General features: G+C 42.2%; 1 protein-coding gene and 2 pseudogenes across 4 annotated transcripts; 2 read left to right on the top strand and 1 right to left on the bottom strand.

The window, feature by feature from the left end:
• LOC147454571 (uncharacterized) overlaps nt 1-1,338 on the bottom strand; it is a 1,680-nt pseudogene extending 342 nt beyond the window's left edge.
• A 1,505-nt stretch (nt 1,339-2,843) lies between these two features.
• LOC147454569 (cationic amino acid transporter 4, vacuolar-like) lies at nt 2,844-71,548 on the top strand. 4 transcript variants are annotated; one of them, XM_086516483.1, is made up of 14 exons: nt 2,844-3,276; nt 26,501-26,702; nt 26,783-26,867; nt 39,800-39,940; nt 62,406-62,524; nt 62,980-63,076; nt 63,159-63,358; nt 63,517-63,583; nt 63,730-63,888; nt 63,987-64,263; nt 64,349-64,454; nt 69,834-69,946; nt 70,056-70,091; nt 71,066-71,167. In XM_086516483.1, the coding sequence occupies exons 1-13, from the start codon at nt 3,138-3,140 to the stop codon at nt 70,061-70,063; spliced, it is 1,713 nt and encodes a 570-aa protein (XP_086372609.1). In that variant the 5' UTR covers nt 2,844-3,137; the 3' UTR covers nt 70,064-70,091; nt 71,066-71,167. The 4 variants fall into 4 exon arrangements, with proteins under 4 accessions (XP_086372609.1, XP_086372606.1, XP_086372608.1 ...); XM_086516480.1 differs by having other exon boundaries at nt 2,846-3,276; nt 70,016-70,091; nt 71,066-71,548; XM_086516481.1 differs by having other exon boundaries at nt 2,849-3,276; nt 63,186-63,358; nt 70,016-70,091; nt 71,066-71,548.
• On the top strand, nt 27,692-29,794 carry LOC147454570 (small ribosomal subunit protein uS10z/uS10x pseudogene; annotated as a pseudogene).
• Nucleotides 71,549-124,463: the final 52,915 nt, after the last annotated feature.

Here is a 124,463-nt window from a genome sequence, read left to right as displayed (position 1 = left end):
CATCAACTGACATATCAACACTAGAAGCGGTGCAACCACCAGCAAACCCTGCTTATAACCCTCCAGCAGGACCAACACAAACAACAGCAACCTGTCCACCAACAACAACAACCTGTCCACCACCAACAGCAGCAACCTGTCCACCAACATCAGCAACATCTTGCTTCTTTCCACGAGCACCACCACCTGAACCACATAACAAAAACCATAAAACCAATTAGACTACCAACACCAACAATCATCAACTTACATTAACACATGAAAAGCACAACCTTCAATATTCTGAAAGAAGTTTGAGAACTTTTTCTCCAAAACCTGCGGGTAGGCCTTTAGTATTCCACACCCGTCAAAAGGCTGAGACATAATATCTTGCGCAGCAGCCATGTGCACCTCACTTGAGAGGTCATACTTCTCATATGACGTAGGACGCTTATGTCCTGTCACCATCATTCCAACCTCGCGAGGCACCTGTCCAAGACTCATTCGAGTCACACAAGTGCTTCGTAAGCTCTTATTACTGAAATTTCCACCAACTCCTGTCCTATCGCCAATTGACTTCACAATATTGCTCAACACCTTCACCGACACTCTGTTACGACTATACCAAATCTGCAAGAAATTTAGTAATCGATAATTGACTCAGCAAAATGTAAAAATTGCACACCAAGAAATATGACAAAAAAACTTATTAAACCTCCGTGTGCGAGGAGAGTTAATTGGCTGCAAAAACAAAAACAACAGATTCTTATCACCCTCAACAATACACTGCATGGGACGCATCAGCTGATCAAATGTCAATACAACATCATCATCACGAATTGTAACAACAGGTCGAAAGTGATCCAGCTGAAAATGCATCAAGTCAACCTTATAATTTTTGCTAGCACGCTCACAAAACCTGCAAAAGCACAAAAAAACTCAATACCACTAAGTGCCAACTAAGAAGCTTATCGCTATAAGCCTAAAACTCACAAACCAACCTAACATATTCTCCAAGCTCATCTTTACCACGCGAGAACATCATCCTCTCAAGCCTATAGAGCTCTAAACCACCCCTGATTGAGAAATGCAACATGCAAAAGTAAGCAAATCTCATTTGACACCCACGACCATGCTGGATACTGAAATCAACATCCTGCAGAATCTCCTGCTGCAAACTAACACCAATCACTGAAGCTTTTTTCCTCTCCTTGCAAACTCCAGCAGCGACCGACCTTCGCATCGCAGCCAGAATAGCGTTCTGAGTTGATTTAAAGATAGGATTCCGTACAATATCAAACGGCACCTCAATAATACTAGTAGAGCAGCAACTCTCAAATCCTGCTCCTTTTTTATCATTCTACCAAAGCACCGCAACATTCCCATCAATGTGTCTGATGGAAATAAGCCACCATCCTGTTTACATACCACAATAAAAAACCTAGCAAGCATTTCATTCAGTTGTTGACGAAGATCCAGCTTCTCAAGAGGAATATCACAATCCACACTAGACATTTTCCTCCATGTATCAAACTTTTTACGTGCCCAATTATCCTTGTGTTTTGTGGCCCCACTATCCCCAGCACTCAACAACTCCTCACGGTCGCTATTACCAACAAGAAAACCTGGCACAGTATTGCTGCCAGCTTCCACATCCAGCATAGGTACACCACCAGCATTAGAACATTCAATGATACTACAAAGCACAACACCTACACAACAGAAAACACAAATTACAAACAAAACAGTATGCAAACATTCTTATCAGTAAAAAAATCCATATCTAAATAATCCTAAGCAAACCTACTTACATGCATATTCTAAATCACTAACAATAACATGCATGCACAAAGAATTGTTAAGAAATACCTGCAGAAGGACAAATTTCTCCATCAGCTGATACAAATCCGACATTTGTCCCAGAACCCCCAAATTCGCTGACATTTGTTGCTGCAGAAGCTTCATCTGCTCCAAGTTGTACGACTGCTCCAAGTTCATCTGCTCCAAGTTCTACGACTGCTCCAAGTTTACCTACACCATCTTGCAGGTGCTTCATTAGGTCGACAAGAACTACTACCCCCATGAATTGCACCACCCCCAAGCTGCCCTCTAGCTTCACGACGCCCAGATGCACCTCCTCCGATACTCTCATCAACATTAGGCAAAAGGTCGGCTGCGAACTCATTCCAAGCTCTCCCTTCGAACAAAAAGACACTATACTCTCTAAGAGTTTCACCCCACAAAATACCTTCCAAAAAGTTCCACACTCGCTTCCCAGCAACCAAACTTCTTGCGGAACTCGACCCCTCAAAACACCACCTCTCAAAACTCTAAAATCCATGCCTACCCTAGGCAAAGCGAAACACTCTTCCCTACGTACAGAAAACCCTAAGCAGCGCATAAAACCTGCACAAACCCTAGGACAAGGCGACCTGCACAAACCCTAGGAGAACCTGCACAAACCCTAGCAGCAGAGAGCACCTTAAGCAAAGAACATGCACAAACCCTCGCAGAAAGCAGAAGAATGCACAAACCCTAGCAAAAAGCGACCATGCGGCTCAAACACCATCGCTCGAAATGGCCCTTTTCCCCTAGACGTTTGACGGACGAGGAAGGACCTCAAGTGTCCTTCCCCAAAAATAATTGCCATGTGGTCACAATTATTTTTGGGAAAGGACACTTGAGGTCCTTTCCCTACACCATATATGTCACATTATGCTAATCAATCAGCTAGAGGTTTTCTCTCTCTCTCTCTCTCTCTCTCTCTCTCCCCTTGTTCTCTTTTTTAATTAATCAAACCCGTATTGATGTAATTTACTCTCATAGACACACACACACGCAAGTATCACACGCGAGGTGACAATCTGTGTCCGTCTGTCCGTAACCTTTTCGCCTCTCTCTCTCTCTCTCTCTCTCTCATGATTTATCCAGTACCTACAGGCTACATTGCAATTCGGATTTTTTCTGCCGAGAACGTACATTTTACACACTTTATCCGAGACAAAGATCATTGTGGGCATCAGGAATACGCAGTTGCATAGTTGAGATTGAGAAAGAGAAGAAGAGAGTTTCAACGTCGTAGGAAACTATTCCAAGAGACCTTAAAAATCAGCAGATGGATGGGTATGGTCTTTTGAAGTCCGGGATCAGCAGATGAGATGGGTTTTGCTGATCAGGGCAGGTCTTCTGAGATGGCCACTCTTTCATGGTGGCGGCGGCGCAAGCACGTGGATGCGAAGGGCCGCAAAAGCCATCAGCTTGCAAAGACTCTCTCTGCCTTGCAGCTCATCCCTATTGGTATGCCTCCTTTCTGCTTGATGAATTGCATATTTCAAGCTTGTCTGCGAGTTGTACATATTGCTCTATTTTCCGTTTGTGACAGTTTTGCTCAGCTTTAGGAATTCATACACTGGACACTGGTATGCACACACACAGACTTTGGCTCATGTGCATGCACAGAGAGACACACAAAACATGCTTTCTCAAAATTTACACACACACACACACACACACACACACACACACACAGTATGTATGTATGTATGTATACACGCATGTATATACATACATATTGTAGAAATATATACATATGCATGTACATACATAGGTATCTATGTATCTATATATACATATGTACACTTGTTGGAAGCTTTAATTAAGTTCTTTAGCTTTTTTCTCTTATGCCTTTCTAAAAGTATTTTTAAGTGAATAATGGTTTGTTTTCATCTAGTGTTGTTGAGTAATGAATAAAGCGATTTAGTTTTTCCATTTTCTGTTTTGTTGTGTCCCTTGCTTTTACATATGTATACCTACACACACACACACACACACACACACACACACACACACACACACACACACACACACATGGATGTTGCTGTTGCAAGCACCGCCAATGGCCAAGGCCGCTGTTGGACGCGGCAAGTCTGCTTGCCACTCGGCGTCCCTCCTGTTGTGCGTTCGCTTGCAACCCATTTGTCGCGTTGAAGGTTGCCATTGTTGCTGTCTCCACCGGTGACCAGTGTGCACTGATCATTGCTGCCGACTGGTTATGCTCGCCCTTGGCCTCTGGCTAACCTTTCCTTTGCAGATTTTTTGTTTCTTTCTTTGTGTGTGGTCTGTTTTTTTACGTCTTCTGACGGTTTATTGCCTTTTCCTTGTGTGTGGGATGGGTGTGCTTGTGAGTTTGTTTGTTTTCTTTTTCATGTTTGTGTGTTCCTTGTTTGTTGTTTTCGCTCGTATTCGTGTTGGATGTGGGTAGGTGTTTTGTGGATGTGTGAGTGGGAGTGGGTGATTGGATGCCATTTTGTTTTGGTTGGTCTTTGGTGTATGTTTTCCCTTTGGGGGTGGCTGTGTTGGCCTCTTCAATGTGTTGATACCCTCCCTATGAAGGCAACTTGATGGGTTTGGATAGATGAGAACTTTCACTCCTACTTTTGGACCAGTGGTTTCCTCATGTTGTTGCTCCTCCTCTTATTCATTCTCGCCTTGTTGATGGTTGCAGTGCTTTGTGCTTCACAATCATTGGCTAGAGAGGTTGCATCCTCTTGCTATTGGACCATGTCATAATCTATCCTTTCCTAGGTGGCTAGAGGGCTTTCCCACATGGTGCCACAATCTGGGCTTACCCTAACAAACGCCCCCATAAGCCAAACTTGGGGTTTTACAAAGATTTGATGTGTTTTGTGGTTCATGTGTTCATATATGGGCATCATTTTGGTGAGTCAAATGTAGCACCCAAAATACAATGGTGTCCTCCCAGAGAATTGTCAACTGTGCACGTGTCCTATGTTGAGCGCGCGGAGGTGTGTGCAAGTGGAAGAGCACGCGAGGAAGTGCAGTGTGTGTGCAGAGAGGGGTGGCGAAAGCCAGCAGGAGAGGAAGCGCTAGCAGAACGAAGAGGGAGAGAGAGAGAGGGATCACGATTTTGGGGAAAACTCACCAGGGAAAACTCAATAAGTGAGTTTTGGGTTTTCCCACTTTTATTATAAGTGACCTTTAAAAAATGTGTCCAGGTTCCCAGGTTCATATTGAACCTGGACAAAGTATAAAAATGTACAAAAAGGGGTTATTTAGGCCTTTAACCCAACAACCTCCCACTTAAAGGCATAAATGACGCCTTTAAGTTAACTAACTCCCACCAGTTGTATGCAATGCTCATGTTGAGCCTTAGCAAGACTCTTGGTGAGAACATCTGCAGGGTTATCCTGTGTGTGAATCTTAATCAAGGTGACTAGACCATCCTCCAATACCTGTCGTATGAAGTGGTATCGCACATCAATGTGCTTTGTCCGTGCATGAAACATGGAATTCTTGGCCAAATAGACAGCACTTTGGCTATCACATCCCAAGACAGGAGTACTAGCAGGCATACCAAGCTCTTTGATAAGTCTGCCCAACTATATGGCCTCTTTAGAAGCCTCAGTGGTGGCTGAAATATATTCAGCCTCAGTAGTAATCAATGCCACAATTTTCTGCAGTCGTGAACACCAAGAGACAACACCACCAACAATAGCAAACACATAGCCACTAGTGGACTTCCTGGTATCCAAGTCACCTGCCATATCTGCATCACAATAGCCTTGCAACTTCATGTCACTTTTGCCATAGCATATACGCCTAGATTGTGTACCTGACAAGTATCTCAGAATGCATTTCCCAGCTTTCCAATGTGCTTTGCCGGGATTGGACATGTATCTACTAACAACTCCCACCGCATGGGCAATGTCAGGACGAGTGGCAACCATAGCATACATAAGAGAACCACAAGCTGATGCATAAGGGATTCCCTTCATAGCATTCATTGCCACGTCATCCTTTGGGCAATCGGCTTTGCTAAGTTTTGTGTGTGGAGGTAAAGGTACTCCAAGTGACTTAGCTTCAGCCATGTTAAACCTGTCAAGTACTTTAGCAATGTACTTTTCTTGAGATAAAAAGAGCAATTTCAGCTTTCTATCTCTCTTGATTCTCATGCCCAAGATGTGCTCAACATCACCTAAATCCTTCATTGCAAAAGCTAAATTCAGCTGACGTTTAAGAGCATCAATGGTAGACTTATGCTTCCCAGCAATCAACATATCATCTACATATAGCACAAGGATTATAGGACTTCCATCATTATCTTTCTTTGTATACAAACAATGGTCTGAATGGCTGCGTTTAAAGCCTTGAGACAGCATAAAAGTATCGAACTTTTTGTACCATTGACGTGATGACTGCCTCAAGCCATACAGTGCCCTTCTTAGTTTGCATACAAGTTCCTTTCTATCAGGAACTACAAAACCCTCAGGTTGCTTCATGTAGATATCTTCATCAATGTCACCTCGAAGAAAAGCTGTTTTTACATCCATTTGATTCAATTCTAAGTCAAGCACTGCAGCGAGAGCAAAAAGGACACGCAATGTCGTAAGCTTTACAACAGGAGAAAAGATCTCTTGAAAGTCAATCCCCTCTTTCTGTGCATATCCTTTGGCAACTAACCTTGCTTTATACTTGGGCTTTCCATCAACACATTTGACCTTGTAAACCCATTTGTTAGGAAGAGCCTTTCTTCCTTTAGGCAATGGCACAAGATCCCAAGTATTGTTTGCATGCAAAGATTTGATTTCCTCTTGCATCGCAAGCTCCCACTTACTGCTTAACTCACATGATTTTGCCTCTTTATATGTAAGAGGCTCTCCCTCATTTGTCAACATAACATGATGCAAAGAGGGCTCAAAGCGCTGTATCAACCTTTTGACACGAGTAGACCTGCGTACCCAATGATCTACATTCTCAGGCACAGGTTCTACATCACGAGGCAGCTCATTTTCAGCATACTCATGCTGCTGAAAATCATTTTCAGCCATGACAGGTGGCTGTCCATCCTCATTTGGAGCATCTAAATCATGTCCTACCTCTTCTGGCTCAAGGTTAACCGGCTGATTATCAATTTCAGCTTGCGGTAATGCATCCTGAGGCTCTTTTTCAACATCAATAGGTGGCAAGAGAGGCTGAAATTTGACCGATTTCTTGTCAATTTCAGAAGATGTAGCATTTTTCAACAATTTAGCCTCATTGAACACTACATCTCGGCTGCGTACTACCCTCTTAAACTGAGGCAACCATATCCTGTAGCCCATTTGACCCTCTTCCCCATAACCTAGGAAGAGTCCTTGGATGGACTTGGCATCTAGCTTTGTCCTCAAGTCATTATGAACATGGACAAAAGCCTCGCAGCCAAACACTCTTAAATGATCATAAGAGGCAGGTTTGCCAGACCAAACCTCCTCTGGAATGTCATTTTTCAGCGTACTGTTAGGAGAGCGATTGCATACATAAACTGCAGTTTTCAAAGCCTCTCCCCAAAACCCATGAGGGAGATTAGCCGTGGACAACATGCAATGCACTCTCTCACATAAAGTACAGTTATACCTCTCAGCTGCACCATTAGAAGATGGATTATAAGAGGCTGTCAACTCCCTTTTAATCCCATATTCTTCGCAATAACGTTGAAATTCAGCAGACGTGTACTCCCCCCCATTGTTAGATTTCAGACATTTAAGCTTACTACCCTTTTGTGTGGTCACAAAAGCATGAAACCTCTTAAATGCATTAAATGTCTCACTCTTATTCTTTAACAAATATGCCCAGCCTTTCCTAGTGCAGTCATCAATGAATGTAACAAAGTATGATGCACCACCAAAAGACTTAACAGGCATTGAACATACATCGGAGTGAATTAAATCAAGAGCATTAGCTTTGTGCGAGACACGAGAATAATAAGAAGACTTCTTTTGTTTACCATACAAACAGTCATTACAAAAATCTAACTTGGTGCCCTTTACATCAACCCTCTTCAAAGAGGAGAGCACATCAAGTCCCTTCTGGCTCATATGGCCAAGTCTTTTGTGCCACAACTCCAAATGAGAAGCAACTTCGGCCGCTGCAAGAAACTTGCCAGGCAAAGCTTTGCTATATAAATAGTACAATGTACCACTCTTGCATCCCTTGACAATGAGCATTGATCCCTTAAGCAACTTCCATGAACCCCCCACAAAAATGGTTGTATAACCCTGTGCATCCATCTGGCCAACAGACAATAGACTCTTCTTGATGCCTGGTACATACCTTACATCTTTAAGCATAAACTCTTGGCCATTGTTTAATGCCAAGCGCACAGTGCCTATTCCTTCAATGTCACAAGCATGGTTATCCCCAAGGTAAACCTTGCCATACTTGCCTGCATGATAAGAAGCAAAATACTCCACAGATGGAGTCACATGAAATGAGGCACCCGAGTCTACTATCCAAGACTGTGTAAGGCCATCATTTGCACTTAGCAACGCATCAATGACATCTCTACGTGAGATAAGCATGTCTTCTGCATTTGCTACAACAAAATCTGAGGGGCATGAAGCTGCAACCAAGATCTCCTCACTGTCGGATAACTCTGTGATAACCACACTAGAGGATACATTGATAGTCTCCGAATCCTTGGAGGAGGTACCTGCTGATTTTTCCCCTTTCTTATCCTCTGTCTTTTTCTTTTCCTGTGATTCCTTCTTTCTTTCCTGCTCTTTCTTGAAATACCTGCAATCTGGCTTCTTATGGCCTTTTCTGCCACACTGGTAACAAGTCACATCCTTATACCTAGACTTGCTTTTGCTCTTGTTTTGAGTCTTGGTATTTGTATTTTGCTTCTGACTTCTGCCTCTCGCATTGTAAGCAGAACTGTCACCTTCTCCACCACTAGACTTGCGTCTAATTTCCTCATTTAAGATGGAGCCTCACACTCCGTCATATGTGAGGTTGGGGCTATTACTCAAAGAAACCACAATCGTTTCCCAAGAGTCTGGCAAAGTCATCAACAAAAATATGGCTTTCAACTTGTCATCAAAAGGTTGAAGCCCAGTATCCTGTAGCTGACTCATAACACTGGTGAAAGCACCTAAGTGCTCAGAAGCCGACTTGGCTTCGTCAAGCATCATGTTCACCAGTTTGCGCATCAAATGCACCTGATTCACAGGGGTGGCATTCTCATAAGTGGCCTTCAACTTATGTCAAATTGCATGTGCAGTGTGACCCAGTGTGACATAAAAACGCGTTTCATAGGTATGAAACCTCGAAACCCCGAAACGGACGAAACGTTTCGGCGAAACTCACGAAACGGGAAACTGTCCGAAAAAAAAAAGTCAATTTTTTGAAAAAATTTAGCGATTTTTAAAAAATTTCAATAGTTTAAAAAGATTTTTTTGTACTCTCTTTGCACTATTGCCTCTCTTTTATGCACATTGTACATACATATACATACGTACATATATGTATATATGTACACACGTATATGTATGTATGTATGTCTATTATACACGTGTGCTTATACATATGCATATGTATGTGTATAAACACTAATAAGAGTACATAATAAAACCAGTTTACTAGTCCGTATGTACACACACACATGAATCTTTAATCTATCCATCCATCCATACATAGATACATACATACATACATCCATACATGCATGCATGCATATATAAATAAATATATATTTTTATATCTTTATTTAAATGTATTTCTACGAAACCCGTTTCATAATTTTTGTGCCCTGAAACGAAACGTTTCAAAACCTCGAAACCCCGAAACGGGCGAAACCACGAAATGTTTCATGTCACACTGGTAGTGTCCAAGCCCTTTACGTCCACCAGAATGTCATCGGTCACATCCATTTTGATATAGGCCTTTGCCCTCTTGTTGAGCTTGGTCCAATCCTCATCCGGTATATTCTCAGGCTTTACAGCCAAAAGGACGTCCTCACAATCCTTGAGGAACAAAATCCCCTGCATCCTGTCCTGCCATAGGTAGAAACCTGTACCGTCAAATCTCTTGATTTCCATCAAGCTCTTGGCATCAGACGACGAGGAAGTAGAGGCCATTTACACGGATAAAAATGCAGCAGAAAGTGTCTACACAAAATCTGAAAATTTTCAGTGATCACAATGTACCGCACGTTGCATACAATGTGCTGAAAATTTCAGCAAATAACAAGTATCCCCAATGCGTACTTGCATAAACCCACAAAAGGCGTACATAAAAACAGTCCACTTTTGAATTTTCTGTAAATTTACTGTTTTGGCGCATCAATTTGCATCAAATGGACCTGTTTTGAGTGGGAAAAGCAAGGGGCATTCACGGGAATTGATTTAGAACACTTGCGTTTTGCTGTTTTGACCTGTAATTTTTTGGTTTTTACTAGTTTTGACCTAATTTCAGCCTGTTTTAGGCTGTTTTGGAAACCCTAATCACCCTAGGTGACACCAGAAGCAAGGGGCTTCGCGATGAAAGCGGAAATTTGACGCGAGAGAAGCCTTTCGCTTGCTGTCCAGCCACCCGCGCAAAGCTTCTGAAACCCTAATCTGGCTCTAATACCAGTTGTTGAGCGCGCGGCGGTGTGTGCAAGTGAGAGCACGTGAGGAAGTGCAGTGTGTGTGCAGAGAGGGGTGGCGAAAGCCAGCAGGAGAGGAAGCGCTAGCAGAACGAAAAGGGAGAGAGAGAGGGCTCACGTTTTTGGGGAAAACTCAATAAGTGAGTTTTGGGTTTTCCCACTTTTATTATAAGTGACCTTTAAAAAATGTGTCCAGGTTCAATATGAACCTGGACAAAGTATAAAAATGTACAAAAAGGGGTTATTTAGGCCTTTAACCCAACATCCTAGAGATTTGTAGGCAACTAGGTGATAAGTCAAAATACAAATGTGGTGCTTTCAAAAGGTTTTGTCTATGTGGTCCCGATGTCAAAAGACCATATGTGTTGTTGATGCCATCTTCAAATCTGCAAAGTTGTTTGTCGATGTTTACGTCAAATTTTGCTCCGTCTTCATTTCATTGTCGTCGTCGTTTGTTGTGTCTTTTTCTTCATGTCGTTCTCGTCTATTCTTTTTGATCTTCATTCGTCCATTGTGTTGAGGATGCGGCCTTCATGGCCAATCTTGTAGTGCACACATACATAGCAAATGTGGTGTGCATCTTATGTGTGCTCATGTTTATGGACGGTCTTATTGTATACATGATGTATAGGTAGTGTCTAAAACCCATGTTTATGTGTGTAGTGCTTCTATGCACATGTGTTACATGCATATCAATAATTGTCCACATTGTGTGTGTTCTCATGTGCGTTGTGCTTTCATACACATATATTTCATACATTTTTATCATGGCATAAAATGCCATTTGGGACTCGTTTTATTTTTGGAGACTTGACTGTTGCGGGACCCTCGGCTAAGAAGTGTTTATAATATGGGGCCAAGCCGAAATAGAGCCCTTAGTAAGGGAATCTTTGTGACTCGTGGAAAACTACTTGTCGTCGTAGACAGTGACCGGAAGCAATGGTACTATTGGCTGGTTGTAGGCAGTAGGCGGTGGCAATCGATCGAAAAAAATCTATTCGGTTTGGGCGTCCGGCCGGACCCCCAACCTCATTCAATTGCAATTGGGAGCCAGTTTGAAGTCTGTTGGTGCCTTAAAAGGCTTGTGAGGCCGTGGGATTGCACCCTTACGAACCCGACATAAGTATAAAACCCTTTTGAGGCGTTAACACACGTCCGTCCATGTTGCTCTCCTTCCAAAAAACCCATGAGTTGAGCCCACGACCTTATTGGTCAAGGTTCTATCTTTAGTATGCTAGCCAATAAGCCCTTGTGGCTTTGCTTGTGAGGAGAGTCAAGAATAGCTAATATAATGTCATCCTTGCAGAGATTCACACACACCTAAAGATAGCAAAAGGTTGAAAGAGCTAATGATCCTCGAATGTGGTGATTAGGAGCTCATTAGAGAGCTATTGCAGAGAGTAACACACACACACTAATTTCCCTGGGCTTGAAAATGAAGCTATCTTTGTGTAGCCAACTCTAATCAAAGCAAGTGAGGGCTCTATGAAAAGGCATCGAGGAGCACTTCGCACACACACAAGTTGCACAAGCAAATGAACAATACAACGAGGGTAATGCTAATGTAAAATCGGCTGAAAATGGACACAAAGGATGCGCACTAATTGAAAAATTGCACACACAATCAAAGCTAAATGTGAGCTCCTCCTCACCTAATCACCAAAGAGTACTGGAGCATGCTTGTGCTCAAGTGGTGATTATGGTTTTGGATTATCAAGCTAATGCAAATAGAGATTAATTGATTGATAGGCCTAGGTACAAAACCGTCGGCTCTGATACCACTTGATGGGTTAGTGGATGCGGAAGCGTACTTCCTAATCACAAATGATTAGCGTTAGGCTATGGAGGGTGAAGCCTTAGCTTAACCATGGTGTTAAGGTTAGGGTTAGAGAGATGGTGATTATGGTTAGGTTATGTCAAGAGCAAGAGCATAGAGAGAGAGTATAGACACAATGATAGGACTCAAAATGCAATCCATTGATTAGAAAGTAGCCTCTCTCTATATAGGCTTTGTGCTTTACAATCATTGGCTAGAGAGGTTGCATTCTCTTGCTATTGGACCATGTCATCATCTTTCCTTTCCTAGGTGGCTAGAGGGCTTTCCCACACGGTGCCACCAATTGGGCTTAGCCTAACATTAATAATAGGCCACTCGGCGAGGATACGCTAGTTGGTGAGGACTTCATCTTCTTCTGCTTCTGCTAGGGTTTAGGCCATAGTAACAGGGAATGGCCATTTTAGGTCCCCGTTCCCCGTTTCGTGTTTCAAACGTGAGTATTCGAAACAGGAAATGGCATTTGATGCATGTTGCCGTTCCCCGTTCCGATTTCCCGTTCCTGGTAACTATGGAACTTTAGGCCCCTTGGCCGGGATCTGCATGTTAGCTAGGGTCTTTAGTGACTTGACACATCTTGCCAAGTCTGCAAGAAGAGGGGGCACCCATTTCAAGAGAGGGGGCTGATTTTTGCTTATTAAGTGCTACAGTGTGTGTGTGTGTGTGTGTGTGTGTGTGAGTAGTGGGTACAGGTGATCACAACTTTAATGGAAAGTTTGCCTTCTCCCTTGCTCTATGTAGCGCGACGATTTGCTCTCATGCATCTCTCTCTCTCTCTCTCTCTCTCTCTCTCTCTCTCTCTCCCCCCTTTGCACATATGGTAATGCCCCACTAGTTGGGCTTCTCAGATGACCATCTACAGTTATGGGGATTTTATGCGCGCTTGCCAAGGCAAGAGCCTTCTGTACAGTGCTAATCCCCTTTGGGTATGCACAATTCCATCGCGAAGGAATGCGAAAACGGAGAGTTTTCTCGTGTGAAAACTCATCCAATTTACAGGGGAACTGTCCCATTGCGTGCGGGAGCGTCTGACACACGGGTAGACGTGTTTGCTCCACCCAAAACAATCCAAAACAGAAAATTACAGCCTGTTGTGTTTTTTCTGCAGGTTTAGGGTTTTGCACCTACACTGTAGGACATTGCCAGGGGAGCCTCGGGAAAGTCGTGGGATCAATTCGTATGGCGAATCCACAATAGATACCTGTCGCTCTTGGGCGGGAAAAAAAAAGCGACTTCCGTGCTTCGTAGTCTCGCGATCTCTTGCGGCAGAGTCTTCTCTTGCTGACGTTGGTACCCCCTTTGAGTGAGGGCATGTGGTGCTTTTATAGCTCCGTGGCCACGGCACGAATAGCTGCTCGTGTAGAGATAGCGGGGCTTTTTTTTTTTTTTTGCGCTGTTCTACCCGAAATAGGGAGAGAGAATTCGTTGGCTGGTTTTGTTGCTTTATCTTCTAAGTGGCTGCCCACTTATTAAGTGGGCGGCCGACATATTTTAAAATTGGTCTGAACCTGCCCAAAAACTCAATAAAACCTTATAAGTTAAAACCAATGCATTTCACAACACTTCCCAGGCGTCCCTGGATGCAACCACATGCACGAATGCAATGCAAACATAGATTCCTCGCGGGAAAGCGTCTGCCTTCCCGCGATTGTTCCTGCTTTTCGTAAAAAGCTTCATTTAACCCATCTTTATTCTTGTGCTTGCGTTCTTACGCGTATTTTCTTACTGAGTTCGGATTTCCTCCTTAGCCTATGGGATGCCCCCTTACTGATGCACCCGTCACCCATCATGTGACGCATTAGGGGCACTCGTAACCCGGCCCTTTCCACCGAACTTACGGAAACTCCTTCGCGATGTTTATCGTCACCCATCAAATGACACATCAGAGTTGTCCGTTCCTGATGGCAGTTCCTGTAGCTACAATCTTTTTAACAGTTCTTAGTGCACATAATAAAATATCCTAAAAAAGAGATTTAATCATTAAAAATAAGAAAATAGTCCAATTTAGCAACAGCCGCCTGCAAGGCTAGGGGCTGATCTGCTATGTCTATAAGTGCTGAAAACTGAAAACGCTGATGCAAAGGGCTGATCTGACGTCGGAAAACTGCAAAATGCTAGCAAGGTCTGCAATTGGAAAACGCCAGGGAATCTGTAGCAAAAACGCCAAGCTGATCTTGTATCTGTTGAAAACGCTAGACTGGAACTGTAGTAGAAAATGCTAGGCTGATCTGTAGCCAAAAACTCTAACCTGCTCTGCTGTTGGCTGGAAACGCTAGGCCTCCTGCCGATCTTGCTGAGAAAGTGCACTATAAGTTGCTGGAACTTCTGTTGCCTCTTCTGCCAGAAAGTGCTAGCGCTAGGTTTTTTATATAGTAACTTAGCAGAATTGCCCTACCCAGTTTCCAAACAAAGTCACTTATTAAATAATAAGTGAAAGATGGATAAATAGGAAAAATGGGTTCTCTGCACTGTAAAATGCTCATGATGGGTACTGGCTGTCATGTTGATGATCTGCTGTGTGCAGCCAGAGGATATGCAACTACTCTAAGTGCTTGGACATGCACGACCTGTGCACAAGCTCACAAATGTGCCAGAACACTTCCTAAGGTGACCCGAACGTTGAACCTGAAGTAGCTTGTCCACATGCACATAGGGTTAGATGTGCACGTGACATCCCCTCCTTTTCAAAGTGAGGTATTGATACCGAGCTGCATGGCTTCCTTGTAGTCTGTCACCAACTCTAGGTAATCTTTGAAAAGCTCTTCTTCGACCCACACTGCCTCGTGGGTTCCTTGATCCTTGAACTTCAAAAAGTATTGTCTGACTTGCTTCTTTGAGCAATGGTGAAACCGATGCAACAACACTCGCTCCAGCTCCATGAATTCAGCTTTATCGATGATCTCGGGCTCTTCTGCTTTGGAAATGTCCTTCGGAGGTGTTCCCTGAAACACTTTCAACCAAGAAACATGAAAAACGTTGTGCATTGATCATGAGTTAGGCAATTGCAGTTTCATCGAAACTTCATTGGAATGGATGGCCAAAAGCTACCTCATATAGAGTCCGACCAATGGCCAAAAGCTCTGTCTTACAAGGCATAAGCTCCCGTCTTCATCGCTCTGTCTTACAAGGCATAAGCCATAAAGATGACTTGCAAGAGAAGGATCGATGACTTCTTTTTTTTTTTCAAACTGTTGTTTTTCTCAGAGGCAGTATAGCTAAGCCGCACACTCCAAGGACTTGGCAAGTTTTTTTGCCCGAAGTTACATGCCTTCAGATATCTTTCTTGCAGTGTAGCTTCTGGCAGAGTGGGATATCCTGAAATGCATGCCACGGAAACCCTAACAGAATACGACTTGAAATTTTTGGATACCTCGCAACAGGTGTCTCTTCTCGAGTTGGTAACCTTGGAGGTCCATTGTGATTTCTATGTCTTGGGACTACCATCACCGCTACAAGAACACTTTCTTATGGACCATGTTGCGGTCGGCTACAACCTTAGAGGAATTTAACCCTAATTGTTGGTGCAGGTTTCAGAAGGGAAAGCAAGTCAACTGTCGAGCTCGACCGATGTCGAGATTGCTTTTTAAGTTTCAATTTTGTCTGAGAATCTGTTTGAGAACTTGTTTGGTGATCGTGTTTGGAATTTGTTTGAAATGGATGGTATATGTTTTGAACCTGTCTTGGTGCCGATTTGAACCGTTTGACTTTGGTTTCAATACTGGTTTCAATGCTTGGTGCTTTACTCCCGGGTGAAGTAGTGAGAAATGCTTTTTTTGGTATTGTTTGAACCTCGAAATGACGCAGATGGGATGTCTGGGGAGCGTTTCGTTGTATGCTAGAAAAACCTCCGAACGACGTAGACGGGATTTCTAGGGAGCGTTTGGTTGTATGCTTGAACCTCCAAACGATGTAGGTTGTGGTCTAGGGAGCGTTTGGTTGTACCAGTCCTCTGAACTCATGGCCCAAACCTTTTTAGGTTAGACCTTCTGTCTCGGGGGAGTGCTCAATGGCGCTGTCCATTGTGTCTTGTAACATGCATATGTGAGCATTTGTGTTGCATTGTGATGTGCCAACCACTGAATATTCCTTATTGGATGAGATTCTTTTGGGAAGCCAACGACCTAAGAAATCAAGAGCTCGAATCTGGAATGAGATTCCTTATTGGATGAGATTCTTCTGGGAAGCCAACGATCCAGGAAATCAAGAGCTCCAATCTGGAATGAGACTCCCTATTGGATGAGATTCTTATGGGAAGCCAACGATCGAGGAAATCAAGAGCTCCATCCTGGAATGAGACTCATTATTGGATGAGATTCTTCTGGGAAGCCAACGACCCAGGAAATTAAGAGCTCCAATTTGGAAAGCTTCTGGCTCAACAGCAACCAGCGCGTTTTGCGGAAGTCCGTACAGCTACCACGTGGCACTGTCAGCGAAAATTGCGGGACTGTTTGTACAGGCTGCCACGTCAGCATGTTAGGAGAAATTGCAGGATTTCATACATCTACTGCCACGTCATCATTCTCCACGCTGTGTGTGTGGGACGGGGGGGGGAGGGGGGACTCCCTCTTTATTTAATCTCTTTAGGTCACTTGGGCCCCATCGGACGGGGGTTAGTGGCTTGACACGTCAGCTGTTTGTGACATCCCCCCTTCTTGAAAGAAAGTAATAGTCCGCAATTACAACATATTTGCAAAACAACTCAAATTAGCCAAAAAAAATTCCGAGGGTCATTCTGAGGGATGTTCTAACAAACTGCTGACGTGTCGATCTACTGAAGAACGGAGCTACCGGCCGAGGGGCCTAAACCCTAAGAAGAACAAGTAACAGAAGAAGTGTCACAAAGTGATGACGTGGTTGCCCAAGAGCAAAAACCCTAACCCTAATTTTTGCTAGAAACCCTAACTGCTGAAACCCTAATTCTGGAAACCCTAACCCTAAAACCTGCAAATCCTAATTCTGCTGCTAGAAACCCTAAAACTGCAGAAACCCTAACCCTAACCCTAACCCTAAGGGCAGCAGGGAGATTTTCGCGTTTTGCGCTGGCTGATGACATGGCAGACTATGGATTTCCGTTATTTACGTTGGCAGCTTTTTGGCTTTGCTTTTGGACCAGAAGCTTTTGAGTTTTAAAGGATTTTACTGTAACTGCTTTTCAGGCCAAGGGCTTATAATATGAGGCTAGGGCTCATTCTCTGGCATGCTTCCTGGAGAAGGTGCAGAGTGAGGAGTACCGGCTTGTACTTTGATGATGCAATATAAAGAAATACCGAAAGGGGCGCCAAGGTTTGGGGCCATTCCGCCACTCCGTGTCGCGTGTCGTCTCTCTCTCTCTCTCTCTCTCTCTTTCAGTTCAGTTGTTATTGAAGTGCTAAAAGTCTCTTCAGTCTATTCTTTTCTATTGGCACGTGGTGCTCGTCTTGTGACATTGGTATCAGAGCATCAGGCCTGTTCCTTTTTTAAAGCACACCAGTCCCACAAAAGAGCACAGAGAGCTATTGGAATTTTTACTTGAAGAATCTTTGCCCTCCAACCTGGACTAATCGCTAAGAAGAACAAGTAACAGAAGAAGTGTCACAAAGTGATGACGTGGTTGCTTGAGAGTAGAAACCCTAACCCTAATTTTTTGCCAAAAATCCTAACTGTTGAAAGCCTAATTCTGGAAACCCTAACCCTAAAACCTGCAAACCTTAATTTTTGCTGCCAAAAAGCCTAAAACTGCAGAAACCCTAACCCTAACCCTAAGGGCAGCATGGAGATTTCCGCATTTTGCACTCGTTGATGACGTGGCAAGCTGTACGGATTTCCGTGATTTACGCTGACAGCTTTTTGGCTTTGCTTTTTGACCAGAAGCTTTTGAGTTTTAAAGGCTTTTTACTGTAACTGCTTTTCAGGCCAAGGGCCTTTAAATATGAGGCTAGGACTCATTTTCTGGCATGCTTCCTGGAGAAGGTGCAGAGTGAGGAGTACCGGCTTGTACTTTGATGATGCAATATAAAGAAATACCGAAAGGGGTGCGAAGGTTTGGGGCCAATACTGTTTGGGGTGGAATTCCGCCACTCCGTGTCGCGTGTTGTCTCTCTTTCTCTTTCAGTTCAATTGTTATTGAAGTGCTAAAAGTCTGTTCAGTCTGTTCTTTTCTATTGGCACGTGGTGCTCGTCTTGTGACATTGGTATCAAAGCATCAGACGTATGCTTTTCTGAAAGCACACCGGTCCCACAAAAGAGCACAGAGAGGTATTGGAATTTTTTACTTGAAGAATCTTTGCCCTCCAACCCGGACTTTTTAGCCACTCCCACCCTTACTTCATCGCGCATCGAGCGCGCTCCCATCTTCACCGCTCATGTCTTACAGGGCATAAGCCAATTAAGATCACTTGCAAGAGAAGGATCCAGATTTGTTTCAAGTCACTCTTTTTCTCAGAAGCAGTGCCATGCAGGTGTTGATGTCTACAGCTACCAAGCAGCATACTCCAAGTACTTGGCAAGCTTTCAAGAAAAAAAAAAGAAAAGAAATTGCCCTAAGTTATATGATTTCTGACATCTTCCTTCGGAGTGCAGGCAGAGTGGGGTATCCTAAAATGCTTGCCATGGAAACCCTAGCAGATTATAACTTGAAAGTTCTCGACATCTCTCAGTAGATGTCTCTTCACGAGTAGATGATCTTGGAGGTCCAATGCGATTGCTATCTTGGGACTACCATCGCCATTAAAGAAACATTGTTTGTCCAAGAGCTGATGGACTATACTATGCTCGGCTACGACCTTATGGAATGAACCTAACCCTAATTTTTGGTGCAGGTTTCAAGATGGAAAGTCAGTCGACTTTTCGAGCTCGACTGATGTCGAGATTGCTTTTTAAGTTTGAAATTTGTTTGAGAACTTGTTTGGTGATCTTGTTTGAAATGGATGGTATCTGTTTTGAACCTGTCTTGGTGCCGATTTGAATTGTTTGACTCTAGTTTTTATACTGGTTTCAATGATTGGTGATTTTACTCCCGGGTGGAGTAGTGAGAAATTATGTTTGAGAATGCTTGTTCATACTCATGGCCCGGACCCTTGTGGTTATTTACGGGGGGAGTAATTTTGTTGTTACTCATGGCCCGGACCTGGATGGTTATGCGGGATGAGTATTAAGAAGTCTGAGCAGTGGTTACTCTCAGCACCTCCAAACGACGCAGGCTGCGGTCTGGGCGGCGTTTGGTTGTAAAAGGCCTCTATATCTCATGGCCCGGACCTTTTTATGTTATTTGCGGGAGGAGTGATGAGGGAGTCGTTGAACAGTTCATGGCCCGGACCTGGATGGCTATTTGCGGGGGGAGTGTTCATCGGCGGCTTTATGTTTCTATGTCTTGTAACATGCATATGTAAGCATTTGTGTTGCATTGTGATGTGCCAACCACTGAATATTCCTAATTGGATGAGATTGCTTGAGTATGTAATTTTAGTGCATCAAGACACCCGTGGAAGATCAGTACGGTATGGGTGTGATGGCTAATTTTACTACACCGGAATATCAAGAGTTCCGATCTGGACGAAAGGAGAAGCCACCTCCTTGATCAAAAGAGCAGAAAGGAGAAGCTAACTCCTTAATGAAAAGAGCAAACATGATTGTCCCTTAGAATGTCCCTCGGAAATTTTTGAGCTAACTTGAGTTGTTTTGCAGATATGCTGTAATCGAGGACGATTACTCTCTTTCAAGAAGGGGAGATGTAACAAACTGCGAACGTGTCAATCTACTGAAGAACGGAGCTACTGGCCGAGGGGCCTAAACCCTAAGAAGAACAAGTAACAGAAGAAGTGTCACAAAGTGATGACGTGGCTGCTTGAGAGCAAAAACCCTAACCCTAATTTCTGCCAAAAACCCTAACTGTTGAAGTCCTAATTCTTGAAATCCTAACCCTAAAACTTGCAAACCCTAATTTCTATTGCCAAAAACCCTAAAACTGTAGAAACCCTAACCCTAACCCTAAGGGCAGCAAGGAGATTTTCGCATTTTGCACTCGTTGATGACGTGGCAGGTTGTACGGATTTCCGTGATTTACGATGGCAGCGTTTTGGCTTTGCTTTTGGACCAGAAGCTTTTGAGTTTTAAAGGCTTTTTACTGTAACTGCTTTTCAGGCCAAGGGCCTTTAAATATGAGGCTAGGACTCATTTTCTGGCATGCTTCCTGGAGAAGGTGCAGAGTCAGGAGTATTGGCTTGTACTTTGATGATGCAATATAAAGAAATACCAAAAGGGGCGCGAAGGTTTGGGGCCAATACTCTCTGGGGTGGAATTCCGCCACTCCGTGTCCCGTGTCGTCTCTCTCTCTCTCTCTCTCTCTCTCTTTCAGTTCAGTTGTTATTGAAGTGCTAAAAGTCTGTTCAGTCTGTTCTTTTCTATTGGCACGTGGTGCTCGTCTTGTGACATTGGTATCAGAGCATCAGACGTGTGCTTTTCTAAAAGCACACCGGTCCCACAAAAGAGCATAGAGAGGTATTGGAATTTTTTTACTTTGAAGAATCTTTGCCCTCCAACCCAGACTTTTTAGCCACTCCCACCCTTACTTCATCGCGCATCGAGCGCGCTCCCGTCTTCACCGCTCATGTCTTACAGGGCATAAGCCAATTAAGATCACTTGCAAGAGAAGGATCCAGATTTGTTTCAAGTCACTCTTTTTCTCAGAAGCAGTGCCATGCAGATGTTGATGTCTACAGCTACCAAGCAGCATACTCCAAGTACTTGGGAAGCTTTCAAGAAAAAAAAAAGAAAAAAAATTTGCCCAAAGTTACATGATTTTTGACATCTTCCTTCGGAGTGCAGGCAGAGTGGGGTATCCTAAAATGCTTGCCATGGAGACCCTAGCAGATTATAACTTGAAATTTCTTGACATCTCTCAGTAGATGTCTCTTCACGAGCAGATGATCTTGGAGGTCCAGTGCGATTGCTATCTTGGGACTACCATCGCCATTAAAGAAACATTGTTTGTCCAAGAGCTGATGGACTATATTGTGCTCGGCTACGACCTTATGGAATGAACCTAACCCTAATTTTTGGTGCAGGTTTCAGGATGGAAAGTCAGTCGACTTTTCGAGCTCGATTGATGTCGAGATTGCTTTTTAAGTTTGAAATCTGTTTGAGAACTTGTTTGGTGATCTTGTTTGGAATTTGTTTGAAATGGATGGTATCTGTTTTGAACCTGTCTTGGTTCCGATTTGAATTGTTTGACTCTGGTTTTAATACTGGTTTCAATGATTGGTGATTGTACTCCCGGGTGTAGTAGTGAGAAATGATGTTTGAGAATGCTTGTTCATACTCATGGCCCGGACCCTTGTGGTTATTTGCGGCGGGAGTATTGAATGATTGAAAGTGCTGTTTTTACTCATGGCCCAGACCCTTGTGGTTATTTACGGGGGGAGTATTGTTGTTGTTACTCATCTCCCGGACCTGGATGGTAATGCGGGATGAGTATTAAGAAGTCTGAGCAGTGATTACTCTTAGCACCTCCAAACGACGTAGGCTGCGGTCTGGGGGACGTTTGGTTGTAAACGGCCTCTATATCTCATGGCCCGGACCTTTTTAGGTTATTTGTGGGAGGAGTGATGAGGGAGTCGTTGAACAGTTCATGGCCCGGAGCTGGATGGTTATTTGCGGGGGGAGTGTTTATCGGCGGCTTTATGTTTCTATGTCTTGTAACATGCATATGTAAGCATTTGTGTTGCATTGTGATGTGCCAACCACCACTGAATATTCCTAATTGGATGAGATTGCCTGAGTGTGTAATTTTAGTGCATCAAGACACCCGTGGAAGATCAGTATGGTTTGGGTGTGATGGCTAATTTTACTACGCCGGAATATCAATAGTTCCGATCTGGACGAGAGGAGAAGCCACCTCCTTGATCAAAAGAGCAGAAAGGAGAAGCTAACACCCTAATAAAAAGAGCAAACATAATTGTCCCTCAGAATGTCCCTCGGAAATTTTTGAGCTAACTTGAGTTGTTTTGCAGATATGTTGTAATCGAGGACGATTACTCTCTTTCAAGAAGGGGAGATGTAACAAACTGCTAACGTGTCAACCTACTGAAGAACGGAGCTACCGGCCGAGGGGCCTAAACCCTAAGAAGAACAAGTAACAGAAGAAGTGTCACAAAGCGATGACGTGGTTGCTTGAGAGCAGAAACCCTAACCCTAATTTTTGCCAGAAACCCTAATTCTGGAAACCCTAACCCTAAAACCTGCAAACCCTAATTTTTGCTGCCAGAAACCCTAAAACTACAGAAATCCTAACCCTAACCCTAAGGGCTGCAGGGAGATTTTCCGCATTTTGCACTCTCTGATGACGTGGCAGGTTGTACGGATTTCCGTGATTTACGTTGACAGCTCTTTGGCTTTGCGTTTGGACTAGAAGCTTTTGAGTTTTAAAGGCTTTTTACCGTAACTGCTTTAAAGGCCAAGGGCCTTAAAATATGAAGCTAGGGCTCAGTCTCTGGCATGCTTCCTAGAGAAGGTGCAGAGTCAGGAGTACCGGCTTGTACTTTGATGATGCAATATAAAGAAATAGCGAAAGGGGTGCCAAGGTTTGGGCCCAATACTCTCTGGGGTGGAATTCCGCCACTCCGTGTCGCGTGTCGTCTCTCTCTCTCTCTCTCTCTCTCAGTTCAGTTGTTATTGAAGTGCTAAAAGTCTGTTCAGTCTGTTCTTTTCTATTGGCACGTGGTGCTCGTCTTGTGACAAATGTTCCAAGGGACAATCAATTTTCTCATTCCAAATCGGAGCTCTTGATTTCCTCGATCGTTGGCTTCCCAGAAGAATCTCATCCAATAGGGAGTCTCATTTGAGTTTGACTGCTTTTCATGTAAACTGCTTTTAGAGGCCAAGGGCCTTCAAATATGACCCGTGGGCTCTCACTCTGGCAGTCTACTTGCGGGAGACATAGAGCAAAGCCACGGGAGTTGTACTCAATTGAAGCAATATAAAGAAATACCGAAAGGGGCGCCAACATTTGGGGCCAGTGCTCTCTTGTGGATTGGAACAACGCCACTCCCCATCTCGTGTCGTGCACTCTCTATCTCTTTCAGTTTAGTTGTTATTTGAAGTTCTTAAAGTTGTTCAATCTGTTCTTTTCCATTGGCACGTGGTGTCTGTCTCTCGTGACATGGGACCCGAGCCCTTGTGGCAGAGGCTAGCTTGCTTTGCTGCAGGCTCCCAGGCTCGGAGGTGAGCCCGTATTGGCTCTATGGCTGGGAGGCGAGCTTGATGTCTGCTCACTACGTGTGTCTAGGTGTGAGTTTGGCTTGTGTCATGTCATGTGTGCAGGATGGATTAGGCATGGGACTAATATTGGTATCAGAGCCGCTTCTTGCTCGTATGCACGACATGGCAACGTGCACAAAACCACTAGAGCTCATGGGGCCGTGATGGTCCAGCCTGATAGGCTCTTCCAACTCTCATATAGGGTGGTATGGGACGCTACTAGCGAGAGAGGAGGGCAAGGGGACACATGCCAGCCGGTGGTGGGAATCTGGTGAGTTCTTTTCATGAGGCAGTCACATGGATTCTTGGTATGTCATTATGGCCTCTTTTACGGTAGCTTCTACAGTGCAGACTGTTGAGTCTGGCTTTCCTTGTTTCAGAGGAGTTTACAGCGCAGATTGCTACATCTGGCCTTCCTAGAGTTTTACACAGCTTCCTGGCCCCATAAATAGGTGTCCAAGGGGAGGTAGGGCAATGCCTGGAAAATTCCCCCACGACCCAACAAGGAATAAATGAAATATGAGGGCGCCCGGACAAGGTGGGCGGCCGGACAATGCAGTCTAAATGCATATGCAAAGGGTGGCCAACTCGGAGGCACATTAGCCGTACATGCATGCCCTAGACCTGTGAAGCAACAGAGTGGTGTAAGTCTAACAGAGATTGGCTCTGCGCAGGAATTGGCACAAGACAATAGAGGTCTAGGCTGGCAAGTCAGGTCAACAGACGGCCAGGTCTGGCACAGCCTGGGGGCGGCTAGGCCAGGGCAACGTGAGCACAGGCGGCAAGTTCAAGTTGGCGCGCGCATCAAGGGCGGCATTTTTTTTTTCTTTTCCTTTTCCGCTCGCTACTTTCTTGCCAGCCCGAGGGTTTGATTTTTAACCCTTCTACATTTAGATGGCCTTTTTTGTAAAGTGACTGACCGTCCAGCCCATTTTTTTTTACTTAAGTGTGAATAGGCCCATTCATTAACATAAATGGCCCATTCCCCCTGGGAGTCTGAGTGGACATCGCCCCGTTAAACCCTGGTGTTTTTTGGACCTCCACGTGCACCACATGTGCCCTCGTTGCCTCCTCCATGCCCACCACCATATCCGATTTGTAATGGTTATGGTTATTATCCGCAGTATGTGGCACCTCCCGCTCCTTAACCGAAGACTTTCAAAGATGGTGGATCCCCATTCGATTTCTTCACCTTTTTTAATTCAAAGAAAGAAAGATACATGGAGGGATGCAAGATTTCCATGTGGCAGCATTTCTCAAAGGACATGCTATGCAGGGGTGGAGTTCTCTATCTGCCAAACCTCATGCTTCCTGGACAGGCATGCGTTCAGGATTTTTTTTGCTTGCAGTTACCTCACATCGCTTTTCCAAGTACAACTTTCTGCAGAGTGGGGCAATATGAAGATGGTCTTTAACGACACCTTAGGGGATTATAATTAGGGATTTTGGGATGTGTGTTTGCGAGTTTCTTTCTTCAAAAATTTAACCATGGAGGATCAAAGTGAGAGATACTATATTGGGTTGCCTTCATCAGTATAAGATTATTGCCTTTCTAAACACGTGACCACTATGCAAGAACTTATGAACCATGTGGCGGTTGGCCTGAAAGGAAGAAAGAATCTTCTAGTAACCAAAATAGTTAGAATCGTTTCACTCCTTGAGATCAGCGGAGCGAGGTACGACGACGTCTGCGGATCACACTAAAGTAAAGCGAAAGTCAGTGACAAGAAGGAAGATGCTTTGGATATAAGTTTCCTATAGCATACAAATGCTCTGACAATTGAACACCCACCTGCGAAGAAAGCAAAAACAAAACAACCATTGGACTTGCACCTGATGTTTATGGCTGCTCCAGATTCTTGTAGTGAGCTACTTGGAGCCCAAGGCAAAATGCAGGGCAACAATGCCTTATTGTTCTTGGATCTAGGCATAGTAGCTACGGTACGGGACGGGATGTTTAATACGCGGTGTACAATACGCGTACTAGACGTATTTTTGAGAATTCAAAAATAAAATACGTCAACTCTTTTAGATATGATACTTTAATAAGAACAAATGAAGCAGTTCATGGACCTCTCAATGACTCTTGAATATTTAACCATAGCATACATAAACAAGCACCATGAAGCTCCAAAACACAACTGATCAACTAGAAAAAGACATACGTTTTGAGCAAAAAAATGTTCGAATAGAAAACGTTATGAGACGTATTGTATGTTTCAATACGGGTCGTCGTGATTTCTAAATAAAATACGCGTATTTTAGCTGCTATGGATCTAGGAGCCTCTGAAAATGTTAATTCCTCTAATTTTGTCAGTAAGTCTTGAAATTGACTATGGATAAATGAGAATTCAGGGAACCCAAACTGAAGCCGAATTAGTTAGATGAGGTACCAGCAAAGTTACCCTACTGATTGGGTTGCTTCACTCTCTCTACTAGTACTCCCTCTAAACACCGACACTCACTTTTAGTCCTCACCTATGGCCTTCATGTTTGAGGCTCTAATGTAAGAAAAAGGATGTGTCTATGCCATAAAGACCTCCTCCCTTCCTCGAGGATCCGGTCAAGCTGCTTGTTTATAAATTCAAACTGCTATCTGTTTTGGTATAGCATGGGCTTGACCTTTCCAATGCCACTACTCGAGGATCAATGATGACATGCTCCTCTCTGTCGCATAGACTATCACACACAAGAGGAGATTCAATTTCCTGCACCAGACCCTCGTGTGCCCGTGCACATAACATGCACAATTTACTCATTCACACAGATGATACTTTGTTAAATTTGAGAAGTAATATTATAACGACAAGTACCTTTTTCAGAAGAATACAAAATTGATTGCTGCGTATATTCTTTGCCCTCAAATATGCTTGTATAAAGCTTATGTAGATGTAGTCTCTGTGCTATCGTATTTCTGTATATTTGGAATGTGTGCCAATCTGTATGTACAGTTGTGCAATTTAGATGGTGTCTTCATGTGTATGCAAATACCAGCTGGTTCTTACAAGCAACTTTCTTACATTTTAACACAGGAGTGGGTTCCACTATAGGAGCTGGTGTATACGTGCTTGTTGGCACAGTGGCCAGAGAGAAGTCAGGTCCTGCATTGACACTATCCTTTTTAATAGCTGGTATAGCTGCAGCATGTTCTGCCTTCTGCTATGCTGAGCTTGCAAGCCGATGCCCGTCTGCTGGCAGTGCCTACCACTATTCTTATATCTGTGTAGGAGAAGGGTAAGAAAGTGCTTACTTTTGGCTTTGAAACCTTTTCTTTATAGAAACATTGAAAATTGCATAACAGCTCTATTGTGCAGAGTCGCATGGTTAATTGGTTGGGCCTTGGTATTAGAATACACAGTGGGAGGTTCTGCAGTAGCAAGAGGCATTTCTCCCAATCTGGTATGGCTAAACTGAAATTCTAGTATGCTTCTCAGAAAATCTCTACTGATTGCACTTTTTTTTGGCTTTTCACTGAATGAGAGACGGGCTCACTTTGATTACCCAAATCGCAGAAAGACTCCTTATGTTTTGAAGATCTCAAAAAGGTCACAATGATCGACCTTTCTTTCTTAAGACTAGTTGATATCAATAAATTTTCTTTCAAGCTACGAAGAGAAAAAGCAAGAAAAAACACAAATTTTCTGGTTGCTTGGACATTTCTCAAGGCAGGTCCATAATTATGATGAAAAACCAACAGAGCATCTTTTGGGTAAAGACAAGGCCCTTGTGTACATGGCCTCATCTCTATGACTGGCTACTACTACTTACCTTGAAAGATCTAGCCATTGGGCTTCTTCTTGCTACATCATGATGGCCATCATTGTCACAAGTTTGGTGACGTGGCATGACCTGACCCCAAGGGGGTTAGAGCCACTAAAGACTTCTACTTGTTGATATGAATGCTGTATGGACCAGCCCGCAAATCGCGTAAGCTGCTGATGTGGCACTTTACGGGCCCCGTATAACGCGGAAGCTGCTGATAGCATCAGATTTTGACCCAGTTGCTTTCGGGGATGGAAGCTTTTCATGTTTACTGCTTTTCAAGGCCAAGGGCCTTCAAATATATGAAGGGGGTTCTCTTTTTGGCATTCCAGATTACAGGAAGCAGAGGAGAACCTGACTGTTGTACTTTGATTGGAGCAATACAAAAGAAATACCAAAAGGGACGCCGGGGTTTTGGGGCGAGTGCTCTCTGGGAGTGGAACTCTGCCACTCCTATCTCTTGCGTGAATTCTCTCTTTGAAGACGTTAATATATCATTTTGGGAGTGGAACTCTACCACTCCCATCTCTTGCGTGGATTCTCTCTCTGAAGGTCATTTTGGACGTTAATATATCATTTCATTTCTATCTGTGTGTGTGTGTGTGTCCAGCGTTGAGAATGAAACTCGAGTAGAGCGCGTTAGCATCGTTCCCTCGGCAAGCGGCCCACGGAGGAGCTGGTGTCTGTCTCGGGGGATCGTGAAGCAATGTAATGGCTATGACCATGAATCCCATGAAGGCCGGTAAGGCCAGTCTTGAGGAAGCTCAGGAACCTGTTCATAGAATCGGAATTACTCTGTCTCGAAGAATGTCAAGAATCTCAAAAAACTGAGTGCCGAACTTGTACGAGGCGCAAAAGACAAGAAGCTGAAAGTTAAAGGACCTGTGAGAATGCCCACCAAAGTGTTGCTGCGTTGCACATTACCACCCGCAAGTCTCCTTGTGGTGAAGGTACCAACACATGGGACCGATTTGAACTGCAAGTGCACAAGAGGGTTATTGATCTTCACAGCTCCTCTGAGATTACATCTATCACCATTGAGCCAGAAGTTGAAGTAGAGGTTACCATAGCGGATTCTTAGTTCGAATGGTGATTTGTTTTACATATAGAAATTTTGCTTTGTGGTTTTCAATTTTTATGGAATATGTTTATTTTGGTGCTACAAAAAAAGTGTGTGTGTGTGTGTGTGTGTGTGTGTGTGTGTGTGTGTGTGTGTGTGTTCGTGTGTTCAACTGCTTTGAAGTGCTAAAATTCTGTTCCAGTTTCTTTTCAGTCGGACTTGGTGCCTTCCCGTTACAATCATCTTAATCATCATATTCATGGCAGCGGGAGGAGCAACTAGTGGAAGAGGGGAAGAAGAGGGTCTGGGTGAGAGGGAGGTGTCACAAACTGATGACGTGGCGGACAGTAGTACGGATTTTTGTAGATTGCGCTGACATGCTGACGTGGCAGCAATATGGAACCTCCACATTCTGCGTTGACATGACACGTGGTAGGCTGTACGGATTTTCGGGATTCATGCTGGCTGCTTTTTGGGCCCAGTGCTTTTGAGTTTGAAACTTTTCATGTAACTGCTTTTCAATGGCCAAAGGGCCTTTTAATAAGAACCCAAGGCCACTCTTTCCCTCAGTTAGCTGACGAGCTTTTTAGCAAAGAGGCAAAGTTACTTGGAACGGGAACGGGGAACGGGAACGGGGAGCTCCGGAACGATACCGGAACGTATAGGCAGGGACCGGAACGGAAACGCCGGAACGGTCCACCAAAAAACGCTGAAATTAGCCTCAAAACAGCCTATAAGTTAGGAAACAACTATAAGCCAAGCTTCTAACACCTAGTTGGACAATTAGAATCATGTTCAAGCATGTTTCAAGTTTCAACATGTCGCTTGTGTGCGTTAGTGGTTGAGGACGTAAATTCAATTTACCGGGGTTGTAGACACCTCACAACATACTAAGCGCATCACAAATAACATTATCTAGGAAGTGCAAAGATTGAAGAGCTCAATAGACAGAAAGACGGAGTAAAAACTTAAAAGACTATGACTATAAATTCAAGTGTGGCTTATAAGGCCAGCCAAGGCGCTACAAAAAGGTAAGCATTGAGAAAAGATAAGAGTCGAGGCTCAAGAGTAAAGACTAGCCACTAGGGACTCAAGAGCTCAATACATAGATGCCAAAATGCCATAATGGAAACATGTCAAGGCCCAAGGGCCAAGGCTCAAGGATCAGTGGGTGGTAGAAGAGCCAGCCTGCCAATCTGTAGTGGTGTCATGGAGATCATGGATGTCATCCCAATCCTCATCCCCAACAGGCTCGTCCGCATCATCCACTTCATGTAAAACCTCTGTAGATCCACCCTTTCCAAGTATCTCCTCCTCTGCCTCCATCTCCCATTGTAGAAAGGGATCTGATACTTTGGATGCCGACTTGCAAGGCATACGCAAGTTTGCACTCACAAATACAAGATCATTTGCTTTCTCCACTGCAAGTCGGTTTCTCTTCTTGGATGCAACGTGGCTGTAAACACTCCACAATTGCTCCAAGCAAGAGGAGTTAACCGCTTTGCTGAAGCTCTGGCCCATCTGAGCCATAGTCCTGCCACCACAAAACTGAGGAGATCTTGGTGCGATCAACTTGGGCATCGGCAAGCCCAAATGATCCTCGCATATCCCTGTACATAGCAAGTTGATCCTTGATTTTGCGGCGCTCTTCTCGATCATGGTGAAACATGGTCAAGATCTCGTTCCATTGCTTGGTCACCTCCCCATCATGCTCCTGTCCTGCACCTTGAAACTCTGGATCCAGCACAAAATCCACACCATGGAAAGGGGAAGCATAGGCGTCCCATCTGCTCTGACAAAGCAGGTTAATCTCCTCAAACCTGTCTGCATCTGGCTCAAGTGTTTGGAGGGCCTCCACCATGCGATCCATGGCCTCATAAACCTTGCCAATGCAAGGTTGCATGCCATCAACTACTCGAAGCAAGTGGAGTACCGACTGTACCATATGGTCTATAGTCTCAGTGACTCCCAAAACTGGGGATCCTCTGACTTGCTTGCACATAAGATCCCTGCGACTAAACTTGCGTAGGATGAGGAAATGTACTCCGTACTGATGAGGGTCTGCCGCACTGCACTCTAACATTCGCATAGGCGATGAACCATTAGGTGGTTGTAGGCAAAGCGGGTCTCACAATACTTCAAGAGAACCTTGCCCCCTTACCGCTTCAAGAATGCAGCACGAAGGAGATTGTGATTGTTGATGAAGGACACTAGCTTGGACGCACTTGTAATGAGAGGCTCAATCCAAGGTAGGCGCCCTATATCCTTTAAAAAGTTGCTGAGACAATGTGCCATACAAAATGACACTTTGATGCGGGGATACATGCCCTCCAAAATGGCACTGGCTGCCCTGTTTGATGCCTCCGCATCCGTGACAAGCTGCAACACCACCTGGGCCAATGATCTCTATGGCAGACGCCCACTCTCCTGCAAGCACATCGGCGGATTTCCTTGTTTCTGTGGTGTCATGTGAGTGGGCAAAGTACATCTCTCCCTTGCAATAAGCCACAAGCCCATGAATGGATCTCCTCCTGGTGTTGCTCTATCCATCTGCAATGAGTGTGCTCTATCCATCTGCAATGAGTGTCACTCTATACTTGGCCCATTGTCGCTTCATGTTTACGGTTGCCATCTTCACAACGGCCTTCTCTCTATCAAGAAGAGTAGTACGGAGGGCCTCTGAAGTGGATGGCACGTAGCGTGGCCCGTAATCCCCAATCCTTGTGCACATTGCCTTGAAGTAGTCCGACCTATACAATGTACATGTCACAAAGGTCAAAAGTGAAGACAATGTAAATTGGAAAACAAACATACTAGTTATGGTCATGATATGAAAGAGCATTGAGAACTTGGAACTTACGGAGCCTTTATGAAAGGGATATGATCGTGATAAATAAAGCGGGCAACAGCGGCATCCACATCCTCCTCCTTTTTTGGATCCCATGACGCATCTAGAGTTCGTTGATGATGGGTGGGAAGAGAGGGAGTGATCGTTTGAAATGATGTTTGAGCCGCCGCACTACCACCTCCAACGGAAGCGTGCGAATGAGTGGTAGAAGAAGGAAAAACCAAGTGATTGGGGTCAATGGCTTTCCGCTTGGGTCGATCATTTGCTTTGGCTCTTATGATGGCATCCTTGATCTCAAGCTCCTTCTTCTTCTCGGCCGTCACATTATTGCAATGCTTCACTTGCTCCCCCACTATGTGAAGGAGATGTGCTCGAACCTTGCTTGTCCCGGATTTGCGTTGAAAGCTACATAGTTTGCACGTCCATGATCTTGCACCGCCTTCTTTGCCCAAGAATTCGGAGTGCACCTCATCCCACCATGAAGGCTCATCCTTCTTTCCTCTCTTACCAACCGAGGGACCTTTATTTGATGCGGAAGCTTGTGCCATATTGATGGCGCTTGAGACTTGAGGCTTGAAACTCGAGAGAGGGATGGAGCTTGAAAGTTGAGAGAGGGATGGAGCTTGAGAGAGGGATGCGATGAAGGAAATTGGAATAGAGCTTGCAAGTTGCGAGAGGGATGAAGCTTCAAGCTTGAGAGCTTGTGGCTTCGAGCTTGAGAGAGCGAGTGAGAGTGGTTTGAAGCTTCAAGCTTGAGAGAGGGTGTGAGAGAGTGGCTTCAAGCTTCAAGCTTGAGAGGGAGGTTGAGACTCGAGAGTGTGGCTTCAAGACTCAAGTAGCAATGCGGGAGAGTGAAAGCTATGAAATTGTGAGGGGTGTGGATTAGCTTTTATAGGAGAAAAGAGTAAAGACCCCCCCCCCCCCCCCACAACACACACACACACACACACACCTCTAGTTTAAACCATCCCAAAAATGGGCGCTTCCAAAACTGCCGCCTATTTTTGAAATTCAAAAACTGCCAGCCCAAATTCAAATTTCAAAAACTGCCGCTCCGCCCGGCTGGAACATCGTTCCGGTGTTACATTCCAGAACTGGAACGTCAGTCCGTTCCCGTAGCCGTTTCCCCGGTTGGAGGTGCTCAGAACGCCGTTATGGAACGTTTTTCCTCCGTTCTGCCCGTTCCCTGTTACGGTGCAAAGAGGGCTTGCGGGAATTGTACTTTGCTCAAGCATTAATATAAAAACAAATACCGAAGGGGCGCCAGATTTTGGGGCCAATACCTCTGGGCACGGAACTATGTCGGGCCGTGTCGACTCTATATTAAATTGTGATAAAGTTGTGAAGTATTTTAAGTGATTCTCTGGTGTGTCGTGCCCGATTTCCGTCTTGGGGTGTTCAAGTCTGTTACAGTGGTATCGGAGCTTTAGACGTGTGCATTTCTCAAAGCATACCGGTCCTACCAAAGAGCAGACAGAGCACTTTGGTGCTTCCATTGGAAAGTCTATTAAAGAATTCTTGTGTCCCGACTACGGACTTATTAGCCAGTCTTACCCTTACTTCATCGCGCATCAGGCGCGCTCCCGTCTTCATCACTCTATCTTACAAGGCATAAGCCATAAGGAATTCAAGAACACTTGCGAGAAAAAAGGACGTTTGTTTTTTTGACGCTTTTCTGTGTTGCAAATACTTTTAAAAATCTTTTCAATGGTTGAGAATTTGGATATGCGGTAGAAGGCAAAGTTGAATCTCTTAACAAGCTTTACGCATTGACGCGAACAAATTTTATATCCAACAACTTTGGAAAATTAGGGTTTTTGCAAAAAATTTCAGCATGTGTGGAATTAATGTTTTTTTGGAAGATCTTGTTATTTGTGTACAGATAACACTGTCATTGGCATAGACTGCTACTAGGACTGCCTCTCTAACATGTGTCAAAGCTGTATCTGCATCACGCATACATCTTCGGTCGCTGCTGTCTCATACGTCTGAAACAACAACGCCTAATGTGTCCTGTGTGGCCACAATGCCAACAACACAAGTATCAGCAAGAACGAGACCGCCGTCTCGCACTGTCACACATGTCTATTGCCATAAGTGATTGCCAAAATGGCAACAAAGTGGGAGATTACTCGACCACTACACAATCATCAAAACCATGACTAAACGCATCAAAATTGATGCTCACATATGCATAAAACAGCTCCACAATTTGCTACCTACTAGCATAAATTGGGACAAACAGCTCAACCTGACCGTAAAGCGCATAACCATATACGCAAGTAGAGAGCAAACTAGCTCAAAACACATCCCACAAGAGAAACTGCTGCGAAAACCTGTGAAACGTGTGATTGTCTATCTATAGCCACACAAGCATACACTATCCTCACTCCTACGAGAGCGGGTACAAGAACACCAAACTGTGTCCAAGCTGACAAAACTTGTCAAAGTGAGGGTAAACACAATCACCGTCAAAGTGGGAATATATCGACCACTGTACAAGACGGCGAGAAGACGGGGAAAAACAAACAGAGTTTCCTTTACAAAATGAGCCAAAACACAACGCAAACCGCAAGCCAAAACAACTGCAGATAACTGCTAGAGTGGGAGTAAACTCGACCACTAAACCATCAAAGAGTAAACTGCGAATACTTGCAAAACATGGCGAGAATCTGGGGACAAATGGACAGAATTTCCTCAGTGTTTTGAACAAAATCTCAAAAAATCTCACCAAGAAACTGCACCAAAATAGACACTCAGTTTCTCAGTAAACAAATCCACAAAATGGTCTATATACGCTATCAAAAGCCTGGCAAAAGAGCTCACTCCTGACCGAGTGACTCTATGGGCGTGTACCTGTTCAAAAAACACCTGTAAACTTGCGAACCTGCTACCTGCGAGCTATGCCGAGCTCAAGCTGTATCCACAAATGCGTACATAGCATGAAACTGCACAAGACCGTGCCAAAAGCTCTCTGGAATGCTCCACACAATCGTAGATGACACTACATGTGCCACATCGTACTGCAAAGACTGTGCAACCTGTGAGCAAAACTGCTGGGAAACTGGCACACACTTACCTCATCGGTCGGTGAACTCGTCGACCAGAAACACCGTCCAAGAACTAAGCGTGCTCGAGGGAAACTGCTCTGGAAAGGTCCACCGGCACCCTATGTATCGTATATGTGCCGTTGAAGCCGGAAACTGGAGAATCATCGAAGCCGTAATGGCCGAATCGAAGTCGAAATGCCGAATATGTTGGGGGGTACCGTCGGAGCAAATCCACTCCGGGATGGGCGTGGGAGGGAAGCCAATGGCGAAGCTACGCCAGAGGAGAGCCGGGCCACTCTCGCTATGTCGAAGCTGAGAAAATGTCGTTGATGTTGTCTTCCGCCGTCGGGTGGAAGCGTTGATGCCGTAGCTGCCTGTGCTCGAAGCCGAGAAAATGTTGATGTCGCCTTCCGCTGTCGGGTGGAAGCGTGCTAGCCGAATAACCGCCCGATCGGTGTGAAAACCGATGCCGAGCTACTGTCAGGAGCCAATGCTAGAGGCCAATGCCGAGCCGTTGATGCCGGGAAGGAGCTGTCGAGGGCGAGACAACTGCGGGGAGAAACTGGCAGAGCGGATGTTGCTATCGTAAACCCGAGAGAGGATGCCGAACTGATGTTGACTCGCGGTAAGCTCACACACTACGCCTGTGTGTGTGTGTGTGTGTGTACATGCATGCACAGAGAGTGCACGTGCCGTTTCTCTCTCTGTTGCCTCTCGGAGCGGGGAGATAGAGGGTTATGGTGGGAATAGGAGCGGGGGACTTGCACACATTATGTGTGTAAGTCAAAAGATTAAAAGAAAATTTAATCTCTGTTGAATGCTGCAAAAATCGAACTGTTTGACGAAGCCAAGCTGTGTGTGTGTGTGTGTGCACCACACCTGCTTAATGGTTTCAAGGTGCTTCAACTCCCTCTAGCAATGCTCTGCGCTGGCCGACTTGAACTCGATTGCAGGCTTGTTCTCAAGCACACCAATGTGCTGCAGCCAGAGTGCGTGTGCGCACACAGACCTGGCTTCAGCTTGCCTTGGGGGGTTGGTCACTCCCTCAGCTCCTCCTCTGAAAATTGTTGCGCTACTCCCTGATCCCCCCCAATTACTTGCTCGGTACCTTTCACCAGGTTGCTCGATGCCCTTCAAGGCCTTTTGCTTGCATTTCGATGCTCTACCGAGACCTGCTGCCGGCCTTTGACTCCCAATTGCCTTCCAAGCTCCCCCTGTTTCTGCTCGATTGTACTCGACTGCATTCAAGTGCTCACCATCTCCAAGCTCTTGCACTGCAGGCTTTGCTCAAATTCGAGCTGTTGCCCCGAGTCCTGCTCCAAGCCTTGCCTTTCTCAATTCTGTGCTCTGCTGCAATTCGATTCTGTGCAGCCCGTGAGCTCTTAGCTCACATTGTGTGTGTGTGTGGGCACACAACACTGTGCCTTCGACTGTAGATACCCAATCTCGTTTGCTTTTCTGCTTCGATCCACAGAGCTACACCTCCTGCAGAGCTTGTTAGCTCTCTGGTTTCCTCCTCGACTCGGGAGGGCTACACGCCCGGATTAGCAGAGATCTCGCCCGATCTACTCCGGGTGCTCATCGAGGAGCTCCGATCCCATACCGTCTAGCCGGATCCACCATTTCCGAGCTCAAGCTGCCGTGGCCAAGCTCTGTCGCTCCTGTATCTGTCGCCGGGAAGCTGTCGCGCGCGCGGTTCGCAGCCGTAGCTCAGATACCACTTGTGAGTGCGTGCGTGCGCGGATGCGTGTGTGCATGGTGCGGTGCGGTGCGTGCGGGGAAGGGGAGAAGCACGAGAGTGTGGGTGGAGCAACCTCAGGAAGTAGTGTATAGTGAGGAGCTCCTTATTCTTCATAAACAAAGAATAAGGGTACGTACACACTTTGGCGGGCGGCGGACACCGGACATCCGGACCCGGGCAAAGGTGCAACGCCTTTACCCCAACAACTTAGAGAGTTAGTGTCTACTGAACTGGTTTCTGGCTTATGTCTGTGTAATCGAGGACGATTACAATTCTTTCAAGAGGGGGGTATGCCACAAAATGATGACGTGGCATGTCCGCCTGGAATTGGACAAGAATCTGAAGTTATAATTGTTCCAACTTATAGGGTCTCCTCCGATGGGGCCCTGGGGAGAGAGAGAGAGAGATCAGAAGATGCTAACATGGTAGCTATACGGACGCTCCAGGTTTTGCACTGGCTGATGATGTGGCAGTTGTATGATTTCCGTGATTTACGCTGGCAACTTTTTGGGACCTAAAGCTTTTGAGTTTGAAGGCCAAGGGCCTTTATGAACCCAGGGCCATTCTTGAACTCAGTCTGGTGACGAGCAGTTGAGCAGAGAGGACCCTCGGACTCTGTAACTTTCTCAAGCATTAATATAAAAACAAATACCGAAGGGGCACTAGATTTTGGCGCCAATACCTCTGGGCACGGAACTACGCCGGACCATGTCGACTTTATTTTAAATCGTGCCAAGGTTGTATCAAATCTCAATCTAAGGGAATATCTATCCTTCTTCATACACAGCATGATTGCAAAGTATTTTCTCTCTCTTGTGCTCAAGGTGCACGGCTCTACCCTAGTTGATAGGCTTGCTTTTTCTCGAGAGACTACTTGACGAATACGTTGAAAACACAACATTAGGGAGATTGTGATAATGAGATAATGGAAGCTCTGATATAAGTGTTTTACACATGCACGACTAAGATCTTGTAGCATACAAGTACAATTCCCTTACTTGATTTGTTTTCTTCTATTGAGAAAATGTTCCTGAACCCTTGTGAAGCACGCGCGTGCGCGCGCGCGCACACACACACACACACACACACACACACACACACACACACACACACACACAGACACAGACACAGAGAGAGAGAGAGAGAGAGAGAGAGAGAGAGAGAGAGAGAGAGAGAGAGAGAGAGAGAGAGAGAGAGAGAGAGAAATAAATAAAATGAAATGAAATGTTATATTAACGTCTTCGAAAGGCCAAAATGACCTATGAGACCAAAAAGTTACTATTGGTGAATTTGATATCATGTCTGAGTACGGAATTACAAAGAACGAACACTAAAAACACTAAGGAGAAAGGAATTGAATCTGAAGCTGATTCGGAATTGAGACGAGATATAGGGGAGGGGGGGAGGTTGGTGGGTTCAAATGAAATCTCTCATCGGTTGCTGTCGAATCTCATCAACCTTCTCCATGGTCAGTACTCTGCTTGGCCGTCTTGCATGTCGAGCTAAAGTGATCTGTATCTTCTGCTGCAGCCTTCGTCGATGGTGGGAGATCCTTCAAGGTCGCGGGCGTCTGGATCTGCCTAGCTCAGTGCCTCGGTCAAGCAACGTACCTCTAGTGTGGGTGGGCTGTGAGATCTGCTGTGATGACTGCTCCTCTAGCTCTTCCCTGGCTGGTGTAAAGAAATCTGTGATTCGTCTCTGAGATTGTCTTTCCCCTGATGTCCTTAGCAAGCTTTCCCTAAGTCTACGCAGCTCTAGCAGGAACAATTTGAGACATCTCTGATCCTTGTATCTCATGACTCTAGAAAATGGTCCGAAACCTCCCTTGAACAGGCAGTGGAAGCGTCCGCGTATCTCATAGTACGCCGGGCAATGACATGTGTAGTGCAGCTCTGTCTTTGGCTATAAGTGACATATCCTGGACCCCGCTGGCAGCCCTCGGAATCGGCCAGTCTCGATCTGGAGCTGGAGCTGATGTGAGGATGTCCTTATCTGTCCAATAGCGCATCGTATCCCATGAGATAAGTGTGTATCCATGTATGCAGGCCTAGTCACAAAACCGTCCTCCATGAGTTGGAGAAGATGCTCTCTGTAGAAGGCCATCTTTGTGCCCAACTCCTGTGTCGGCTGTATCCATGTGCTCCTGGTATCTAGCTGAATCAGATCTTGGCGTATGAGTCTGGTGATCTTTGTCCGTGTGAGAGACAAGGATGGTGCATCCAGGGAGTATTGAAACGGAGGCAATCCATCCATGTTGAAACCATGTGATTGAAACCACGTTGTCATCTGTCCATACCAACATGCTGTATCGCTTTGTAGCGCTAGTTGTCGAGATGACTCCAGGGCAAGCCGAGCGTATCTGTCCCTGGGGAGATCCCATAAACCATGTATAAAGGATACTCATCTAGTCAATGCCTCCACCACGAGGGGGGGGGGGGGGGGGGGGCGGCTAGCTTGGTTCGGATAATCTCATGCGGTACTGATGCCTTAGCCCGAATCATCCGAGCGATCATAGAGACCAGAGGCCTCTCCGTACATCTCCATCCATCTGTGTTGCCAGATCTCCCATGGTGGTCTACTGAGGGTCCCCATACCTGAACTCCATAGAGCATAGCTGAAGTCACTAGAGTGTCAAAAAGCCAAAGCTTTGTTCGCGGTTCCTGAAACTGAACCTGCGAACCATAGAGCGTCTCTGTCAGTATCTGAGTGAGTTCAGCTAGTGGACGTCCGGGCTCCTGAGTGTACAGCTGTCTGTGTATCTCATCCATATACACAGGATCCGTCTCCCTCATGAAGGTATACCGAGTGTGTGTGGGGCCCTCTCCTAATGGAGCTGTGCTGAACTGAAACGGCAGGGTGAAAGACAAGATAGCATGATCAATTGCTACTCCAACTGGCCTAGTGCCCACCATGAAATCCTGCAAGAATGGAATGAGACCTGGCTGGGCCATAACATATTCCACTGTGCTAGCACTATGTCGGTGTGGAAAGCAAGTAAAACCTCCATCTGTCGAAAATCTTTGTAGGCCATTCAAATTGGCCAATCTATGTGCAGCAAGCTATTGCTGACACTGCTGCTTGGACACTAAAGTGTAACAATATCTGATTACGGCTCATACAATGATTTATGCACAGTCGGGTACTAATCTAATGGATCTATCTGGGTGTTCAGGTCTTGCAAACAGTCCCACAGGGTTGTCAACCTAAGATCTCCTAGGTGTCTCTAGACTTACCTTGGCTTCGAATGGTAGCATGTCCACATGGCACACAAAAGCCAGTGTGCATGCTATACCAAAACTTAGATGGGGAGGGGACGAAGTGGGGCGTGGATCGTGCCAGAAAACAAGGATGCTTGGGCTAGCGACTCGCTCTTTTCCTTGCTGCTGATGATAGAAGTGACCTTGCTGCTATTGCTAGGAGTGAACTCCTAACTTTCGTTTCTCTCCAACACCTATCACTTGTGTCTCAACTGGCTGGGCCCAAGCTTGCTTGTATACAGTAACATATTGCCAATCAATCCATTATTTGTAACTTAACCACTGGATTTTGACCTTCAGCTACAGTCCTTGTCCACACGTTTGATTTCTGGGAAGATGAGAAATGGGCAGCCTGAAAGAATGTACAAGCATCAATGGGGGATGGAAATGGGAGATATGACAGATTACCAGCTAGGAATCTTTTACAGGATTAACTCGTCATGTGATTTGTATAATGTGTCTTGTGCGTGTCTGACCTTCCCCGCTCTTACTTGAGAAATTGTGTGCTTCTATTTGGCATTACTTGGTGCTGTGAACTATGGTGATGTTAATTGTGATATTATCTTTATGAAAATTTTCAAAAAGGTTTGGTGATTGTATTTTTCTGTGCTAGGCTTTGTTGATAGGTGGAGAGGATAATCTACCTTTATGGCTATCTAGGAGTACAATCCCGGGGACCAGCATAGTCATTGACCCGTGCGCTGCTGTACTTGTAATATTGGTCACAATATTGCTTTGTCTTGGTGTAAAAGAGGTAACAAAGCTAGTAACATCATTTTGGTTTACAAAATTAAAACAACATCCCCCCCCCCCCCCCCCCCCCCCCCCCTCCCAAAAAAAAAAAAAAAAAGCCAGAAATTTATTTTCCACCAGTCTTTTTTTGTGCTCCTCTTTTTCTCCCACATTGTATTTTGTGGACAGGCCATTGTGAATGGAGTGTTTTCAGATTATTGATGTGTGCATGCTTTCCGTACTAACTTCATCATCCATCCGCATTATGGATTTGGACCTACAGTGGGGTTATTAATTACTCAACTATTCCAAAAGTAAAATGCCTTGCCATAATATTTGCTACCTAATCAGATATGTATGTCAAAGTAGCTCCAATCAAGTTATACTTGACTAATTTTCATTCATTTTCCTCTCATTTTACTAACCCTCTCAAGCAACCAGCTTATGCCGTGGTAGTTCCATGCATACAAACCTTCCTTATGCTCATCCATTTCACCTTGGGTGACCTATCTAAAGAAGTTTCCAAGGATATTGTGCACCGTTAAGTGCATAAATGCCAATTAGGGTTTGGTCAACCTTGGCCAAAGAATTCAAAGCATAGTCGATTATGGTAAAGCATAGTCAACCAGCTTATGCCGTGGTAGTTCCATGCATACAAACCTTCCTTACACTCATCCGTTTCACCTTGGGTGACCTACTAAAGAAGTTTCCAAGGATACTGTGCACCGTTAAGTGCACAAATGCCAATTAGGGTTTGGCAACCTTGGCCAAAGAATTCAAAGCATAGTCGATTATGGTAAATCATAGGCACACGCATGAAAACATACATATCTGTGTGTGTGTGTGTGTCCATTTATAGACACCCACATGTGTATGATGCTTGTATTTATATGTGACAAATACAAATCAATGAAGGGTACACAAGGGGCTACATGTTTTGAACTCAACCGTATTTTTGACCCAATGTTTCTCAAAGGAATGAGTCTGTATGGGTGCAATAGATACATTTACAATATTCTATGGAATGTAACCACATTATTAATGTGTAGATTTGTAGTTTTCATGCCAGGACTACCATCATAAAGGTTGTTTTGTACATCTGCTGGCATTGATCCTTTTTGTTTCTCACACACTAGCCACAACTCACTCAGACACCAGCTTTTGAAATAATGGTTTGTGGTGCCCTTGTGTCACAAACTGGTGACGTGGCTGCTGGCTGTCCAGTACACACACACACACAGACTCTACTGCTGCCCCCGCTGAAGTGATGACGTGGCTGCACCGTACGGACAGGCCCTCAAATTGCAGCGCAGATCACGGAGATCCGTACAGTGACGTGGCAGCTTTTTGCGTGGGAAATTTACGGCAGCTTTTGACCTTGCTTTATTGGCTACGCAATGGGCAAGAGAGAGAGGGAGAAGCTCTTGCTTTATTTTATTAAAGCATAAGAGAAAGAGAGAGAAAGAGCCTTTGCTTTATGTTATGAGGGCTTTTAAAAATGCCCAAGCTTTTAAGTTTACCAGCTTTTGGGGCTTTGCTTTTAGCATGTAATCTTGAAATAAGCGGGTAGGCCTCTCACAACTTAGAGCATCTGGACGCAGAGTCTGAATGTGAGCGCTTGCCTGCACTCTTGTACTTTGAACACAGATTAATATAAAAAGAAATACCAAAAGGGGCGCTAGTCTTTGGGGCCAATATCTCTAGGAACTCCGCCGAGGCCAGTGTCGAATCAATTGTGAACTGTGAACTGTTTTGAAGAGATTATTTGTGGTGTCGCGGTAGATTCTCGACTTGGAGTGTCCAAGTCTGTAACAGTGGTATTAGAGCACGATCGATTTCTCTTCTATGGAAATCCGATCCCTGTTTTTTCCGTGGCACTTATGGCTTCAGGCAAAGATCAGTCGACTTCCTTTGCATCCGGAGATGCGGTAAGGGATCACAACGAAGATTCACGCGAGGAGTATGGCCCGCCTCGGTCTACTCGGGCGGAGCTCGAAGAGATGGAGCATCAATGATTGATCGGCGACGCAACAAAGATGATGCTCAATTTTGCGAAGGACCCAAAATTTGCAAAATATATGAGCGAGAACTCTTTCGAGGAGGTGCACACGCAGTGGCGGCAGACCACAGAACCACCCAAGAAACTGAAGGGGATCGGGGAGCACCACAAACGGAGAGTGAGAGAGAGAAGGAGACACACGACACAGATATGGGTGGGGAGACTCAAAAAGAGTGAGCAGCCCCCTATACACTTATGCTATGTATAAGGTATACAAGTCAGTGGGCGCCCAGACTCTCGGCGGCCGGGCAAGGCATGGACGCCTATACCCCAACAACCTCCCACTTAAAGGCGACTGTGCCTTTAAGCAAGGGAACCTAGTCTAAAGACTACAAAAGGTGAGAGAAAACCGCTCTCAACCGATGCCCACTGGCTGGCTGTGATCGTGTGCATCCGGCTGTCCTGCTCCCGTGTAAGTCCATACACCACCAGACGTACCACACACGTACTGCAAGTATGTACGCAATACCTGCATATCTCCCTCGTGCACTATGCCATCATCAGTCAACAGACGACTGACAACCCCAACTGCAAATGCTCCCACTGCAGCTGCGATATCCGGTCTCAAGATCAACATCTCATACATGAGACCACCGAATGCCGATGCAATGCTAGCGGGCCCTGCTAGCTCTACGGAGCATGCATCAACATATATATCCCTGGCAATAGGCATCTCTGACTGACAAGGTGTGTCAGCCACATGCATCTCCTGACTGTCCGCAAAAGACGCATCAACTTGTCGTGCAACCTCAGAGCAAACTAGCTGCTCTAGGTGTCTGCTGGAAGACATATCCTGCACAACTATATCCCCATGCTCACTGTCGAGCATAGAAAGGAATGATTGCATAATCGCTGACGTCTCAGCCTCCTCTGCAATCATTCACTGCAAACATGACCACTCAATCTGCTGTGACTCACTAGAGCTCTTATGCTCTAACTCCGTATGCATAGACTCTTGCACAACGTCCTCCTGTTGTGACTCACTAGAGCAAGACCGCTCTACCTGTCTATCCTGCATAGAAGTATCTCGCACAACTGACTCTCTGCTTTGCTCAGTCACTAGCAAAGCATGCATGTCTGACTCTGTCACCTCTCTGTGTGACTGCTCAAGTCGTGCCCTAACTGTGTGCACAACGAGCTCACTACTCTGCACTCCATGCAAAGCATCCTGCAACCCACAAGCAAAGGAGACTCACCTGCTCTCTCGCTGTCTACCTGGCTGCATTATCACAGAGACAACACCGTCTCTCTCGTGATCCACATGCAATGGGTAACCTGTACCACTCCTTGCACCTCTCGCAATCACTAGCGAACCCAAATGCATCACAAAATCTCGCTCTCGTAACGAAATCTGACATCCACAATCTCTAAGCTGACCAATCGAGATTAGACTCACTGTCAAATCTGGTACATAGCGCACATGTCGTAACAAGTAAGATGCACCACTCGGTAATGACAGTCTCACATCTCCTGCACCTGCTATCGCATGCACCGATCCATCGGTCAAACGTACACTGCAAGCATCCCGCTAGAATAGCTACAAAACCATTCACGATGCGGCGTGACATGAAACATAGCATCTGCGTCTAGCAACCACTGCGAAGGGAGTGCACTATCCACATGTATAGCATCTCGTGCATAGCTCGAGGTAAAAGTGACATCCCCATCACTAGTATACTCCTACACTACATGTGCCTCAACTATCAAAGCAACTGAGTCCATGGCATCACTACATACATCTCTGAGACTGCCACATCTCCTACGATGTCGCATACGACGAAAACAGTGTCGTCTAACGTGTCCAGAATGACCACAATACCAACATGTCACATGTCGGCGTGCTCGTGAATGTACATGTCTCACACGAGTCCGTGATGACTCAGATCTATCATACATATCATGTAATCTGCGCCAAAGTGCTCTTGAAGTAGTTTCATACATAACAAGAGCATATACAGATTCCGCAAGGTGCAAAGAGAGCATAGATAGTGCCATCTCCTCTAGCTCCTGCCACTGATCGTCAGACATGTTTGAAGGTCTACCTGCATCACCACTCAATGGTCGATGCAACCCTCGCTGTGTCAATGCATCAAGCATACACTCTCTCCATGCCGCAAAGTCTGACCCATCAAACACGCGCATCTGTGAGAGGTCACAATCTGATCGATCACCTGTCTCTGCCATGAGCACAATGTAGCAAACTAGAAAGCAAAACCACCTCACCAAAAACACCTGGAAATTGTCTACAAATATGGCCAAAAACATAATGTAAAACCTGTGAGACACACTCCAAAATAGAGCTCCCGCAATGTCAACCAAATCAGCCCTAAACTGGCTCGAATCGCATCAACAAAAGTCTGCAAATATGGCTCAAAACCTGATGCAAAGTTGCACCAATAACCGTGCAAAACCTTGCACAAAATCACAAGTCAATATGACTCAATCGTGCATAAATATCTGACAAAATTTTGGCAGAGTCTCCTTTGTAACTGGAGCAAAATCTCAACAGTAAACCTCAAAGAGACAATAATATATGCCACAATGGCCAATCCGGGAATAAATTCGACCGGAATCACCTCACAAAGTCATACATATGAGCATACCCGCTCTTGCCGGAGTACCACTCAACGGCACCTCAAATGACATACATGTGAGTGATGATTGCTGCCAAAATACCTTTCAATCGATGACCAAATGTCTGCCAGATAACTATAGCAACATTTCGCAAAACCTTGCAAGATCTGTCGCTATGCGCAATGCGAAATACGGCACACAAGGGCATACACAAGTGACTCCAAACTCCAACCAAATGATGACTTAAAATCACCTGTCAAAGTGGGAGTAAACTCAACCACTAAACTGTCAAAGAGAAACCTACGGATACGTAGAAGCTATGGCGAGAACCTGGATAAAATCCAACAGAGTTTCTTCTATAAATTGAGCCAAATCTCAAATAATCTCAGCCACAAACAAATACACAAATCCATATATGGCATACATAGACCGCCAAGACCATGGCAACATAGCTCACTCTCGCATGAGTGGCTCTCTGGACAAATGCATATCCAAAAAACCTGTGTACACCTATGAATTTGCTGGTTGCTGCAGAAAATACTCCGTGTGTGTGAGATATACCAAAAACACTGTTTTTGACCCAAAAACGCAGCAAAAACTTGCTGCTGTTGCAGAAATTTTAGAGGTCAAAATCAGCTCAAATGGACATCACCATTGCGTCCGGAGCGTGCCAAAACCCCAGGTTACACCTTAACCTTGCATAAATCGCATTCCGTATGCAAAAGTTATGCAAAAAACACTGTTTTTGGGGCCCGAAAAATGACCTGCGGAAATGAAAATCTGCATTCTTCCTGCAAGTATGGCTGCAAATAACCATACACACTTGCAATACACTCTTCCCTCAAGCTTGGGAATTCCCCTCAAGCTTCCATGAGCACAGATCTGGTGTTTGCTCACCGATCTCAAGCTTCCACCGAAAGCGAGCTCACCATAGCCGAAAGCTCACTTCTCTGTAGCACTCCATCTGTCGCGAAGCCAAAGCTCTGATACCAATTGAAGGGGATCGGGGAGCACCAGAGACGGAGAGTGAGAGAGAGAAGGAGACACACGACACAGATATGGGTGGGGAGACTCAAAAAGAGTGAGCAGCCCCCTATATACTTATGCTATGTATAAGGTATACAAGTCAGTGGGCGCCCAAACTCTGGGCGGCCGGGCAAGGCACAGACGCCTATACCCCAACAGAAACCTTCTACTCCCAAGATGTACACAGAGCAAGAATTAGAAGAGGTGGTTGATGCACGAATTGCTTAGCTTTTTGACGTGCAGAACAAAGCTAAAAAGCACGACAAAAAGCAAAAGAAAGGTGCTGACTTCCCGGGTTATTTGGGTCGTCGGTCTATTTTTGAAAAGGCAAGAAAGCAGAAGAAGCGTGCTCGATTTGAAGGAGTAGCCGGTTCTTCTTCTTCTTCTTCTTCTTTTGACAGTTCTTCTAGCTCATCTGACTCGAGCGAAGAAGATAGAAAAGGCAAAAAGCGAAGCAAAAAGCAAAGCTTCGGGAAGGGCAAGAAAAAGGCAAAGAAGCCTAAATCTCGCCCCGTGGTTGACAGTTCTACAGAGGACTTGTCTTCAGATAGTTCGGACTCTAACGACAATAGCTTTTACGCAAAGAAGAAGAATTTTTATAAGGCCAACCAGTATGATTTTCTGGAAGACAAAAGCAAGAAAGTCCGAGAGTTTAAGGAAGGTGGACAGTCAATAAAATTTGACACTTTTCTGGTTATAGAGATGATTCAAAGGCTTTGTCTTTTATACAGCAGTTTGACATCGCTTTCTCTGGAGGGCGTTACTCAGAGCACTCTAAGATTCGGAGAGCTGGCTCTTACTTTAAGGGGAATGCTTGAACTTGGTGGTCCACGCTTCTATTAAACAAGACAGCGCCAGTTAAATGGCTGAAATCCAAGAGGCTTTTTATTTCTTCTTGGTTGACTCGAGAGTATGAACGCGACATACGAATTGCTTGGAACCATCTTCGGATGACCAAGAAAGATACAGTGGACGCTTATTGCAAGAGATTCTGGAGCTCTTTTCTACCCGCCTCTTCATTTAAGAAGATCTCGTTCAAAGAACAGATTGAGCGGTTTACCTTGGGTCTTCCTACAGAGATTCGAGATCACTGCTTAGAACAAAAGTCAGCTTCCATTCATGCGAAACGGGGTTTTGCCATTCACTAAGGCCACTTGACTTACCTCATAGATGAGATCATGACACAGAGACTTCGGAAAATGAAAGTAGAAAGAAGAAGAGCACCCCAGAAACGAAAGAAAAGGATGCACGACCCTAGTGCACTTGCGAGAGAGGATTAGCTATATCAAAGAGGGGAAGTGTTTTGAATGCGGGGAAATTGGGCATATCTGCGCGAAGTGCCCTAACAAGGCACCAAATGAACAGGATGAAGAAAGGTTAGGAGTTCTAAAGTAGCTGAGGGACGTGGCAGAAAAGGCAGATAAAAAGCAAAACTGGTACCACATTGCGTGGGACCTGAATTGAAGGAGCCAAGGCCAACTTCTTTTGAATTGGCGGCTTGATTTAGAATTACGTCCGACAAGCTAAGGCCACAAGCGGAGGTAGTTCGAGTGGCACCCGGACGGGATGTTGCCATTACACCGAGCATTGGCAAACTTCGTTTGCAATGTCAGGGTGTTTAGGGCACGAGGAATTCTATGTAATTTCCTTGGAAGGTTGTGACGTTCTACTCAAAATCCCTTGGTACCACAAGAACAACGCCATGGTTGACTACCGGGCCGAGAAAGCGACCTTGAGAAAAGAAGGGCTCAGAGAATGTACTTGATGAACTTCAGTTCTTTACTCACTTTTTTGGGAGAGAACTAAACGATGGATGAAGATCGAATATGTTTTTGACCTGAACAAAAGAATGCCAAGATTTTCTCCACACTCATGCCAATTGCTTTTCAGAGGGCCTGCCAGGCGAGTTACCACCCACTCGTCCTAAGGATCATACCATTGATCTGATACTTGGAATCACACCACCGAATCGGCCTCCTTACAGTGTGAGCCGAGCCCAGACACACTTGTTTCGGACACATTATCTCAGCAGTGGAAGTACAGATGGACCCGACCAAGATACTGATTATCCGTGATTGGCCCGATTTGGAGAATGTCCATGAAGTTGAAAGCTTCTTGGGCTTATGTTCTTCCTATTGGCAGTTCATCGGAGAATTTGTAGAGGTTGTTTACCCCTTTTGCATTTGTCGACATTGAAAGGAGTCCTTTTCTCATGGGGATCCACATAAGTGACCGCCTTTCAGGAATTGAAACATAATTTGACTATAGGACCAGTTTTTGACTTTGCCGGATTTGCAGAAGTCGTTTGAAGTATATTGTGATACTTGTGGTCGAAGTCTGGATGCGGTCTTAATGCAAGAAGGCCACTGTCATTGCCTATGAGCGCCGATTGTTTTCAAGGCCGGAATTGACAGTACAGATATGTGAGAAAGAGCTTTTGGCGGCTATCCATGCTCTTATTCAGTGGCGACATTACCTACTCGGAGCTGATTTTATGGTTTTCACAGATGATGGGATTTTACACTACTTCTTGTCATAGAAGCAGCTATCAGAAAAGCAGATGCGGTGGGCAAACACCTTGTCACAATTTACTTCTGGATTGTCCATGTGCAGGGACAGAGAATATGGTGGCAGATGCTTTGTCTCGAAAGCCGTTGGTTCTGGCTATTTCCGTGATACATCATAGGAGCTTCGAGGATATGGTCGATCAGTATGCCACATAAACAAATTTTGCAGACATTTTCACACGGTAGGTTCTTAATCTTATTCAATAGCCAGGAATATTCTCATCTCCGTATTTACCTCTTCATCTCGTCTTAAGTCCCTTTTCAAAAGGGATATGATTGCAGCGTTCGAACGAGGGTGGGCAGCATCAGCAGTCACTGCTATAAGCCAAGCGGGCGAAGGGCTTGCGTGTTCCACCTGCACTGAAAAAGTTTCAAAAAAAAACTATGAAGCAGCCCCTGACATCGCGCCTAGTTGTGGCATCTTGTCGCCCATTGCCTTTCCTTCGCAGAGCTTTGAGAGAGAGAGAGAGAGTTGCCATGGAGCCACCCACGTTGAGAGAGAGAGAGAGAAATTATCTGCAACCACCCACGTTATGTGTGTGTGTGTGTGTGTGAGAGAGAGAGAGAGAGAGAGAGAGAGAGAGAGAGAGAGAGAGAGAGAGAGAGAGAGAGAGAGAGAGAGAGAGAGAGAGAGAGAGAGAGAGAGAGAGAGAGAGAGTCGTCAGACCATGCACACACAGAATCGCAAGAGATTGCCATATCAGAAGTACTACTGACATCCGGGTAGGCCCCACTCGTTCTACTCCCTCCGCCTTGTTGGTGAGGACGACTCCGCCGCCAATGCATCCAATTGTTGCCGGAGTGTCCGCAGAAGCCTTCTTCTAGCTGTTGCCGTTTTGATTGCTTCTGAGAGGGCATTGCCCTAGATTCGTGCTATTAACGATTTTTTTAAAATCGTTGGCACATACTCACACGGATACGGGATGGGGAAACAATAGCGGGATATTCCATTTTGGATTGCTACTTGATGAAGAAGACCATGTTGTGCGTTACACAGCCGTTGAGGGAAAAGGTTATGACTGAATGCCACTGTCCGCCTTTTACGGGTCACCGCGGCATTGCTACCACCTTGAGAGGGGTAGAGAGATACTTCTTTTGGCTGAGACTCAAGAAGGATGTGGACGAGTTTGTGTGCAGTTGCTTGGTATGCCAGAAGATCAAGTTTGACAGGCATAAAGCACAGGGATTGTTACAGCCTTTGCCCATACCCACCTGCCTCTGGGAAAGTATTGCAATGGATTTCATTTTTGATCTCCCGAGAACACAGAGTGGTCATGATGGTATTTGGACTGTTATTGACAGATTTAGCAAGCAGGCTCATTTCATTCGAGTGAAGAAAATAGTCAAGCCGGATCACTTAGCGAGATTGTTTGTGGTCCAAATTTTCAGATTACATGGCATGCTCGAGACGATTGTCTCCGTTAGGGACCCCAGATTCACAAGTTTGTTTTGGAAGGCAATTTGGGAGAACATTGGCACACGGTTGCAGTTCTCGTCATCTTTCCACCCGCAGACTAATGGGGCAATTTGAGATTGCCAATTCAATAGTTTTAGATTTATTGAAGTCTTATATTTCGGATCAAAAGACTCAATGGGAAAAGTATCTACCTTTGGTGGAATTTTCCTAGAGTAACACGATACACTCTTCGACGGGAAGGCGCCATTTGAGATTATTGAAGGTGCTGCGAAGGTTCCACCCTTCCTAAGCACGAAAGATAAGATTTTTGAAGCTAATGAGTATACACGCGACTTAGACACGGCTTTTGCCATGGTCTACGAGGCTTTGCAGAAATCTCAGGAAAGACAGAAAAAGGCAGCAGATCGCCATCGTCGCGATTTGAAATTGAAGGAGGATGATTAGGTGCTCTTACGTTTTGAGAAGGCACGCCTGAGAAAGAAAAAGGGAAAGGAGAGGCTTTTTCCAAAGCTTAGTATGCGATACTACGGACCTTTCCAGATCTCCGAAAAGATCAACAATGTCTCCTTCCGACTGAAACTGCCAGACACTTGGAGGATTCACAATGCATTTCATGTGAGTCTCTTGAAACCTTTTAAAGGTGATGTGCCCGAAGATGGGAGCGTGATGAGCAACCCAAAGTGGAGGAAAACGAGGAGATCCTTGTTCGTGAACAGATATTGGCACATAAGGACAGAAAGAATAAGGGTAAAGTGAGAAGGCGGTTCTTGGTTAAATTCAAGAACTATCGTGCATTGGATGCGAAGTGGATGGAGGAGGAGGACCTAGCAGATACTCCTCAGGTTGTGAAACTTTACCTTGAAGCTTTTGGTTTAGCATAGTCTACTCCAAATGGAACCTAATATTCAGCTTGGCCGGAGATCTGGTGGAGTGGGTTTGCACAAGAGGGGAGTTACTCCGCTCCTTTGTCAACAGATGCCTCGATTTTTGAATACTAGAGTCACTGATGTCTCTTTGAGCTTTAGGGATACTGAGAGCTGGCAGTATTCTGTTGTATGACTTTATGAAATAAAATTCCGGAAAATATGAAACTGACTTGTTCTTGACTTGTTTAAGTGCAGGAATTGATAGACGAAATGACTGCAGCATTTTGGTCTGAATGATCTCGATAGACATGGTTGCAATAAGGATTAGGCAATCGGGCATCTATGAGGTCTTGAGTGGATCTAGATGCGATGGCTAATTGCATTGCCGATAAATCATGGTCTGAGATCCGAATGAATGTTGAATGTGATTTTTCATGTGATGTCCTGTGATGTCAAGTGATGTCCTGTGACGTCGTGTGATGTGACTGTGGATTGGTACATGTGCTAGATGTGTGTTCCTAGTGCGTCGGTACTAACAATCAGTGTTTGCTAAGACAGTTTATGGCTTCTGTCTGTTTTGCAGGCGTAATCGAGGGCGATCACAATGCTTTCAAGAGGGGGGTATGTCACAAACTGGTGACGTGGTTGCTGGCTGTCTAGTACACACACACATAGACTCTATTGCTGCCCCCGCTGAAGTGATAACGTGGCTGCACCGTATGGACAGACCCGCAAATTGCGGCGCATATCACGGAGATCTGGCAGCTTTTTGCATAGGAAATTTACGGCAGCTTTTGACCTTGCTTTATTGGCTACGCAATGTGCAAGAGAGAGAGGGAGAAGCTCTTGCTTTATTTTATTAGGCATAAGAGAAAGAGAGAGAAAGAGCCTTTGCTTTATCTTATGAGGGCTTTTAAAAATACCCAAGCTTTTGAGTTTACCAGCTTTTGGGGCTCTGCTTTTAGATCCCTTGTGATCTTTAAATTAGCGGGTAGGCCTTTCACAACTTAGAGCATTTGGACGCAAAGTCTGAGTGTGAGCGCCTGCCTACACTCTTGTACTTTGAACACAGACTAATATAAAAAGAAATACCGAAAGGGACTCCAGTCTTTGGGGCCAATATCTCTAGGCACGGAACTCCGTCGGGCCAGTGTCGAATCAATTGTGAACTGTTTTGAAGAGATTATTTGTGGTGTCGCGGTAGATTCTCGACTTGGAGTGTCCAAGTCTGTAACACCTTGAGAGTCCATTTGGTACCTAAAATGTAATGTATAATGGTTTGTTCTTTAGCAAGGAGACACCCCTATATCTGCAAAAACCAATACAAGGCATAGAAAACCTTTGTTTAAACCCTTGCAATGGACAACCCACTTGTTGTACCTTATGCTACTAGATCAACCCCTTTGAAGTCTATTGAGCAAGATTTACTTATCAAAGAAGCAAATGCAATCAAAGCTACAAACCCTGAAGATGAAGCAAGAGATTTTAGAAGATCTTTTTGAATGAAAAACTAGAGCCTCAGCACATGCAAATTCAATCATTTTTGTGAAAGAGATCCCCTCGGCTATCAAAACAAAAAAAAGGGTTGAACGTCTGCAAAAATACATTAGTGGCAGCTACTTTCCCTTGGATGGGCAAGGGAAGGTCTAGACTCATTCCTCAACAATAGTACATACGATTGGATGTGACCATGTCTATATACTGGCAGGTTCTCAATCTTATTATGTGGAATCTTCATAGATTTTGCTCTATCTTCTCCGAGCAACGGGTGCAGGATGCAAAACCACAACCAGTTTCTCAATCTTATTATGCGGAATCTATGAAGATTGTGTTCTCCACAACCAATCTCTAAATCTTATTATGCGGAATCTTCATAAATTTTGCTTGAAGATTTCTCCAAGCAACAGTTGCAGGAAGCAAATTGCAGCCAGCAGATTTGAACCCTAGTTTTGAAAGTCATGGAGACGTCCCATACGCTAACCATCTCGCCATGCTCAGTTTGGGGACCATGTGAACAAGACATTATAAAAAAAAAGAAAAATTTTCGTCGGCTGCACGCGTTTTCTCTGTTTGTGCCTCGTGAGACGCGTCCCCCTCTCTTTTTCTTTCTCCTATGCCTCCCCCCTTCCCTGCTTGTCGGCCTCCTTTCCTCCCTCTTGCCTTGGGTTACCGGCTTACGTAGAGATCTCTCCCAGTGGCCCACATGGCAACCCCCAAGGCCGAGAGAGAGAGAGAGAGAGAGAGAGAGAGAGAGAGAGAGAGAGAGAGAGAGAGAGAGAGAGAGAGACTATGCTCATGTTACGCTATTTGCTAGCTGCTCTTGATGCCATGCGGGAGGCCTTAGAGGTTTTTTGCATTGCCAGTGGTGCACGCATTAACTGGCATAAATCCTATGGGTTACTGGTTGGCAGTGATGACATACCTACTTGGGGGGTAGCTGATGGTTTCACATGGCTGTGATCGGGTCAGATATGCCGATATCTGGGCTTTTAGGTTGGATTAGATGTTACTTCACAGCAGCAGTTTGCACCCTTGCTACAGTCTATTCGCAGGAAGCTATGCCATGTGTCTTCACGTCATCTGTCGTTGGCTGGCCGTGCATTGGTTGCCAACCAGGTCATTCTGGCTACAGTATGGTATACGGCTTCTTGTTGGATGTTACAGTCTGGTGAGATGGCTCCACTCCGCCGCCTAGTGCGGAACTTTTTATGGAGTGGCACAAACGGGACTATTGATACTCGTGCTCGAGTCCGCTGGCCCACGATCATTTGTCCTAGGTCAGAGGGAGGCCTTGGCATTACCGATCCAGAGTTACAGAGCCGCGCCCTTCTTACCAAGCTTATTGTTCGGGGTCTTTTTCCCGGACAAGAACCTTGGAAGATCCTTCTTCGGGCCGCTCTTTGCGCAGTGACTCCACGACTCGGCACTAGAGATGGTCATACTTGGCAGACGGGGTATCGTTTTCTCTTTACTGATGCCCCCTTGTCCACCACCTCCCTCTCCCCCATTATCCGATCTCTCCTTCAGATTTGGGTTTCCATGCGACGGGCTATCATACGCTCACCTCCCTCATGTCGTGAGGATATTGAGCGCCAGCCTCTCGTTTGGAATGTTGCAGTTCTTGATTCTTCGGTTGTTCCAACTTGTCAGCTTGGAGAGCGGACTCACATTGATTGGGCTTCCTGGGACGCTGGCCCTGCTGCCTCTATGCGGTTGTTTCATGAGACACGCATGCTAGATGCTGATTTTGTGGAAGAGCATTATGACATTGGTCGCTGGGTGGCAGACAGATTGCTTGAGATTGATACCGCCCTTCCTTCACAGTGGGATGCAGTCATGAGAGGCACGGTTCAGATGCTTCCCCATTGCGGCTGGGAAGGCCTCTTTGCTCAGAGCACTCTCTTATTAGTTCGTTTTGACACCATGCTGTTCACAGTTGATACTGACCAGTCTGAGGGGATTCATGCTAGATTGACATATGATGCCACCTTTCCACATCCTATCCTTCCCGGAGCTCGATGGGAGGCAATCAGAGTAGTTGGCTCCCGCGGGAAGCGTCGTTGTGTTGACCATCGTTTCGCTTCCGCTGATGCTGCACTTTGGAGGCTTTGGGTGTGGGAGGGTCGTGCTCTATCTCAGCTATATTGGGTTCCAGGAGAGTGGCATTGGCCTCACTCTGACCCTACATGTGCACCTATATCCTTCTTTGAGTACACTGTCAGGATTGGACGGTTAGCATTGATGAGACAACAGCCAGAGTAGCCCACTCGTATGCGTTTCTGGTTACATTCAGGTCTCTCTCATGCCTATCTGCAGCAGTTTTGGTCCGCCATCTGGGATTTACATGCGGCTTGTCGTATTTCTTTTTTGATGTGGATGATTGCGCATGCGGGACTTCCAGTTGGAACTTAGCTAGCTACTATGGGTCATGATCCGTTATGTACTTGCTGTCCTTTGCGACTCCCTGAGTCACCTGCACACTGTCTTTGGTCATGCTTAGCTTCCCATGTAGTGTGGCTTGCAGTTTGCTTTCTACTTAGCAGAGCAGGTGTTCACCATGGATTTCTTACTTGGGGATCTATCTCATGGTTGATGCTGATGCCCGGCCCCCATCTTTTTTACGAGGGCTCAGACACAGATACAGCCTTTATGCTTACCTCAACTGGTTATCAACGAGGGACTTTGGCTATGCTACCACAAATTGCTTGGCAGGGGGATTCTCAGACACGTGATGAGGTTTTTTCAGTCATCACTAGTATTACACTATGGAATGTTTGGAGAGCTCGTTGTCTCCACATTCTCAGTGCGGCTCCACAGCTCCTTCAGGATACCCTCACTACCATTTGGCTGGATATCATTCACACCTTGATTTGGCAGTGGGATTCTTCCTCAGGTACATCTCGAGCAGCTGAGGCTCGCCGTTTTGCCTTCCTTCGGCGTTGGGCACGATCCCCACTCTTTTTCACACTTACAGGTGGACAGATTACGTGGCATTGCCCCTCCTCGGTGGTTTCTCCTCCACTCGTCACACCGACCACCATGAGATTGTTTTAGTCGAGTTGTCACTATAGTGGCTCTCCTCCTTACATTCAGCTTGTACACCCCACGTGATAGGCTATTTTGGCATCCGCTGGGGATTATCTTGTACTCAGTAATATACAGCCCTGACTTTTTTCAAAAAAGAGAGAGAGAGAGAGAGAGAGAGAGAGAGAGAGAGAGAGAGAGAGAGAGAGAGAGAGAGAGAGAGAGAGAGAATCTGCTTAGATTCTCCTATCCATTTCTTTTTCAGAATGTGTATGACATACCAGCTACAAATTTAATGGTTCATACTAGCTACAAATTTAAGGTTACCCTTTTGTGAAATTTAAGGTTGTCCCTTTTGTGAAGTTGGTGTCACAAAGTGATGATGAAACCCGCCGGTAGGGCGATAGACTTTAGTTTTCACCCGAATCTTTACTTGAACTTTATGACACAGAGAAGCTTCACAAATAAACTGGTGATTGGAATTTAACTGTAACAAACTGCTGACGTGTCAAAGCCTAAAGAATGGAAACCCTAATTTCTGCCAAAAACCCTAACTGTTGAAACCCTAATTCTGGAAACCCTAACACTAAAACTGCAGATCCCCTAACCCTAACCCTAAGGGCAGCGTGGCAGATTTTCAAAAATTACGCTGGCATGATGACGTGGTAGGTTGTACGGATCTCTACGTTTTGTGCTGGCTGATGATGTGGCAGGTTGTACGGATTTCCGTGATTTACGCTGGCAGCTTTTTGGCTTTGCTTTTGGACCAGAAGCTTTTAAGTTTGAAGGCTTTTTACTGTAAACTGGTTTTTAGGCCAAGGGCCTTTAAATATGAGGTTAGGGCTCATTCTCTGGCATGCTTCCTGGAGAAGGTGCAGAGTCTCGAGTACCGGCTTGTACTGTGTTGATGCAATATAAAGAAATACCGAAAGGGGCGCCAAGGTTTGGGGCCAATACTCTTTGGGGTGGAATTCCGCCACTCCGTGTCGCGTGTCGCGTGTCGTCTCTCTCTCTCTCAGTTCTGTTTTTATTGAAGTGCTAAAAGTCTGTTCAGTCTGTTCTTTTCTATTGCCACGTGGTGCCCGTCTTGTGACATTAACACTTCAAACAAAAACACGGCTTGGGAGCTAGAGTGCTTCCAAGCAGACATCGACACCCTGTGTGCCCCAAAGATTGGCACCCCTTTCGGTATTTCTTTAGTGTTATTGCAAATAAACGATTGGAATGCTTTCATCTAACTCTCACCAAGCTGTCCAAAATTGTCCATTGCTATGATTGCAGGTTTTTGACCCAACTTCACCAGCATAACGGCACAAAAACTCCTGTAGGTCAAAAGTACACATCAAGGACGCTTTCCCTCGCACTCTGGAAGCTTTCCGGTGAGAATTTCAGCATGCTGAATTCCCTGTTTTGTCACTATCAGGTGCCCAAAGCCCTGTTTAAGCATCCCAAGGCTTTCCCAAGGCTCCCTTGGCGATGTCTTGCAGTTTAGGAGCGAAACCCTAAACCTATGGAAAAACACAACAGGCTGTAATTTTCTGTTTTGAACCGTTTTGGGCGGAGCGAGCACGTCTACACGTGTCTCAGATGCTCCCACACGCAATGGGACAATTCCCCTTTGAAAGGGACGAGTTTTCACGCGAGAAAACTCTCCGTTTTCACAAGCCTTTGCTACATATGTAAGGGGAGAGAGATTCGCGAGAGCAAATCGTTGCGCTACATGAGATAAGGGAGAAGGCAAGCTTTCCATTAAAGATGTGATCACCTGCACCCACTACTGACACACACAATGTAGTCACTTCTGAGCTCCAAAATTCAGCCCCCTCTCAAAAATGGGCGCCCCCTCATGGATGAGGCTTCTGCAGAGTGTGTGTGGCCTACAAGTTGCTCTCCTACTGCCATGTGTCCAGTTTGTCTTTTTGGAGTTAATTTCTTAGTACCCACTAACTTATAAGTGTCGCTAGCCAATCTTTTACTGCTCGGATTTCAGTGCCGACTGGCCCGACCATCTCGTGGCAACTTGCCCCCCTTCTCGACTATGGGTGAAACTCTCGGCCGTATCAAAAATAGGGTCCCAAAAATGAAGGGAAAGAAACCAACAACTAAGGTTCGTGGTTGCCATAACCTCGTGACAAATGATGTGTCAGGACAGCACCAACTTCTTCTTCCCCTTCTTCTTCCTCCTCTCCAAAAAATTGATCATTGATAGCCAATAATGCCCAAAAATCTCCCTTCTTTCACTTTAAGCCATCGTTCTCAAAAATAACAAAAAGGTATGTTGTTTTCCTTTCTTTAGAAAGTCCCTTTCGGACACATGCAAGCTCCCCTTCCAAATCACTATCATGCCGCCTTGACATCCACTTAGCTTCACTACAATGTGTGAACCCCACTTTGCATAAGGGCCAGCTAGAGGGCCGCCTGAGTGTGAACTTGTCCAGGTAAACGCCGCCACCCCAGGGGTCCACCTTTCAAAAATACCTATAGCACATGTGTTCAAGAGGTATTTATAAAACCCCTCTATACACATACTTCACCATGGAAACCAATAACTTCCTTTTAAACTTTCATTTTTTAACCCCTCTTGTACACGCAATTCTGTAACTTTTTGAAATATAAAAAACCCCTCTAGGTGAACTCATCTGCTACACATATATACTTTGAGGTGGACCCCTTGAGCGTCGGAAAGCCACCTACAATACCACGCCGTCGTCGACGGCCACCATCAGCAACACCATGTCCAATAGCTCTCACAAAGGCCCTTTAATAAGAGCCTTGGGGACTCACTCTGGCATTCCATGGGAGAGAGAGAGTCCCCCGGCAGTTGTACCTTTATGAAGCATTATAAAAGAAATATTAAAGGTGCGCCAAGGTTTTGGGGCCAATGCTCTAGGAATGAAACTCTACCACTCCGTGTCTACGGTGTGGATCTCTTCTTCTTCTTCTTATTCTCTCTCTCTCTCTCTCTCTCTCTCTCTCTCTCTCTCCACTTGTTTTGAAGTGCTAAAAGTCTGTTCGAGTCTGTTCTTTTCAGCTAGTACGTGGTGTCTTGTTGTTAAAGGAAAGCAACATTGCTAAAAACTTGCGCTTTGGCACCTAAAAAGCCAACTGCATGCAAACTTTTAGCCCAGCCAGACCTACCATGTCAGCACCGGCAAAATGCGGCACGAATTGTGACAGGGAAGCAAACAATTGTTTGAATCCTTACCCAATGCCTATGGTGCGTGTGACGGGTTTTTGGGTTAGGGCTTTTTTTGCGTCGAGGTTATAGTCGTAACTAATTATTGTGATCGTTTAGCTAGTCATAGCCTCTCCCTTTAAAAAGGTGGTCCATGCCAATCTCTTTGTCAAGTGAGAATCTCATCTACTGCGATTTGATTCTCTCTCTCTCTCTCTCTCTCTCTCTCTCTCTCTCTCTCTCTCTAGATTCTCCTTTCTCTTTGTAGCGTGCTGAGTTACTCTCTTTAAACTTGAATTTCTGTCTCTCTAATACAGATTTTCGCTCTCTAAAACAAAGCATAATTTTCTCTCTCTAGAAATAGAGACTCTCGTAAACGTGATATCTTGTTTAAAAAAAGTACTTTTCTCCTAAAACCTGAAAAATGACAATTTTCTCTCTATAAAACACTTTTTTTAAAAGTACTTTTTTTGCAAACTTTTCATAAAAACAATTGGTGCCCCCTAACTTTGGTAAATGTGACGGGTTTTAGGGTTACAATTTCTGTGTCGAGGCCATAGGCGCATTTGGTCTGGTGCGTTCGTTTGGCCCGCTACAGACTCACTCTCGCTAGGAAGGTGATTCATGCCAATCTCTTGGTCAAAGCGAGAATCCTATGTGCTGTGATCAGTTCTCTCTATGTGATTTCTATATCTGAAAATGACATTTGCATGATGCTAGGATATCTAAGTGACCTTCGGGTCTGGAACTAACTTGACTGTGTTTTGCAGATTATGGCCGAGGGGCCTAAAACCTAGAGGAAGGATTTACCAACTTATGAGTGCCCGGAGGGGTTAAAGAAGAAGAACCAGATACCAACTTATACAGCCTCACGGAGAGGGTCTAATACTAAAGCCTGGCGTAAATAATGATGATGTGGCAGTACAATACGAATCCTCCGTGATTTGCGTTGCAAATGACACGTCGTTGGCTGTACGGACATTTTTTGCAATTTGCGTTGTCTTGACACGTGGCACTGCTGTACGAACTTCCGCTTTTTACGCTGGCTGATTTTAAGCAGTCTTGAGCGCCAGCTTTTGGAGTAGTTACTTTTAGGACCAGGTGCTTTTAGGCCTGATGCTGTTGGGGCTCTGTTTTTAGCATCCCTTGTACTCTTTATAAGTGCCCCATGGGCCACAGATTTTGAAGAGTTGGACCCATCCGGAGTTGTACCATCTTGAAGTAATAATAAAGAAACATCGAAAGGGGCGCCAGTCTTTGGGGCCGACGCATCTAGGCTCGGAACTTCACCAAGTCATGTCGTCTCTCTCTTTCAGTTATTCAAGTGTTTGAAGTGTTAAAGTGTTGTTAAGTGTGACTTCTGTCCGATCGTCGCCGGAAGTGATTACAGTGGTATCAGAGCCTCAGGCTCTATGCTTTTTTGAAAGCATAGAGCAAACAGAGCAAGATGGCACTTCCAAATTTTTCAGAAGTTTTCTATATCTTCGTGGCTTGCTTCGGACTTATTAGCCACTCCCACCTTTAGTCCATTGCGCATCGGGCGCGCTCCTCGCTCCTGTCTTGATCGCTTTATCTTAAGAGACATAAGCCATAAAGAACCCAAGACCACTTGCCCTTTGCAAATTAGAGCACGATCCTATCGACATGGACGGAGCACCAGGAGATCACATTGTTGAAGGATGAAATCCACCGTGCCCATCCACCCAGAGGCTCCCTGACGAGACTCATGTCCAGCATGTGGTACGACAATCGGTATATTCAGTAGAACAACAAAGATAGAGACTGATGGATGACATGATTGATTTGGAAGCTTTGCATAGCTATTTGAGCACCTCGAATCCCCTTGCTTTTGTACCATCTTGAAGCAATAATAAAGAAATACTGAAAGGGGCATTGATCTTTGGGCCAACGTGTCTAGGCTCGAAACTTCGCCGAGCTGTGTCACCCCTCTCTCTCTTTCAGTTATTCAAGTGTTTGAAGTGTTAAAGTGTTGTAAGTGCGAAACTTGCAATTATCTTTGTGTTTCTGTCCGATCCGTCGCCGAAAGTGATTACAGTAAAATCCTGCATTTTTGGCTTTACCTATTCCTGCTGGTCCGCAAGGCCTATAAAAGCAACCCTTGCCCTTCAACTTGCACACACACAAGATTTGTAGATTGACTCTGGGTATTGTATGAGCGCCAACTTTCGGCTCTTCAACTCCTTGTACAAGAAGAGTTTAATCAATAAAAAAACACTCGAACGGGGAGGCTGATAGTGGCAGTTCAGGGCCACCAATTGTGTAAAGGGGCATCCCGCTCCGACATAACTGACTTCTTCAGACTAGCTACCATGCAGCCAGAGGAGCAGTCACCACAACAGATTTTAGAGTCCACCCGTACCATAGGTTAATTGATTTACCGAGCCCTTGAGCATAGGAGATCCAGACGCTCATGACTACGAGTAGCAATCACAACATTGATGGGGACTACAACAGAAGATCAGGACTACTCTACAACACATGAGACGCCTTGTTAGAGTACCATGGAGGACACTGACGAGATTCGATAGGGACCAATGCTGGACTTCCTGGGACACCGACGATGATGATGATGTTTTACACCCTCTTGATCCCTCATGAGATTGTATCTTTGTTTTTTGCTAGAGAGCTCCTTCGTCTGTTTTATTTTGGCTGTTCTAGTTTTGCTTTTCCAGACATTTTATAAGTTTCTCGGGGATGTAACTTTTTGGGGTCTCATTGGTCATTTTGGCCTTTTGAAGACGTTTAATATAACATTTCATTTATCTCTTCACTCTTTGTTACAGGTGAATTGTTCAAGTTGTTTGAAGTAATAAAGCATTCCAAAGTGTTGCATATTGTAGTTGTCTTTGTGTTTACGTCCGATCCCTTAGAGTGCCTGTCCATGCAAACAGTAAAATCGACCACACCTTGAGAAAGTGTGTTCCCCTTAGTGCCAAAAGTTGTGCTGAAGGTTGGAGGCATCCTCCTCCGTGCATGCCACCGGTCCCACCTTGGTGGAATCCATAAGGGTATCCCTGCATTCCAGGCATCGTCCTTTACAACCCTCCCATAAAACGAGGCATCCCTGCTCTATATGGGCCAAAAGCACCTGCGCCATAAAGTCCAAAGGCACCTGCTCCATAGGGATCGAATCCCCATGGAGGCATAGAAACCTAATTATTGGCTGCCATATCTGAGAACGTTGGATTCCAGCCTAGATGATTGGGGTACGGTGGCATTTTCTGCTGAATTTGTTTTGCTGTATGTGTTGTTGCGGTTGATGCGCTACTGATCTGGATCCCTTCTAATTGCTTGAGGCTTTGGTTGCTTTGACCTTTTGCTTTTTCTTTTAGCTGATGATTGATCACATCCTTCCACTATCTAATTACCGTATTCATCAGCTTGACCTTCATGTACTCTGCGTAAGGTGGAACTTTGGAATAAGCAAGAAGATGCGAAGACACAGAACTGATGTGAACGAGAACATTTGAGTCCAGACATAGTGGAGCTAAGTTCCTTACTCAAGAGATAGGCCCCTCAATAGACGTCCCTTGCGATTTTTCTTTTTCCATTAACAACCTGTCGCAGTTACAAGTGCCCATGTAAGTCCACTCACATAATCTGAGAGCTAATGGCACCTTGGCTTCTTATGTATAGGCACCTGGCACCCAACAGCAACTCACCTAAACTATTATTTTGAACTCTTTCTAGAACGGAAGATTTATCGCTCTAGAATCTGAGAGAACTATTTCCTCTCTACTGGCAGTTTTGCTCTCTAGAATTTGCTGTTTTTTTACCCATAAAATTCTTGCTTTTGTTTCTAGAATTTGTTTTGATTTGAAGCATGAGTTGTGTCAGCTAAAAAGTCGATGACTTCAAAGGAGTTGTCTTTTACAAGGGCCATACTCCCGCAATAGTGCAGAACTTTGGGTGCACACAGTTTGCTCCCTTGGTGCTTGAAGGCCCTCGGGCGCACGCCGACTCATGGGGACTTGCAGATTCTTGTCGTCCAATTCTAATCAAATTCAATCCATAAACAATTACCGAAATGGGGGTGCTGAAAGTTGTGGTTCAGGACGGATTCTCTTGTGCAAGAGCATCCTGTTTCACCTTCTTCTCAAGCTCCCGCCACTCTCTTGCTCAGTACAGTCTATTCTGTTGTTAGAAGTATTAAAGTTGATTCAAGTCTTGCAGGTTCTGGTTATTTGACATGTATATCTTCCAATCACTAATCTGAAGTGGTTACCCTTTTGATGATTTGTGATTATATTTTCTGCAGAGTGCAATGGTGCAGGCAATAATTACATTCAGCAATGTCTGTGTTCTAATCTTTGTAATTATTGCTGGAGCGGCTATTGGGTTCGAGACTGACTGGATTGGTTATCGTCAAGCAGATGGGTAAGTGTATTGTGCTTCAAGAGAGCATATTAGTGCATATTTGGTTGAATTTCTGAGGAGATTTACCTTTTTATCTTCATTGTAAAACAAAAACCCAAATTATCTTGCAGGGGTTCCATGACTTCTTGTAAAGCTCACATCAATGCCTTCTTTGGATTAAAGGCCACGTAGCAGTCTCTGAAATTGTTAATCCCAGGGCTATATTTTCAACAAGAAACTTTTTTGAGTCTTTGTTTTTTGCTCTGCCAGCTTGTACGGCTAGAAGTTACAGGCATTTGAGAGTTCTTCTACACAGATCTTCAGTAGTTTCATAAAAAAAGTGGTTTACATTAGTATGTCAAGCATTTTTTGCCGTAAATGACTGATTGATAATTTGTTCTTAAGCTTCAACTTTCAGGTTGATTTATTGTCTATGTAGTTCATATCTAATGTCAGTTTTCATGACACATTTGTAGGTTCTTACCGTTTGGATTCAATGGGATGCTTGGAGGAGCAGCTACTGTTTTTTTTGCTTACATAGGGTTTGATACTGTGGCCAGCACAGCTGAAGAGGTAAAGCTGAACACATCCATCAGTGTAAAATGTAATGGAATAAGAAAGAATTCATTGATCATGCTATCTAAATCAAAGAAAGAAATGCTTTTGGCTATCACCAATCCAGGTCAAACATCCCCAGAGAGATTTACCTCTTGGAATTGGTATCGCACTTGCTATATGTGGATCTCTCTACATGCTTGTTTCAGCTGTCATTGTGGGCATTGTACCCTACACTGAAATTGATGTCAATACTCCAATGTCATCAGCTTTCTCGCGCTATGGAGTGCAGTGGGCTATGTAAGAATGGGGCCTTTCAACCATCATTTGCAATTTTGTTGTTTTGCATGGTTCTATACTATGTAGGTCAAGGTGCTTGCACCATAGCATATGTTTGCCAAACATCATGAGGACTTGTCTCCTAGGTTTTTTGACTTCTTTTTAATATGGCTTTGTAGGTATGTGGTGTCTGCTGGTGCTGTGGCTGCATTATCATCCACTCTCATGGGATCTCTCCTTCCACAGGTTGGTTCACACAATTGCAGATAGTTCTCCAAATATCCACCTGCACTATGAAGGCAACCTTCATTTAGATATTGATAAGAGCTGGTTAGTGCTGCCTTTAAAACTGAAACTTGCAGTTACTGAAAACAGATGTGTGCTTTTGACAGCCAAGAATTCTTATGGCAATGGCACGAGATGGCCTGCTGCCATACTTTTTTCTTCATGTCAATAAATGGTCAATGGTTCCTATAAATAGTACTATATTGACAGGGGTTGTTGCCATGCTGTTAGCATTTTTCATGAACGTAGATCAGCTGTCAGGCATGGTAGGACTAAGTAATTTTCTGCTAGTACTGTTGTTCATTTGTTGGATGATCCGATTTGATGAACATACTTGGTTGTGTTTTTAATGTTTACATTTTAGGTGAGTGTGGGTACGTTACTTGCATTTGCTGTCGTTAGCGCATCAATCCTCATCCTCAGATTTGTGCCTCCTTCGGATATCTTAACTAGTTTTCCTTATAGTGTGCCGTCTCCCAACCAGCTTCTCGTATCAGACATTGAAGCTGAAGCTTTCTTTCAAGATTCCTCAGGTTTACAACAAGATGGAAGTGCTTGCCCATTGCTTAAAGAAGACCAACAGAAGCATGGTACCCCTAGTGATAGCACTATCCCGCAGGAGAATGATCAGGTTTCTGAGAGTAAGCCTGCAACACCTAATTCCTTAGTAACTGCTCTTTTTTTTCCATACAAGACCTTTTGGTTTATGTGTTATGATATTTACAGGTAAAGATGAGTATACGAGGCGTCGTTTGGCAGCCATGGGAATAGGTTCTTCATGCATTGGAGCCCTACTGGTCGCTGTGGGCGCATCAGGAGACCTGCTTCCAAGGTGAGCGTTTTCACCTGCAAGTTGACAAAGATGCACAGACCGATGCTGTTGTCACAAGAACTTTCAGTAAGGTTCTTGAGTGAAGTAAACCTAACAATTTAGACGGGCTGCACATCACTTACAAGGACTGTATTTGAGTCAGCACATAACAAGAGTGGACATTAGAGATCAATAAACCCAAGTGGTCTGTTACTTCTTTGAGGCCTTAGTGTAGTAGTCACTTGCTCGTGAAAAGCTGGAAAGCAGAGGGGAGAACTATTTTTAAAGTCTTGGTTCTTTTTATTCTATAAGGCCTTTGCATAGTAGTCACTTGCTCCCAAAAGCTGGAAAGCATCATGGGCTTTAAGTTGTGTCACACACGTCCGCCTGGACATGTGTGCAGCTGAAATCGCAAACTTGATTGGAAGGTGTGATGTGTGTCAGTGGGTGGAGCTAGCTGGTTCAATTCCCTCGCCCGTCCAGAGGGGTATGTGGACACAGCAAAGGCACGAGTGCGCCTGAGAGGGTTTGAACTGGCGAGATTCATAGGCGCCGAAGAAGCTCTTTTTGAGCTTGTCCGGCGCCCGTGTGTGACACGGGCCTAAGTTAATGATACTCAAACATAATGAACCGAGCAGCACAAAAGGTCTAGGTTGTGAAAAGAGCTGCCAAGTATCTTTGTAGCATCTTCTCCCCAGTTTCACAAACGCATAAACATCTTAAAATTGCGTTTTTTGGAGGAGGCCAAAGACATGTACAGCCATTGCAGGTGAAGGTCGGGGCTCCTGCTTTATAATTCACCCTGGATTTGATCAGTCAAACCAAGCCAAGCAGGGGGATTCACCCTTTGAAATATTACCAGGCAGATATACTTCATTTGTATCCTGCAGGTCCAAGCACATGCCTCACGGAAAGCACAAGGTGGATTTTGAGGCTTTGAATGAAAGAGGCATCGAGGGACCCTTCACCCAACTTGAGAAGTCGACTTGTCAAACTGCCATTCTTCATAGAAAGCACCAGTGAGGTCATAACTGTGCTCGTTTTCATGAGCGTCCTCGGTTTTTTTGTCCTCATTGTTGTACAAAGACCTTATTAGTGGAACCTGGAGCTACATTCTGTTGCCATATATGTAATGCATTGTTGCCCTTGACGAATTGACATCGTGTAGAGAAGGACAATCAAAACTTTATTGGGCTAAACCATAATACAAACTAAACGATAACCATAAGTATAGACCATAAGCCAAGAATAACTAATCACCATAATCAAGAACATTGCAGTAAGAACCAAGAGCCATCAACCTAAACCACACACCATGGACACCAACCATACAACGAACCAAAATTTATTTGTGCATCTTCTTGAGTTGTGGCTCACCATACACGTACAAGAGCAGTGAAAATTTAACCAGAACCGACTACTATATGAATCAAGATGCATGTTTACGAGTCGTTGCTCATCAAAACTGCAAAATCATAGCCAAAAGCCACCAATCACCATACACGCACAAGAGAAGTGAAGATTTAACCACAACCATCTACCATATAAACCAAGCCACAAACCATAACCATAGCCCTCAGCCACAAACCATAGCCAAAAGTCATCGATCACGATACAGTCACAAGAACAATGAAAATTTAACCACAACCATACATTGTGGATGATGGCTGTGGTTAAATTTTCATCGCTCTTGTGCGTGTATGATGATTGATGGCTTTTAATTTGGTTATGGTTTGTGGATGAGAGTTACGGTTATGATTCATGCTTAGCTAGGTTTGTGGCTTCTTTTATATGGTAGATGGCTGTGGTTAAATTTTCACTCCTCCTGTGCATGTATGGTGATTGGTGGCTTTTAGTCATGGTTTTGTAGCTTTGATGAGCAACGACTCATGAACATGCTTCTTGATTTATGTAGTAGACGGTTCTGGTTAATTTTCACTGCTCTTCTGCGTGTATGGTGAGCATTGGCTCAAGAACATGCACATATAAATTTTGGTTTGTTGTATGGTTGATGTGCATGGTCCGTGGTCTAAGTTGATGGCTCTTGGTTCTTATTGAGGGTGACTAGTTCATGCTTGGCTCTTTGTCTATACTTAGTGTTATGGTTTAGTTTGTGTTATAGTTTATGGATTTTTGTTCATGATTATGGTGATTAGTTAATGCTTGGTTGATGGTTGTGGTTAAATTTTCATTGCTCTTGTGTGTATGGTGATTGATGGATTTTGGCTATGATTTGTGGATGAGGGCTATGGTTATGGTTCATGCTTGGCTATGGTTTGTGGCTTGGTTTATATGGTAGATGGTTATGGTAAAATTTTTATTGCTCTTGTGCATGTATGGTGATTGGTGGCTTTTGGCTATGGTTTTGTATCTTTGATGAGCAACGACTCATGAACATGTATCTTGGTTAGTGTGCATGGTGCGTGGTTTAGGTTGATGGCCCTTGGTCCTTTATGATGGCATCAACATTTGTAGATTCGGACTGTAGATCTAATAAATTCGGGTTGCATAATTTGTAGATTGGGGCTGTGAGATTTTTCAATTCGACATGCTCTCTAGTTGATGGCCCTTGGTCCTTCATGATGGCATCAACATTTGCAAATCCGGGCTGTACATTTTGTACATTCGGGTTGCATAATTTGTAATGAGATTTTTCATTTTGACACACTCTTTGGAATTTTTGTAAATTGTAACGAGAGGGCACCATGTGAAACAAAAAAGAACAGATGGAACAAACTTTTAAGCACTTCAATAACATGAGACGCGGAGTGGCGGAGTTCCACCCCAAGAGAGCACTGGCCCCAAACCCTGACGCCCCTTTCGGTATTTTTTTATATTGCTTCAACACATTACAACACGTGGCTCTGCTCTGCATCTGCTCCCGCAAGAAGGCTAGAGAGAGAGAATCCACCCTTCATATTTAAAGGCCCACAGTCGGCTTCTCATATGTCTCTTTCATTCAAAGCCTCAAAATCCACCTCGCGCTTTCCATGACCAAGACAAGTTTGAGTGACATGTGCTTGGACTTGGCGGATACCACCCCGCATTGGCAATTGAATTTCGTTTGAACTGATTAGTGATCCATTCATGTTCGTGTGCACCATCTTCTTCACTCGAGCTAGTAGAGGAGCTTCCTTGGATGTTAAAGTCATCATCTGCGTCCTCCATCATCATACCACTCCATGGTAACGATAGAGAAGAAGAGAATAGGTATTCAGTTGAGGTATCAATAGGAGGAGAGAAGGCCTAAACCACACCTCATCCCACCCGAATTTACATAACAACCCGAATTTACTAGTTTTGAACGTAGGTTCTTCTAAGCTCTTAATTTTTTACACTTTCCCTCCAATTGATCATAATATGAAGCTATGAGCACTTCCCTACTGTCCCACTTTTTAGGCTCGTACTCAAAAAGCGATATTATTCCATCCTCATTTATTAGCACCGTCCGCTCCCCACCCCGAATTTACCCATTTTCCCGATTTTACTAATTTACAAATCATTGACGGAAGAAATCAACGACCCATGCGCCCTGATTTGACTCTTTTCCATTCTCCACCCTTGATCCCTTCAATTTCGTGGCGTGTCATATAGAGAGGAGGCCCACCCACACCACTCTTCGCTTCATTCACAACACAACCATGTCAATATAGTACTCTCATGTCCGAATCCTCCCGATTCCTTTTCCTTGGATACTTCACACAGCTCCTAGATAGGCTCCCCACATCAGAATTGTTTTATCTTTCAACACACCTCACGTAGGACACGAGCGTGGGGATCACAAGATAGGAGAGATAGAGAGCAGAACTCGATCCGAGCATAATTCTTCCAGTTCGTATAAAAGGACAGGTATTGATTGCGGGACAAACAGAGTCAAGAAGAAAGTCCACATCACCTGCTCTTGGTGCAATATCTTCACCACCACCAACTCATTGTGATGGGCACCTCTTTGCCGGTTCAAAAGAACACCACCAAGACCAAAACCTTTGCCCACCTTGCTTCAAAGAGTTTTGAGGATCTCTAAGTTCTCGACGCTCTCCTTTTGTGCGAGTTTGCGTGGAAGGCAAAATTGAAAAATTGGCCTTTCATAGCATTGTAGCACTCTGAATATTGTTACGTCAACAATTCCAAAGTGGGAATTCCTTTGCAGGTTGAAAAACCCTGGAGCTGATGGTTATATTGTCTTGTGGGTGACTACCATGGGTCTATACCTTGCACTTTCCTTCAAGGGTGAATTTGGGCTTATCCTGGATTCATCTAGGTATATTTTTTAGTTGTATAGCGGACATGCAGACTTCACATTGTGAAGTTTGCGACCGAGTTACAACCAGTTGATATTGTGCTAATTCTTTCTATCTTTTGTGGTGCGTATGCCCTATCAACTACCTCATTTGTGCTAATTTTTTCGATTTCATGCTTCTTTTAGTGCTAGGCTTCATTATGGCTGAGTCTGCCCTTGATCTCCGGAGTCATGACAGAAACTCAGCAGGCTGAACTTTGTGTTGATGTATGCTCATGTGTGTGTACGTGTGGTGTGTGTTGTGTTGGGGAGCATATGTTAGTACCTATTTTTGCATCCACTATTGGGCACTGACGACGTTAGTGGGGATGTCGTGGTATTTAGTCAATACTATGCATGATGGAGCTGATGGTTATATTGTCTTGTGGGTGACTACCATGGGTCTAGACTCTATACCTTGCACTTTCCTTCAAGGGTGAATTTGGGCTTATCCTGGATTCATCTAGGTATATTTTTTAGTCGTATAGCGGACATGCAACTTCACATTGTGAAGTTTTCGTTCGAGTTACGACCAGTTGATATTGTGTTAATTCTTTCTATCTTTTGTGGTGCGTATGCCCTATCAACTACCTCATTTGTGCTAATTTTTTCGATTTCATGCTTCTTTTAGTGCTAGGCTTCATTATGGCTGAGTCTGCCCTTGATCTCCGGAGTCATGACAGAAACTCAGTATGCTGAACTTTGTGTTGATGTTGCTCATGTGTGTGTACGTGTGGGGTGTGTTGTGTTGGGGAGCATATGTTAGTACCTGGTTCTGCATCCACTATTGGGCACTGACGACGTTAGTGGGGATGTTGTGGTATTTAGTCAATACTATGCATGATGGAACTGATGGTTATATTGTCTTGTGGGTGACTACCATGGGTCTATACCTTGGACTTTCCTTCAAGGGTGAATTTGGGCTTATCCTGGATTCATCTAGGTATATGTAATCCGTATTGCAATCGCAGCAAACTAGTGTGGTTAAACAAAAACAGCACTGGTGCACGTTGTGGCATGCAATTTTCTTGAACTTCAGAAATTTGATCTTGTTAGCACTAAGACTTTTTTTTCCTCTCAATGGCCTGTTATACTAATCTTTCGTGGTTGTGGTGCTGTAGCTGGCTGAGGTATGTTTTAGCATCCATTGGTGCTGTTGCGTTTTCGGGTGGTGCAATAACCCTATCATTTTTAAAGCAGGATGAAGGTCGGCATACCTTTGGACAATCTGGAGGTAAAGGTGATGCCAAATTTTCAACTTGTTCTTGGTGTTTCTTCAACATATTAAATGAACATGCAACAGGTTTTTTATGTCCGTTTGTTCCATGGCTCCCTTTGCTCAGCATCTTGATCAATGTCTATTTGCTGGCAAACCTTGGGTAAATCTTTTCCTCTCCTTTTTTGTCCGTTTCTGAGATGCTTGCGTTGTATGGCATGGTTTTCATAAGAGCAAGAATAACCGGTTCATTTCCTTTCAAAGGCTACTTACGAACACAAATGTATGCGCATGCGTTTACCTGCGTGCTACATAGTGCAGCTGCGCTTGTGCACGGTCTTTAGAACCTGTCCTTGCACATCTTTGATTTTGTGGATAGCTTTGACATTGATAAGCAAAGCAATTGTTCTAAATATACATTGGCGCACCTGTGCTTGCGTGCGGTCGTTTGAACCTTTCTTTGTACATTACGATAGGGGTGTGAGTTCTTCTACTAAAGAAAAATCATGCATTGGTCTCTAGGGTGCCTCAAGTCCATATGCAAGAGACGAAAATCCCGTTTGAGTTACTGAGGTGGTTTATATTGTATGTCCTTGTATTGCCTTGATTTAACTATATATTGCCTTGTATAGCTGCTTACAACATCCTCAGCCTAGGTGCCAATTGTCTGGGAGATTGACCTCAAAACCCACCCTTACCATATTTTCTTGCCTTACAGTGTCATACCCCATCATTCTCAGTTACTGATGGTTTCCTTAGTAGTGCTGATCTTGTGTCGAAATCTGGGGAATTTTTCCATGGGTTCTCCATCAGCTCTTTTGTTTTTCAAAATCTGGGGACTTTTTCTATGGGTTCTGGATCAGGTTTTGCTCTAGTGGGTTCAACATAGAACTATTTTTACTTCCAAAAGTTCTCAAATTTTAATTTATAGAGAGGTATTATTTAAGGAACTTCAAAAGAAATTTTACAGATTGAATTGGAAAAGGGGGTGTTATAATTTTGGAAATTTTCACAAATAAGGGATTTTGATAATACCCCTTGAATGCATGTTGACATTTAATGAACGCCCTGAGTGAGTCGATGGCTTCTATGTTTGCATTTGGACCTAATAATTATGTGATGTTTTATTGTTCTCAGGCTATCGACATGGTTGCGAGTAGGAGTGTGGTTAATTCTGGGGGCAGCAGTGTACTTTATGTATGGGATAAGGCACAGTCTACTTTCTGAGAAAGGCAGGGTAGCTAAAGATTTTGCACCTCTGTCTTGATTGCTCTTCTGCAGATTAACCAAAAAATGCATTGAAGGCACTTTTTATTGCCATGATGGTTTCAAAATCAAGCCAATCGCGGAGAGCTCCACCTCTATTTAAAATTTCTTCCTTTATTAAATTGTTCTCAACATTCTTTGGTCTCTCCCCTTGATGGGCTAAGATAAAATCATTGTTTATAATCCGATGAGGACAACAATTATGTAATTTTATGTGGAACTTGTCAGCCACAACAGACAAAAAACATTCTAAATAGTCTCGCATTTAGAGATGAACAACATTCTTTTGTACAAGTGCTGTACAATAGTGCAAGTGGGTGCTTCTCTAATTAAAGGCTTGAACGTTGCCCCCAATGTCTAATTATTTGATGCTCTCCTACTTTCCCATGTTTCTTGTCCACTTTATATCCATAGTTTGATCAAGGTCTACTGTTTGTCCTAACGTGTCTTGGAACGCTTTAGTGCCTTGTTTTCTTGCCAAGTTGTTGCACCTATTTAATGCATTTAGAAACACATTTTGCATGTCTCTTTCATAATCTAGTTAGTTTAAGATGCGAAAGCAATTGGTGAATATCCTCTGCCAAAGTTTTATGTCGAAAGTCTGGTGAAAATTTGATGTTATTTTGTAAAAAGCCTTGTAGGAGAAATTGAGTTTATGTTTGTTTAATAGATATCAGCCTGAAGACATTAAGTTCCTACTCCTTCCCAAACATTCTGAATTTTGAAAATGTTGGGCAAATTTTGAGCTTCTAAAGCTATCTTCAAGAAAATTTTTATGTGTGTGGAAAATTCTACAATTTTACATCACTACAGATAAAAACCAATGATTGAGTAATAGAGGTTAGGATGGAAGGTGGAGATGGAACACGCACAAGCAAGGAGAGAAAAATCGATATGGAATTTGAACGCGCAGCTCTCTGATAAGAAATGACTATTATCGTCAGAGTGATATTATTGACATAAATAAAACGCTTTGAACATGAAAAAAGAACTAGCTTTTAAATTGTATACAATGATCAATTGAATTTGCAACCAGATGAGCAACAACTTGTTTAGTATCACCACCATATGAAAAAAAGTCTTCAAGAGTGCATGGCGTATAGAGTACATGAGGGCTTTGTTGCATCTACTAATGTTTGGTTCAGATGACCTGATGGCAATGATCGTGCTTCTAGAGTCACGAAACCTCTTGGAAGAAATCATTTGCCGCTATTTTAGGAGCGTAAGATGCGGATAAAGTTTCTAAATGACCTACACACCCACGAGGCGAACGTTGATTAGTGTTGGTAGCATGGGTGATCATCTACCACCAACCCTCGTGAACGATGAGCATGGAGGCAAGGAAAAGTAGATTGTTTTCGTTGGGCTTGTTTAAACCTAGCCTAATTTGCAAGTGCTTATGAAATGTATCTTTACATGTTTGGAAAGTGCGGCCTTATTGTAGATGTTTGAAGTCAATTGTTTACCACCAAGGATAATAAAGCACAACACAATTTTGCAGGGGTCCATACTCCGTAACCTCGCAAAAGTTCTTCTTCATATAGTGAATATAAAGTCTCTTGACTTTCCAATATCCTAAGGCTCTTCATCTTCTACACCATCACCCTTCACTTTTGCAATTACATGTTTTGAAAGTTCTTTTCATTTTGTCCAATTGGTGGGAACCTAATCGCTTCCATTTTGTTAAGTCTTGTAGAGAACTTGGTAGTTTTTACGATCTAACAAGATCAAGATATATATGTTTGATTTCTTTCAACCATTAATTTTACATCCCAAGCATGAAACTCTTGGAAGTAATTGTGGTCTATTGGATGCAGTTCTCTGATTAGTTTCACATAAAAAGGTAATGATGACCAACCTTTTTTCTTCGTATTTCTTCTAGGAGGCGCATTACCTAAGTATCGTCCTATGCAGGGATTTCATTGATGTGTTCACAATTGTGTGATAACATAAATAACTTTAGTAATTACATAAAAAGAAGACGTGATCACGTTAATTGTAAACCTGACCTGTGATGACCTGAAAAACACATAGAGCCTCCAGGTAAAATCATATTCCCTCAAGATCTGTCAGGTTTTTTTATTTTTCCGGCGGGCCCGTCGGGAAAAAGACATTGCCCACCGGGCTCGTTGGGAAAATAAAAAAAATAGACGGACATAATTATATAAAGTAAACCTCGTGCTTACCGTGGTTCTTTGACTACGCAATACCTTGGGAAGTGTATACGAGCACCGAGTATAGTTATCTCTTTGTGAATTGACGTAAGGTTACAGAGTCACAGGTCCTTTTTTTGGACCGAACGTGATTTTTAATTTGGTAACCACTTCTAAAAATATTTAAATCCTTCACCGAACATAAAGGTACGAAACCAAAACAATTGAGAATTTAGAGAGTCACGCTCATTGTGACGAAGCCATTGGTCCATATGAGGGCTGAAGTTGGTTTTAGAAGATGAGCATATGTAAATGACGAGTCGATAGTTAAGGGTCGGATGTCCTGTACTAGTGTACTGGGTATATAAAAATCCTTGAAGTCTTGCATTTTTCACCATCATATATTTGACTTGATATACATTGTCACTTCACAATATAAGAGCTATAATCTTTAATTGGGTGAAAATAACTTTTATATATTGAATTGGATGTATAAGGGGGCTATAATCCTTGACTGGGTACAAGTAGCACCTTAATTGTATGATTGTATTGAAGATTTCTTTGCGTTATTTCATGCATTGGTTTATATAGAGAGTGCATTATGTATTATGAAAGATTGTTAGTGCATGACATGACGAATTATAGACATTATTGCTTTCGTGTGTGTTTTGAAAATAATTGACATCGTTTTAATGTAGAAGTTGATTATTCTTTGTATCATTTGAAAATAGATGTGTCTTATTGTTTGAAAATCGAAGAGTGTATAAATAATCATCATAATAATAATTGCATTGAGAAATTCAAAGAATTGTTGTATTTATTATGTCATGCAGAGAGTACATTGCAATGTGTATGTTTGCTCACAACATATGTGATTGATATGTGGATTGATTAGAGTGCATTGCAAATCTCATATTGTACAGATTTGATTACTTTCTTAGTGATTTATTTTTTAATATATATTGAAAAGAAACAAAATGTTTAAAAGTTGAACATCTAGTTCTTATGCTTTCAGTTTTAAATTGAAAGCAATGGAGCAAAATGTCGGTACAAGTGGTACGAAGAAGCAAAAAGCCCTTGGCAAAGAGTGGATTATGCTCACAACATATGCGGTCGATATATGGAGTAACAATGTAAATTTTCCTTCACAACAAAATCAGGCGGTGCATAATGAATTAGGGACCATTTTTATCGGTGGCATTAAAAAGAATTGTAAGAAATGTGAACATCCTCAAGCACCTGCAAATGCAAAGCGTTTGAGAGAAGAGATCACGAAAAAGGGTGGCAAGAGACAACAAATACATAGCTCTGTTATGTATGCAAGTCAAGAGTAGTCAGAGCCAAATTTAACTCTGTTGATCCTTGATGACACCAACTGACCTTGGAGGACAGTATGCATAGGGAGAGGAAATATCAAGCAATGTTCCTTGTAAATGCGTCAAAAATCATTGCATCAAATATTTCGGATGCAGTCTCTAGAAGAAGCACAAACTGCACTCGCCAAAGTAATTTTCTTAACTGGAAGTGCTCTGGTCATGGTAGACAGTAATCATTGGAAGGCCGCTTGAAAGAAATTCGGTGAGTTTTGCCCATGATTTTCAACTCCTTCTTATCGCACGATACGAAATGTTCTCTTGGACAAATGTTACATCGAAGTCAAAGAGCGTGTTTTCAAAATAATACTTGAGAATATTTCGCTTTTAGGATGCACAATTATGAGTGATGGTTAGTCAAATGTTCAAAGAAGACCACTGATCAATGTAATGATGGTTTGTCCAAGGGAGAAACGTTCATAAAGATGATTGGCAATTTCGGTGCAATTAAAAGTGACAAATACAATTTTGAGGTCTTGATTAATGTAACTAAAGAAATCGGAGCTGAACATGTCATTCAAGTAGTCATGGACAACGCAAAGAACTGTAAAAATGTTAGCAAACCAATAAAGAAGTGCTTTCCACAGATTTTTGCCAATGGTTCTAATATACACATCTTAAACTTGGTACTGAAGGATCGGTACACTAGTGAAGAAATCACATAGGTTTGTCAAAATAATTGACATAGCATGTCAAGTTGTGAAATTTATCTTGAAACGGCAAAGAGTGCTCGATTTGTACAGAATGCGCATATCAGTGATGTTGAAACTTCTTGCCGAAACTCTATTCCAAGCATTTTTATACATTGGAATCACTCCCCCGCAATAAGTGCGCTATGATGGACACTTTCAATTGAACGGCTTTTGATGAATGGAAGCTTGAGCAGAAAGAAAAAGTGAAAGAGAAAATTACATGTCTACGTGGCTCTATAAAAGGCTGCTTGGTGGAGGGGTGTAATGGATGCATATCATGTGATGATGCCCGTTATGTTTGTAATTTGCAACCTTGATCAGAAGACGTCAAATATGGGTAAAATGTGGATGACATGGTGGTCAGTTAAACAGAGTCTTGAATATTTTGAGGAGCTAAAAGAGTCTGTTGTAGAGAAGGAGTGACGACTACCACTCTCTGGCAAATAATGAAGAATTTTGGCCAAGTATTTTCATGCAAGATGGAAGAGCGCTTATAGTCCACTCCATAGTGTGGCTTATATGCTCGATTCAGAGTATTGGAATTTAGATTTGATGTCCAATACAGAGGTGGTCAGCGATTTTTATCATGTGGTCAATACCTTCTACTCCAATGTTCAGGACCGAAGTGATTGTATCAAAGAAATGAGCGCATTCAGATTAAAAGAAGGTCCTTTTGTGAATGATTTTGTACAGTCAATGGTAAAAGAGCAACCTGCATGGAAGTGGTGGATGATGAATGGTAGAGAGCATTACTCGACCTTACGTCCGCTTGCAATGAAAGTACTAGTACAATGTGCAGCAAACTCAAGTTCAGAGAGAAACTAGAGTATGTACAAGTATGTTCATAGCACTATTCACAATAGATTGTTAGGAGACATAGCTAAAAAATTAGTGTATATGTTTTGCAACGAAAAGATATTGCATCACATCGAAAGTGCTGGCTACGAGAACGAAATGTCAATTTGGTTGTATGATTGTCAAAACGAAGACGAAGAAAGGTCAATGTCGGCGTATCTCAATGCACTATAGACAAAACAGAAGAGAATTTAATAATAGATGTGGAAGTTGAATTACAAGAAGAACCACAATACTTAAACTCAGAACCAGATAAAAACTTCATCGATTCAACATAGCTTGAGAGTAGAATGAAGATTATGTCAAATACCATTATGAAAGAGCTTGCATTTAATGTGTTTTGATCATATACAATGCTTCATAGTAGCGATTATACATAGTCTGTCAATCTCAATTGTTATGCTCAGAACCTGCATCTTCGTCACCAAATAGATTTTTAATTGTGCTAGGGGTATCTTGGCGAGCTTTCTTGTGGAATATCTTGTGAACAGATTGCGCATCGGCTACTATTTTGCATCAAATGAATTAAACAGATGAGGTGAAAATAATGGCCTTATCAATGTGTAGTATCCACTCTATCCATCAAATTCTTGTAGCAAAGTGGACATTGGAAAGATGAAGATGCATCCGAAGCAGACGAGGGGACCAGCTATGGATGCAGGACAAGTGACTAATGTGTGTCCCTTGTACAGATGGAGGATTCACTTGTTGTGTCAGATTCTGAACATCTTGACTTAAGAGATGAATACTTTTCTCCATCCGGACCTGTGATGGTTGGGGTGTTTGGATGGCTATAGAAAGCCGTGTTATTTTTGCATCTTTCTCTGTCAGCTATGTCGTGGAAATATATTTATTCTTTTTTAAATGTAGATCGACGACCCCTTCAACTATCAATGCCAACTCATCTCGGGTAAAAGTGACACAACTCTCCTTGATATCATGGGTGACAACAGTTGTCTCCTTTGACGAAAAGTCTATGGTTGTTGTTGCACAAAATTAACATACAACATTTTTGCAAAATATAATGCACAATATGCATTGTGCAATGGATGGCCATAAAATTCCAAGTAGATCCTCTGAACGCTTTCTTTGATCGCTTCGTGGAAGCACTTCGATACCTTCCACCATCCTTTCTTTATCTCCGCGCCCTCACATGGCCATATTGTTTTAATCATATCATTGGTCACTTCTTTATTGATATCTTTCCATTGCATGTGGTTTGGATTTGCCCATTTTGATAGTCGTCGAGCAGTGAATGTCACTTGCTGTGCCGACATATCGTGCGCTAGAGATTTCTTACGCTGAAATATATTAATATCCGCTTGCTATTGATCATCTGGCACTGATTGAGTACCACAAACTTGTTCTTCATCGGCCATAGTATCCTAGAGCTGCAATGAACAAATAGATAAATATTCAATATCTTTGACAAAAATATATTCTCACGATTCAACAATCTCACAGATATTCAAAGATGCGTTCTTCTAGTTTTCCACTCTCTTAACTTCATTCAGCAATCTACTTTTATCTGCATGGCCCTCATGGCATTTTGATCGGAGTGGTAAAATAATTTTTCTGGGAAATAAACTTTCCTAGTTGCACTTCAAAAGTCTATTAACATGTCGAATATAAATCCTAATGCATATATGTTGCTTGCTTTTGTGTACGCATCTGCGCACCGTGGATCATATATTTATGATGCAATCCACGGTTGCTTTGCAATCTCTCCTTTCCCTGCTAATTTTGCCTCCAAAACTGCAAAGTTTGACTATCCGCTTGGATGCAAATAATTATTTGACACGCACTTGGCTGGTATTCTAAGCATTATGTCCCAATCAATGATGCCGACGCGGGGTTTATTTGCAAGAGTAAAGTACAACATTATGTTGAATGGGTGCAGGTCACTATACACTATACCAACTGAGTGAGCAGTCGCAATGCCATTAATTAAAGCGTGTAAAATTGTTGGCATCTGCTCAATCACTGCTTTGATCCATGCAATCTCTATCTCTGGTAAGTGCTGAATTGCTGGTGGCAGCGACCTCCAGCCATGTTGTAGCCTATACATGTAGCGTCTGAACTCTCCATGGGTGAATGAAAAGCGGCACATCATGTCCTCCCAAGGTGCCCCCATTGTAGTATGGAAAGATTGTGATCCAAGGATCTTCGCTGGTAACGTCAACGTATCTTAAAATGGAGGGGTGAAGTGTTTGCATTCCTTGCTCTGTCTGAAAGCTATCAAATTTTTCCTCACTCCCTCCCTTGTAGCATTTTTCCACATATGTAATGTGCTTTGGAAAGAAAGAGACGCCTTTAATGGTGTATAATGTGCACACACCAAAAGAGCCTGCTCCAACCCTTGTACCTTCTACCAGAGCCTCGTGGAGAATGCCAATCAGATGAGCGCACTTGACATTCAATGTCGTGCGCATGATTGTGTTGGTGCTGCTGACACTTGATCGGCCACCCACAACCGCTTGCGCATCTTGGATCATCTCCAGTCTCTTTGGTAAGGAAGCTTTGTCCTGAGCTTTCATCCACTTCATCTTGACCTTCTGTTCCTCCCCTAATTTGTCCTTGAGCTCTAATTTTTCCATATCGTAGGTGGGAGGGATATCTTCCTTTAAGTCTCTACCAACCGACTTTCATATTGCCCAACACTATCCTAACCTTGTGGTGGGGGTCAAATTCTCGAATCCCTGTTGGAATCAACAACTCATTTTGGCCTGCACCTCGCAGCTGACGCTCTGTGTTCTCCCATATAGTGCTAGTGAGGTCTTTAATGAAGACGTCACTTTCACTAATCTGCTGTATGCGATCATTTGCACATGATGATGTTGCCAAAATACATTCTTTTCAAATGGCACGCATAATAAGCTTATTTTGATCTGGCGTCATTTTTGCAATGGACAATAAAAATCAACATATCAAATATAATTTCATGGGTGCACATTGCACTGACACTCTCACACTAGTTCAGACAAACCATAACCATGATTTGAAGACTTGAGAAATATGCATGATTATATTGAGGATTGTGAATATTACTTATATTTTGCACATTGCACTCTCACGCTAGTTTAAACAAACCATACAGTGACTTAAAGACTTCAAAAAATTGTGCAAGATTAATTTATTCAGGTTGATAATCATTTTGACTTTGAAATGATATGTTTACTCAAGTAAAATGCAATAAAAATAAGTAACTTCTAATAAAATTATTTAAATCTAGTAGCAAATGTAAAAAATAAAATAAAATCCGATAAAACATAAGACATGAGTTTATATTTAGCACGTTATCACGATTCACTTCAAAAAACATGCCTCTTAGAAGATACATGCATCGTGATCTACATATTACCAATTTTATTTTAGCTCATTTTAAAACATTGAAAGTATACAAACCAATCATAAATTGCAAAGAACGTCTTGCTCTTTAAACAGATAAAAATGAATATTTAACGTGCAAATTGTGTCTTTCTACATAGTGTGAATTATCATGTAAATGTAGCAAAATGATTGATGAATAAATCATCCTTTTGAATATGATTAGGTAGTATGTTTTCATAAGAACACTTAAAAACAACAATATCAAACAATTAAAATATTTGTATATGAAATACTCTTCACGATCGTGTTATCGACGACGACCAAGTATTTCATATACTTAATACTTAAAAAAATGAACTGCACATGCACATACAAATTATATGACGTTTATGCGATCGGGTTAACGACCTGAATAGCACATTTCTGCACAAGCAAAAGCTTCTAACAAACAAAACTCAATTAGCTGCGTTATCGATCGAGTGCCATCTGAATCTAAAGAGAAATAATGGCTTGCATACAAGCATCATATAGCCGCGTTACTGATCGATGCCCATATGTTTTTTTGGAAAGGGGAAGGGAAGTTGACTCACCATAAGGATACTAGAATCTCCGCGTTACCGATGCAGTATCCAGACAGTGAGCCAATACTTACCACAAGAACATCATATTCCTCGCGTCACCAAAGTGATGCCCCCGTGGTAAGCACTATTCTGGAGAACAGTTTATGTACACACTTACATTGTGTGGTAAGATACCTTATGACTGCCGTGCAATACGAAAAAAGGAATGCTACCACACAATGCGCGCACACACACACACACATACGCGGGTCGTGTGGTTAGGTACTCTGCTACTGCCGTGCACTGCGATGTAGAGAACGCTTCCACACGACCCCCTCTCTCCTCTCGACGTACCTGCGAAGGCTCTCTCTCTCTCTCTCTCTCTCTCTCACACACACACACACACACACACACACACACACACACACACACACACACACAAGATGGCTCAAGGAATAACACCGAGAGGGTCTGATCAGGGCCATATATATATTATTTTGCGGTCCCGTAAGGAAAATCCAGTTACTCGACGAAGGGAAAACTGAATAGCCCGCCGATGGAGTTTTTGTGGGTTTCTAGGTTTCTCTTAGCCGGTTTGTTTGTGATCATGTTAAATGTGATTACGTAAATGTGTCAATAAGACCTTGTGATCACACAATTTTTTTGATAATTACCTAAAAATCCCTACTCCTATGTATATGTAGGCCGCTCTAAGAGATTGTAAACATTGCTTGCTATTTTTGTATAGCTGATCAATGCCACATGGCAAGTTATGATGGCCAACCTTTCTCTTCCTATTTCTCACAAGATGTTGGGCATCAACTAAGCATTGTCTTATGTTTATGTAGGACAATCTAAGAGATAGTAGACTTTTTTCCCCCTATTATCTCATCGTTATTGCAACTTTTCACCTTGTTTATTGAGCATAGAAGAGTGTTGAACAAAACACTTCCAAAGAAAAGAAACAAAAAAACAAAAGATCGTACATGAAGTTAAACAATTAGTTTATTGATATCTTCTCCATCCACTATATCTCTATGTGAAACAATAAGGCATTCTTATAGTTTGTAAACTTGTTCACAAATCCTTATAAAGGCACTCTTATAGTTTCCTCCATAATCATAAGGACACCAATTATCTGTCGCATGTGACTATGCAAGAATCTTTTGTAGCTATGTCTATTTTGACACATTTCCACTAGTCATACATGGCTAGTAGCTCGGGCTTGCATGACCACAAACATGCCAAGGACCATATATCTACATTGCTCATGACATATTCTCTTCCTTAATTCCATTCTATAAATTTAAATTTTTCTCGGTTAAGTGTCACAAACATATTAGACATAGTAATCATAATCAGGTTAAACATATCACAGATACATTGACATGTAGTTTGATTTTATAGACACACCTAGAATTAATCTTTTTGAAGATTTAATGAGAATACATTGATGCAAACGGGTGATTTCAACAAAGTATTTCTCATGTTTTCACTTAGTACACGGTAGCAAATTGTACAATGCATATGTCACGAACACTCCACCATATGTAGCAATTCATATAGCACACATATCAACAACAACTCAGTCTATATGATGCAAAGACTTACGAATTTCTCTATGAATTTAATGAGGGCTAGCATTGATTCTTTCTGAGCTTCTTTTATATTGATATATACAACACATAGATGTTCAATCTATCAACTAGTATGTATTAATAACCAAGTAATATTTCTTGCATAGTGTCACAATTAATAAACAATGTTTTAATTAAAAATATCAAACAAATGAAGATATTTATGCAACTACAACAACTACTCCATCCTTCACATTTAACCCAAATAAGCAGAATAAGCAAGATTTTGCAAAAGTGAGAGGAACAAAAAATTCTTTTAAATAAAAAGAAAGATGACTACTTTCAATGTTTACATTTTTTATGAAGGACCACCATCATTTGCATAAGGTGTCATCGGCAAAGATAGTAATTTCTCACACATCAAAATAGAATATTCCATGTGGTTCCTGCCTCACACTTCCAAACCCCATTGATCTGTATATCAGAGATAGTTCTTGATGTGCAGAATGTAAATCTCCAACATTTGCAAAGTCTAGAGGTTGTTTGTGAAAATTATATTGGACACCCAATTTTGAGGGGAGATGATGACGTGGATTTCCTTAAAGGGTCCTTTTGAGACCCCAAAATTTTCCTAATGCATGTTGAGACACATTAAACAAAATTTGGACTCACAAAGGGGTCCTTTAAGGAGTTTGACTTTACCTCTCTCTATAAAAACGGGCACATGGATAAATTTTTGCAAACAAACTCCAAAGTTGGCGGAGGTTTGACAGTTAGAATGTCCTCTTCAAGCTCTATCTAGTGATATATAGCACGCCATGAGATTCCTCATATTTTAGAAGATTCTTTTTTTGATTCACCTATGATGTGACAACTCTATCGAAATTTAAGTGAATCAAAAAAAGAATCTTCTAAAATATGAGGAATCTCATGGCGTGCTATATATCACTAGATAGAGCTTGAAGAGGATAAGTGTCAAACCTCCGCCAACTTTGGAGTTTGTTTGCAAAATTTTATCCATGCGTCCATTTTGGTAGAGAGTTGTTAATTCAAACTCCTTAAAGGGCCCCTTTGTGAGTCCAAATTTTGCCTAATGAGAAGAAGAAGAGAGAAGTAATAAGAGAAGATATATTTTAACATTTAAGGAACAATCCTGAGAGAGAGAGAGAGAGAGAGAGAGAGAGAGAGAGAGAGAGTTCAAAATAGACCATTTGGAAGTAAGAAGGATACCATTATTTATTTTTATTTCATTTTATGCTAGCTATGAGGTTGAAATGCAAGAAGAAATTCAAAACAATGATTTATGTTTGCTTGGATAGAGAGAGACAATGTTTAGATATGTGGAATGAGCTGATCACTTGACATCAATTCTAGGTTTTAAATTCTAGAGTCAGATGTCAGATGTTAGATGAAACGAATAGAAATCAATGTTCAAAAGACAAGATGGGAAAAATTGAAAACATAACCAAACTAAAATAAAAGACTGGATTTAGATGACATGAGCTAAGACAACTATAATTTAGATATTCAAAGTTATGAATGGTTCGGAAGTACAACTCTGAAAGTACAATTGATACTACACTTAGTGTTCAATTACAAGTTGATACAAGAATTTTGGCAACCCATGTAGATCGGACATTATTTGAGAAAAAGACACTTAAAAAGAAAGTAATGGGCCCTATTTACAGGTACTCGTATTGGGTATTGATTGACTATACAATCACAAACTCTAATAACTAATGGTAACTCTGCTAGGTAATTCATAAAAGTCATTCCATGTAGACTATCTCCAGGGATAGGTTTCTACTATCTACATCCTCCTCCCCTTTCTTGAGTTTTGGTGTATTTCAAAATTTTAAACTACTGGTTTGATTTCATCTTTTGTGCTTGGATTTTCCTTTATATGGAGCCTTCCTTAGTTTAGATTTTAAAACTTGTTGAACTGGTGGTTGAAGAACTCTCGGCATGACTTGGCCTTGAGGTACATTGGAAGTGGAATTATTCTTTTGAATAATTTTGTATATAGCTTCTTGCTCCAGTTTCTCCTTTTGCATAGTGATAATCTCCTCTCCATAAGGTATGAGTGCATGCCATATTTTCATATCAGGGTCATATAAAGTTTTCTTTTCTTTGGTCACTTGTGCCCTTGCCAACTTGTGACGAATCAATGTTGTGTGGATCCATCTAGCTCAATTTGGCCGATTTGCTTTGATTTTGGCTTCAAACAAGGCTTCAACCATTTCTCTAAAGTGGGGTTTAGAGTTAGCTTTACTGGAAAGTTCTCTTTTCAGGAATTTTTAATGCCTCCACATATAGCTGCAACAACTCATTAGTGTATTTGATCAAGAGATTGATCTGTGATTTCCATTGTGTCATCATTCCTTTGAAGTTGATTAAATAATCGTTAATCTTGGAGACACTGCTCGTTTGTTTAATGTAATAAAAAGATTGGTTTCCAACTACCCATGGGGCCTTGCTCTATTTATACCAATCCCTTGTTTGATCCACAATCTGGATACAATGCATCTGATCAACAAACTCATTATAAATTGGGTATAGAGCTAGATAGAAATTTGGGAGTGCACGCATTAAAACTGGTGATTTTGGCACTGCCTCAATGTAGTTCAGGTCAATGTGGCTTTCTTGCTGCATCATCTTCTCAAGAATTCTGACCAAATAAAAATAATTTTCAAGGCTTGTTCTTGTTCTCTAACGGTCACTCTGGTATGTGGCCCTTGATTGTTGGATGCATTGTTTTCTAAGATAGTTACAACGTGATGATCCAAATCCTTGTCGCTATCTGCATTTTTATCAACATTGCCTTAACTTCATTTTTGATATCTTGCATGCACTTGTAAGCTGTTTTTTTTTGCCCAATAACACTTCTAGCTAAATTCCTAGAGTTTGGATATTCATTGTGGTCATCTCCTTTGTCTCGGGATTCACTAAAGTGTCATCTTGTGCAAGAATGTATTCAAATATTTTGTCGAATACCTGAACTACATTTGGATGTGTTGGTAGATTGCAAGTTCACTTTTTGTGGTAGCTAATCACTTTCCATTTCTTTATCTTTCTTTTAGGTCCCACATATAACATCTGATAGCGTTCCAAATGTGAATAGACATCATCATCCTAAAGGTACGTTTGGATCTAAACTTGCTTCTCTCTTCTTAACCGTTTGCTTAGACATTGATTGGAGAAATCTAAAGTATGGTCTGAGTCTGGTGCTTGTTATATGTGTTTTTCCTTATCTCAGCGTGTGAGGACTATTTGTTGTTGACTTCTAGTATGTTGTCTAGAGGTGGCCTTTGGATTTAGTAGGCACTTGACTAGCATCCTAACTGGAGCAAGGAGCCTCTATGGAGTCATGGTTGTTGTCATCATCATCATTCTTCTTTTGCAAATAGTGTCTTCATCCTAATCATCTTCTTTGTCATCCTCATCTTCATCTTCATCGGGGTTTGTTTTGAAATGTTCACTGAGTGTCTAATTTGACAACATGTTGGTGTATGTGGATCTCTTGTCCTCCATATCTTCTTTAGCAATTATATAAGCCCTAATGCTGAATGTAACTTATGGCCCCAATCCGTTCTAGACTCTAACACTATCTTAGTTAAGATTGTACATAGGGTCTTATTCGTAGCTTCTGCTTGGCCATTAGCCTATGGGTGGTAGGGAGCTGACTTATTATGAACTATCATGAAGTCTTCAAGAAAATTTTTGATCATCTCATTTATGAAATGTGTGCCTCGAGCACTGACAATTTCTATAGGTAGACCATATCTAGCAAAGACATTTTCATATAGAAATTGTGCAGTAGTCCTGGCATCAGCTTTTTGTGTAGCTTTAGCTTCGAGCCATTTAGTGAGATAATTTGTGACCACGATGATATATTGGGCATGTGTCTTGTAAGTAGGGGGTGAGATTGCTCCTACAAAGTCTATTCCCCACTTAGAAAACGCTCTGGCTCCCATCATTGGCCGTAAGGGCATCTCATCCTGCTTTATTGGCACATTGGTTCGTTGACAACACTCACATCATTTTGTATATTCGTTCGCGTCCATATGAATGTTGACCACCATATTCCAGAGGTGAGGATAATTTTTGCTGTCTTTGCCCCTGAGAACTGGCTTCCCCACTAATCCCTTCATGTGCTTGTTCCAGGATTGGAATGTACATGGTCTTTGTTGCGCATAGCCTAAGCTGGTTATCCTTTCCTGTCTTATAGAGCTGATTTTCAATCGGATTGAAATCACGAGCTTCTAATTTTATTACTCTCTGCCGTGCTCTGGTGATATTTTCAGCAAATGTTTGTTTTTCCAAGAAGTCAATGTTGTATTGAATCAATCTGGCTTAAGTTTTATTTGAAACAATGTTGCATGTTCTATGGGTGGACTTGATCTACATTTGGTGCAACTAGTTACATAATCATGAACATCAGCACGCATATTCGGCCAATACACTCCTAATTGTCACACAGGCGTTGGAAATTTTTTAAGGATGAATAATGAAATGTTAAATCCTGATTATGCGCTTCCAGCAAATAGGTTTCATATTCCTCAGGGTTTATGCACACTCGTAGGATACCATTGGAACCTAGATTATATAAAACGTTCTCCAATCAACTAAAAGTTCTTAGCTTGCCAAATGATTCTTTGTTTAAGGTCTTGGTCTGTTTTGTTGAATTCTATGCCTTGTGATAGTAGCTTTACGATCTCTTGGGACCACTTAGGTGCCATTTCTATATTGAAGAGATATGCATCCAAGAGATCATCATCCTTCTCCATTTGGTAATCGAGAAAGGTGGCCTGCTTTGAGATGCGTCCTCCCCTTTTTAACCATTATTGTAAAGTCAATTTCCAGCATTATGATGAACCATCTTACGATTCGCCCAGTGTTTCATGGTTAGTTGACAAGGTATAAAAGGGCTTGATGGTCTGTGAAAAACACAAACTTATTTTCAAGGAGATAATGCCATAAATTCTTAACAACATAAATCATTCCAAGCCCCTCTCTTTCAGTGGTTGTGTAATTTTTTTCGGCACTATTTAGTTGTCGGATGGAATAGCTGACTGGAAAATCCATGGTTCCCTTTTTGGTTGAGCCAGAATACATCCTATAGCAAATGCAGATGCATCTATATAAACTTGAAATATTTTTTCCCAATCAGGTGCCTTTAGCACCGAGGTTGATACAAGGGCATATTTTAATTTCTTAAATGATTCCTCGCATTCATCTATGCATTCATCTATAAGTCTATATAGGGGTTGGACGAAATTGCATACATGTGTATGAACCTCCTGTAATAACCGCAATTCCCCATAAATCATTGTACTTGCTTTGCATTGATTGGATTAAGGATTTTCACAATCACTTTAATCATTTTGACAATCACTTTAATCTTATCCAAATATGTGTGGATATGCCATTCTCCTAGACTATATGTCCCAAGATTCGTCCTTGTCTTACCATGAAAACACACTTTTTTGGATTAAGATAGATCCTATATGTCCTGCATTTCTCAAATACCTTTTTGAGGTGTTCCGTATGTTCCTCTCTTTGGAGAGAGTATACACATAGGTCATCCATATAGGTTTCCGGGAAGATCCTCAAGTATTCATTGAAAGCTTGTGCCATCAATATTTGAAATGTTGTAGGTGAATTTGTCAACCCAAATGGCATGACCCTATATGCAAATATGTCCCATTTTGTGGAAAATGCCATTTTATATTGGTCCTCAGGTGCAATTGCAAGCTGGTTGTAGCTAGAAAATCTATCCAAGAAGGGGTATGCACGCTTTTTTGCCACTCATTCAAGGATGCGGTCCGTAATTGGTAAGGGATAGTTATCCCTTATTGTGGCTACATTGACTTTTTTGAGGTTGACACACACTCGGAGTTTACCATTCATTTTGGGTACCACAACGATTGGAGACACCCAATCAGTGTGTTCTATCTCATAGATAAACTCCACCTCCTTCATCTTATCAATCTCTTCCTTGATACGCTTAGCAAAGGTGTCATTGTACGTGTATGGCCTTTGTCTGCTAGGTTTTGCATTAGGTTTTAAAGGGATATTATGCTGACATATTGGTGGATCCACTCTCTTTAAGTCCTTGTAAGACCATGCAAACACATCCTTATATTCTTGAAGAAGGTTGATAAGCTCCTCTTTCTCTTTTTGACTTAGATCGGTGGTTGTATAGGCACATAGCCCTTATTGTAGTAGAATTCCTCGGTCACATGATTCGTCCACTTATGTTTGATGGCGCACCACTTTAGTTGCTTAGCCTGTGGCTTGGCAAATGGGCTAATCCTCTTTAGCACCTCCTCTATGAGTCTCTCCTGATTTACCTCTAGTTCATTTCGTTGTGCTGATTTCGCAAACTTAGTTCCACTTTGTTGAGATGATGAATCATCATCATCTCTGTCCCTTTGATCTCCATCCCTGTAGATTGCACAATTATCCACCAGGAATAAAGCCTCCTTGGTTAACTCATTCAAAGTGGGGCTTTTATTCATATGCAAATCCTTTGGAAGGTCTGCATTTCTCAAGCCTTGGGTAAATATCAACATGAGTCTAGATTGAGTAGGTAATTCTTCCATTGGACAAAATTTCATGTATCGTTTCAACCGTAGGACTGCCTTCCTGATAGATTCCCCCTCTTTCTGCTTGAACTTATGGATTTGAGAGACAGTATTGTGGGTTATCCTCCCTCTTTGTGGTTCAGTTACAAATCTATTTTTTGTTTTGATTCTCTCCATATAGGGGAATCCTGCTGTGGTCGATATCATCATTGGTCCCTTGCTCTCCTTGGGATAAGAATAAGAGTAAGTGGGCATGGGAGAGACTATATGGGTCACATATGATCCATTTGTAATAGGTACTTCTCCTCTATAGAACTCCTGTTCCCTTGTCACTGTGGGTCGCAACCATGATTGCAACGTTTCAGGATTTGGGTTGAGATACGAAGGAAAAATTGGTGTTTCTATTGTTCTATCTTGCCTAGTTGGAAATCTGTGTATCCTCTATTTCCTCAAAGGGATTGGTAGATTTACTAGGGGTAGGGTTTAGTCCTTAAGTGGCAGCAAGGTCTGTTGGAATTACTCTAGTGGCTATCAATCTTGCTACCTCTGCTTTCTCTATCGGCAAATACTCTCATCCGTATTTGTCTTCTTCTATTATGAGACTCCTTCACCTGATTCATATGAGAACAAGTACAAAGTCCTTTCTGTGCCTAGCTCAAAGGCAAATGGTGCTAGACGTCAGAAATATGTCTTGACTCTCCCATTCAAGTATTCATGGATCCCTACCATTCCTTGGTTAGTCACCACTTTAGTCACCTTCTTGTCAAACACTAGGATCGTGTTAGGAAGGTCTATTTGAGGAGGTATTTTGGCGGTTTCAGAAACCATCTTCCCTTTTACCACATGATCTTCGTATTTGTTGTAATTCTTTGGATCCTTAACGATAAGGTAATGCGTTCCATCATCATCACAAAATCTATCCCCTTCATCGTAAGTTAGAAGGGCATCCACTCCTTCTGCTGGTTTTCCCTCAATACATATGCTTTTTTGTCCCCTTTCATCAGCATATACCAGAGTCCCATGAGCATTTGGTCCTTCTAAGTAAAGGGTTGTGAACCTCATCGTCTGAGGAGGGTTCTTAGAGGTGCTACCTCCTCCTACTTGGCTTGGTCGATTAACATCGGTGTTCCGGTCAGCTATGAGGTAAAAAGATTGGTCAGAAGAGGTGTTGATTCCTCTACCGTCTTCTATGATTGGTGCTAGTGGATCTATTCTAGCTAGGGCCACACTCTCCTCCCTAGACACTAAACTGACCTGATCTTCTTGTGATCTTTGGTCTCTTTGGAGGTTTCTCCCTGACCTTAAATACATTAATTCCTTAACACACCACTATCAATCCAAACCTTTTACCTTAAAAGTTCAGTCTATCGTTCCTTACTCTGGCTAGTTCAACTCTTCTGTTGGTTGACTGATTGACCTTCCGATTGGTCGTGACTTGATGGGCATGTTGCTGGCTATCTGTACAAAACTTTAGACTCTACAATGTTTTGTCAATAATGATTCTCACTTTAGTAACATTCGGTATTGATTAGTAAGACCATGCGAGTACTTCCCGTCCAAAGTTTGTTTTGGGAAGGGTTGTCCCTATGTATGTTCTTCTCACTGAATTGACTGGTAAAATGGGTTGCTAGAGTTAAGTGGAACACTTTGGCAAAATAAATTTAATCAAATAAGCTCTAATTCTGGCCCTTACACTTTGTATGCGTATAAAGCCTATCATGGAAAAATAAGAACATTTATTCTCCTGATATTCGCTACCATGCAAGTAACTCTCAAAAGCTTCCAAGTTGAAAATTGAACCAATTTTGTGCAAGTTATAAAGATCAAGCCTGACTCTGGCCCATTTTTTTTGTTCTTTGGCACTTACTGGCCCAAATATGCTCCAAAGTGAATGCAATCTTGGCTATTGGCTTCTAAGGTCCCTTAGAATGCTAGGATATGCCCAAGTCTAGATTTTGGAGTCAATAGGGTCAAAAACACATTATACGCGTATAATGTCTATTTGCCCAATATGAAGAAGTTTTTGCAGGTCCGTGCTTAGAATAGAGTGCTCCTACACCCTGTATAGTTTGAAATTCAAAAAATGTTCAACATCATCAAAAACACATCATACACGTATGATGTCTTTTTTTTCAAATTGAAATGAATCTTGCTTCAACACTTAAGACTTCACTGATATTCTTTGACTTGAGTTTTGAATCAATTTTGTTCAAGTCATAGCCAAAATGGTTGTGCAAAATGTCTGGATTGTTTCCTGGTCTTTTCAAGCTGAAAATTTGGTCCAAATGCAATGAAATTTAAGCTATGGACTTCCTCAATGCTCTAGGACACTTGGGAATACACACTTGTACAATTTGAGTCTATTCTAGGCCCAAACACATCAGACGCGTATGATGTCTTTTCTCTCAGTTTAGACTTAAGTTTCTGCTCAAGATTCTCCTTTATGTGTACATCAAGCATATGCGCTCAAAATCAGGTTTTGGTGTCAATGTTTCACCAATTCACCACTTTTCTTTGTTATTGGCTAGAATTTGCAAAGCTCTCTCTAAATACCAGGTTGGTTTTCCAAATGGTGTGAAATCTTGCAATCAAGCTTATAACTACCTTCCCAGTGCTTTAGTGATGACAAATATGCAGGTTAACACCCAAATCTAAGCTAGAGACATCATACACGTATGATGTCTACCACCTCAGAATTCAGATATGTTTCTATTCTAAGTTCCCCTCTTTATCAGCAACATGTACATGTGTTTAAGCAAAGTTTAAAGCTCAAAAGTGCACAAACACAAGTTTTTACTTTTTTCAGTCACAGCCACTCCATCTTTTGGCTTTTGGTCCCCAAATCTATGCCAAAACTCCCCACTCAATGTGTTTTTAGGGTAAATGATGCCTTTTGAACATAATGGTACAATTAATTTTCACAGTTTGGGTTTCTTTTTAGCCTTGGAAACATTATACACGTATAATGTCTAGCTTTGCAGATTTGAGATTTTTATGTGCAAATCCCTCTCAAATGTCTTCTTAGGTTCTCAACAACCCTCAGTCATGCAGAACCTTTTTGTGAACTTTGTTTTTGTAATGTTTCGACTAAGAATCAAATTATTTTCAAGGTTTCAATACAAATAAACAACTCAAGCAAACCTTCATTGATGGACAACTCTAGATCAAGATTAAATCATCTACCTAAAGCTACTCCTAAACATAAAAAATGGAAATTTGCAATTGTGAGTAGATAAACACGTAACTGACACACAAAGGCTAGCTAATTCTTTTATCACCTCGTCAACCACTCAAGCACCAAAACAGATACAATTGTAAACTAAAACCATCTACAAGGGTGACCAAGGCAAGACACACGCTTTCTAGAACCTCTATATGGGTCCTAGCTAAACTAAGATAAAAAGAATACTATGGCGAACCAGAGGGACTCTCACCTCATAGGATTAGTCTAAGGTCACCTACCTAGGGCTTGGGTCCTCAACAGCGATGCCAATGTTGGCGAATACGCCGTGAGTGGATGCTAGCATAGTGAGAACATAACCAACAACTCTATGTCGGCCAAGGATGAAGCTTAACCCTTAGGCGCGTGGAAACAAGAAGATGGATGTCAAACACCTTCTCGACCTTCTAAGACAATTTCTAATCGAGAAGATCAAATCTAAGCGTTCTATGCGCTAGTGAAAGCAACCCAACCTACGATGCTCATGCTATCCAAAACTAGGCCAAATGCATTCAAAATGTCATGAAACTCACAGGTTACACTCTCCTTATCATCAAGATCAATACCTTATGGACTATCACGTGGTATCCGACCTCAAACTACCTCATGCGACAATCACGTATAAAGACAGGTAGAAAAATATAGGTCACCATTTTTCGTTGTGCATGGTCCTTATGCGTAGCCCTAATCGCCGTGAACCCATAGATACAAATAAATCACCGAACGGACACTTGGTTTTCAAGAAAACTCACCCAAAAGCTCGTAGGAGCTCGCTTCACAACATCACCAAAATCGTACAAACTTGGCATTGCATGGAAGCCCTCACTGTTGCTAACACATTGGCGGTGTCGCTTTCACGATGGACCTTACGTAGGGCACGTAGGGAATATAAGAAATCTCTCTCTCTCTCTCTCTCTCTCTCTCTCTCTCTCTCTCTCTCTCTCTCTCTCTCTCTCTCTCTCTGACACAACGCACAGTAAACTACCGATTTGATTAATTCAAAAGTTGGTCTTAGGGTTACAAAATTTATCTTATATACAATTCCTCCCTAGAGGCTTGTTCCTACAAAGTCTAATGGCTACTCAAATATTACAAAAAAAGCTTCAAAAATAATGATACAACAAGTTGGGGAAACTTCTTCTTGTTCCGCCGTCAACAAATGTGTCTCATTTCCTTTTTGTTTTGTTTTTCTTTTGAAGTGTGTATTGGAGAAGTACACAGTGGAGAATTTGCACCGATAGTGCCACCCTAATCAAGCATCTACTTGCAATTTCACATCCCGTGAGCATGGATGCAGAACATACCCTTTTGGATGACCACATTGTAGAGTTAAGGATGATTGATGATGAGGGACAACAACAAACAGATTTCATAAGGACAGCTGAGAAAGGACAAGATAGAGAGAGAGAGAGAGAGAGAGAGAGAGAGAGAGAGAGAGAGAGAGAGAGAGAGAGAGAGAGAGAGAGAGAGAGAGAGAGATTATACATCAAACTTTGTATATCTTGTTCAAAATATATAGTAATCACACTCCAGCTAACAAAGGGATAGAGATAGTGAGACAGTTTCATTCTTATGATGAAGGATAGACATCTGCAATTGCAACACAAAATGTAATAGACCACCTAGTCTTACTACTGAATAGAATTTAGAACTTATGAGAACTTGATCTACCTCTGATAATATTGTTCTACCTTTTCAAAAAGAAAAAATAAATTAAGAGAACAACAAGGTCTGAAAGAAACAATAGAGATGGAAGGCTATGAACACACTTACAATTGCATTGATGATGATAAGAAAATGAGACATCTCCACCATTAGCAATCACATTGGACCTCACTATAGACATGCCATACAAAACCTTCTTAATAGTTTTCTTGCCCACCTCCACTTTAAAATCTAGCACTTGTGCTTTCCATGCTGAACGAAATGGATTTATTGTTGATGATCTTTTCCTCCTTCTTGGTTGCATAAGAACCCAAGAACCTTTGTATATTGTTTTTTGTTGCCATTGACTATCCGATATTGATGGGTTTTGAGATAGTGATAGCGCTTATGGTGCTACTTGGCCTCCTTGGGAGACTACTGGTGAGGTTGGCTAGGGAGAGAGCACAACAACCCCTATAGATATTAGGGAGGGAAGAATAAGAAGAAGAAAACATGGCTCTTTTTGAGTGGTAGAAGAAAGCATGAACTTGCTTCCAATGGAGGGAAATTCAGTTATGAATGCTTGGTTAAAGGAGCAAGATATTTTGGTGGTGGGAGTATGATACATTATTGTAGCTGTCTTTCAGTACCTTAACTACATTCAAACCCTGGTCCTACATAAAGATACCTTAGACACCGTAAAAACAAGGTTCTACTTCATGTTTCTTCTCTTTCTTTTGCATTTTTTATTTTATTTCTTCCTATTCCTACGTTATGCTGGTTTGTTGTTCATTGGATGCGCCTCCTTTTCTCTCTCCTCATTAAGGCCCTCCAAATGACCTCTCAAATTCCCTAATAAGTTTAGAAGAGAGAGAACTAGAACAACTAGAGTAGAGTACCACTATCCTAAACACTCTATATCTCGCAACTCATGTCATGCTTGCTATATCAAAAGAGAAAGCTAGTCATCATCGAGAAACTACAAGCGAAACTAGGCTTGACATGACCACTATACCTTGTTCATAGATAACAAGACGTTGCTCTTTCCCACAAGTTCAAACATTTGCCACTCCAAAACATAATGACCCATGACCTTACATTTCTTCAAACACATATGGACTCTCTATTTAGATTCAATTTTTTTATTGTATTTTTGCAATCGGCGGATTCCCTCCAAAATCCCAAAGGCTATACGGTCAAAATACCAATAAAGTGAAACAAAAATTGGTCCCTTTTTTGTACCACTAAACCCTGCTTTTGGTAGGGTAAGTTTTAGCAAATTCCACCACATATAAAGTAACATCATCTAGAAAATGCATGATACACATTTTGAACTATTTAGTGTACCATTGATAGACAAAGTTTGATGAACTTTTGAAGATGCATCTTAAATGCCAGCAATAAATAAGAAAAACTCATGTTTGATATAAAGTTCCATCCTTCTTTTCTTCTTTCCATATCAAAAGTTCCTATGTCCACATTCTTGAATACTTTCACCTTAACACTAGAATGGTAACCTAACAGGACATAAAAGTGTCCTTTCAGGGTTTTGGGAAAAATTTCCAAAACCATAGTAGATCCACTCATTTTGAAAAATCCTTTCATGAGCTTATAGTTCAATAACTACTACATATGGAAATAATGAGAAACTTGTAATTTTTCTCATCCCTTGGTCACTACAAGCCTCCAAAGTTGATGGACCAGTGCATTTTGCCCAAAACAGCAATTTCTTACGGCTGATTGCATATAAATAAGAGTGGATATTTTTGCAGGACATGAGATAAAATGCCCCGTTAACTTCAATGGGTTGGTGACCAAAACATATGGTTGCTTTCACCTCACTAATTTTTTTTGGGCAAAAAAAATAGGTACAAAAAAGTTGCATTTTTGCCATTCTACGGACCTATCATCAAAGTTTCTATAGTCACGCTCAATACAGATACTATATACATGTTTTCTTAGTCCCCTTTGGGCCTCTGGATTCAAAAGGAGCCATGGAACATGTCAAAAGGATAATGGATCTCTTACAATTGGAACCTTGGGGGCAATGATAAAGTGCTAAATACAGCAAACATGAAAAAACTGGGTTTAGCATTATGACCTCTAGAAACCCATAGAAACTACTCAATATCTAGCCAAGTTTGTAGTCTATGATTAGATATGGTTACTACCTACAAAATACACATAATTGGCCTAAGAAACTAGCAATATTTAGAAAGTTATACTTGCTACTCTAAAATGTATCGTATTCTTCAGCAATCAAAAAACTCAACCATCATCATATACTATGCTATATAGCATATTAGGTCCCCCAAAACTCAAGGAAGATTAGCTTTATGTTATAAATTACACTTACGCAATCAAAATTGAATTTGAATATCAAGAAAGCCACCAAAAAAATCATAAAAGTGCTAATTTTGGCCAAAAAATAGGATTATGCAATTCTTGTAAATTGGTCATAACTTTCAATTTTAACACTTAGCTCTCCCTACAAGCATCAAAACATTTTGAGAGCTATGAAGGCCTAACCTCTAGCCATCTAAACCTCACAAACATGAAGTTTAGAGTGGTATAGTTGCCAAAAAATGAAAAAAAGCCAAAAATAGGAGCCGTTTTTTCACACAGTTTAGCTTCAAAAATGTTGTGCAAGAGTAAGGTTAATGGTGAGATCGATACTCAAAAAAAAATGCTAAGTTTTTTTCAGCTCATAAGGCAACTTTGTGGATATATAGCACCTAGAAATTCATTTTCATACTCTTCAAATAATTCAAACAAAATGGTCACTTAACAGGACACAAAAGTGTCCAAGGACATAAAAGTGTCCTGTTACCATTCTAGTGTTAATGGTTTTAGAATCTTGCAATAGCTCACATGGACAACATCAAAATTGATTTACCTCACAACTGGTACATTTACCCATGTGGAATTTTATAGCAGGAAGAATACGCTTGTTTGGGACAACAAAAAGGACCTATAAGCTTTGAAACTCTCTTCACAAATGTGCTTTGCTATTGAACATATTCCTAGACGTTATGATTCCATGCACGCCATCCATACACATTTGCACAACGATGCAGATTTGATTATGGGGTTATGGATAAGAAATCCCCTCTCTAGGGTTCTATGCAAGAATTATACAATTTACACTTTTAGATCAATATAATAATTTCAATATACATCATAGTGAGAAAGCAATAGCATAGGGGAGGGGAATACTCGTGCCCAGCCTAGCATGGAGTTTAAGCCTTGATATATTGGACTAAACCCAAGGATAGTTCTAGCAACTAGTGCCACCCTTGAATGGTTGAGATTGTGGCATTTGGCATATATGACAATTGGTGTGTGATACATGTCTTTTACAGTCATCGGTCTAGTCATCATATGACCATGTGCGGGCACATGTCCTAGCACACATGGCATGGTGATTTTCACAAGTCCAAAAGCTATTCCCAATCACCCAACCTTTCCCCATTCTGTAGAGGTAACCTTGCCCTTTGGGAGTTTCCCCTTGACCCTTGGGAAAGATGCTTATGTGATCAACATGCTTAACATGATCAGACAAGTATGAATCAACATCACATACTTTTGTCAAGTCTACACATGCCTATGTACACAAAAGGCATCAACTGAAAGCATAGACAATATATAGTTTTGCCAAGCAGCCTAGACATGCCTATGTACACAAAACGCATCAACTAAGAGCATAGTTTCCCAACTATATGGAAATGGAAGTAGAGAGAGAAATAGATGGTGGCTATCGAGCTAGGATATTCTCACCATGGTCAAGCAATGATTCTCGGTGGTCAAAAGGCTTCTTGATTTTCCACAAGAGAGTGATGATGAGAGCTATATAGAGGTTAATGCCATGACGTTGATGGAGGGTGCGTTCACCGTGAAAACAAAGAGAATATAGTAGAGAGAGATAGTTCTTCTTCTTTTTCCCACAAATGGGAGAGAGATTGTTATGGAGATGGTGATGGAGACATTGCATCACCTCTGGATAATAAGTACATAGTGCTATGTGTATTTGCAAACCTCTGAATATGAGCTCCGCTGCTACTTTTGTACGTGACTCCCAAGCAAAAACTAGGAGCCCTATTTTTTAGCTTAAAGTTGGGCTATTTTTGTGTAAAGTGTTTCTCTTTTTTAAAGACAAGGAACCGCTTCTAATAGTCAACTCTTGTCCCCACCATCCAATTTTTTGGTGCAACCCAATCACTAAAAACGTGACCTTGGCAACTAATGTGATTTTAAGTAAACTAAACCAAACCTTGATGCCTGAGTATAATTACAAACTCATTATACCACCCCGATGTATCTACAATGTCACTTTTCATAAAAAATAATGCTTGTAAAAATCCATTTTTAATCCAGTGACCCACGTTAAGTTTGTTTTGCACACAAATTAATATTTTTACGTTAGATGATTTTAAAAAGCAAGTTTCTTTTTGAAAGCGAGAAAAGTTAAAAAAAAAACTTTTTTTTTCTAAAATTGAACCATGGCTTCAGTTGGTTTGCTTGAGCTAGAAAACAAACTTGTTTTTTCCCAAATAGTATTGAAAAGCACTTAAAAAGTAAATCTTTACAAAATTGAACCTTAGTTCCCTTGAACCTAGTAGAAGAAGGATCCAGTCTTGCTTATTAAAATAAAAAAACCAAAAAACACACAAGCAAGATTTTTTTTTCTCCAAAACTGAATGAATTGTTTGTCTGACCTATATAACTTGAAAACAACCTCACTTCCACTTTAAAACATCACAATAGTGCTTCCAAAAGCATTCTAAACTAAAAATAAAGTAATGTGCATTAGAAATCTATTTTTCTTATTTTAAAGAAGACCTGAAAATCAAGGATCTTATATCCTCGCACACTTGAAATATGCGAGGTATCCTCACCTCAACATGAAGTCAGGGTAATTATGTCTTAAAACATCATCACGTTCTCAAGTAGCATCTTCCTCAAGGTAAGCTGACAAGATGTTAGTAATGGTCTGATTCCAAAGAGGCTTAGTCCTACTTTGAAGAATGGTTTCACTGTGTTCCTCAAAGGCACCATTGGTGAAAGTAGACAAGAGAGAATCATAAAGAATGTGATTGGGTTGGGATATACCTTTTAAGTAGGCTGACATGGAAAATATCATGTACGTTGATATGAGTCGATAACAATAATTGATAAACTTGATCATTAATCCTTTTGATGATGACAAAAGGTCCACAATATCTTGGGTTAAGTTTTCAACACTTCCCATTGATAAGGAACTATGTTAGGGTTTCACTCTAAAAAATACAATGTCTCCATATTCAAAGAAGTGAGTAGATTGTTTAGGGTCAGCATAACTTTTCAGTCTATCTAAGCATAAAAGGTCAGCTTGTGTATCTACTTTAATGGAGTAAGGTACTCTTATCCATGAAATACTTGGAAGGAGACATCCCAATTGTACATTAAAAGGATGAATTATATTCAAATTCTATCAAATATAGATACTTGGTCCACTTACTTGTTCATGCATATAATAAGCCCTCAACATGTCTTTAATATTTTGATTGGTTCTCTTCATTTGGTCATTATTATGAGGATGATAAACGATATTGAAAACCAATCGGGTTACTATATTACTTGAGAATAAGGCTTTTTAAAATTTTAAACTGAACTTTGCATCACAATCCAAAATTATTCAACGGGGTAAATCACGATGCTTAACACTAGACTGGTAACCTAACAGGACATAAAAGTGTCCTTTCAGGGTTTTGGAAAAAATTTCCAAAACCATAGTAGATCCACTCATTTTGAAAATCCTTTCATGAGCTTATAGTTCAAGGACTACTACATATGAAAAAATGACAAAATTTGTAAGATATCTCATCCCTTGGTCACTACAAGCCTCCAAAGTTGATGGACCGCTGCATTTTGCCCAAAACAACAATTTCTTACGGTTGATTGCATATAAATAAGAGAGGGGATTTCTGTAGGACATGAGATAAAATGCCATGTTAACTGCAATGGGTTGGTGATCAAAACATATGGTTGATTTTACCTCAAAAAAAGAATTTGGGCAAAAAAAATAGGTACAAAAAAGTTGCATTTTTGCCATTCTGCGGACATATCATCAAAGTTTTTATAGTCACACTCAATACAGATACTATATACATGTTTTCTTAGTTCCCTTTGGGCCTTTGGATTCAAAAGGAGCCATGGAGCATGTCAAACGGATAATGGATCTCTTACTAAGTGGAACCTTGGGGGCAATGATAAAGTGCTAAATACACCAAACATGAAAAAACTGGGTTGAGCATTATGACCTCTAAAAACCCATAGAAACTACCCAATATCTAACCAAGTTTGTAGTTTATGATTAAATATGGTTACTACCTACAAAATACACACAATTGGCCTAAGAAACTAGCAATATTTAGAAAGTTATACTTGCTACTCTAAAATGTCTCGTATTCTTCGGCAATCAAAAAATCCAACCATCATCATATACTATGCTATATAGCATACTAGGTCCCCCAAAACTCAAGGAAGATTAGCTTTATGTTATAAATTACATTTACACAATCAAAATTGAATTTGGATATCAAGAAAGCCACCAAAAAAATCATAAAAGTGCTAATTTTGGCCAAAAAACAGGATTATGCAATTCTTGTAAGTTGGTCATAACTTTCAATTTTAACACTTAGCTCTCCCTACAAGCATCAAAACATGTTGAGAACTATGAAGGCTTATCCTCTAGCAATCTAAACCTCACAAACATGAAGTTTAGAGTGGTATAGTTGCAAAAAATTGAAAAAAAGCCAAAAACAGGACCCGTTTTTCACACAGTTTAGGTTCCAAAATGTTGTACAAGAGTAAGGTTAATGGTGAAATCGATACTCCAAAAAAAAAGTCAAGTTTTTTTCAGCTCATAAGGCAACTTTGTGGATATATAGCACCTAGAAATTCATTTTCATACTCTTCAAATAATTCAAGCAAAATGGTCCCGTAACAGGACACAAAAGTGTCCAAGGACATAAAAGTGTCTTGTTACCATTCTAGTGTTAAAAACATTTTCATGAAAACTTGGGTTATGTCTTTGAATGTAAGCATTGTCTTGATAGGAAATAAGTGAGTCATTTTTATAAGTATAAATTCCACCACAAAACTGAAATCTTATCCAAGAGATGTAGGAAGTTTTGTGATAAAATTCATGGATGTGGATTCCCATTTCATTTGAGATGCAGTGATTGGATGAAGCTTGCTAAGATATCAAGCTCATTCATAATTAATGGGTTGATATATTAAGCATTTTATAACATAACTTAACACATTGTGCTTTCATCTTGGCCAAAAGAAAATTTTCCTCACATTAGCATATGTTTTAATATAACTTGGATGACTTGCAATAGGGATATCATGAGCGTCTTGTAGTATTTAAAGTTTGATACCTTCATTGTATGGAATACAAAGATGATTGTTGAAGTAAAGATCATTACCTTCGATGTGAAAGCCTTTTATCTATTATTCTTGCTTCTTTATTTGATTATGAAAGTAAAATAAATATCTAACTTTCTTGAAAAATAAATCTTGAGACATGCTCTCATGAATAAGGTCAATGAAGGAGGTAGTAGAGGTTGTGATTGTCGCTAATGCACTATTTCTACTTAAAGCACTAGCCATTAAGTTTTTTCTTCATAGTTTATATTCAAAATCATATTTAACAATACTATCCATATTCATTGTCTCATATTAAGTTAGGTTGAGTGTTGATCCACTTGAGACTCTTATGATCTATATGTAGCTCAAATTATTGTCTAAGGAGATAATGCTGCCATACCATGAAAGCATGCACACTAGCTAACAATTTCAAATCATGCATAGGGTAATTCAACTTGTAAATGCATAATTTACAAGAATCATAAGCTATTGGTCCTACTTGAGACCATCAATCACTTTCCACTTGCATTTGTGAGGATGGTGAATGTGTTGGTATACTTGCAATGCCCACCTCTATCAATTTTTCCACCAGCAGTATATGATGCACAGTTTGTAAGGCCCCATATGAGGAGAATCCAATGGTGCACATATGTTTGGTGGATTCCAACTTTGCACGTTGATAAGATCTTGATTTGTGATTATGGATGGTAAGAAGAAAATTTAGGGCCAACTTTGGGGGTGGTCCGTGGTCTTTGGTCGGTAGCCAGTGATCCTTGGCCGGTGGCCAAGTTCTAGGTGGACTTGTCTACCCAAAAGTGGCTACACATGGGTGCATGGGAGAGTCCTACTTGGACTTGGTTACACAAGGGCATCTACACATGGGTGTTTAGAGACTCCCTTACATCTATAAAGGAGGCCTTCTCCATGGTATTTTTAGCACTACACACTAGAGGTGTACACACTTGACACACATACGTGCATCCTTATTGAAGGATTGTTAGTCCCTTGTATTTCCTACTTGATATAGTTGTCTAATTTCCATCTAAGCTTTATCTTGAGAGCTCATGGGTGGATGAGGCCATCACTTTGTAATAGTGTATTAATCTATAGTTTTTGATTTGCCACTAATCTACTTTGCAATGTATCTCTCTCCACTCTCCTTGCTACTAGATCGTTATTGTATTCCACATTTTCTACAAAATGCCTTTGTGAAGTTGAAACTTGTAAAATAGGAGCATTTACCAAAGATTATTTGAGTTTTTTAAATTTAGAGTGGGTAAAATCATTCCCAGTACACACTTTAATCATCTTGAGAGGTCAATGGTGATGCTATCTTAACGTAGACTTCAATAAAAGTATGATACTATCCTGTCAATTCAAGAAATCCTTGTACTTTTTTGATAGATTTAGGAGTAGGCCAAGCTACAATTCTGGGACTAACTTCTTGGACTACAATTTACATCCCACAATTGTAGTACTATTAACTTCTGGGACTAAGTGCATGAGAGTCATTCGGACTCTTTTACTTCATTACTATGGACTTAAAATACTTTGAATTTAACTCATATAGTCACCCATACTAGCATGAGTAACATGACTTAGATATGCTCAACTCTGCCAACTTGAGCAATACCTAGAATTAGACTCTTAGACCACATAAAATATTACTTGAAGATTTGGGACTAATGTCTTGCTCCTTTATTGGCTCAGTTGTCCGACTCTCATTGTTATGCCATGTATTTTTAATGAAAATTTTGATTTACATGGTCAAGTTTGGAGACCCAATGTAAAAGGTTCTCAAGATTTAGGCCTTTGTCAATATTTTGGTCCTTGGATGCCATCATTTTGTCTAATAAGATGGCATATTCCCACTTTCGTATGTTGGTATCACTTTGTGAAAGAGATTTTGAAGTTTCATATTCCCACTTTTGTATGTTGGTAGAACTTTGTGAAAGAGGTTCCAAGGTTGCAACAAGGATTGATGGGGCCTTTTGAAACTTGTTATCTCTTTGATGATTTCTCCCGCTTACTCCTTGGATTTATCTCTTTCGAGAAGAGGCTATAGATGTGGGCTGGTTCTCTATAATTGAGTTTCCAATCGTGCTTTAGGAATTCCCTTTGTTCTAGGTCCTTGTGTGATTGTAAATTGAAACTACCTTTTTGTTCCATTGACTTGATGGACCCTAGTCTTTGGTATCCATATGGGGCTATTATTATTGTAAAGACCTTGCTTTTGTAGTAGAGGACAAGGGATCCACCTAGATATTATGTCACCCTTAGTTGTGGTTGGCTGTCTTTGGGCAAAGAATTTTGCTACATGTGTCATAAAAACTGGTATCTGATTCTCCCAAATGATTTTCTCATGTTAAACTGATCATTTAATATGGGGAAGTACCAGGAAAGTAAAAGCCAGAATATTGGTAAGGCTGCCAGACCGGTCTCTGCAGGGATGCAAAGGAGAGAAAATAGGGATCCGAAGGGGACAGTCTGCAAAAAAGAAATGTGCTTCAATGGGGTTTAAAAGACCTAAGGTTCAACTCCATTAAGACTTCCATAGACTAAAGTTCCTAAATTTAATTCAATTGTCCAAAGGCCAAAGTAAGGAAAAATTGGATGGTCATAAGAAGACTAAAAAGTCTTCCCACATCCCTAGGAAGGAGGGGGTGAGCCCTAATGGTAGGGGATGACAGAGAAACACACACACACACACACACACACTCCCAAGCTCTCCCCAAAGGGAAGAATGGACACTTAGCAGGCTCCTAGGCTAGTTGCCCCCAATTTCCCCTCAAATCCTATTGGATGGCCATAGAGGTGGACCAATTAGAATAAGGCTAGAGTAAAATTAGTCAAATTAATTTTAAAATGCTTGATGAAAGAAACAATAGAAATTAAGATCCCCAAAAGTATATTGGACAGTCTACCAAGGGGTTCAATGATCATCAAGCAACCCAATGGCTTGCCTGATTCCTATTGGCTAGAAGACTAAAAGGTCCAATGAGAGTTTAATAAATTACTTTAATTACCTAAATCTCTCACCAAAAGGTAAAGGGGGACACATGTCACAAGCCTATCAATTGTGCTTCTAATTGTGATTGGCTAAGCTCTATAGGGGCCAATGGGAAGCCAGCATGAGTAATTTGCAAAAGGGGTCGACCAAGAAGAGAGAGAGAGAGAGAGAGAGAGAGAGAGAGAGAGAGAGAGAGAGAGAGAGAGAGAGAGAGAGAGAGAGAGAGAGAGAGAGAGAGAGAGAGAGAGAGAGAGGGCTGTATTTTAGTCTAACAATTTTCTACACACACACACACACACACAACTCATGTGTGCAAGAATAACTCCATCTCCTTCTCCAAGCATTGAGAAGTTGATGCCTACACCAACAACTCTTGTCTATGGAATGCAAATCCAACCAAGAGCCAAGCTTCAATGGCATGCTCATCTCCTCTGCCATGCTAATTACTAAGCTAAGCTATGCTATTAGAGTGATTATGTGAGGATAATACTTATTTCTTGTAAGATACATCTTCTTCCTCTCAATCATCCTCATTCCCTGCTAGCTCTCACTATTTTTGAAGTTGTGTGAGGTCTTGGGACTGAGGCTAGGGACATTAGGTGTGTTTTTAAAGCATATTTTGGTGCATGAAGCTTCCATCTTCATTGCACCAATGAGTTTTGTCAAGGAACACAAGAATTGTATTGTACAAAAGTCTCCTTTGATGGGAGAAGCTATAATACAAAGCCTTTATGGAGGGGGGACCGGCTCCATGTAAATTTGGTCCTCAATTGTTGTCAATTGTTCTATTTATCTCTCTTTTCAAGTATTGTCAATGCCAAATTAGCTAGGTGTAAATTGCTACGTTGCTTTCTGAAATTAAGTACTCTCTCTATGCTCATTAGGAACTTGTTCTTAATGAAATGCTCACTATGTTATCAATTTCTGCTACACACAAGCTACTAGTGCATTAAATGTTACAACATGACTTTTCTTGGTGGTTCATGGTTAAGCTACTACTTTAGGTAACCATATTTGTTACTACTGTAGGAGACTCCGGAGCCCAAATCTTTTTAAACTTTTGTGGTTGGTGCTGATGCATAGCATCATTGTTTTTGGACTTCACATTTTATTTTAGTTTCCTTCTTTTAGGTGTTGCTTTGATGGTAGATCCTTGAGGTGTTTTGAGCAGATGATAAGTTGTATCCCTTTGTTTCTTTGAGGAAACCCATAGGTTTGCACTTCCCTGGAAGTATCCTTGTGCTTGCAATGATTTCCTTAACATGATCCATCTTATTGGTCTATTTTCATGATGACGTTGACTTGCTAGTGCCCAAACTAGATTTGCACCTTGTTTCAGCTAAGGAAATCAGCACTTCATTCTTGTTCCTCTTCTCCAATGCTTTGACTGATAGGTACTACAACTTGAATATCATACAAGGAAACCATCACTTCACTTCTCTTCCTCTTCTCCAATGCTTTGAATGATAGGTACTTGGGTTGATAGAATGGCTTTTTCTCGTTACCTATGAACCTATCATAGATTGTGTAGAAGAGGATGAGAATGTTTCCGACGTGCTAGACTTGGTTGTAGAGATGTGTATAAAAGCTTCTTGAAATTTCCTTATCTCCACCTAGATCTCTCTTAATGTAAAAACTAAGAGTAAAGTTGTTGAATCAATGTCTTCCCTTGGTGGATAGAATTCTTCATAAATGTTTCCTTTTCTATCAACAATTACATATTCTTTGCTTTCTAGATTGTTATCAAAGGTAAGTTGTACCTCTTTTGAAAACTACTCCTGAAAAGTAAAGATGATTTGATAGTATTTTTTGTTTTGTCCAAGGTAGACTTCATTGGCATTTGTGGATGATTGACTTGTGTAGCCATGATGACCTTAGATGGAGCCCTACTATGGAAACCTTCAAGTATTGTTGAGTGGGGCCTTTGGTTATCTTGGGGTGTTGATAAGAATTGAAAAATATTATCTTGTACTCATGAGCCTTGGAAATGAAGAAATTTTAGCCAATTGATGAAATTGCTCACCACCAACCTTCACCTTAGTTGTTGCAACTTTGATTTTCCATTGTCCTTGAAGTATTGGAGTTTGATGTTGAGGTTATTGAATTGGAAATGGTTCCACATTATTGTTTGATTTTTCTCTACTTTGATCCATGGGAGGTACCATTGGATTGTCTTGAATAGGATGTATCTGTTCAAATTCTTGCAATCCCTCAAATATTTAAGATCCCTTTGCAATTGTATTTCATTCTTCTGTGTTCCTAAATTTCCAATGACATTTCTTGAAGGGGTTGTTGAGTAATGATCTTAGGTGTAGCTTCCACCTTCCTATAGATTTTTGTAGGTTCATCAATGAAAAGCGTTTCAAAGAAGTATCCATCGTCTTCTATGCATTCTTGGACTACATTTTAGGCTATCACAACTTTATGTGAATGAGCAGGGCTACCACATATCTTGAGATATTCATGTCCATCCTCATCCTCATAGACAATGTTTTAATCCCAATTTTTACTAACCAATGACAAGTTCAAAGTGAACCCTATCAACAAGTCTATATAGAGGGTAGCTGATGATCCTACTTGAGCACTCTTCAAGCCAAATATAATCTATTTTTTTCTCCTATTTTGGAATCCCTTGACTTCATTTGTACTCCCTTAAAATTATCGTTGATGAATGGGAATGAAAAGAGTTTCCCAAGCTTGCTTGAAGTGTATCCCTTGTTTAGTCCAATTCACATGGACATTATGCCTTCTCATCTATTGTCTTCAATGAAAAACATGATGATCTACTAGCATTTTTGGAGTCAACACATAAATTTTCTGATATGTGATATAACCATTAACATTGATCTTGATCATTAGTGATCCAATTACAATTGAAAAGGCTTGGCGTTTTATTTTCTTTGGTATGACAATTGGTTTTCCCAAAGTTTCTTATATCTCAAAGTCAATGAGGTTCAAAGCACTTCCCCCATCACAACACTAGCATCAAAGATGAGCTTTCCTAGTCTCAAGCCACTTGAATGCATGGCTCCTTTGATTCATCATCTGTGTCTTGATCCTCATGATATATTACTGATGTTGATGAAGATTCATTCACAATCGCTACCATTATAGGATTTATGACATATCCTTATAATCGACTATTTTGTTGGTTGTAAAATTCAAGAATTTTTTCCTCTCCATTTCTATTGAACATTTGTGCTCACAATGTTTCCCTTTCTAATTAAATCTCAATTGTTTTACAAGGGAAGTCATTTGAATAAGTATGACATCATTTGTGCCCACGATGTTTCCCTTTCTGCTTCAATATCAATTGTTTTTACAAGGGAAGTCATTTAAATAAGTATGACTTCATTTCCTTCTTTGACACAAAAAATTTTCTTTGTGTAAATTCACTAACATATACATCTATGCTAGCTAAAATATTCATCCATCTAGATGGCTTAAGTTTTTTGGAAAGGTTTCAGGCACATATGCATCATCTACCACATCCCTTTTCAAAAGACAATCTTCCTTTTGTAAGCTATTGTGCTCTAATGTTGAATACGTCCACATGGTTGTATCATCTTTAAGTCATGATGGTAGCTCAACATTGCTAGAGGCCAAATAATCAATATCCAAGTCTTCTATTGGGGTTTTGTTTAGATCCCTATAGGAGTGGTCCGCTAAACTCACTCTTGTAGTAACCCTAGATTGCCTGAGATATGTGGCATCATAGCCCCAATCTTGTGAATCATTTGGAGTTTCTCATGAGTGGTTTCCAAAATATGATTTCATAGTTTGATTTGGCCCCAAAATCTATGATGGAAAAAGTATGTTTATAGTCAATCCCATAAGAGGTGACTACTACTCCTTCCAGCAATCCGAAGGGTCATAATCCATGTTCATCTGCTAGTTGCAGTTTCATTCGAGTTTTCTTAGCTGTGAATTTTCCCCATGCTTCCCAAACCTTTGTTGTTGCTATGGAAATCCCTAATCTACTATCTACTAGTATGGTAAGAGATTTCACTCTAGCATATTCAATAGGCAACATAGCATTACCTTCTTCTCCTTTACAATAATTCCCTCCTTTGTCTACTAGTATAGGTTTGACCACATTCCTAAGCTCATTTTCTTGCTTTAATTGTTTAACATGTTTCTTTGTCAACCATTTAATTCCCATTTTCTCAAGAATATTTTGTAGATTTGTTGTTGTCCACAAATTGTTGTTTTATCCTCAACAATTCTCCCATTGTGATTGTACATTTAATGGGTGTAGAGAAAATAGAATGCAAATTGCTCACATCCAATGTCCTTTTTGTTGTGTGAAGTTTTGTGGTCTTGCATACCATTGACTTTTCTTCATGATCTCCTAAATATGAGGGGAGTGTTTTGAGCGTGTTTGCCTTGGAGTCTTTGGAAGGTTCCCTTTCCCCATCCTCATACAATGACTACATATCTACTTCCCTTGGAGGCATAATTCTTCAAAAAGAGCTAAATACTTTTCCAAATTCACATTGTTTGTATGTCTTACCCTTTCCCAGAGTTGTGCATGCCCATCTTCATCAATAGGTAGAATTCCTCCTAGACTATCTTTAGAGTCTGGAACTCTTTGGCCCTTCATTCTTATTGATGCCTAGTTGCACCCAAGTAGGCATATTAGAGTGAATCCAAGTAGATTGGCTTCAATGTTGTTGCTGGGCAGATTCTCTACTGGCAATTGCTACCAAAGTGAGAACTAGCCCAACAAACAAGACGTAAACCAAGGATGGAGCTTGACCCGTAGGCTCATGGAAACAAATAGATGGGTGTCAATCATGTACTCGACCTTCTATGGACAATCATTAACAAGGAAAACCAACTCAAAGCACACTATGTATGCACAAAATCTATCTTACCTATGATGGCTACACTCTCCAAAACAAGACCTAACGTTGTCGAATCATCACAAAACTCAAGGGATGACCTCTACACCCCTAAAGGACAAGTTACCCTAAAGTCTCTAACCCAACTCACTACTTGTAAACACATGGTGCATAAATCGTGTATGAGGATAGGTCAAAAATTACAAGTCGCCGATTCTCAACATGTTTAGGCCTAAAATGTAGTCTTACTCGTCGTGAACGCAATGACCTATAGTAACGGCTATTCGAATGAACAGTTAGAGAGAAACTCACCTAGAATCTCGTGGGAGAGCTCTTCGTGAAACCATGCAAGCACGTGTAGATCTTGCCGTTGCTAACATGATGGTGAATATGCCTTTGCAATGTAGCGTCCGTAGAGAGTAGAAGAATATCACTTACTCTCTCATACAAAACTCACGGCATGCTTAGCTGAGCTCAAAAGTTGATTAATTCAAAAGTTTTCTTTAGGGTTACAAAAATTGGCTTTTGTACCTCATTCATGGAGGTTCTAACTTATCAGAATCATCTCCTACTTTCTACCATGGGTTCGACTAATCCATATATTTAGTATATTTCAATTTGGAAACTCGATCGAGTCCCCAAAAATTATTGCTTTGAGTTTTGACAGGATAAATAAAACAAATTTGGCCTTTTTTTGTGTTTAGTGATGAATAACACTCTCCACCTCCACATCCATGTTGTCACTGGTTCTTTGTCTTTTGGAGCTTATGGACCTTGTGTCCTAATGTTGTAGCAGTCTTCAGCCGTTTGCACCAATGGAAAACTTGTGGCTTTAGCAACTTTAAGTATGACTCGTATCTAATGTTGCCCACGATGACTGTAGGGCCAAAAATCTTGTTGTCGTAAGTGAAAAAGCCAGTGTAGAAGGCTTCCTCAAAAGCTTGCATATGATAGCTTGGCAAGAACATCACCATTTGATAAAATAGATGTAACACCTCTGAGGATGGCTACTTTGACAAATCATACATCATTTTGGTGACAGTGTCGCCCATTGATAGTAATGTGGAGTCCGTTGCTTTCGATGGCGTGAACACTTTGAGGTAGGCTAGAAGGATCTTGCATATTTTCTTGATCATTACACACATCAAGTCAGGAGAGCCTATGAACATCTTCATGGTGCCCTTTAGGGTTTTCACCATATAAAAAACACTTATTCTCTCTCCTTCCTTGGGTGGTGGCATTGATGGGTAGTGGAGCCAGGTGGGATGCTTCTTCAGGAGTCTGGAGCGGTTTTTCATGAGCATACATGAGGTATTGGACAAAACAGAGTGTCATCCCTTGTGATTTTTGCGCTTCTACCAAGTACTTCAGAAACCCAAGGTACTTGAGAATCCACCCTTTTCTCCACTTTGGCTAGGAGTCCACAATCCTCTTTGTAGCCTCTGGGTCCTTGACATCCCCTTCGTATACTAGCTTTTTCCCTTTTGCTCCGCTTTTTCCATCCCAAGGCCGCCTTATGATCTTTTGTTGTGGCTTGTTCAATTACAGTTTGGAGATGTGCCTCCTTCTCTTCCATCATCAGTTGTTCTTCCTCTCCTTTTGTATGTAATTGTTGCTCTAGATCTTTTGCACCTTCATGGACCTCCATGGGCTCATGTTGTGTGTTGATGCCCACGCCAATAGGCCTTGGCTCCATCTCTGTGATCTTGCTTCTTCTACTTCTCCCTGGAGCCTGAATCATTTTTGTTGTGCCAGAATGTCCTTCCTTGTGGCCTCTTCTACTTGATCGACTAACAACTCTTGTAGATTTTCTAACTGGAGTTTGAGTTGTTCATTCTCTTTTTGTAGTTCTTGCTGGCCGGCTATCAATATCTCTTCATCGTGTAGGGAACCTTCTGCCATATGCATTCTTTGTCTTTGTTCCAATCATAATTCCTTTTGTAGTGCAATGACTTGAGCCTGAAAGGCTTGTATAGCCTAACTTGTGCTCCTGTACTTGCTTGAGCAACCCTTGGGATCGCTTCGAGTCTCTGTATTGTTAAATCTTGGAGCTCTAACTTACCTTTTAGCTCAACTACCTTGTAAGTGTGTCTCGATCACTCTCAACATCCCTTAGTGCTTTAGTGAGTGCCTCAAGATCTCGTTTTGTCACCTCAACTCTTTGTCTTGTCCATTGGAGAGTTCTGGTGAGGTTTTCATACTCTTCTTGCATATTTTCCTCCTTGGTGTGAAGAATGATGTTCTTCTCGACGAGTGTAAGAGTTTGCATTTTGATTCTGTCTATTATTCAATAAGTGTCTCTTGAATCTTCTTCATTAGCTGCTACCATGTTTCTTACAGATGGGCCTAGAGAGTGGACCTGAAAATGGAACTTGGTGTCCTATGATTAGCATTACCCCCACTGGAGGAGGTCTCTAGGGGCTCGCCAAAGATCTCCCTTGTGCACAGCACATGCAAAATCTAGACCAGTCCTAGTACTCCATGCTATGGAGAATGCACCTTTGGTACCCTTCTCTATGTATCTTGTTCTTCTTGTTGTTATCTTGCCCCATCATCTCTTATTAGGTCTCTTGGTATCTCCTCCTTTTCCTCCTCTTGCCTTGTAGCCCATGGTGGGATAGAAGTGCCATATACAGCCTCAAATGCATCCTTGGGGGAATTTCCCCAACCTTGATGAGGTCTTCATAGGTGCATCTCTTGACCTTTTCTTTTTCTTTTCGCATCAGTTTTAACCTCGGATTTCTTATTTGGTAAATTTTTCTGTTGAGATGCCGGGGGTTTAGGGCTTGGAGGTACAGAGGTAGGCCCCGACGAAGGTTCTGATGGTGGGGTATTTCCTCCTTGCTCACTTTCTTTGTTCTCTTTCACTTATGTTTCTGGCATCTCTTTCAACTTCTTTTTAATATCTAGACATCTTTGACTGTGAAGGGCTCTAAATCCTGTTGTTCTATCACTCTTTTAGATTCTTCATAGGCTCAACTAAAGTGATCGAACTAATCTTCTAGTGGTTTTGAGGAGTTTTCCTTGATCAGATCTGGCACCTAGTACTCCTTGAAGTTTCCTTTTAGAGCTCGTTCAGCCTTGAATTTCTCAATCAATCTCTCAATTCAAGTTTCCCTTTAATTGGTTGTTTCTTTTGGTTTTTTCTCCTTTTCCATTGCCACTTTCCCTTTCTTTTCTGGTGGTTCTTGTTGGGGTATAAAGCCCAATGTGGTCGCCCAGGTAAGTGGGCGGGCCGCCAGGTATGTACACATATTATTTTGTAAAAACCTAATAAGAACTCACTATGCTCTACACATCACAGTAGAGCGAGTTCACCATATCGTCGTGCTCTTCTTCTCGCACTCTCTCTCGCGTCGCACTTCCGCTCGTACTCCTTCAACTGGTATCAGAGCTCAGATCGAGGCTCGGGGCAGCACTGCAGGAGGCTAGAGTCACCAACTCAGATTGGAGTGAAATTCGACAGGCGAAGACACGGCCCCAAATCTCGTGGGAAACCCGAAGGACTTGGTGTTGTCACATTTTCATTCTGAGGTCATCTCGGCCACCGTTCGGCTTCGACAAAGGTCTGCGCAGGCCATTTTCGACTACGTGGTCTTGACGGGTGCAGATCCGACTCTGCAAATTTGGGGTTTTTGGCCTACGACTGCAGGTGTTGAGGATATCGACACTCCCAGAGTGTTGATTTGTGGCTGTCTACACATCGAAGGACGGCTCACAGTTCTTGGAGGCGTGTCACATACGACACGGGCGCATCTACACACAGACTGTAGGCGACATCCACTAGTTCATCAGGTAGCTTGTGTTTGCTGCTTGATATTCCAGATTTCATCCTGACATTGCAGGTACTTCCACATGGGATGTATTGTCAGAGATGATGTATGTTTGTTGAGGGTTTGCTGGCTGTGAGTCACGCAGCAAACAACAGCCGCAACGGTTACAGCATATAGTGGGAAATTTGTGGATGTATGACTTTGTGGGAAGTCTATGTACTGTCAGATTTACTGTAGCCTTTGTTGAGGGTCGAGTGAGGTTTTATTGAGCTGGGGGATTCTCGAATGTTGAGATCCTTTCGGTGATACAGGTCTTGGAGCGATCCCTCGAGCACCCTTAGATAGGCAGCTAGGATGTATTGACTGTGAGTTAGACAATTGGGATTGCATCTTTGCTTTACTGCCGTTGAGGCATTGTCGCAGTCTATGCTTACAGGACAGTGAGAAGACAGTCAGAGATAGTACAGGTGCAGGACAGGTTTACCCGCAGCTTACAGTGTCAGAGAGACAGTGTTTTTTGAGCTGGTTTTAGTACACCAGAGCCATTTTACAAAGGAGACTCTGCCAAAATTTCTGCAGAATCTGAAGCTTTCTTGGTTCATTTGACAGGTTGATATTGGTTCAGAGGTCAGTTTACAGGGGAAACTCTGCCGAATTTTTCCCAGAAAAGTAAACTACTGTGAAGCGTAGCTATGGCTGGATCACAGGACACTGCTCTTTGCAATATCAAGAAGCTGGATGGAACCAATTTCCCATTGTGGAAGAAGCAGATTTGGCACGTGTTGGTACAAAAGAAGCAGATAAAACCTATAAAGCTCAAGGGGATAAAACCAGAAGATATGGACGAAGATGAATGGAGCGAAATGGATGAATTGGCACTTTCTACCATTATGCTGACTTTGGCAGAAAGCGTTTACTTCAATGTAGCAGACGAGATGTCGGCTTATCAAACATGGTTAAAGCTGAGTGATCTTTATGAGAAGCAGAGTGCAGCTTCACAGGTATACTGGCTTAAGAAGCTTGTTGACTTGAAGATTAAAGAAGGGATACCTATGTCCAATCATCTAAATGAATTCAACACAATCTATAGTCAGTTGTCAGCTCAAGGTGTCAAGTTTGATGAACCTGTTAGAGCTATGTTCCTGTTGATCACATTGCCGGAAAGTTGGGACACTTTTCGCACAGCTTTGAGTAATTTTGTACCTCCAGATGGTTTGAACCTTTTTCTGCTTACTGAAGAAACCAATAGAAAGACAATGGACAAAGGCAAAGGAACAGCCTTAGGCTATACAATTGGCTCGCAATCCAGTTTATCACTCAAAGACAAAGCATGTGGATGTGAAGTATCATTTCATCAGGGAAATGCTTGAGGATAAGCAACTTCAGCTTGTCAAAGTTCACACCACAGAGAATCCTGCTGATCTACTTACAAAAGGACTTCCCTCAGAGAGCTTTGCGCATTTTCGCAAGCAGTTAGGTGTAGGGTAGTACATCACTTCTCTACATCTCTTGTATATTAGCTTGTATAGTAGCTTCTCTCACACTTAAAGTACCACATTGGACTTTAAGTGGGAGGTTGTTGGGGTATAAAGCCCAATGTGGTCGCCCAGGTAAGTGGGCGGGCCGCCAGGTATGTACACATATTCTTTTGTAAAAACCTAATAAGAACTCACTATGCTCTACACATTACAGTAGAGCGAGTTCACCATATCGTCGTGCTCTTCTTCTCGCACTCTCTCTCGCGTCGCACTTCCGCTCGTACTCCTTCAGTTCTTTGGATTTTTCCTCCTGTTAATATAGGCTCTAGCTTTCTCCTGAGCCATGTTGCGGTAGGTGGTGCCACTGGTGGTTCATCCTCTATATCCTCTTTTAATCGTAGACACTCGTTTTGTGTACGTGGGTCTAGCCATCTCCTCTGAATCCGATAGCATCATAGGAAATCCTTGTCAAAATCTCTCCACCCCCGATGTATTTTGGCTTTTCTATCCCCATTTTGACCACTTGCTCATGCAGATATTGGGCATAGTTCACCTCTTTGGGCACATTGCTTTTCAATGACCATGTGATCATGGTTGCTACTGCATGTGGAGGTGTCGTGTACTTTTGTTGTCGTTTGCTGCAAATATCAAAGTATTGGTTGTAAATCTTGCAGATTTTTGCAACCCTCGGATCCTCTAGGTCTTTAAATGTGGGATTGGTCTTTTTGTGAGAGTATACCTTCACATCATCTCTCTTTTCTTTGATAGAGCTGCCCTTATTGTGGAGTTCTAGAGCGTCTGCGATGATTTGAGTGGTAATCACCACCTCGGTCTTCTGGCCATCCAAGGTCGTAATCACTACTTTGCCATCTTTCTGAATGGATTTGGCTAGCTCATAAACTCTCTATGTTTCCACACTTGTTGGTCATGTTGTGAAGAAATTATATAAATTTTCTCTCCAGAGTTGATTGAAAGTCTCTTCTTTGTTGTGTATTCCATGATTTCTCATGGATTCATTGGGATATTCATGGTATTTCCTTGTGGGTCTCTGAATGTGCTTTGGTACACTGCCAGTCCTTCTCTTTTCAATGTAGCTTCATCCACCCAAGCCTTGGTTGGCTTCAATGTCTTTGAGTATTGTGTAGGTTTGATGGTTGCAATGATATCCTTTAAGGTCCGCCTCTACTGGCGGTTTGCTAGCTTCCATTGATCCTCCAAGCACTCCAAGTGCAAAAGCTAGTGTTGTTCACAAAATCTGGCATTTTCTCAGTTTCCAGCTATCCAAATGACTTCAAATTTGAAACACAAGCTAATTAGGGCCTAAGGGTGCTATGCATGTGGTCAAAAGCACTCTTTTGATAAAGATTCATGTTGTGAGACATCATACACATATGGTGTCGAAGTGCTCAAGATGAACTGATTTTTCATCTGTGTATATCTTATAGCATGTACATCTTGTATATATGCCTAGATTTCAATTTGGATTTCATTTGGGTAAGATGTGACCATTAGAGCTCCTTTCAAGATTTGGAGTTGGATTCTGGCTTAGTTTTGAGTAGGTGAGGTTCAAATGGGGTGAAACTTGGAAGATACTCTCATAATCATGTGATGAAGTCTTAAAAGGGGTCAAGTTAGCTTCCAGGTTCATTTTCATGCTAGTGAGACATCCTATATATGCTTGGATTTAAATTTGGATGTCATTTGGGCAAGATGTGAACATTAAACTCCTTTCAAGATTTGGAGTTGGATTGTGGCTTAGTTTTGAGCAGATGAGGTTCAAATGGGGTGAAAGTTGGAAGATACTCTGTGATGAAGGCTTAGAAGGGGTTAAGTTAGCTTCCAGGTTCATTTTCAGGCTAGTGAGACATCATACGTGTATGATGTCTACTTTGTCCAAAAGGGCTCAAACTTGTAATAGAGCTGGGCTTTAGCATGGCATACTCCTATGGTATCAAATTTTGAAGTATTGTTCTCATGTGTTTGAAGCCAAATTTCAGGTGTAGAGCTTCAAAGTTCCGAAACCCGGGTTTAGATGGGTACAAAGAATCAAAAATCGATGGAACTTGAGCTATGGGCTAACAATAAGAGGATAATGGCATTAGAAGTGAGAAATTCTCCTAAATTGGTCATTTTGGCCTTTGGACACATCATGCGTGTATGATGTCTTTGTTGAGATTTTTGGCCCAGACTTGATCTGTAGTATCCCCAAGTGATGGGTAACACTCTGATCACCTCATATTTTTATTTGGAGATGATTCATGTGGCTGGAGCCATAGATTGTGTCCTAGGACAAGATTTTCTGTTTTTCGCCTCCAAGTGGTCATAACCTTGCTCAAACTTGTCCAAATTGAATGCATGGCCTTTATACTATGTGGTGAACATGCTCATGATGAAAAAAGTTTGGCATATGTATGAGTGAGTAGACATCATACATGTATGATGTCTGTTGATGCAAAACTGCTTGAAAGTCATTGGGTAATATGTGTATAGTATGTGCATGGTACCCGTTGCCTCAAATTTTGAAATTGAGCTTGAAATGGATGTCAAAAGCCATAAAAGGGTTTGTGCATCTAGATTTTTTCCTTTGGGGTAATTGGAGGGCAAATGATATGATATATCCAGATGTGATGAAAAATTCATAGGAAGCTTATAATGATATGGTAAAAGTGTTAGAGTTGCCATAATCACAACATCATGTCAATTCAAGAGGTCTAGACATCATACGCGTATGATGTCTAGGTGGGAATTTTTGGCTCAAACTTAGTGCAAAGGTAGCTCATGTGCCTAAGGCCATAGAAGATGTTTAGGACACTTTGATTTGGAAAATGATGAGTATGGTGATTAAAACATGTCCAAAGGTGCCCAACTTGGTGTAGAGGCTATATGTACCATGCTATACAAATCTGGATGCCCAAAAATGTTGACAAAACTCCTATGTGATAGGTCTAGACATCATACAGGTATGATCTCTAATCTTGGAAAGTGATTATTTGAGCATATGGGTAGGATGTATATGCTATGTGTTTGCCATGTGTGAAATCTCACTTGGTTTGGAGCACTTTTGTTAAGTCTAGGGCCAAATTGTGAGGTTAGGCCTAGACTTTGCGTTTTTTTGGGCATTGGACACCCTAACTAGCTCCAAATCTTATGAAATTTTGGGTACTTCATGTTTAAAGTATGCACAATGTGGTTGTGGATTCAAATGAGTAGTTCATGTGCAAAAGTTGGCTATGAGACATCATACGCGTATGATGTCTACTTTGATAAAAATCAGCTCTGATGCTTTGAAGTGCTTTGTACTTGTGCCCTTAGTCCTAATTGCTAGTTTTCATCTTCAAAAGTCAATTGTTTAGCTTAGAAACTCCCTGTTTGGCATTTCAATATCTGATAGGGATTCCTACACTTGGAGATGACTTTCCACGGTGATTCCTCTTGAGACCAATCTCCAAGACTTGTGGATGCAGTAGGGCACCTTTTCGTGGTTTTGATGTAGCGTTTGGCCTTAAGGATACCCTTTTTGGTGATTTTTTTTCTCAAATAGCATCTTTTTTGGAGGAGATGGTTAGCGTCATGTGTTGGTTGTTGATGGTATGTTAATGAAGCCCGTGAAGTTTGGTAGAAAACGTACGTACCGTTTGGTTGTGAGAGCCAAATGACGCTTTACGTGCCCAAAGCCTAGCTTGATGTTTTGACCGACACATGGTAGTTTGACTTTGGAGGAAATTACATAGGGTTGTAGGAACCCTCAAGGAGCACTATTCCTGAATTTTGGTAGCATTTTGGTAACTTTCTTTTGTGCCGGATTCTGCAGGCTCCAAGAAGTTGGGGCCTTTTTGACTAACCTCAACCAACATAGGAGGTCATAGAAGTGTTCATCTATCCTAGGGTTAACCCCCTATCAAGTCTTGTAGCTATCGGATTAGTAATTGTTGCATTACAGTCCCATTTTGGTCTCTTCCCCACGAGGCCACATTGTCGTTTCCGTAAGTTTTTCACGATGAAGTAAGCATAGAACAAGGAGGGCACATGGTGAGGAGCCTACCTCTCATGTCTGGTGCCGATCGATGTCCTGTGTGCATATATCATACAAAGCCACCGAAGCCCGCATGCTCTAGGTCTCTCTAGCTCTCTCTCTAAATGTGAATAATAGAAATGATCTAGTAAGTGGGGCCCAAAATATCTTATATTGGGGGTCCCCAAACTACTTGCCATGAAATTTGACATATGCTCCTATCTCGTCGTGAAATACACTTTAGGATAAAAAATTTCTCCATTTGGACTCAATTTTTCTGTTGCAGATGGAATCACATGATTTTCTTGCACATGTTAAATGTTGACTATATTAGAGCTCCAATCAATTTGTACATTGTACTTTCGTTGCCATGGTTGACCAAGCAATAATGGATCGTGCGTTGACTTATCTTCTACCACATAAAACTTATGCGGATAGAGGTACTGATTAATGTGCACATGTATCACTGTCCAGCCCAATGCCTTGATTGAGTGCTCAGAATAACTTTAAATGTCATGTTGTGTTGGTTGAAGCTGTCCCTCAAGTGTCAGCTACTTGTAAAGGCTGTAAGAAATGAGATTTTCTTGAGCTCTAGGATCTAGGATTGCCCTGGCCTCACTTCATTACCTCCAAGATTGACTTTTATGGTTGGATCCACCGTATGCTCCTCTTCAAAATTGATCATTGTGATCACATTTACTCGTAGTGGTGGTCCGTGTTGTTGTTGTTGTCATAGAAGCTTCCATTTTGCCATGCACTCTGTGGCTTCTTCTTGTGCTTCTTTGACTACTCGCTGCTTTTGTTGAGATTGTTTCTTTTTCACGTGGATATGTTGAACCATGATCTGGGTTAGTGGTAGATGATATTTTGTAAGGCGACAGTCACTAATCCAATTAGGCATTTCTTCACCATCCAATGTAGAAAACTTGACTGGTCCACTTGGTGATATATTGGTAATCACCAAGGACCACGACATAGTCTCCTATTTTAAACTCTTTCAAGTGTACATGCTTATCGAAAAACTCCTATTGTCGCCTTTTTTGAGCGTAGATAGAGGCTATGGCCTTTAGACGAAGCTCATCTATTTTTACAAGGTCATCAAATCTGGAAGACAATTCATGACCTTTCCATCTTAGTTGTTTAACTACTCTTAGAGTTGGGATCCGGAACTCCAGCGGCAAGATCGCATTAAGGCCAAACACCGCGTTGTACAATGTTGTCCCAATAGAGGTTTTGTATGCTACCCTATAAGCCCACAATGTGGCATGTAAATATTGGTCCCAATTTGCTCTTGAGTTGGATACTATTTTGGTCAAAATTGTGCATAGAATCTTAATGGTAGCTTCAACCTATCCATTAGCCTATGGATGGTATGGTATGGAGCAGACTTCTTGTGCACTACCATGAATTCGTCCAAAATATTTTCAATAACTTCATTAAGGAAATGTGTGCCACTATCACTGAAAATTTCTATGGGTAGGCCATATCTAACAAAGGTATTTTTGTATAGAAATTGCACAGTGTTTCTTGCATCTTCTTTCTGTGTGGCCTTAACTTCAACCCATTTTGTGAGATATTATGTAGCCACAATGATATATTGGGCATGGGTACTGTAAGCGGGGGGTGAAATTGGTCCCACAAAATCTATACCATACTTAGCAAAAGCTTTGGCTCCCATTATTGGCCTTAGAGGCATCTCATCTCTCCTTATTGATATTTTGGTATGCTGACACACATTGTATCTCTTAACATATTTGCCAGTGTCCATGTGTAATGTAGGCCACCATATTCCAGTGGTTAAGACAATTTTTGTCGTCTTATCCCGAGAAATGGCCTCCACTGAGTCTTTCATGTACCTGCTCTAGGATTGGTAAATACATGCTTTCAGTTGCACATATCCTGAGCTGATTGTCCTTTCCTTTCTTATACAATTGATGTTCAATTAGTACAAAATCTTGAACCTCTATTTTGATGGCCCTTTGTCGTGTCCTAGAGGTATTTTTAGGAAACATCTGTGTTTTCAGATAGTCAATTATGTATTGGCTCCATTTTGGTGCAATTGTCTCACTGAAAATGATGTAGCGTGTTCTACAAGTGGTTTAGACCTGCAGGTTGAACAATCAGTAATGCACTCCTGAACATCAGTGCACATATTCAACCAAAAAACTCCTAACTATTGCAAGCGCTGATATGTCTTCTTTTGCGAGCAATGAAATGCTAAGTCTTGAACATGTGCTTCCAAAATATAGCAATCATGCTCCTCCGAACTTATGCATAATCACAAAATGTTGTCCGAGCCTAAATGATAGATACGTCCGCCAAGTAATTGGAAATACCATGATTTTCAAACCATTCTTCTTTTACTTTCATGTCCCGTTCTATCAAACTCACCTCCTAGGATACTAAATTGACTATCTCCTGACACCATTTTGGTATCCTTTCAATGTTGAAAAGATATGCGTCAGGGATGTCATCATCCACCCCTTCTGGAGCTTCTTTGTTTGGCAGTCTAGAAAGGTGATCTGCTCATAGATACATCTTTCCTTTTTTTACCACGACAATAAAATCAAACTCTAGATATATAATAAACCATTGTACAGTTCTTCCGATATTGCATGGTTTGTTTACGAGGTATAAGAGGTCCTGATGATCGGTGAAAAATACAAATTTGTTTGCAAGGAGATAATGTCAAATTTTCTTAACAGCATATATCATCCCTACCCCCTCTCTCTCTCTGCTCAATAAAAAACAAAACTTTTATCATTTTTGGGGGCTCTTGACAGTTCTGGTCGACCTTTGGGTATTTTTTTGGGAGAGACCTAGAGGAAGTTTTTTGAGCTCGTGTCCACAAGAAGTCTTGCGAAGGCCTTCGGAAGCTAGTCGTGTAGAGTGGAGTCAGCGAAGGTTTGCCCCCATGAAGTTTTCCACGACGTAAATCTTGGATGGTGTCATGTTTGCCAAGCCGGCCGTGCCTTGGCGCTCATGCTTGTGTAAAGGGTCTTTTTTGATGAATTGAAGCTTACATTGCCCATGTCTTGGTTCCAATTCTCCCCTCCTCCCCTTATCTTTCTCCTACTCTTGTCTTTGCTCGCGGTGTCGGCTTGTGGAAGTACGTGCCCACCCAAATCGGCGGTTCTTGTGTGTGGAGGGAGTGAGTCAGAGTGTTAGCGGGTGTGGTGAGAGGGTTGATATGGATAGCAATGGAATGTAAAAACTGTGTGGTGTTCTGCTTTCACATGTGTGTGTTGTGCTGTGTGCAAATGGTGGTTTGCCTGTGTGAGTGCAAATTTTCAAGGTGAACTCTAGTGGATTGGGGTGTTGTGTATATCATGGTCTATAGAGAGGCAATTTGTTTGTGTGTTGGGTGTGTTCCCCCTTTCGCCCTCTTCAACATCATGAAATCAACAGGCATGCTAAATCCAAAAGTTGAGTGAAGTTCATGTTAAATTTTCACTTGCAGCTACTCCATCCTCCTCTCATGGATATCCGTTCCATAGAAAGTTGCAGTAGGTTGGTCTGACTGCATTCGTGGATGCAGATTTACCCAATGATGTACTTGTGGCTATGGCTCACAAACTTTTGAGCCTTTTTCCCAAAGTGGAGGTCACGAAATTACTCTTGCATCGATTGGGCATGCAATGGGAATGCCCACATTTCCGTCTTTAAAGCCGGCCAGCATACCTACTTACAGCTTTCCAAATTGCATGCCTCTACTGCCTCATCCACACTATACCATGTGTATTTCATGAGATTCTATATGCATCCGTACAGTCTAGGGCTAAATGATTTAGAGAATTGTTGCAATTTGTACAATTGAGCTTTCATTGTTTTGCAGCTCCTATGTTGGCTTGGGTCATCAATATACATGTTAGCCATGTGGATGTGGATGTAGATATGCAAGGAATGCACTCAAAATCAAAAGGTAAATCTGTTGCAAATGCGATCGATCTCACACTTGAGAAGAAAAAGAAGAAGAGGACCAACCATTTCGAGAATCAGAGAACCAGTAGACTAGGGTGACTCACCCTACATAACGCTCCTCGTCTACTTTCGTTCCTTATTCTACTGAGCCGGTTCTCTTCTCGGGTCTTTCATATCACACTCTTCGTGTCCCAATTGCAGCTTCCGTCACAAAATAATGACGTGGTATCACATATTGATAATGTGGCATGACCACCATACAGAAGGAGAGCCAACTCTTGAACAGATGGCAGATAAAGATTTACCATTTTAAAGAAGTCTATACGAAAGGCCTATTTTTAAAGATTTTAAAGCTTGCAAGTTGTACCAACTTATGGTACCCTTGGCGAGGGGGGCCCAAGAGGACACAAAGAAAATTAACAAAATGATAAAGTGGCACTGTATGGACTACCACAAATTATATTGGCAGCTGTATGGACGGTCATAAAACACGCTGACATGCTGACATGGCATGCTGTATGGATCTCCATAATTTGCATTGGCTACTTTTGGCAGTTTTTAGCGCTAGGTTTTGAGAGCATGTGCTTTTGGAGTTTATCATCTTTTGGGGCTCTTATTTTGGCATCCCTTGTAATTTTATAAGGATCCCAAGGGCCTCACTTCTCAGGGCATCTGGATGTAGATTCTCAGAATTGAGGACCCGCGAGAGTTTTATTTTGTCAAAGATTAATACAAAAAGAAATACCAAAAGAGGCACCAGTCTTTGGGGCCAATCTCTCTTGGCACGAAACTACGTCGGCGGGCTGTGTTGACTCATTATTATTATTTTCTCTGAGAAAAAGATCCTTTCATTAGTTAATAAAACTGCCGATACGGCTACAATCACCTCTATGAGAGAGGGCTACATCTACCATAGGGGAGACTCTCCCAATGAAAAAACAACATATGTACAATGAGGGCTAAATTAAGAGATGGGAGGAGGGAAGAGCCACACAGGTGGATGATAGTGCCATCTTGGCTCCCCCCATACCATGGTGAAGAATAGCCTCACTGCGCTCCTGCATGCAGTCGGAGCTACCCTGAAGTCTCTTGAATTGTCCCTTGAGAGTATGGATCAACTCCAGTCAAAAGTCACGAACAGTCGTCACCGGTGGGACAGGGCGAGCCTTGAAGATGCGGAAGCAATGGGCCCGCCAAATGAACCGGAGTGTCAGTCCAAAGACGAGCTCCCAACACACCTCTCTCTCACTCCACCATTCTTGGGGGGGGGGGGGGGGGGGGGGGGGGGGGTAACTTCAGTAGCAAGATGAAGTGTAGGATGACCCCCTGGATCACTATCATCCTGTTGGTGGAAGATAGCTCAAACTGTAGTGCAGGGCCCATGAGGGTGGACCAAGCAACTGCCCCCCAAGTGTACTATCACACTGTGGAAAGAGCTGGCATTAGCCGAAGGACCCAAATCCAAACCTAATGTGCCATGGGGCAGTCCCACAGACACTGAAGCTTCACATGTTGTTGAAAGGCCACTATGTACTAACCAACTCCCCACTATTGTAGCTATGTCTGCAAATAGACACTGGAACAAAGTGACTCACCGTGGTTGTCTGGAGTCACATAATGTCTCCCAAAAGTCTAATAAGAACTTAGTTGTGAGACCCTCCTCTTGCCAATGAAGTGTTGCAGTAGGACAAGCCTCTCTCCGTGCTTCCAGTATGAGACACCCCAGTCAAACAGTGTACTGAAAGAAAGGGATCCCTAGGTGGTCGACTGAAGAGAAAGGGTCTCTCCAAAACCACTCTCTAGGATCCCACTGCACTCGTGCTAGAGGGCAGCTCTCCCAAGCCCAAAGCCTCCAATGTCCTATCTCAAGAGATGTTGGGTTAGGATCTATGTGTGACAAGTTCTCCCAGAGACACCCACTACTTGTATCCTCTAAAAGCAGCACTCTGCAACCTATGGAGCCTCTATTCAACCCTTACCCTGGATATCGAAGAACATGGAGGGTACGGTCTTTGAGCAAGCTCAAATTGCAATGAGGACCTCCAATGCGTGAAGACCGCCATCCATCCAGGAGCAGCTGTCTCTAGAGGTATGAGTCACTCAACTGATAAATCCTTTGTGATGTTCTGGCACATGCTTTGCACCCCTCTCATGCCCGTAGCTGGAAGCTTTGTATCTCCTCTAGCAAACCTGAGAACTGAATCCAGTCACCAAAGTTGCATATTTGACCCTCTTCCATGGGACCCTAGGAAACTTGAGGCGTACTACCAACCAAGTGGCCTCTCTGAGTGCTAACCAGGGGGTTCCAGACAAGGGCATGTCTCAAGTGCTCCTCGGTGCAAGTGGGTTGGTGTTGTTCCAGGCCACTCCGCAGCTGCTCCCAAGAGCAAAGCAAGTTCACAGCAAAACGATCCTCCAGTCTCCTTCTCGGACCAACTCTATGCATCTCTGTAAAGATCCATTTAATGGAAGGTTTCCAAGGTCCTCCTGCCTGAGGCACTTGAGGTCTAAGCCGTTGAAGCAAAAACTCATTCCAGAGCTCCTCCCTTGGAAGAAGCCCTTTGACAACAAACTTCCCAAGAAGGGCTATGATCTCCAACCCCCCAAGAACATGGTAGAGTGATGACCTGCCAGACTAATTTGGCCCGATCTGGCTATTGTGTTGGGTCTATGCTTTGTTATGCTAGGTCTATAATCTCCACCCCACCCCCCCCGCGCGCCCCTAGAAACATGGTAGAGTGAGGACTTGCCAGGCTACTTTTTCTCGAGCTACGCTGGGTGTCGTGCCATGACCAAAGAAAGTTCTTGATCAGCCTCTCTAATTGGT

Source organism: Adiantum capillus-veneris, chromosome 7, assembly GCF_014529385.1.
Source record: "Adiantum capillus-veneris isolate H3 chromosome 7, ASM1452938v2, whole genome shotgun sequence".
Classification (NCBI taxonomy): Eukaryota; Viridiplantae; Streptophyta; class Polypodiopsida; order Polypodiales; family Pteridaceae; genus Adiantum; species Adiantum capillus-veneris.
Note: the sequence above shows the minus strand (reverse complement) of the source record. Positions and strands in the feature narration are given on the sequence as shown.

What these genes read in the sequence shown, in the direction of transcription:
- LOC147454569 (XM_086516480.1), top strand. Translation starts at nt 3,138, where the DNA reads ATGGGTTTTGCTGATCAGGGCAGGTCTTCTGAGATGGCCACTCTTTCA. An exon ending in TGGGATCTCTCCTTCCACAG is followed by an intron (nt 63,584 to 63,729) that starts GTTGGTTCACAC and finishes TGCTTTTGACAG; the next exon opens with CCAAGAATTCTTATGGCAAT. An exon ending in TACCTTTGGACAATCTGGAG is followed by an intron (nt 69,947 to 70,015) that starts GTAAAGGTGATG and finishes AACATGCAACAG; the next exon opens with GTTTTTTATGTCCGTTTGTT.